Consider the following 135,903-nt stretch of genomic DNA (forward strand, 5'->3'; position numbering starts at 1 on the left):
ACTAACCAGAATAGATAACCAGGATCAGATCAGATCCAACTGCTTATCTTAACTCAGCCCCTCAAATGCAAAGATAGACCAATTTCTCCCCAAAATTTCCAGAATGCATGCCTTATATATATTCCAGCAGGTTGATCACAAGTGGTAGCTGTAGCTGTGCTATCCTTCACAAGAAGTCCACAGTTTTGGCCTTTCGCCTTCAATAACAACCTCCTGTGAAAATATTTTCATAAGACTTTATTTGAAAGGTAGATTGCAGTAAAAATCCATGCATTTTGTTGCTATTATGACAGACTCTTATTTCGGTTTGCTTGTTTGTTCTGTGTTTTTTTCCTATGAATTTCTCTTCTTTATTCACCAGTATGTAGCACAATCACTGGATTTCGCCAATATATTTTTTCTTGTATTTTTAATTGTCTTTTTAAAAAACACTAAACCCACTTTATACAGAATACTTGGAACAGATGATACTTTTCCATTTAATTGTATTCTCTCATTCTCTCTTTCTGCACATTTTAAAATGTCCATTTTTTTCTTTCCAAAGATGTTTTAATTTTTTATTTTAGTTTGATCCTTTCATTGGCACAAAAGCTAAGGAAAAAAACCTATTTCTCCCTACATAATTCTACTCCCCCAATTATACACTTTCATTGAAACAAATGAGAAAAAAAATACTACTTCTTAAAAAGCTAGAGGAAACAGTAAAGAGACAATCACAGTTTCTAACTGTTTTTCAGACATGGCTTTTCCATAAGAGTAGTTACCGACAGCGGAGAATGTGTCTCCAATACATCTCTTGGTATGCACTATTTCTATTATCCAAACACTGAATTGTCTTAAAAGCTTTAGATATTCTCCATGACCACATGGCTAAATAAAATCATACTGTACTCAGGAGGTCTGGAATTTTGCACAAATCAGCCTCAAATTCTGCAATCAGAGAATTCCAAAACAAAATTATGTGATCCAATTTATGTCAGTCAGTTTAACAATGTGACACTAGGCATGTTTATTTGGAATTATGTCCCAAAGCATCCAATGGAGCTTATTTCCTAGTAAGTGTGCTTAACATTGTAGTCCAAGTTAGTTTGGTTATACGCATCTTTTGAGCTTGTGTTTATTTTTGCAGGACGTGAAACATTCTTTTTCATTTCATTCATGAAAGAAGGAGAATTGGCATGTTAGTGGCTCAGTCTTTTAATTTTTATATTAAATTTTGAATTACCTCCCCCACCCCCCAGTTTATATTGTGAGCCTTTCAGGAACCATGATCCATCTTGTTAATGTCTAGTTATTGTAAGTCTTCCTGAGTCCATGTTGTGGGATGGCTATGAAAATAAAAACATAGGAATGATCTGGCACACCACTGCCAGTGCCCATAGGACAGATTTTATTCATCCTGTACTAATGCAACTTCTATCCCTGCTCTGAATGAGGGGCTGCTGTTATTTTGTTTGTTGTAAACCACCTTGAGTGCAAACTTTGTGTAAAGGCAGTATAGAAATAAGTCAACCGATTGATTGATATGACCATGTACAGCAGTAAAGAAACCAGTGCAGGAGAGATTATGTTTCTAATGGGTGGGGATAGGGCATACATTCTGCATGGGACCACATGAGATCCTGCTGCATTTGGATAACAAAAGAAATCCACACGGATTGGCAGTGAGGACCTGCAGATCCATTTATGCGTGCGCAAGGTAAGAAAAGCAGAACGGAGAGGGGGAGAGTTTATCAGGACCAGAAATATCCTGTTTCATAAAAATAATTGCTCCCAACCAGGAATGAGTTCCACTGGGACAACAGTAATTGGCCACAAGATTTGATTGCCAACAGAAGCTAAATTAACCAAATCCTAAGAAAACATCACAATCATTTTGTTAGTCTCCTCAATAATCTGTATACGAGTGTGAGCGTGTGTGTGTGTGTGTGTGTATATTTATATATTTATATATTTATAATACATGTAAAAAGTCTCCCTAAGAAGCTGATTCAGGGGAAGGTAAGGATGTAATCCATCTGTCAAATTAAGTCAATAATGTTTTAATATTGTTTCAAAATGGGCATGTATGAGCAGCAAGGACTCCTCCTCCCCAGAGGCAGCTTCATCTCAGGAAGAGCTATGGCTCAGTGTTGGAGATGGGCCAAAAACCAAAAAGAGGTCAGTCAGTCAAAGGATGTACTTAGCAGAAAATGCGGGAAAGCGTAGTGGATTAGAAATACCTCTGACCACCACCAGGGGGCAGTCGGTCATTTTAGATTTCCCCCCCCCTCCCCCCTATAATTTTTCTGGCACTGGTTTTGGCACAAACTTTTGTCAGCCCTTAATTAAGCTGCAGTGGAAGAGAAGAGAGGGTTTCCTTATACCCGCCAAGGAATAAAACACCCTCTTGATCCACATTGCAGCCCCAAATTTGGCATAGTATCCTGTGGAAGCCATCTAGGAGGAGGCTTATGAACTGAGGAACCTGGGCTTTTCATCAATATGCTTCTCTTTCAGCCAGCAAATCCTAATTTCAGTCTCACAGGATCCAGGAATTCTGGCTATCCATTAGCCAAGTAGGCAAAACTACCCTCCTCCCCCAAGCAACATGGAGATACAAACAGCATCCCTCCTTCCGATAGCCCAGTATCCTTTCTGGTTATCCTGGAGGTGCCTGCTTGAAAGGACAGGGAAGATTTGTTTCTCTGAAACCGGGTAGTATGAAGAATTGATCCCTGCCACTTCAATCATGAAAGCCCCTTGGTGAACATAGTTCTCCTCCAATTCTCTCTCACAAGGTGTGAGATGTAACTTCAGGACCCACTGGTGGTGGGTAAAAAAAGTGATGCGAGTTCATAAATGAATGGAAGGAATGCAGGAAAGAGGGAGGGAGGGAGAGAGGGAGGGAGGAAGGAAGGGAGGGAGGGAGGGAGGGAGGAAGGAAGGAGAAAGACCAAAAGAAGAGAGAAAGAGAGAGAGAAAGAATGCATGCATGGGTGAACTGTTCGCTCGCTTCACAATATTAGGACTCTCCTGCCATAATTTGAGCTGCACCTTCTTTTTTCACCTTTCATTCCTTATGCCCTCTCCTCTCTTAACCCCGTCCCTACACTGGTGTTGTTTTCCTGTTGAGAGTGTTGGTGTTGGAGGAAGCATCTTTCCCCAGGGTGCCAGTTGCCCCTGCTACACCAGGCCCAGTCACTGTGACAGTGACGCCAGGGTCCTTGGGGAAGGTGTTGTGCAACTGCAAAAACCCACTGCCAGTACCCGTTGCACCCGATGTTGCTGCGCCTGTCGATGCTGTTTCACTGGCGCCACCGTAGAGTGAACTGACGTTGGCTTTGGAAGGGTCCCTTGAGAGTGTGTACATGGAGATGTCAGTGGACGGGAAGCCCTTAAGACCAACTGGTGAGGTTTCTCGAGACTGTGATGGTTCAGTGGAACGGGAGCTAGAGCGTGATCGGCGGCGGTATCGGAACCGGTAGCTGGGCAGGCGCAAGATGGCAGAAGATGAGGAAGAAGGGTTTTTCAGCAGCTCTGTGCGGCTCTTGCAGTGGGCTTCACGGTTCTTCTCGATATATATGTTGACAGCTAAGACCCCAATCATTTCGGCAAGAATGAAGGAAAGGCCACCAAAGTAGAAGGACCAGCCGTAGGAGTAGTGACTTTTCTTCTCATCGTCACGTTTTGTGCCAGGATCTCCCGTGTTGGCTGAGATGTAGACAATGACACCGATGATGTTGCTGAGACCTGAGGTGGGAAAATAAAGGACAGATGAGACAGATTGTAGGATGGACAGATCAAAATAGAGCTGGCAGAAATGATCACACAGGAAGGTATGTTCAAGAATGATGGAAGGGAGAGGAAAAGGAGATAATGGATGTGCCTTAAGATGAGTCCTGCTGGATCAGAGCAAAGGTCCATCTAGTCTAGCATCCTGTTTCCAACAGTCAGGGATGGCTCAAGGCATTGCGGCACCTGAGGCAAGGCACTGAATGCTGCCTTGCCTCACACCTCTGGTGTGGGCCAGTCTCTTTTGAAAAGTTGGTCCTTGCAAGCTTTGAAAGTGGTACGAGGGACAGGGAGGAGGGAAAGTTGCAAGTAGCCCCTTCTCCTCTCCTCTCCTCTCCTCTCCTCTCCTCTCCTCTCCTTGTGCTTCTTGCAAGGTTTGCAAAGAATTGTGAGGAGTACAAAAATCAGATTGGTCCCAAAGAACTGCTCTAACGGAAATGGCAGGGGGCAACTTGCCATCCTTCTGCCTGGGGCAACCACCTTACATTGCCTCAGGAAAAGGCCGCCACTGCCCACAAAGGCCAACTGGGTGCCTTTGAGAAGCTCAGAAGCAGGACAGATAGGCAAGGCAAACAGCCCCCTCCTGTTGTTTTTCAAAGCAATTGGCATTCAGAGGCATACAATCTCTGAACCTGGAGGTAACATATAGCCATCATGAGTAGCAGCCACTGAGAGACTTATCCCACATGGATTTGCCTAATCCACTTTTAAAGCCATCTAGACTCATGGCAGTTAGGAGCTGCCAGGGCTAGAACCAAGAGCCTCCAGCACAGCTGCCCCATGTGATAAGCCATCAGGGCTTTAGGCTGGAGAATCTTCCTGGATCAGGGAATCTCAAATTTGGGTCCCCAGATATTGAGGCACTTCACATGATTAGTGTGAAGCGCCTTGAGTTGGTTTGCTGGGAGAGCGGGCGTAGCTCTTCGCTTAAGACCTCACTGGTTGGTCTTAAGGGCTTCCTGACCCCTGACATCTCCATGTAAACATTCTCAAGGCTCCCTTAGCCCACTTTCTGGTGATCGTCAGAATAGCTTCATTGTTGGACTGCAACTTCCATCACCCCCAGCCACAATGGCCCTTGACCTTTGGCCATCGTCTGAAGATGATGGGAGCAGTAGTAGCAACAATATCTGGGGACCCAAGTATGAGAAGTCCTGTCCTGAAGAGTAACGGGTTCCCTAGTGTTGGAGTGATTCTGTCCACCTAGCTGGCCACTGGCTCTTCTCAACAGGAGGGGCTGTACAGCCTTTCTGTTCAAACTGGGATAGTCTGGGCAATGAGTCTTTCATGACTTGATCAGTCCTGACTTTTGACTGGTTCTGGCCTTCTAGCTTGGCCCCTTGGCTCTGACTCTTGGCACTCATTTGGCAGCTGCTTACGACTCAGCTGTGATAGTCCAGGGCTGAAGTAGCCCTTAGCAAAGTGCCCTCTGAGGGCCCCCTCCTTCATGAGTGGTAACCCCTCCCTTGCTCCCCAAGGTATGTTATAGTGAGCTTATCTTGGTCGCCTCTGGATGGAGGCTTCCATTTGCAGGTGGGGAGGAGAGGAAGAGGCAGCAAGGGGCGTTACTTCAGGAAGTGACAGCAGAATGATTTTCTTGTCTGATTCCCTTCTCTCCAAGGCCATGGGTCACTTCAGAGATCAGCAGTGGTCCCTCTGAGGGCCAAGGATCCTTGCCAACTGCCCAAGGGTGCTGACCTTTGTTGCTAGCCTTGGATGGATGGATGGCACATATATAGAAGAAAATATAGAGGAAGGCAGGTGATGGCATAACACACATGAACCTATGCAACTTTGAACCATGGTATATATGAACCTCACTGCTTTATATTCAGACCTTTGGTCCATCTGTCCTAGTCCTATCTACTCGGACTTGCAACAGCTCCCCAGGGACTTTAGAAGAGGCCTTTCCCAGCCCAGTACCTGAGATCATTTAATTGAAGATGCGAGGGGGCTGGGCTCTCCTGCATGCAGAATATCTATCTATCTATAAGAACATAAAAACATAAGAACAGCCTTGCTGGATCAGGCCCAAGGCCCATCTAGTCCAGCATCCTGTTTCACACAGTGGCCCACCAGATGCCTCTAGAAGCCTACAGGCAAAAGGTATGTGCATGCCCTCTCTCCTGCTGTTGCTCCCATGCAACTGGTACTCAGAGGCATCCTGCCTTTGAGGCTGGAGGTGGCCTATAGCCCTACAACTAGTAGCCGTTGATAGACCTCTCCTCCATGAAGTTATCCTTTGCTGACCTTTGTTGCTGGCCTTGGATGGATGGCACATATACAGAAGAAAATATAGTATGAGTCTCTCTCTCTCTCTGTCTCTCTCTCTGTCTCTCTCTCTCTCTCATATTTGTAAAAGTAAAGTTGTACCCTCAAGTCAGTGTTGGCTCCTGGCGACCACAGAGCCCTGTGGTTTTCTTTGACAGAATACCGGAAGGGTTTATCATTGCTTCCTCCCATGCAGTGTGAGATGATGCCTTTCAGCACCTTCCTATATCGCTGCTGCCCAATATAGGTGTTTCCCATATTCTGGGAAATATATGGGAAATATTCCCATATTCTGGGGATATGTTTCCCATATTCTAGGAAACATACCAGCAGGGATTCGAACCAGCAACCTCTTGCTCACTAGGCAAGTCATTACCCCGCTGCGCCATATTTGTACACCACCCCAAACTTCTGTCTTTGGGAGCTTTATGGTAACATCAAACAAATTAAAACAGAAATTAAAACCTTAAAATAATTTAAAACCACAAGTCTAGTTAAAAACTTGGGTGAATAAATGTGTCTTTAGAGACATTTTAAAACTTGTCAGAGATGGGGAGGCTCTTATTTCAGCAGGGAGTGCATTCTGGTGTCTCTGGGTGGCAACAGAGAAGGCCCATCCCTGTGTAGCCACCAGACAAGCTGGTGGCAACTGCAGACAAACCTCTCTGGATTATCTCAATGGGTGATGGGGCTCAAAGTGAAGAAGACGTCTCTTAAATACACTGGGCCTAAGCTGTTTAGGGCTTTATAGGTTATAACCTACACCTTGTATTTTGCCCAGAAACCTATTGGTAGCCAGTGTAGTTCTTTTAATATATGAGTAAATTGTCTCTTAGAGATGACCCAGAGACCAGCCTGGCTGCCACATTCTGTACCAACTGCGATTTCTGGACTATATGCAAAAGCAGCCCCACATAGAGCACATTGCAGTAGTCAAGTCTGGAGGTTACTAGCATATGTACTACTGTTCTGAGGTTGTTTATCTCAAGAAGGATGCAGCTGGCATATCAGCCAAAACTGATAAAAATATGTGCTCTACCACTGAGCTAGGGCTTGTCTGTAGGAGTGAGGGTTGAATGCAGGGGTGTTGCCATCACTGGACAAGGGGGTACAAATATCCCTGGGCCACCGGGGTAGAGGAGGCCACCGTAGCACCTCTTCGCCAGGGCACTCCCTTGCCCCCTCCTGCACCAAGCCGGCAAACTAAGTGCTTACCAGCTGGGAGCACAAGGTGTGTCACTCTCTTGCCTAGCTCGTGTGTGTTTCAGTCACTGGCTTGCTGGGGGCATCTTTCCTTTCCTTGCTCCCAGTAAGGCGGAGGAAGAAACCCCCCAGCCAGTCAGCGCTTGAATGAAGCACTGACTGGGGAGGATTGGGAGCAGGGCCAAGTGGCTCCTTTTCTTGGTAGTGGCCACGCCTCTTGCACCAATGTCAGATGCAGGGGGCGTGGCCCATATGGGAAAAAGGGCCACTCAGTCCCTCTTCCAATCCTCCCTGGTCCCTCTGCCATGAGGCAGACAAAGGAGCCCCAAGCCAGTGCTTGAATGAAGCGCTAATTGGGGAGGAGCAGGAGAGGGAGTGAGTGTCCATCTCCCAATAGTGGCCACACCTCCTGCACCTGACATTGGTGCAGGGTATGTGGTTATGCTGCATGTGCACTAGTGTGCATGCCCATTTGGAGTGGGGTAGGGGTTGCTGGCAGGAGCTTGTCCCTGGCTCCTGGCAAGCTGGCCTACTCCACTGGTTGAATGTATAAAAATAGGAAAGGGATAGAGAAGAAAATATAGTACAGGGAAGTGAAGACAGATGGATGTAGGGAGGGGGGAATGGATGGACAAAGGAACAGTGTAGAAGACAAAGGTTGGTGGAAAGCAATATCTCCAGTCCTATTCAGACATTATGTTGAACACTCATATGAGTGTACAGTGTACACATTTACAGTGATTCACATGTTATGTTGAACACAGGTATAGCAGTACACTTCCTATCTGTACCCAGGCTCACTTTTAAAATAAATACAGTTATAGTCATTCTCACAAAAATATGTATGAATGTACAGACAACTGTACACACATACAACATAACGTCTGGATAGGGCTTGAGTCTCTGAACTGGCCAACAAATGCACCACATTGATAAACACGAGGGATGTGCCGAAATGCAATTTGGGTGTCTGAATCGCGGGCATATCCATTTAAAAATTAGGGCTTACACAGCCCCTTTAAAGCGGAGGAGAGCAGGTACATACACAAAATCCTGTGCTCCCCCCAGCTATGCCTGCACACTGGTGGGGTGTCTCCCAACTGTCCCTGTGCGACACAGGCACGCAGGGGCAACTGGGAGATGCCTTGCCGGTGCACGAGCATAGCTGGGGGGAGTGCCAGGTTGATGGCAATGGCAGCGATCGGAGCAGGAGCAGGTATGTACCTGCTGTCCTCTGCGTTAAAGGGGTTGTATAAGCCCTTGTTTTTAAAGGGATGTGCCTGTGATTCGGACGCCTGAATCGGGTTTTGGCACATCCCTACCACACTATACTGCTACAGAAGGATCCTCTAAGCTTTATGGTGCCACTCACCTGCAGCAACAAATAGGATGCCAGCACCTAGGATGATGTTTCGCTTGGACTTGTAGACACGACTAGCAGCCACGCAGAATCCTCCCAGCAGTAGTAGGATAGCGCTTAGAATGGGGAAGATGCTTGAGGCTCGCACCACACCTGCGAGAAGGGAGGTGGTGGGAGATTAGAATGCAGGGAATCCCAACTGCAAAAAGTGGATTTTTTTTTATTTTTACCCTGGATATAAATCAGGCTACACTCTGACGCACAATGAAAACCCCGAATCGTGTGTGAAGCGCTCCCTGACAGTTTGCAGGGACTTTGGGTAAATATGGCCGATATATATTTCTGGCCTGAGAGTTGAGCTGCATAATCAGCAGAATCATGTGGCACAGCTCTTGCTGAATTTCCCGTTTCAGGTGGTAGGGAGTGGCTGCATGTTTGAATGGGATCCACCATAAACTCTCTGCCCATAGAACATTAGCATATCAGAGAAGAGGTTTCTGGTAAAGTCTTCTCCCTAACATTTCAAATATATATATATATATATATATATATATATATATATATATATATATATATATGAATGAGAGAGAGAGAGGCATTCTAGCATACAGTCTGCATCTGCACCCTGAAATGGCATCATTCTGCAAGAGTTATACCATGTGGCTGCTGATGGCATGTTTGAACTAAATAGCTACCATCATACCTGTTTTAATATGAATGAAGTATCTGAACCCGAGGTGGTTCAAGATACAAATATAAAGATATCTATGTGCCTGACACAGGGCCCCTTGCGTATGCCCTCCGCCCCCTGTTTCTCCCCCTTTTAAAAGCAGGAGAGCATCTTGCCACCTTCCTGCCTCCAATCTGCAGCTGGAGGCAACCTCCTTACCTCACCTCATGCAAGGGCCATCCCTGCCTGAGCTAAACTGTAAGCTATTTTTATTTGCATGCCAGGTTCTATTGGTTGTAATAAGATAGGGCATGGTAGGGGTTTTAAACCTTGGTTGCTTTCACACTTGGGTCTTTCAGCATTGCTGAGGCATTGCTCTTTTACAAGCAGCTGGAATGGAAATTAAAATGGCAGTTTCACCTAGCAGTTAATTCCCATAACAACCCCACAAAGCCTGTCCTCAAGAGCAAAATCCTAATTTATGTTTACTCAGAAATACATCTGAGTTCAGCAAAGTTCCCACTTCTCCTGTCTACCAGCCCATTAATTAGATGTTTCCTCCACGAAACTGGGGGCAGCTTTGTCTCCTTTAACTGACTGCAGTTTTCTCTTAAAATGTAAAAAAGCTGCCATCTCTGTGGATGTTAGCAGTACCAGAGCTAGCAGGGTTTCAAGCATTGCTCCTCTTCCCAGTGACTGCCTGCCTATTGGCTGCCATTTTCCTTCCTAGAATGCACTTGTGGATGAATTTTTCCCTGTTGCCTTTTGGGAAAGAAAAAGATGTCTGGCAGCCTCTGGGATACGGTGACCAACAGTCCCTTACTAGCAAGGATGTCCCTTATTTCAGTCCAAAATTGTCTGTCCCTTACAGGAGACCATTTGGCCCTGATCTATAGCTCAGATCAGACCAGTTATTTTCACTAATAATGAAATAATCAGTGAGCTCCAACTCCTTTCCCTTCTTGCTCCCTACCAGAGTACTCTGTGATTCTGGGGGGCTGCAGGCTTAGGTTTGCCAACAGTATCCCCAATATGGGGCATTATCAAAAACATTAACATTAACAGCCATAAACGTCTGTCTAACTTAGCATTATCCAGGTATCAGGATTATGAAAATCATGCTAGAGATAGTACTCGTGTGTGGCATCTATTTTTACTGGCTGACTACGCTTCTCCTTCTAGAAAACAAAATTACATCACACCCAGATTGGCTAGCAATAAGCAGTGGAGATGCAACTGAAGTTGTAACTTACACCGTAGTTTAAGCTGAAAGTGGTAAAAACACAGAGAGCACTCTGGCTCCCAATGACTCCTGCAAGGGAGTCCCTGCCTTATTCAGGCAGTGGGATGTTGGCAACCCTACCTGGGAGGAGGAGCAGCCCATGAAGTGCTAGTGGGGCAAAAGAGACCCTTTGAAAGTTGTGCTTCTCTTATATTCGGCAGGAGAAGAGCAACTCTCCCTGTTCAGCTCTGCATAGCAACCCTGCAGTGGCTGCTGCTAGTGTCTCCTTTGTGTTTCTTTCTGGATTGAGAACCCTTTTGGGATAGGGAACCATTTTTCATATGTAAATAGCTTTGAGAACCGTTTGTTGTTGAGAAGCGGCTTATAGATCTAGCTGTATAAAGCAATAGGGACAGTTGGAGTGGATGAGACAGATTTCCAGAAGAGAAAGGTAGATTTACATATGCACAAGTGACTCTGTTCTAATTCAGCCAGATCAAAATGGATTTTTACAGGAGCAGCCAAGAGAACTCTCTTGCCCCCAGGGCGAATGTCAATTCCAAAGTTTGAGCTTCAGTGTCTCAGCTGTACAGGCATTTGAAAGGATAAAGGCAAAGATGATGCTATTTCAGATTTTTTTTAAAAAATTTTAAAGTTATTTTAAGGGGAACCCTCCCCTTTGAGAGATTTCAGGAACATTTTGTCTGCATTCTTCTTCTTCTTTTTTTTTGGTGGGCGGGGGGAAGGGGGAATCAGCCTTAGGCACAGGGTGGAGGGAACTGACTTAGGAAAAGGCAAGGACTTCAGGGGTGGGAAGGACAGCCATAAGAGCAGCTGCCAAAAACGTTTCCATTCATAAATGCTTGGTCAACTTTAATTAAAAAGAAGAGCAGAAGTTAAAAAACAACCTTTAATATAAAGTTAGCTTTCAGATGAGACTTGCTTTCCCCCTGCAAGACGAAAGGCCTATCTGCACTACAAATGTTCCTTGGTTTCATATCACTTTGAATGTCACATCTCCCCACACCAAACCACACCCCAAGGGATCCTGGGAACTGTAGTTTCGCTGCTAAGACTGCTAAGAATGCTCAGTTGATATCCTTAATGCGACTCACAAATCTATAGTTCCCAAGATTCCTTAGGGTGAACAAATGACACTTAATGAAGTATTTGAGGTGAGGTGGGTTTAGACAACCAAATGAACCATGGTTTATTCAGTCATGAAAATGACCCCAGCCTGCGTGCTCCCTCCCCACCCCCTTATCTCCTCTGCTTGCATCCACTGACACAGCTCTGCAACTCATCCAGACCTGAAGCTGTATGTTAACTGTGGTAGTTTATGAACCATTACTTCCAGCTCTGGTTTCAAATGCTAGTTTTAATCATGGTTTTAAACCATCATTAGAAGACGGCTCTGAGTTCAGACAAGCCGCAGAACTGTGTCTTAAACAAGCCATGATCCTGAAGTCCCAGTTGAGCAATGGATCCGAGGCGATAACGGGAGTGGGGAGAAGGGAGCTCTTGGACATATTCACAACCAGGTAAACCATGATTTATCATTTGATCGTCTATAGTCTTTTGCGGTGTAGCATAGGGGCTTAGAAACAGCTATGAATCAGGTATTCCCAGAATGAATCTCACCTCTGCTGTAGTCTCACTAAATGGCCTTAGGCCAAGATTGAACAACTTGGGCCCTCTAGCTGTTTTTAGACTACAGTTCCCATCTTCCCTGACTATTGGCCACTGTAGCTGGGGATTGTGGGAATTATAGTCAGCAGACAGCTGGAGGGTTGAAGTTGTGCAGCCTTGCTTTAGGCCAACCATTCTGTCTCAGTTTCATTAAGACCAGCTGCAGATTTCAGGGGGTCCATGGCAAAATAGCTTCCATGGGTCTCCTTCCACCTGTGGGCCCTGAGTAGGGCTGCCAACTCTGACTGAAGCTATATCTGAAGATACTTTTTATCCCCAATATTTTTCACAGTATCAAGCCAGTAACATCTCCAGGGCATTTTTCACATGGGGTTTTTAGCTTCCATCTCCTCTGGAATGGAGATGTGCGTTCACATATTGGCCAGATTTGCCACGAAGTCTCTTTGAGCTATTAGGCAGCACTTTACACATGATACAGGTTTTTCATTGTCCGTTAAGAATGTAGCCCTAATATATCCAGGGTAAAAAAATCAACTTTTTGTGTCGGTTTTGGGGGGCAACTTTGAATTAAATTTTACCACAGTAAACCTGTGGTAAAGCCTGCTGTATGAAAACCCTCCTGGATTGCTTTCAATAGTCTCCTAGAGATTGATGCTGTTTCCTGCAGACTCTAGACCAGTGATTCTCAAATTTGGGTCCTCAGGTGTTATTGGACTTCAACTCCCATAATCCCCAGCCTCAGTGGCCTTTGCTTGAGGATTATGGGAGTTGAAGTCCAATAACACCTGAGGACCCAAGTTTGAGAATCACTGCTCTAGACCAACCTTGGAGGATTGGCAACCTACAATCCTGGAGGACTGGCAACTCTTCAAAAGGGTTGCTGCACCATCACCACACAAAGGATACGGGCAGAGAGATGATCTCAGGGTTCAGCAGTGGGTCATTGGCAGCTGCTCAGTGATTCTCCTGATGCTGGCCCTAAGCTTCAGCACCCCATTTCTAGGTGAGGATAATTATACTGGCTGAGATACAGAGCAAAGTAGCACTAGTGCAGGGTTTCTTAACCTTGGGCCCCCAGATGTTGATGGACTGCAACTCCCATCATCCCCAGCCATGTCCATTGTGGCTGAGGATGATGGGAGCTGTAGTCCATCAACATCTGAGGGCCCAAGGTTAAGAAACCCTGCACTAGTGCACAAGAGAGCAGCCTAACAGAACTTCCTGAATGAACTGCACCAGTGCAATAAGGGAGTGGCAATTTTTGACACCCTCCCCTTCCCCAGGAAGCCCTTTGTGCCACTTGAAAATATGTATCTGAGGGCTGTGTAACCCCCAGGGACATACTTTTGGGTGGCACCTAAGGCTTCCTGGGGAAGGCAGGGCATCAACAATGGCAGATTCCCTATTGCAGTTAGTTGGGAAGTTCTGTTAGACTATTCTCTCACTGCACCGGTATATCCTTGCTCTGTATGTCAGCCACTGACCTCGCTAATGGTCAAACCAGACGTTTGCCCAGTTGTGTTTTTAAGAGGTAGCTGCAAGTGTCTCTTCTTTCACAAAGCAGTTCTTGGGGCGTGATCCTGATCAGGGTGATGGCAAGAGAGGAAGGTTAACTCTTTCACCTCACACCATTTCCCACCCAAAACCACCCCTCCCCTAATTTGGCTGTTTGACCCCAAAGTAGCCATTAGCAGCAAACAGCACTGGGTCTGTACTAATCAGCAGCCTGGCAGCTGTGCTCTGAATTAACTGGCACGATCACTTGAGTTTCTAGGCAGTCTTCAAAGGCAGCCCCAGGCATGGCACATTGCAGTAAGAGAGTCTGGAAGTGACCTGTGTCTGGTAGCTGTGGCCAAGCTACCTGTGTCCAGAAGAAGACACAGCTGGTCGCCACTCTTGGCTGGCAAAAGGTGCTACATGCGACTGAGGCCACAGAACAGACTGAACAGCACCTCTGAGGTCACCTGAACCACCCACCAACATACTTCCATCTCATCTGAACTGAGCTACAGTCCAATCTGCCCTGATCCCACTGTGGAACTATAAGATGTAAGTAATCCCCAGCTGCAAATGAACTCCCTCTGCAATACAATAGACTCCAGGGAGCCAGCACTGGGGAAACGATGACATTAAGAGAGCTGGTCTTGTGGGAGCAAGCATGACTTGTCCCCTTAGCTAAGCAGGGTCTGCCCTGGTTGCATATGAAAGGGAGACTTGATGTGTGAGCACTGTAAGATATTCCCCTCAGGGGATGGAGCTACTTTGGGAAGAGCAGAAGTTCCCAAGTTCCCTCCCTGGCTTCTCCAAGATAGGGCTGAGAGAGACTCCTGCCTGCAACCTTGGAGAAGCCGCTGCTAATCTGTGTAGACAGTACTGAGCTAGATAGACCAATGATCTGACTCAGTATATGGCAGCTTCTTATGTTCCTATGTACTTTACCAATATAATCGTGCCTCCCTTCTCCTGCAGGAAACTTCCAGATCTGGGAGCCTTTGCTACACAGGAACTGCTGTCCACCCCCAACAAAAAACCTGGGAGCAGGTTCTCTGCCACAGCCCCAGCAACCTCTGACACTGAGATTCACTGGTATTCACTCTGTTTCCCCGGTTACAGAGAGCAGCCAAGACACGCTGCCGCTGAGAACGAGGAATGGGAATGAATAAGCCTTATTTATACGTACGTAGGAGGTATTCCGCGCTGTCGTGATCATAGTCTGTGTCCTCTGGAAAATGGTTGATTTTCACGCACACCCCTCGCTTCAGCCCTGAAACGGAGAGACAGAAATGACTGGTGTTCCGAGTAGCTCTGTGAGCACAGCTCTAGGCTGGAGCAGGGTTTTCGTTCAGCATCCCCAGGTAGCACAATATTTCCTGTCAGGGGCGGCCCTTCCATGAGGCAAAGTAAGGCGGTCACTTCAGGCAGCAAATTACTGGGGTGCCAGCCAACAAAGGGGAAGAGGGGAAGGAGGGTGCACAGAAGTGTGGGTGGCATTTGGCATCTTATCTCAAGTGCACAGGGATCTTCTTGAACCGTCACTGTTCCCTGCTGAATCCCCCAGGAAAACCTTAGGTCAGTCGGCCAAGCTGACAGGGCCCTCTGGCTCCACTACTAATTGACTCCACCCAGGACTCATTTGTTTATTTTATTATTTATCTATTTAGTACATTTGTATACTGCCCCAAACTCATATCTCTGGGCAGTTTACAACAAACATCTAAAACAGAAATTAAAACATTAAAACCAGTTTAAAACCACAATTCTAGTTAAAAGCTTGGGTGAGTAAATGTGTCTTGAGAGTTGTTTTAAAGATGTCAGAGATGGGGAAGCCCTTACTTCGGCAGGAAGCACATTCCAGGAGTAATATAGTCTCTATGAGATGACCCAGAGACCAATCTGGCTGATGTACTTTGCACCAATTGCAGTTTTCAGACTATGTACAAAGGCAGCCCCACATAGAATGCACTGCAGTAGTCAAGTCTTGAGCTTACTGTTTTGCACTACTTTTTTGAGGCTGTTTATCTCAAGAAACAGATGCAGGTGACATATCAGCTGAAGGTGATAGAAAGCACTTCTGGCCACTGCTTCAATCTGAGACACCAGAGAGAAATTTTGATCCAGAAGTACTCACAGATTGTGTATCTGTTTCTTCAGCTGGGGGTGGGGGGAGAGTATAACTCTGTCTAGAACCAGCAAATCAAAATTGTCTCCTGGTTCTGACCCTTCACAATGAGCAAAGCACATAGTGCCCGTCTTGCCATCCCGTCCCCTTTCCTTACTGAGGGTTCTGTCTCAGTTTGTTATCCCTCAGCCAGCCCATTACCACCTCCAGGCAGGTATTTAGGGAACTTATGCCTTTTCCTGATGAAGCTGACATGGAGAAATAGATTTGGGTGTTATCAGCATACTGATAACACTCTGTACCAAATCTCTTGATGATCTCTCCCAGCAGTTTCATGTAGATATTTAAAAAGCATTGGAGACAGTATGGAGCCTCATTGTAACTGAAGCACTGAGAACCCTCTTCAGGATTTAAGTGGTAGCGGCAGATACCAACATTGTCCACCATGATAGGTTCTCAGTGAAACAAGTCTTTGGCCTCATTCACATGTAATGTGAAAACACAGTTTGCCAAACCCGCAGTTAATTTTTGTAACTGTGAATCACATCACAGACATTCATCCAACCACCGCCCTGTAACCTCTGATTTCAGGGAACGGGAGCCCCTTCCCGTTCCTTGTCCGCCAAAGCCTCATCCCAGCAAGCTCTGGAGTGGAAATTTCACCAGACTGTGGGCAAGGTATTAGCATGTCAGCAGGGCAGCAGCCATTGGCCACGATCTTCAAGGGGGTGTGCCAAGCATGATGATTGTGCCTTTGCAGAAGGAATGGACTGCCCGCCTTTGGCAGGGAAAGGGCATTAAAATCCCTTTCAATGCCCTGCAAGCCCTTCTCCTGACAGCAATTGTACCACTGCCCTCATTAGAGCCCCACACCGAAACAGTCTCACACAAACACAATTGCTGACAATGAGGGTATGCAGATGGGCGTATTTTTCTGTTACTCTGGGAAGGGACCATGCCCAGTTCCTAGGAGAGAAAATGTATATGAGGGACGGCAAAGTATCCTGGGGTCTGGTCTACTGTGACCAAAGATACTCATGTGATGGCAGACCTGGGCAAAGCAGTCCAGGGACACCAAACCAAACTCCTGTCCCTGTCTTGACTTGCCAACCAGGGATTAGCCCTCTCAAGAGAGGTCCAGACCACTGGGGAGGACCCGAGGCTCCAAGAACTTCGGTCCTCTGTCAGACTGCGCTCTCATGCGGTAGACCAGCTAAATAAAGGGACCCCCACTTGTGTCAGGCGCCTGTGTTCTCTGGTTATAATAATATAACTTTTAAATAGCAACACCTTTCTCTACAGGCAACCCTTTCATGTGCCAAAAGGTGAATTTGCCGCTACATGTGTCCAGGTGGTCCTAGTTGAGCAGACTAAGGAAACATCTGGACAGGTAATAGATCCTCACTCTCTTTCAAATTTCCTGGGTTTGGATCCACATTGTGGTGTATGCAGATCAGCCTCTGTGGGGAATTGCAGGAGAGGGGAGCACCGATTAACAGCAACCCCAGGAGCATGGGGTCACTGTTCCGTGCAATAATAAAGGTGAATATGTTCCAGTGGGTGGCTGGACTGGCTGAGGTCCTACTTGGACTGCGTCTTCATGGCAATCGCCATGACAGGGAGAGGTGTTGCTGGGGTACCCATCACCGTTGCTTGCTTGTGCCAAGCAACTAGGTTGGGCAGCATCTTCTGTTTGGCCTGCATGCAAGTCTCCATGGCCTAAGTGGTTCGTGGGAGAAGGGCTGTCATCACACATTATTAGTGATTGTGCTCAACCACCCCCGTCCCCTCGGACGCAGGGGTGGAGCCACCATTGGGCGAATGAGTTCAAAGAACCCATGCCGTGCCCAATCAGGGATCGCAAACGCAGCCCCAGACACACCTCCCGCATCTGACGTCAGACGAAGGGTGTTATTTCGGTCTCAAACGGGGCCGCGCGGCCCTGTTTGGAGCAGAAATCGGCCTGTGCTGCATTGGCAGCATGGCCAGAGTGACTCTCCCTGCTTTAAAAGCAGGGAGAGCCACTACTGGTCCCGCTGTCAACGCAGCGGGGCGATCAATCTCCCTCCCAAACGGGGCCGCATGGATCATCCCGTGCTGCATTGGCAGCGTGGCCAGAACAGGGAGGGTCATTCTGGCCCACGCTGCTAAAGGCAGCATGGGCCAATCTCCTTTCCAAACGGGGTTGCGTGGCCCCATTGGGAAGGGAGACCACGCCCCCGCATCTGACATCAGACGTAAGGGCATAGCTAGCTAGACATGTCTGACGTCAGACATGGGGGGCAGGGCCAGGAGGCTGCCGCGGCGACCTCACATGGGCCGCCACCAGTCTGGCTCCACTCCTGCCCGGACAGTTCTTCTCATGAGTTGTGAATCGGTATCTGCATGGCCTTCTACTCTCATGAGAGAGCGGTCCGCTCGGGAGCCGCATCCATAATCACAGAGGAGGAATCTCCGCTTTCACTCGAGCCAATGCTGCTCCTGCTGGATGGTTCTTCTCATAAGTAAGCCTAGGGACGGCATGTGTTAACCCAACTTTATTTTACAAAAAATAGAGCTAAGCCACTCAAGAATTCCTGGATGGGGCTGCCTTTTAAACCCCACCACAAGTATTGCTGTCCTGCCATATGTTTATCTTTCCAGCATTGTAACCGAGTTGCCCGGTTTATGGTGCCACTGCAACTGCATGTGCTTGTGAACATACTTCTTTATCGATTCATTTTCAGAGAGCAAATGACATACTGCCTCTCTTGCCATCCTGTCCCCTTTCCTTCCTGATTACCAGGAGTGGGGAACAAGGGACAAGGTGAAAAAAAGGACAACCACCATGTGACTTTCACATTTGACAGGCTTAGAAGCTTGGGATGGGACGTGGCAGTGTCCTGGTTGCAAGACAACAGCCAGAGTACCTCGGAGACAGGGGGTGGGGCAAGTGCTTGGAGAGGCAGCCATCAAGAAGTGTGGCAGGCATGGAGTGGGTGTGTTCCTGGGCGGGTCTGGGCTGCCCTCTCTATGATTACAGTTCCAGAAACAGCAAGAAAACCCCAGTTATGGTGGCGTCTGCATTCAGACAATGCTGTCACCCCAAAACCTCAGGTTGGAGCAACCAAACCCGTTACAAACCAAAGGTTCAAACTGAGTTTGGCGAGGGAAACCACAAGTTGCTTTTGCCATGAAACTGCAGTTTCACACATTCAGGCGTACAGGAATTCCAACCTCTGCCACATTTAACTGCAGTTTTGCGTTATGTGCGAATGGGGTCATTGTAAGCCTTTTACAATGCCCATGCAGTGGAAGCTCCAGTTGAAAGCTCTTTGGCCAAAACAGTGTCTAAACTTTAAATGCTCTAAGGAATTTAAACCTCATCTACTGTAAGTGAGGTTCCTCTCCTTGCTCTTATCATGTGGTGTTGGCCACTAGTTGAGACAACTTTAAAAGGGGTTTAGACAAATTCATGGAGAAGAGGCCTTTCACTGTTTATTACTCAGTATAGCTATATGGAAGAGTCATGATGAGAGGCAGTAGACCGGCTCAAGCAATATCCCTCTTTCCTGAACCAGCCTATGTATTTAAGATCTGCCAGGAGCACACCTATCCTAGCCTCTTTCCTGGGTGTCCCAACATCCTCTGATGTGGGGGAATGTATGGTTCGTCTGAACTGCCGCATTACATGCAGTCCAAATACTAGTTTAAACTAGCAGGGAGAAAGACACTGGGACAGATGCACCCTCGGTGCATCCCTCTTCTTAAATAACATGGGCTAGGGTTTTGGGGATAAAAGTATCATCTCAACCAGCCCATGTGCCTCTGAGTATCAGATTCTGGGAAGCAGCAGTCGGGGAGGGCTATTGCCTTCATGCCCTTCTTGCGGGTTTCCCAAGGGCATCTGATTGGCCACTGTGGAAAGCAAGCTGTGAAATCAGAAACACACAATAAGGCTATTCACATGAGCATCCTGGGCTAGGCTGCTCATGTGCAGTATCAGGAGCGAGGTCGCTCCTGGTGCAGCCCTACTTCCAAACCCTGCTTTTCACTCCAGCCTTTAGCTGAGATTAAGGGCGTGAGTGCACCCTTATACTTGGTGCTGGGATCCGTGTGAACGCTTGGGTTCTTGCAGACCAAGCAGACAGAGAGACAGGTGCCTAGAGCGGCCATCTCCCAAGGGAATCCCCTGCTCATCGCATAATGCAATATGGGATTCCTGGAGGAATGTCCTGGCCTCCAGATATCCGTGATGCCAAGAACAGCACAGATCATGTGGAAGTGCAGTCCATGCTCCCACCAGCATTCAACAATTGTCTGGGGGAAGGTAAGTTTTGAGCAGCCTCCCCCTGCTCCACAACCTGCCTGCCCCACCTCCAGTTGTGTGAATACCCTTAATGTGTATTTTCTTTACACAACAAATAGTTAAACTATGGAATTTGCTGCTGCCATATGTGACTTGGGACCAGGTAGAATGCCTTGTCCCATTTGTCCCAACTCAGACCTGTTCTGAGTTCCCCTGCCAAATGAGATGAGGCAGGTGGCTACTAGGGACAGGGTCTTTATGGTGGTGGCACCGTGTCTATGGAATAGCCTCCCCAGAAAGGCTTGCCTGGCATCATCACTTTGTTCTTTAAGGTGCCAGGTGGAGACTTTTCTTTTCACTCCAGTTTTTTCAAACTGGTTTTTTTTTAAAGTTTTAAAATGTTTTGAACTGTGTTCTGTATTTTCTATTGTAATTTGTTTGTTTTGTGTTATTTGTTGTAAATGGATTTTATTTTTTATTTTTTATTGTGTCGTTGTGAGCCTCCCAGAGAACAATTTGTTATGGGGCAGCTAACAAATCAAGTTGTTTAATTACTGACTTACTATTATTAGATGTCCACGAATCTAGACGGTCTTAAAAATGGATTAGACACATTCATAGAGGGTAGGACTATCAACTGCTACTAGCCTTGGTAGCTATATACTTCCATCAGGATCAGAGATGGCATGCCCCTGAACACGAGGTGCTAGGGAGCACCGAGGGGGATTTCCCTCTTTTCTCTGCTTGTGGGCTTCCCAGGTGCACCTGGTCGGCCACTGTGTGAGGCAGGATGCCAGACTGGATGGGTCTTGTCCTGATCCAGCAGGGCTTTTCTTAGGTTCTTATCTTTAGTCTGATCCTGCAGGGCTCTTATGTTCTTCACCACTGCCTCTCTGGTTCTTCTCTTACACTGATCAGCTTGCCTAATCTCCGCTCCCACTTGCTGTGGCCGGCAGGATTAGATCCCTTCCACACTATGGTCCTTTAGCACTGCTCTTCTGCAATATGCTGGAAGAACGTCTGTCACTGTGGCTTCACACAGCACTTACTGTAGTGTTCTGTTCCCCATAACAATCCCACAATGGCCACCCCATATCAAAGGGCAAAAGTGGGCAGTGCGTCACGATTCCAGCCATAGCAAGCCCAATTTAAAAAAAAGAGCATGAAAATTTTTTCACTGTGTTAATTTTTTTAAAAAATGTTTTAATTGGTTGACTGGCACTTCAGTGCAGAATGAAAATGGAAAACGTAAGAAAAAGGCAGATGACAACTCTGGAAAAGTAATGGGGGTTGGGGGGACCTTGTTGCAGTGCCTGTAATGGTGGAGGTGCAAACAGCCCATGCAGGTTAAAATCTGCTCACCCGTCCTGAACTACTGATCTGCGAAATGTCCCTAAACTTCCTTTCCATCATGTCTTCCTAAGATTATTTTGTGGCAGAGGGTTGTTCAGATTCCTGGACAACCCTGTCAGAAGGAGGTCTGTCCCAGAACTGGATCTTTAATGAATGAATTTCTTTGGATTGGGTTCCTTACCTTCTAAGCAACATATCCTCCAGAGGCCTGAATGGGTCAGCCCTCCAGGATCCTTCTTGTCCTTCTGGGGCGTTTCCTCAGTAGAAATATTGGTAGTATTGCAGATGAAGGCACGGGCATACAGCCAGTAATCTGTGCCAATGGCAATGATCATGAGGCCAAATGCGGCAAAGGCCCCCACGGTGGTGAGTAGGATCTGGACACCTTTTTCACACCAGACCATCCTTTCCTCATTCCAGCGCTTAAGGGACTCCAGCTTGGCGGCGGGAAACAAATCCAGCGGTGAGAGATGCAAGCAGTGGTGGTGGCAGTGGCTGTGGGGGAACCCAGAGGCCTTGAATTTTATGGCTGGCTTCCTCTTCCTTTGGGCACAATTCAGGACAGAAGAGCTTTTGAGAAATGATACCAGGAGCACTTCCTTTTCTAATTCAATCGGAGATGGAGCCTGGGGAGGGGGACAGTCTAGGAAGAATGTCTTAACAGTTCTTGCAAAGTTCTTAGGGATCTTAAAAAGAACTTGGTAGAGGTTCTGGATTGTTGCTGGAATATTAAACACTTATGGATCCTCTCTTCAGATATTTAGCAGGAAAAAATCTAGATGGATTTCAAGTTAGGCTTCCAGAGGAAACAGAAGTATCTCCCTGGGAATTTCTGGAGTTTGGCTGAAATTTTTAAGAAAGCATATGGATGGTTTCTGAAGATAATGTTGGATAGGTATTAGAAAGGTCTTGTGGAGGATGCAACTGGAAGATGCAGGTACGGATAGCTAGCAGACTGTGGAATCTCAGGAAGGGTCAGGGAGAATTTCTGGAGAGGTTCTAGATAATGAATGTGCAGATCCTGAATTGGTATTGGGAAATCCCTGGAAGTCTACTTCAGGATATATACTGGATGTCTACTGGAAGGCTACTATGAAAAATCTAGATAGTTACTGAAGATTTTTCTGGAAGCCCACAAGAGGCTTTCTGGAGAGCTACTGAAATATGTCTAGAGCTATCAAAAACTTCCAGGGGGTCTCTAGATTGCTTTTTTGAAGCTTCTGGATGACTACTGAGGAAACTTCAAAGGTCCAAGGGAGAGATTAAAAGAGAACATTCAAAGCTGTTTTCTTGATAAACAGTTATTTTCTAAAAGGCTTGCCCCCCCCACCCTTCGTAATCTTCTGCTTCAGAAAGCTTTCCAGTTTTTTCACTTTGATTTCACTTGGTCTATGTCCTTTTTCTTGCTTGCCTGTTCTGGTTTTCCTTCCTTGGAGTTTCTCTGAGTTTAGGAGGCCTTGAGTTTCAGCTGCTGCTTTTCAGTTTTAGGCACACACTGGTTCACAGGGATCACTTCGTCTACACAATTCAACTTGACATGGAGTCAACTCACGGTGTGGTTATAATTTCTGATCAAAAGAAGAGGAAGAGAGAGAGAGAGAAAGAAAGAAAGAGAGAGAGAGAAATAACTGAGTATGAAAAATGCATACCTAGTAGGGAGAGAGTCTTCGTTTATCCCACTCCCAGATGCCCTGAGTTGATTGCAATCGTGTTGATTCCTAGATGAAGTTTGGAATAGTCTGCCTGAAAATCCTGGGGGTGGCCCTACAGTGCTGTTCTGATCTGTAATAAATGTGGAAATCTGATGCTTAGTGTTCTGTGTGTGTGTAAGTGTGTGTTCAAGTATTCCTCAAAGCTGAATTTCAAAAGCAAAATGTAAATGTTTTGAGAGTCCAACAGTTCTGATCTGAATTTGTAGATTAGGGCAAATGTCATTCCTAGTTCCATGCTCTCTTTCAAAAACAAACACCATCATACAAACCCACAACGTTAAGGCTTGCTGCCTTCTGTTCATGGGCATCTGCAGGACTTTTTCAGGGTGTGTGTGTGTGTGTGTGTAGGGGGGAGCTGCAATCCTATACCCACTGACCTGAGAATAAGCCCATTGAATTAAATGGGAATTTCTCAGTCTGGTGGGTGGGAGGCAAGTACTTCCCCCACACACCCACTCCTCTGTTGGGATCTTCTGTGCCTCTATATTTCTTGCAAGGCTTAAAACCGAGACTCAGTATTAATGTAGGGTTACTGTCATCCTGAGCTCATCCTCAGACCTATTGAGCAGGAGTTTTCATGTGTTTTTTTCTAGCATCTCCTGATAAAGGTGATCTCACACTCTCTATCTGCATATTGTCTAGACGTTAGATTTGTTCTTAAAAGCCATGGATGAGGAAGCAAGCCTTCTGGACTGTACCACTTCAGAATGCAGGTGGGGGCTCACATGAGTGAATCCTCCCCATTCAAAAACATTTCCCATCCATAGAAAACTTGATATCAGAGAGAAAGTGTACGACTGATACAAGTGTTCAACTGGTCCAGAATGCAGCAGCCAGACTGGTCTATGGGACAATCTGAAGAGACCATATAACATCGATTTGAAAAGAACTGCACTGGCTGCCAATATGTTTCCAAGCGAAATACAATGTGCTGGTTATTTATTTATTTATTTATCTATCATATTTCTATACCACCTGATATGTGTGTACACAATGTAAAACACAACAAATATAAAACACAGAAAAAAACTATTAAAACAATTTCACAGAATAAAAGGTTTGTTGTAAACGCCCAGAAACTTGCGTTTTGGGCGGCATACCATTATTGTTGTTGATATTGTTATAAATAATAATAATTCGATTTCTATACCGCCCTTCCAAAAATGGTTTAGGGTGGTTTACACAGAGAAATAATAAATAAGATGGATCTCTATCTCCAAAGGGCTCACAATCTAAAAAGAAACACAAGATAGATACCAGCAAGAGTCACTGGAGGCACTGTGCTGGGGGTGGAGAGTGCCAGTTACTCTCCCTCTGCTAAATAAAGAGAATCACCACATTAAAAGGTGCCTCTTTGCCAAGTTAGCAGAGGTTAATATGTTAAATAAATAAATAAATAAATTAAATAAAACAATTTCATGAGATAAAAACAATTAAACAGTTTAAAATTAATTTCAGTTAAAAGCCTGAGAAATCAGGTGTGTCTTGAGGTCTTCCTTAAAGCAGAGAGAGATAGAGATGTTCTTATTTTGACAGGGAGCATATTCCAAAGCCCCGGGGCAGCCACAGAGAAGGCCCAGTCCTGAGTTGCTGCCAAACGAGCCGGTGGCAACCGTAACCGGACCCCTCCAGATGATCTTAGTAGGTGACAGGGTTCATGACAAAGAAGGAGCTTTCTTAAGAACCCTGGATCCAAGCCATTGAAGGCTTTATAGGTAATAACTAGCACTTTGTATTTCATTCGGAAGCATATCCACAGTCTGTGCAGTTCTTTTAGCATCAATGTTATACAGTCCTTCAGGTTGTCCCAGAGACCAGTCTGGTTGCCGCATTCTGTACCAATTGTCGTGTCTGGACTATGTACAAAGGCAGCCCCACGTAGAGGGCATTATAGTAGTCAAGCCTGGAGGTTACCAGCATATGCACCACTGTTTTAAGGTCAATTGCCTCCAGAAATGGGTGTAGCTGATGTATCGGCTGAAGCTGATAAAAAGCGCTCCTGGCTACTGCCTGAGTCTGAGAAACCAAAGAGAGTCTGGGATCCAGGAGCACTCCCAAGCTATGTACCTACTCTTTCAGGGGGGAGTGTCGCCCTAGCCAGAACAGGCAAATCTAAACCATCTCTCGGGTCCCGACCCCCACCCCCCCACACACACAGTCAGTACCTCCATCTTATATGAATTCAACTTCAGTTTGTTATTGTAAATTTATCTGATATTACCTATAAAGCCCTTAATGGCTTGGGTCCAGGATACTTAAGAGAACACCTCCTTTGTCATGAACACTGTTTCCTATTAAGATCACCTGGGGAGGTCCAATTACAGTTGCCCCCAGCTCATCTGGGTGCTTTCCATATTAGACGCTGCAATGTACTTGCAGCATGTCTGCTATGTACCCGTCCATATTGCCCGACCCATGTCTCCACACCGGTGTTGCTGCATTGTCAGAAGAGTGCCATTCACATTTCCCATGCCTGGATTTGAATTATAATGATGCGATTTTGCCCTGCAATGTTGTAATTTCATTGTAGGAAAGTAGCTGTATTTTTCCGTAATAGAGAGACTTGATACGGACTTTATGTGCTGCAGTATAAATATGGCAGTATGAGCAGTTTGCTCCCTATTTCTGTTAAAAATGACTTTTTCTGATTCTTCCTGCCTCTTCAAATGTTTAGCTCTCATTATTGTGGGGTGGCGGGAGTCGGCGGGCACTGTATACAGCGGGGAGGGCAATTGTCTCCATTCCCTTCCACACCCGATGGAGGCAGGGGAGGCGGTGGGTGCTGCTTACGGTGGCAAGGGGGAATAATCTCCTTGCTGCCTCTTTCTTCTTCACCCCCCCCAACCCATTCCTGCCTCTTCAAATGTTTAGCTCTCATTATTGGGGAGCACTGCATATGACAGCGAGGACGATAGTCTCCCTTCCCTCCCACCACCGCTGGAGGCAGGGGAGGAGGCGGGCACTGCTTACGGTGGCGAAGGGGAACAGTCTCCATTCTACCTCCCCATTTTTTGCTCTTGCTCTCCTTCTCCTAAGCTTCTCTGACCCCTTCTTTAATTTTTTAAAAAATGCTTATACACAGGTTTTTGCACAAAGGTGCAAGCCCATTCACCGATGCTTTTGGCTGCTGATCCCGAAAGCATCTGCTGTTATTTAGCAGAGGAATGGGATTTGTAGAAAGGGGACTGTATCCCTCTTTTAGAACTTCTAAAAGAGCAGAATTTCCAAATGGAAGCTCTCCCCTACTTAAATCTTTTCCATTGGTCTGCCCCTTAATAACAGTGCAGTTTCTCCTCTGTGCTCTGCTCCCCCCGCCCCCATCGCGTCTTCAAATTGCTCACCCTCACTGGAGGAGCACTCGCCTCCCCTTTGCCTCCTCCCTCCTTCTCCACCATTGGATTTTTAAAAAAGAAATATATCTTTGCTTGTCTTGCACTAGCCTGCAATGACAAAAGGCATTGTTTTGGAGGCACTTCGCCCTGCTAGTGGATTTGCACAAATGCACCAAGATTTTTTTTTTTAAGGTTCTGTTGCGTCAGTGATCCCCCTCTCCCTCCTCAACCCCATTGGCCCGAAATTGAGGAGGAGGAGGGGTCAGTGGATGCATTCCAGAGGTGGAATATGGAAGCTCCCTGCCTGGGAAAACCACTGCAGTGACGGGCAATATGGACAGGCAAAACCTTGTCACGTTGCATATAATACTGCCTGAGAATCGCTGCGCTCATGGTTTCAAACCGCTGCCTCATTCCGTAACACTTGCAACATTGTAAGCATTGCAGATCTTGTAGTCTGGAAAACGCCCTGGTGGCAACTCGGGCCAGGCCTTCTCCGTGGTTGCTCCAGGGCTCTGGAATACACCATGTCAAAATAAGAGCTTCTCCATCTCTGATTGCTTCTAAAAAGACCCTTAAGTTGCACCTGTTTTCTCAGGCTTTCAATTAAAATTAATTTTAAACTGTTTAATTGTTTTATTCTGTGAAATTGATTTAATTGTTTTTATCCTGTTTTATATTTGTTATATTTTGGATTGTGTATACCACCTAGAGATGCATGTATCAGGTGGTGAATAGATAGATAGATAGATAGATAGACAGACAGAGATAGATAGATAGATTTTTTGTAGTGGGAGAACCCCACTACAATAATAAATAATAAATCTTATTTATTTATTATTTCTCTGTGTAAACCGTCCTGAGCAATTTTTGGAAGCGCAGTATAGAAATCGAATAAATAAATAAATAAGTTGCCATAGCAAGCTCTATCAATCTGAAGTTATGAGAACAGGGTTTTCTGACACAGAAGTCTGTGACTCCCATAGAAACGTAATCTGTTGATCACACACCCTTCATTTTACAGACAACAAATAGGGACATACATGAAACATCTGAATGCTCATACCAAAAACCCCTACCCAAGCCACACGCACTGCTACCCACTGCTGAAAGCTCTGCTCCACCTTCTGGATGCTGCAGTAATTGACTCTCCAATTGCAAGTTTCCCATTGATTTAAAAACCAGTAATTAATTGCCCTACAATAGGTTATCAGCAGTTCAGAAAATATCTCAGCAGTTGCAGCATGTGACATGGTAGGTTAACTACTGCATGGCGCTTTAGTGTAAATGCATGTTGCTCTAGTGGTAAGGTGCAGCCCACTCCAAGATTTAGCTTCCAGATATTCTGGTGATGGAACTGAACACTGAAGAATGACAACTTTAGCAATTCACATTAACATCCCCCAAAGTAAACAACAAGCAAACAAAAACACAGACAAAACAGAGATAGTGATTTACCGGGCCAAGTACCAGAAAACAGGTTCTGTCCCTAGTAAACAGAGATAGTAGGAGTGCATATAATAATAATAAAACACTCAGGGCATATCTATACCATTGATTTAAACTGGTCGAAGGGCCATCCCAGATGTTGATTTATTCCACCTTGACCACTGATTGCTACAGGATATTTTGTGGGGCATTTACATGATATGGGATGCATTCCCAGGGGTGCCATTAGGCATGGACCTGGGGCCCCTAGGTTTATGTGCCAACTCTCCTAGAGGGCTCCATAATTTTCCCCAAGGGGAAAAAAGGGATCCTTTTCTACTTCCAAAATGGCTTGACCTAGGGTTCTGAAATTTGGCACAGATGTAGGACAGTATGTTTATTTTGAAGCAGATTAGTCAATCCATTGATATTTTTTTAATGATTTTTGAATTAAAATTAATTCAAAAAAGTCCTATAAGAGGCTTGTTTCATAGTAGAAAATTACAAAACAATCTGGAACTCAAGCCCTGCCCCCTGCCCGACCATGTTTTAAAATTGGGCATACATGTAGTCCAAGATGACAGGACTCTGTTTTTTATTTCAAGGAAATTGGTCAATCCTGTGATGTTTAATGAATTTTTCCTTGGTGCAGTAAAGCTTCCAGGAAGAGTTATCTCTATCCATAGAGCACTTCACATCTAGTGAAAGCAAAACCAAGTATTACATCTGAATAAATAAACAACATTAAAAAAAACAACACCCCACCACAAATGCACTATGCTCAAGCTGGTTTATTATCCAAAAGGTCTGCATGAGACCTATGAAGCAAGGGACATGTGTTGTGGTTTTAATTCCCACCCCCTTACAAATGCACAGAGCCACCTTAAGTGGCTCTGCCCCTGCTAACTGGGCAAAGAGGCACTTCTTTAAACATGGTGATTCTCTTTATTTAGCAGGGGGAGAGCAACTGGCCCTATCTACGCCCAGCACAGTGACTGTTGCTGGCTTGTGTCTATCTACGTTTCTTTTTAGATTGTGAGCCCTTTAGGGACAAGGAGCCATCTTATTTATTTGTTATTTCTCTATGTAAACCAATTTGGAAACTTTTGTTGAAAAGCGGTATATAAATATTTGTTGTTGTTAAGTGGCGCATCATCTCACACTGCGCGGGAGGAGGCAGTGGTAACCCCCTCCTGTATTCTTCCAAAGAAAACCACCCTGGGTAAACTGCCTTGAGCCATTTTTGAAAGGGTGGTATAGAAATCGAATACATACATACATATCACATGGCTCTGTGGGTGCCAGGAGTCAAAATTGACTTGATGGCACAATTTTCCTTTACCTTTACAAATGCATTATATGTTTAAGTTGGTTTTGTGTTTGAACTGTGGAGCAAGGGGCACTTGTTCCGTTCCAGTTAGTTTGTGAATGGTCAAGAAGCCCTGTGAATCCATTGGGATTTGCCTAGTTTTGGAGTTTGGGGGCAAATGCACTCTGGCCCAGACTTGTGGGTTTGTGGTGAAATGTATATATACAGAAAGGAACGAAATGTATATATAAAGAAAGCTTATTTTGCAGGGGAGGGCCTCTTAAGCTCATTAGGTCCAGGATCCAAAATTACCTAGCTGCACCTTTGTGCATCCCATGATTATTCGGCGTTACTCTCATGAAACACTGAGTAACACTTTTTGTTACTCAGGTATTCTGGTAATCTCTCCCCGCTGGAAACCCTGGAAATGTAATCCTGAGATAGGACTGGGGTGGGATCTCAGAGAATCTGCAGCACCCTCACCAAACTATAATTTCCAGGATTCTTTGGAGGAAGCCATGACTGTTAAACTGCTAAAAAAAACACCCAATTTGTAGAAGTTCACCTTAAGTGGCGCAACGGGGAAATGCTTGACTAACAAGCAGAAGGTTGCCGGTTCAAATTCCCGCGGGTACTATATTGGGCCGCAGAAATATAGGAAGATGCTGAAAAGCATCATCTCACACTGCATGGGAGGAGGTAATGGTAAACCCCTCCCATATTCTACCAAAAGAAAACCACAGGGCTCTGTGGGCTCCAGGAGTTGAAATCAACTTGACAGTACACTTTACCTTTTTAAGTTTGCAACGGACATGCCTTCTTTCATTAAATGTATTGGGGATGTTGTTGTCCCACCATACTTTGCACATGTCTGCTCAAATCTCATCCCTGTCACCAGATAGTTCTGTAGTTTATTTCTACAAGGAGGACACAACAGGCAGGATTAAAATAAAACCTTGGGCTAGTTCAGATTATGCCACCCGAGCCCCACTTCCACACAATTAGGAGCATGTGTACACCATTAATATAAGCATCCCACTTCCCTTCCATTGTTTCATTGCCTAATCGCCCAGAGACGTAAGGTTTTGGACGGTATAAAAGTATGTAAAATAAATAAAATAAAATAAATAAATAATCACGTGTTGGGGATTTTAATCCAAACTGCCCCTCTGTGCCCCGTTGAAATTCTCTTTAAAGTAATATTTAAATCATGCATAGAGGGTCAGTTTGGGTGAACTACACCTCACATGTGATTAGGTGAAGGTACCTCATCACACGAAGAGAGGAGCAGGACATGCACAGTAATGGCGTGTTCATGGCCCTAATTGTGTAAAAGTGGGTGGGTCTGATAGGATCATCCGAACTGGCCCAAAGTTTGCCTTAACTCCTTTCCTCCACAGTTTTCTATAACTGCAAACCTTTATATACCACTTTTCAACAAAAGTTCTCAAAGCGGTTCACATGGAAAACAAACAAATAATAAGTGTGATGATTCCGTGTCCCAAAAGGACAGGGACAGAAGGACTCACAGCCTCAAAAGGCAGGCACCAACAACAACCACTGGAGGGATGCTGTGCTGGAGTTGGATAGAGATAGTTGCCTTCACCCTGCTAAATATAAGATAAGAAAACCACCACTTTAAAAGGTACCTCTTTGCTTAGTTAGCAGGGGTTTCTGCCTTTGTCCTTCCTCACCCTTTCTTTTCCAGTCTCTCCTTTTTCTCTCTGTGTCTGCATCCTGGAAATGTTGTTATTGGCATCCATTTGCAGAAAAGTTCAAGGGACTGAAACGCAGCTATTAGGATACAACTTGACTGTGGTAAGTGGTCATCTACAGTGGTCATCCATGGTCATCTACAGCCTCATTTAAAAGTGAAGACACCCGCCATGATTTACTGTGCAAATGAATTAAGACGTACATTTCTAAAGCTAGCTGAGCTACTGAAGGCTAAACTACATGTTAAGTTGGGTCTCCATGACTGGAACTTCCAGGGTATTTTTCTTTGTAAAGAAGCCGCTGTGGGGCCCCTCAATTTGGATCAGGGCAATGGTGCAGTGGGAAAGAGGGCCAACCCTTTCCCCCGCACTATGACCCTATACAAATCACCTCCTGAAAGAGGAAATCTTACTAAGGAGCTTTCCAGACTAGCCGCCCCAAAGTGGCAAAATGCAAAAGAGGCAAATCACTTTCAAAACGTAAAACCTGAAGGGGGAGCAGTCTCGCGAAAACAACCCGAAAAAAGAACACCTTTTTAAAAACCGGATAAACAATGTCATAGCACTAAGTCGCAGTGATTAAATTCAAAACAAGGCATCCGATATATTAACGTGGGCACCCTGGTGCTTTCGTTGAGACTGCGGTGTCACGACACAGGAAGTATGGAAGCACACTTCAAAGATGTGTCGTGACCCTGTGGCCGGGTTCAGTCTGGAAAGCGCCCAGAATAACTGAAGTCAATTTAACCACCCAAGCAGCCCCAACCCAAATAGCAGCCCTCACCCTAAAACTGTTTTTAAAAAAAATAAATATATACTTTCGTGGAGATTTCAGAATATTATGCAGCATTGCCAACCAGTCAGGGGGGGAAACACCCAATCTGGTCAGGGTTTTTGTTTTAGATTATGGAACAGCAGTAGCCAGAAAAGCAAGAGTTAACTGCCCCCCGCCCCACCAATATCCCTGCAGCCAATCTTTTGTAGCTGTCTCTCTTATACAGCTTTTGTGTTGGACTCTTCCTTGGATCAGCCTAAAACTGTGGGGCTCCTGCCCACAGATCTGCGAAAAACTGTGGAACATTCCCCACAGGCTAACGGAAATCCATGGGCAGACATCCACCCCCTGGTTTTACCTTCAGACTCAGTGAGCACCTCTTTCTCCCAGGCCCTGCCTAGATACCAAAACATTTTATTTCAAGAACTGGCAATCTTAACATCATTATATGAATGAATGAATGCAGATATTAAAATATAGACACTGGTTTCCTAGTCTTTACTTTCACCATGGAGACATGAGGGGGTGGTGAGAAAAGCCTGAATGGGCCTTCTTTTGGATAGTCAAATGTTGGTGCATATAGTCTAGGCCGAAGCCAACCTAGAGTTAGGAACACTTGTTTCAAACTATTTCTCTGTTTACAGTAATGTACGATGTATATGTTTTGCATCATTGTGTACCGTTCTGAGTACATCGTGATAGGGTGACTAAGATAAATAAATAATAAATAAGGTAGAAAGAATTGGGGTACACATCTGAAGGGTGGGGGAGACAATAAAGCTGTTTATAAAACATAAACAAGAGGTTCCTTAGCATGGTAGTCAGGGGGCTTCCCTCCATTAAAAAAAACTGAGTGGGAAGATAATGATGTATAGAGATATAGGATACAGAGCAGTACTCCAAGGTCAGAGTAAACCAGGGTTTTAGCTGGGGGACGAAACCAGGAATTCTGATTCCTGGTCAACTTATCTTTAACTCATTCGGCTTCCATCAGGTCTTTTTCTGAAGGTATTTTATATCTTTACACAAGTGGCACTTATGTAAGTGGCACAAGATCTGAGATGCTTGCGTCACTTCTGAATACCGTTAATGGAAGATAGAGAGATGTAGAGAGCCATCCCCCAATTGAATTTTCAGTTTAACCAATGCAATTTTTCATTCAGATTACAGATGCAGAAGATATAGACGCAGTTTTAATCATCTCCATCACATGTGAAACCAGCCTCTGGGTTTGTCTTTGTTGGGCCATTTTTGCAGGCAGCCTTGTATCCAAATACTTTGTTGCTCTCTGGGCTTCGTTCTCTTCTCCTAAAAGTTGAAAAGTCATGACCTCCAACTCCATCTGTTCTAACAAACCACACTCAACTCCCACTGCCCTCAAGTGAGGACCCCCAGGCATCCTGGCTGCCAAGAATCCTTCCTGTGTTTTTTTTTTTATTCCACCGTTTCCTGCTTCTCACGGTGCCCCCAGAATCCAAGAGCAGTAGCTCATAGTCCCTAATCCAGCAATATCTGTTCTTTTGCTCGAGTTTCCCTAAGGGGTAGGTAGCAATCTATCCAAATAGTATCCATGGATACCATTTACAAAATGATGATACTGGCTTTAAATTCCCACCCACCCTCCATTAGGAGCCTTGAGGCCTAGAGAAGAAAGGCTTGTGGGCATGTAGATAGGTAGGAGAAAGGCATCAACCAAGGCTGTTCAGTTAAGTGCTTGAATGGGAGGAGGGGTGCAAAAGGACTACACTTACTAGTCATGGTCCCCTTTAGCTATGCTTTTTAGAAGACTACAGGGCATTTTCCACACAGGGCTTTTAGCTCACATCTTCTCCGGAATGTAGGATGTGTGTTCATATATCAGCCAGATTTACCCTAAAGTCCCTGCGAGCTATTGGGGTCGGGGAGCACTTCATTTTTTTAAAAAAATTGTACATTAGAGTGTAGTCCGCTTTATATCCAGGGTAAAAATATCCACTTTTTGCGTCCGTTTTTTGAGGGGCAACTTCGAACTCACCGTAAAGCCTTGTAGTAAACTCGCAATAAAGCCTGCTGTGTGAAAAACTCCTAGGGGGACATGATTTGGCTAAAACTGGGTGAGCTGAGAGGTAGGATTTCATTAAGTTCCGCTCTGCCTACTTTTTCCTCCATAAATCTGGGCACTGCCTCAGTGCCATCTCCAACAACCTTTGTCAAATTTACAGATTTTACTCTCCCATTTGTAAAATAAAGAATCTGCTTCTCCACTGTGGGTGATGAAAACATGCAAGGTTTTCAATAATTGTTTAGTTTTATTTTGCACCTATTATTGGGTGTGGGTGTGTCGGTGGGTGGACAGATACAGCTTTTCAGTTTATGCTCAGTATACAGATACTTGTGCTGTTTGGTGATTTTTACTATACAACTAGACCATTCAAGAGTTTCTTCTTTTGTCTTCTTTTGGCTTGCCTGATAGCTTCTGCTGACATTACATGACCTGACCAATATGGTCAAACCAATCTGAATTTCCGTTTGGGTCGCTTTTGTTCAGTTCTTTCAGCTGTCTCATGCGATTCATTCAGCCATTTTGTTTTCTAAGCGAGAACTTTGCTTGAGAAAGATAAAGAAAACAATTCAAAGAGCAGTTTTGCATCTGCATTTGAGCCTTTCAGACAGGAGAAATATGAAAGACAGATGGAACGTTTAAGAGATGAATGAAAGAGGATACATCTGGGTATAGGTAGTTAAGTAAATGAATGGTACATATGGAGGAGGGATGGATATACAGATAAGAAAGGTGAGTTTATGAATGGATGGAGTGTAGGTTAGGATGGATGGATGGATGGATGGACGGACAGATGGACAGGCATTTGAATGGATACAATGGGGAAAGGAGGAGAGGGAAGGATATTAAGACACAGAGTCGTGTGGGAAGGAACTTACTGATCCAGTGGTTCTCAAAGTTGGGTTCCCAGATGTTATTGGACTACAACTCCCATCATCCCCAGACATAATGACCTTCAGCTATTGTGTCTGAAGATGATGTCCAACAACATCTGGATATTAGTTGTAGTCCAACAACATTTGTAAATATTCATAGCAGTAATACAACATCTGGGGACCCTGCTTTGAGAACCGCTGGATTAATTGATAGGTAGATTGATAGAATATGATTATGATGAGAGAAGGTTGGAAATAAGAAGGAGCAATACAGAGACATCTGACCTGTCTCACCTACATTGGTTGGAGACTGGTTACTAAATAATGGCTCTAGTTTTTTTCTGTCTCTTTTTGCAATGGAGATTTCTTTCTCCATTGAGAAAGTACCCTTTCTCCAGCCAGTACCACCATCCTTATTAATGATAATAATTTAACTTATACTCTGCTTTATTGGGAACACACAAGGCAGCTTACAACTATCACATACTCCTATATACAGGAACACAATAATAAAAGACAACCATGGAAGAAAACATATACTGTCATCATGATAGGAATCGAGAAACCAACTCAGTATTTTAAAAATCCCCATCATTTGGACCTCTGATAAACAAATATAATCCTGTATTCCAGACTGGAGTAATCCTTGAAATGCTTCTCTCAGCCAAAAGATCTTGTACAATTTCCCACGCTCCTTCCCTTCTCTCTCTCTCCACCCAATGTCAACTGTATCAATAAGCTTACGAGTTCTAGTCAAAAGCCATTTCTAGCCTTCAGTTAAAATACATAGCACAACATGCTGAGGACTGTGGCTGAATCCAAGGCGCTCAAGTCTGGACAATAAGCCATCCAAATAGAATCCAGAAGTCCTGGCTGATAATTTGGTAAATAAGACTAGATGCGACTCCCATGTAGAGTACCCTACAGACTTGGTCCTTGGCAGTACCAGATCTTAATCTCAATCAGTCTATTTCCATGAGAACTCAGGAGTCCTGGCTTCTAGCATTCCCCTCGCTAAGCCGCTGGACTTCACTCCCTCTCTAGAGACCAAGGGCTCCTGGTCCATAACAATTCATTTTGTATAGCCCACCCAACTCTACTCCTTTCCCAAAGAAAGAGAAGCCATGAGTGGCGCCTCACCTCCCTTGCCTAACCCCAGTTTTGCAGATACTAATCCTTTTGTGATTTAGGAGGCTCCCTGTTTGTGTGAATGATATTTCGGTGTCTCCTAAAAATCTCTCTGTAGGTGACCAATTGACAGGAGGGGATCATTCATCTGAACCCCAGGAACCTAGACAAATGCTGGCAACTTGTTGGGTGCACAGCCCTTTTGCAGAAGAGGGCCTTGATTTGGACAGCGGGACTCTTGGGTGGTCTGTGGACCCCCCTCCTTTTATTAAGGTATGTCTCTGATTTCTAGCCTCAGTGCAAAATGCCAGGGAGAACTGGCTTCCAACTGGCTGCGCTCAGTTTCACACTAGGGTATCTCCTCCTTTGCTTGATTTCCTCCCTGTCTTTCCTGCTGAATTCCCCATTCATTCAACAGCTGCTCCCAACTGGCAGCTCTCTTCAGTAAGGCCAGACCCCGCAGCACCGTTGAACATTCATCCACTCCACCCCCCACCCCCCCGCAAAACCATGCTGCCATTCCCAATGTGTGTACATTTGCCTTTTCGCTCAAAGCTGCCCTGTGGGATCCACCAGAAAAATAAGACATAAGAAATAAGAAAAGAAAGGGGGGAGAGAGAGAGAGAGGGAGAAGGACAGAGAAAGCAATGCAGAAAATCTGGCTGGCACACGATTTTATTTAATCTGTCTTCAATTCCTTATTGTCCCCTCTGCACATGCAAACATGTGTGTGTCTGCAAGCCATAAATGTGGGAAGAGAAATTCACAGACATACATAAAGAATGAAATCCAAGGAAGAGAGAGGAGTAGGATGCCAAGGGAAATGTATTCCATTAGATCTGTTGCATATTCGCTTAGCAAAGGTGGTCCGGAGGTGGACATCCCCTGAAGCAAAGAGGGAAAAGGCAGTGTCTGCGACTAGAAATTCATGCTAGCAGCCCAGAATTGTGGGTTTATTCCTTGGTGTATCATGAGAGAGAATCCTGACACAGATATAAAATCCTGCTCTTATAAATCACAGGCAAATGCCACCCGCCACCCCTCTAATGCCTGGCACATATATCTTTTGCAGAACAGGGGAAAGAATATTGAGATGTAGCAAGCTTACCTTGCAAATAAAGATCTGTCTTCCAAAGGTGTCACACACTGGGGGAGGTGAGAGACGGCTTCTCTCTTGGTCCCCCCACCCAGCAGTGGGTTGTTGGTGGCACCAGCCAGAGAAGATTCTGCGAAATGGCGTTTTATATCGAGGGGTATTTTGCTGTATAGGAGAGAGATGCTAGCATGCTGTTATTATGTCATTGGGAGAAACCATTGGACGAAGGAAAAAGAAGCAGCAAACGAAAGAGGCTGGTTAAAGGAACGGAGAGGCATATGGAGTTGGGATGTGTGTATGAAGGGAAGGGGTGGGGGGTGGGGGCTGTGTGATGCCAGAGCGTTGTTAGGCATTGTGTGTGTGTGCGCGCCTTTATGCATTGGGTCACCACACCAGAATGGGTTTCTGCGTGATGTGTGGATGCATTGCTTGAACACTGTGAGCTGTGGGGTGTGTATGTGTGTGTGTCTGCATGTGATGAACAAGCTGTAGGACGTGTGGAGGGGTGTCCCGCCTCGAGTGTTCTTGTGAACACACAACTGGAGGGGCTAGTAGCTGTTGTGTATCACTCGAGTTTCCTTGTGAACACACAACTGGGGACGCTAGGAGCTCTTGCGTTGTGGTGCATATGTATCCATCCCTCTTTGCTTTCCTGTGACCCCAGTTTCCTACACACATGTGTCTGCCTCTGCATGTACACACACATACTGTACATCTGGAGTTCTCATTTTACAAGATGATATGATAGGTGTTTACGAGTCGTGACATGCATTCTCCTGTGCTCCCATAATGTAGGTCCTGCTGCACGGCATTTGAAACATTGCATTGCATATCTGTGTGCACCAAGATATTATATGTGCGTATACTTGTGTGTAATAAGACTTTGTGAATTCTCCTGCACTAATCTGCATTGTCCGCCTTCGTAACCATATGGTGTGCTTTGGGTTTTGTGTGACTTACCAATAAACTTGAATTTCTGTCAAAGTGCATTGCAAGCAACCAGGTTATTGTATGTACCCCTGGTTGGGCCACTGCGCATTGACTACATGTTGGATAGCGATTCACATGCGACTTTCCATCACTGTAATGCTGTGTGTCATTGTGTGTCTATGGCAGGGATAGGCAGCTTTGGCTTTCCAGCTGTTGTCAAACTACAACTCCCACTTTCCCCAGCCACAATAAATTGTGCAACAATAAATTGTTGTAGTACAACATCTACAACAATTCTGTAGATTGTTGTAGTTCAACCATCAAGGTTGCCTACCCCAGTCTATAGCTTTGTGTTAACACCTGCATGGATTTGTATGGGACATTCACTAAACAGCCCCCTTTGCCACTGGTGTTCTAGATTTTCTTTTCCATGCTGACTGCTATTGCATGTTCATCTTGTGTTGGCCTCTGTGTCACATTTAGGTTGGGTCCTGCATTAAATGTTCCTGGAACACTTGTGCAAGCACATAGTGGCGTAGCTAGGGGAGAGGGGGCCCGTGTTCTCCCTCTCCCCGGAGGCCCCTCAGAGTGAGGAAGATAATGAAGAAAATAGGGAGAGGTGGGTCTGGGGGCCCCTCAGGAGCTGGGGGGCTCGGGTTCTTTGAACAGATCCGCTCAATTATAGCTACACCCCTGCAAGCACAGTATTCTCTATCATCTTTATCACAATTTTCAATGTATCAAGTTCTAATGAATGAAACAACAACTCTAGGAGGTAGGTTAGGCTGAGAGAGAATGACATGGCCAAGGACATCCACATTTGAACCTGGGTTTCTCACATCCAAACGCAGCATTTTAGCTTCACCTTTATGTGTTGCATAATGCATAGCGAGTGAGAAAGTGTGTGCACACACCTGTTTATTGGTCCTTTGAGGATATGGGCCCCTCTTGAAAACAGCATACGTAATGCTTTTGCTCATTTAATGAGCAAAACCTAATACCATCTACTGGCCCTGAGGTAGCCCTACGGCTGCACTGGAGAGGGGTCATAGTTCACTGGCAGAGCCTCTGCTTTGCAGGCAGAAGGCCCTGGGTTCAATCCCTCCAGGTAAGGCTGGAAAAGCTCTTATCTGAAATCCTGCAAGGCTGCTGCTGGTGGGGAGAAACAAGACTTCCAACCAATATGCCAAGAACTCTGCAGCAGGAATTCCCAACTAGGGTTGCCAGGTCCAGGTGGTGGAAAAAGTCTATATCCATCTCCCAAAAAGTGGAAATCGGGGATGCTTTTCACCAAATGAGTCTCCAAAAAATCTCCACTTTGCATACAAATGACATATGTTTGTTGGTATTATATATCTACTTTTTGATAAAAAGTAGATAATTTGAGAATGCAACTCACCACTGCGAAGCTGAAGACCAGGAACTTTTACACACAAGAAGCTTTACGGGGAGGCTTTACTGTGAACTCGAAGTTGTCCATCAGAACTGACATTTTTGTCCCAGAAAACCATGAATTGTGTGTGAACTGCTCCCCGATAACTCACAGGGACCTCGGAGTAAATCTGGCCGATATGTGTATGCACCCCATCTATTCCGGAGGAGATGCGAGCTAAAGGGCTTTAAAATCCCCATGTGAAAAACTTCCAGGAAGTTCTATGCACAGCAGTTTTACCATGAGGTTTTTGCTTTTAGCTCGGATCTCCTCCAGAATGGAAGGCGCAAGTACACATATCGGCCAGATTTCCCCCGAAGTCCCTGTGAGTTATCGGGGAGCAGTCCACACGTGCAACTCGGGTTTTCCACTGCGCCCGAGTGTTGCCCGATTTATCTCCAGAGTAAAACACGCTACTATTTTCAGTGGTTAATTGAGACAGCTTTAAGTTGGCAGTAAAACCTCCTGGTAAACCCACAGTAAAATCTGCTGTGTGTAAAACCTCCAGGTGAACCGTATGTCTGCTCAGTCTGCTGTCTAGGTGCAGAGTTCTCAAGGCCCCTGCTTCTTAACCATAAATTCATCTCCTGAAAGTTTTTCACACGGGGCTTTTAAAACCTTTTAACCCGTATCTCCTCTGGAATGGAGGGGGTGTGTTCACATATCTGCCAGATTTACCCCGAAGTCCCTGCGAGTTATCGGGAAGCAGTTCATAGACAATTCGGGTTTTTCACAGTGTGTTAGAGTGTAGCCCGGTTTATATCCGGGGTTAAAAAAATCCACTATTTGTGTCGATTTTGTGGGGAAACTTCGAGTTCGCAGTAAAGCCTCCCACTAAATGTGCAATAAAGCCTGCTGTGTGTAAATCCAGGTGGGGCTTTTAGCTGACCTCCTCCAGAATGGAGGGTTTACGTCCACATATTGGCCAGATTTACCCCAAAGTCCCCGCAAGCCACTGAGGAGCACTTCACACATGATTTGGGTTTTTCATTGCACATTAGAGTGTAGCCCGATTTATGTCTGGGGTAAAAAAAAATCCACTATTTGCATCAGGTTTTTTGGTCAAATTCAAACTCACAATAAAGCCTTACTCTAAACTCACAGTAAAGCCTACTGTCTGGAAATGCTCCTAGTTAGGTTTACCACACACACAGTCCTCCGTCCTCCTCCCCACCGGTCATCCAGCCTGCTCTGCCCCCCACCAGGCCAGCAACTTCCCCTCTTGGCTGGAGGCAGGTTATCCCGCTAGCTACCAAGCCAGCCTCTTCAGCTGGTGCAGTGGTGCATGCACGGTCTCCCCCTCGCTTGCTGCTCTCTACTACTAGATAAAGGTAAAGTCGGTGTCGACTTCTGGCGACCACAGAACCCTCAGGAGGGGTTTACCATTGCCTCCTCCCGTGCAGTATGAGATGATGCCTTCAGCACCTTCCTATATCGCTGCTGCCCACTATAGGTGTTTCCCATAGTCTGGGAAACATACCAGCGGGGATTCAAACCAATCAAGTCAAGTCAAGTCAAGTCATTTCCCCGCCGCGCCACTACTACATTTATATACGACTTTTCAACAGAAGGTTTCACAGTGGTTTTCAAAGCAAGATAAAGAATAAGATGCTCCCGTCTCCAAAGGGCTCTCAACCTAAAAAGAAACACAAGGTAACACCAGCATCAGTCTGTAGAGGAATGCTGTGCTGGGGTTGGAAAGGGTCACTTGCTCTCCCCGTGATAAATAGAAGAGATTCACCATTTTTAAAAGTGCCTTTTTACTCAGCAGGAGTAGCTGCTAATTGGGTAAAGTTAGTTAGCTAACTGATGAGTAAAGTTGGTTTGCTAACTGCTAACTTCTCACTGCTGCCACCACCGCCGCCACCACATGAAGGAAGCAAGCTGCACCTGCTGGACACGCCTATCCGTGCTCCTGCATCACATGGCTACCTACCACTGAAGCGGAACCTCCACTCTGGCTTCCCCATTGGATGGATGGTCAGTAGGAAGGAGACAGAGCAAGAGAAGCTGCTCAGGCAAGCCAATGTTCTGAGCAAACAAAATGTTCCAGCTGCTCCCCTGAGCTTTGGACACCAAAACACATGCAAAAAAAAAAAAAAAGTTTGGTCCCCAAAATAGACACATGTCCTCTATAAATGTCCCTAGTTGGCAACCCTATTTCCATCCATGGGCACCATTTTATTTATGTAATATTTTTCTTTGTAAACCACTTTATGAACTTTGGTTGAAGAGCGGTATATAAATAAATATTTGTCGTCGTCGTCGTAGTAGATGATGCTGTTGGACTACAACTACCATCATCCCCATTGGCCATTGTGACTGGGGAGAATGGGAGTTGTAGTCCAACAAGATCCAGGAACCCAAGGCTGGTAACCCATGGCTTACATTATCCAGAGTAGAGAGAAGACAGAGGATTCTGAACTGGGACATGCATATGTAAGAATCAGGGGTGAATTACCTGGCATTCTTTGTCATGCACCTCCATGTGTTAAGTTGTGGATCACTGTCCCCAATGCATTTTTGTGCACTGATGTCAAAATAGTACTCTAGCATAATGCCCTCCATGATGATAGGAAGAAATGGAACGAGGGCCCATAAATTGCAAGAGCAGCTGGCAGCAGAATCTAGAGCAAGGGGGCAAGTCCCCCCCCACACCTCAACCATGTCCCAGACTATAACATGTTTAGTTTACTTTGTCATCTAGGACACAAAAGAAGTAACTGGGAACCTGGGCGCTTTCCAGATTAGACCCTGCAACGGGGTCACGTCATATCTCGGAAGTGTGCTCCCACATTTCTTGCGTTGTGACACCGCAGTCCCTACGCAAACAGCAGGGTGCCATTTACATTTCCAATGCCTTGTTTCGAATTTAATCGCTGCGATATAGAGCTAGGACGTCATATATCCGGCATAAAAAGGTTGTTGTTTCTTCGGGTTGTTAGTTTCCGTGATATGGTTTCTCCTGCTGTTTACGTTTAGAATGCGACTTGCCTGAATCGAGGCATTTTGCTAGTCTGGAAAGCGCACAGGACTGCAATGATCAATTGCAGGTTCCATTTTTTTGACCATGCTAGATTAGGGCTGCACAACGTCAACCCTCCACTTCTTGCTGTTGTTGCTGACTGATGACTGACATCATCAGTCAGGAATGATGGGAGTTGTAGTCCAACAACAGCTGGAGGGCTGAAGTTGTGCAGCCCTGTGTTAAATTGTGACATGCAGAACCCAGGACCTGGGTGATCACCGGATGTGGTGATGACTGCTCAGCAAAGTCTGCTTGTTGCAGTTGGTGGTGTCACTTTGTGGGTGAGGGTTGTGTTCGCTTGTGCCGTGTGTAATATAATAATGCATAGTGCATTTTGTATTGTCATGTGCTGTGGACCATTGACAGATGTCTACTGCAAAAAACATTGCCACGGGTTGCTGCATCTCATTGCTGTCTTTTGTGGTGCTGTGTGAGCTACTACCCAACCATCCAATGCCATGTGATGCATTTTGTGGCCCAGTCAGTGCAATTTGTTGCCACAGTGCTGCAAGTCACTGGTGAACCGGAAATCGTGTGTGGTATGTTTTACTGCTGGTTGTGTCTCAGGATGCATAGGCACCATTGTGCATCTGCACTTTGAATAAGATTCATTGCACGTGGTGCCCACTGCATATAGCTGTGTGGAACACACGTGCAAACTGCACTGTCATTGTGTATGTTTGCCTGTTGTGTTTGTGACATTGCACTCTGAAGTTGCAAACGGTCATATCGCCGCATTGCGTAGCACTAAAGCCTCCTGTGCATAACCGAGAACTGCCTATTGTGCACGGTACATTGCCGTCAGCTGAACATTGCTGCACACTGTGGATTGCCCCTGTTCTTTCGGCATATGCTGCTACGTGTGGGCTCCAGACACAGCCGGGAAGCCAGCATTTCTCGGCTGCTGCCTCCCTCTCCCCCCTTCACCCTGTCCCTGCTCCGGTTGCCATGCCAACACAGAACGCTGTGTTGTTCAGCAGATGCCAGCTTGAACAACTCCGCCTCTCTCGTCTCCCCCACCCAGAAGTCTAGGCAGGGGGGTGGATGCGGAGACTGTCATGAAGGAGAACTCCCTGTCTCCTCTCCTCTTTCTCTCCCCCTGGGCTTAATTTGAACAAGGACTCGCAGCCCTGCAACCTCTTTTGAATGTCAGGGCTTGTCAGCTGTAGAACTGCACATTTGCCTACCCGACAACACTGCGTCAAAGCAACATGGGTGAATGGCAATGCAGATCGCTATACTTGTCAATAAGAGGACACGTCGATTCATTCAATCTAAGCATTGAATACATCACCCACTGTTTGTCATTGCCGTGAAGTTTAGCACTGTCCCTTGGAATAAAAGTCCTTTGTGAAAAATAATAGATGACAACTGAAGGGGGAGAAACCACAAACAAACAAATTTGGTCCATCTTTTCCCCCCTTTTAATTTCTATGAACAGAAACAAATGAACAAATAGTCAATAAAAATGAACAAATAGTCAATAAAAATGAACCCTAAATGAGATGTGCCCTCCCGTGTTCCACCCTAATGAGAATATGCACCAATCATGCTGAAGCTGAAGCTTCTGAACAGGGAAGACCCACATTCTCCCCTCTGCAGTGGATGGGTGCGGGGTGGTCCTTACGTGAGGCAAAGTGAGGCAGTTGCCTCAGGCGGCAGATTACTGGGGTGCCACCAGAGTGCCAAGATACTCCCTGCAGCTCCCATCAGAGCAATTCTTTGGGACCAATCTGAGCCTTGCAAGCTTTGCAAGAAATGCCTCTCCTTATACTCCTTGCTATGCTTCTAAGAAGCACAAGGAGAGAAGAGGAGGCTGCTGGCAGCTTTTCTTCCTCCCCACTCTCCATGCCACTTTCAAAACTTGCAAGGATTGGTTTGAAAAGGGGATGGCCAGCATGGGACAAGGCAACATTTGGCGCCTCGCCTCAGGTGCCTCAATACTTTGGGTCACCCAAGAGTGGATGGTCCAGTTTGCTCTCTTCCATCTGTACATTTTAGCACTGGCTTTCTACATCAACTGGAAGGCTTAGGTGGCTGCACATCACACAAGCATATTCTTACTGGAAACATCTCAAATATACAATTCCCCACAACATATGTTGGACTTAGTTCCAGATACTTCCAGAGTCCCATTTTAATTCTCCACGCCAATGGCTTCTACCCCTGCTTAAGTCTCCTCATTTCCCCTTAGACCTGGTCTGCACATACAGCAGACCAAGGTGGGAATGAGCTGGCAGAGTTCTGCAGGGGCAGAAAAGACATCGGTGCTTTACCCTAACAGGAGGGGCTTGCATTTTTGAGTGCTCCCTTGCATAAAAAGCTCCTTGCAAAAAGAAAGCTAACACAGCAGCCTCAAGCTAAACTTTCTGTCCTTGGTATTCTGATGTGTTCTTGTGCTGGTGTTTTGTTTTGTTTGGGTTTTTTTTTTTTTAACTTGCAAGTAGTTGTGGGTTTTTTTTAATTGGGGGAGCATGCAAAAATGGCACCCCTGCCCCCACCTGCTATCTGAAGTGGTACAGTGCAATCCAGAATCACCAGTTTCTTTTACCTCTTTCTGCTGCATGTGCAGACCAGAGTCTCCTGGTTTTATACTCTGCACAGGGCTATTCTGTGTTGGTCCTCTCTGCTTCCATCGCCTTCCTCTCCTGCTGTTGTGCCATCTACTGTGCTGACCTCTCCACCTAGAAATCCTCCATTTTCTTTCAATCATCAGAACCTTCCCTGGGCCATCACCCCATGGGTCTCACTTGTTTTTAAGATACTAGTCAGCCTTTCTCTACCTCCTTACTTCCTTACGAAGCTCTATCCTTTCTCACCTTTGTCCTCTCTGTTTTAGTTCAAGCATATCCACACTACGGACTCAGATGGGAAACTGCCATTCTTCGAGGGTGTAAGAAATCTCTAAAATCATTCTCAGCACCCTTGCCAGACGAAAATTGCCAGAATTCTTTGATAGGAAGCCATGGCAGTTAAAGTGGCACAAATCCAATGGGGCATGGAGATAGGACCCCAGAGTCTTTTTGCAGCCTGTAAGCCTTCAGCCATTTTAATTAAAATGTAGCTGTATGTATTGCCTCCATGATACTGGCCTTCGCCTTTCCCCTCATTTTTTCAACAGTTCTTACCGCTTCTGATAACATGTTTGCAACCATTAAACTCAGTACATGCCTGTGCAGGTGGAGTGAAGGGGACAGTAAATGAGCTACAGGTGTGACTCCTTGCCACTCACCTCTCCAGGCCCCGGCTGCCTCTTTCTGCCTTGCCTTCTTCACCGCCATGTTAACCCCAGGTGTGCAGACTGCTCATTCACCCGGCTCCTCAACCCATATAGGCTGCCTGCTCCTGGTTAAATGTCTCTCTCTCTTATTCTGCATGTATCTCTTGGTCCACATACCTCTCTCCTGAATTCTTCTGTCGGGCCTTTCACATATTTTACCACCTCCCAGCCACGGCCTTCTTCTCCATTTCTGAACTTTACACCTTTCCTCACTACTTCTCCATGTGTCTCTGCCTGAATGCAGGTATCTATATGTACCTTCTGGCCATTACCTGTGCCGCAGCGCCCAAAGAGGAAAGAGCTCCGCTGCAGCATTCGGCCCTAAGGTGGCCATGTTTACTGCATTCCTGCTTCTCCTGATTACTGACCAATTGTGGACGAGTGTCAAGAACAAAATAAGCTCATCATGTGACTGGGCGCACCCTCCTGTGCAGTTTTATGCGCATGATGATCAGCCTGGAAGCAGTGCAGATTGTTGTCTGTGACCACTCTCTATCACTTCCTTCAGCACTGACCCTTCCCCCTCACACTTCCATGGTTTCTCCCCTCTCCTTTCCAGCACCCACTCAATCCTCACCCCTCCCACTGTCTTTCAGAGAGACAATGTATTCTCCTCCTCACCCTCCTTCCCTTCCTCCCTTTGCTTCTCCCAATTTCCTCCCCCACATCCTCTTCCCCTAATCTCTTCCCTGATATCCGCTCTCCTGCTCTCTCCCCTTAGTTCATTCTGCCTACAGGCTCTCTCCCCCCACCCCACCCCCTGGCTCCCCAAGCCCTCCCTCTCCCATCCCTCTCTGCCTAACTGGCCCCTTCTTCTCCAGAGGTTCTCTTTCCCCTTCACAATTCCTGCATGTCCTGCCATAATCTCTCCCCCGTCCCCGCCACCCGAAGAATCCTCATTCCTTGGTGTGTCTTTTTTTAATGCCAGCGATTCCCTCCTTCCCTCACTCTCTTTTTCATCTTTCAGACTTCTCTCTCCTTAGTCTCTCTGCCACATTTTGCCTTTTCCGCAGCCCCCTGACTGCTTTCCCCTCTTTTTTCCTAGCAGCCCCCTGCATTTCATTTTCTCCTCAATAATTGTTCTAGAAAAGTGCTAACCTTCCAGCCTTTTTTTAACCTTTTGCCTTCTTTCGCCTCTTTCCCCCAAATCCCCTTCATCCCACTCCCCCCACAACCCTCTGGCACACATTTGCTGCCTCACCTCCCACTTCATGTCTCCTGAATTCTCCGTGTCTGTTCTGTCTCTGTCCTTTCTACTCTCTTCATGCTCCCCACAATCATTCTCCGCCTCCCCCGCGATACCACTTTCCTTGCATCTTTCCTGGTTCCACAATCCCCCTCCATCGCCTCCCAACTCCTCTTTGCAGCACAGCTTCTGCCACTTCCTCCATTGCCACATGTGCATCCAAGGTACCATATTCCCAGCTCATTGCCATGGCGACCATTAACCCCTTCCCTGTTTGCTGGGATCCAGGATGCTGTGATCCTTGCTAGGCCCGCCCTTTCTTTTTCAGAAGTGGAGCTCATTGGTTCCCTCTCTTGACTTCCACTTCCCCAATTGGCTCCTGATGGATGCTGAGGAAATGGAGTAACAGAGATGCCCAGGCACAGGGAACAGAGGGATGAGGCAGAGTCCTGGTTCAGAATTGCTCAAGAGTCCTAGCTCCCGTCCTTCCCCCCCACATACATTTTCATTTCCACAGTCTTTGGTAACTGTATTCCAACTGCCTAGCACCCTTTCTCTACTACGCCTTGAGCCCACCAGCCTCCTCATATTTCTAAATAATCTCTATGTTTCCAGTTCCTTCCTCTCAGTTAGAGTCCGCCATGCAGTCGGATTTTAAAGTCAGAGCCCAGCTCTGAAAAATGCAAAGCAGCAGTAAAGATGAGAGTGCTTCTGGGCACATGCAGAGGGTCTTGTCCCTTATAGCTAGCTAAACCATGACTGTTCTTGACCTTGTACAGCTGCGATGAGGAAGAAGGTTTCCCAGGTAAGAGAGGACGGTGCTAGTGTAGGCCAGTTTATGCTGTGGCTCGACAGTGTAGAAACTGGGCACAACTGTACACCCAGAAATTCTGACTATCAATCTATCTGGATTCCTCCTCATAGAGAATATTATGGTCATGAAAAGGAGCTCTTTTTTGTTTGAAATAAAGTTTATTGAAGTCTTATTTACATTATAATACAGAGTAAATAATCCATTTTTGGCCCATCCCTCCTCCATGGCAAGGAGGGGGTGCTGGGACATTTTATTAATCATCATCATATAATTAATAATCATTAATAACCATTTTCTTGTAATTAATTAAAAAAACCCAGGTTCCTTTTGTTGGCTAATTAACCCCTCCCCCTCCCCTTAGATTTCCCCAGTCCCCTAACCCCATTCAACCCAAAATTCTAGGATGCAGACTAAGAAAATAGAACCAGCGCCCCCTCCCCAAATCAGCACCACAGCTCCGCCTCCATGACTGCAGGCTCCGCCATATCTCAGATACAGGCTCCGCCTTTTTCACAGTGGCAGGCTCCTCTTCCCCCTATTTTAAAAGTTGCATTCTCTATTAAACTTCCTCACTGCTGAGAGAGACTAAAACTCCCAGCTGCTGCCAAGACATGTGCGTGTGAATTCTTGTAGCACCACCAGCAAATGTTCATTTCCTTTCCCCTGGTGTGGTGGAGATTTATGTTTTGTTTGTTTAAATTGCATTTCTATAAAAACGACCATTTTGCCTTTAGGAGTGGCATGGGTACAACCTTTTATCTGGCCCAACACTCTTCTGAATTTATTGTTGTCCCTATTTGCAGTTTTTAGCATGTGTAAATGTACAAGATGGCTTTTAGCCCTTAGAAAACTTCCACCGCAAAGGGTGTTTGTGTCCATGCATGGAGGAAGCAAGTTTTTTAAAAAGAAAAAGAAAAAATTAATGCTTTCAGTGCCAAAATGCAGGAAGCTCTGTGGACAATATAGAGAAAGCCTTTTAAAAAACAAAAAGCAAAAGAGACAAAACCTTGCTGGGCTTCTGTGCCTTTGAACAGTTGCAAGACAGGCGTAAGCCGAATACGTGCAGCTCTCCTTGGCCTGGAGATGTGGGGAAGTGGAAAACTTCATCTGTTGAATTTTTGCTTGTCACCTGAGAAAGGCACAAGAACCCTGTCCTCTCCTCCAAAAGATGGCAGAGCTGCTGAACACAATTAATAATAATAATAATAATAATAATAATAATAAAATTAATAACCTTTTCTTTCACTGCTTAGAGCTCTTTTCTGGTTTGTAGCAAACAATGAATTCCAGACAGCCCAAAAGTGTAGGGCTGGCAGATCTGCACCTTTGAGAGGGCCCCTGTACCTTTAAGAGTTGCAGGCGAGAGGAATTCTATCAAGTGTGGCTTAATTGTAGAATTTTCCTTCCTATGCAACTCTTAAAGGTATAGCAACTATCCAGGAACAGGCCTGCCAAACTTACTCAAAAGCCATTTGCTTCCTTTGTCTGTGGGTTCTTGTCTTCCAGAAGCACCTCAGTTCATACAGAGAGGAACACATGTACACACTATTAGACAGAAAGGAGAAGGGGAATCCTTTCCCAGTTCACATGTGCAGGCTCATTGCTTGATGACTGAGCATTAAAATGGTCACTTGCATATGTGAAACTGAATGAGCCATCCAAACATTTCAGATACAACTTTCCTATCACCTCCAACACAATGCTTTTTTCAGTGGAGTTCGTACACACATTCAGATGCGAGTCATCAGCAAATCAATGAGAAACCAAGTTGTGTGCATGCATGTATGAAGTTGCACCTGAAAATGCAAAGGTGATCCTCCCATTAGGAGCAAAAGACCTAACCTTGGATCAGCGCTGCATAACTTCAGCTCTCCAGCGTTTTCTTTTTCTTTTTACTCCAGCTCCCATCATCCTGTCACTGTGGCCAATAGGGAGGGGCGATGGGATTTGTATCCCAACATCTGCTGGAGAGCCTGAAGTTGTGCAGCTCTTCCTTCCATGATCATCTTAGCAGCAGGCATGAATGTCGCAAAGAGTGCAACAGATGCCTGAGAAAACGAGGGTTGCCACTGGTTTTAATTGGTAGGCTCTTGTGACTTTGAGTCTCATTACTGCCAGAAAACTGTAGCTGAAACTTTTCCTGTTGCTGCATCTCTCATGCAACATGTAAAATGGCTGTCCATAAAAAAGTTGGCAAAGGAAATATGTGGAGGGGAAGGTAATGGGGTATATTTCCCTCTTAGTTTGCTGGAATTAGCTGGTATGTTTGGACAGATGGATACCTGTTCACAACCTCTACTATTGAGTCCTACAATAATTCATGGGTTTAAAAACAAAAAACGCACACTCATGCTAAGGCTGCAACCCTATGCACTCTTATCTTAGTGTGCCCCACTAATCATAGTGGGGCTTACTTCTGAGTAAATGTGCATCAGATTGCAGTATAAATAATTCTTCTTGGCACAAGATTCTTCATTCGAAATGCCTACCTGTGAACTCTGACACACTTATGCTTCTGTACTCATGTATTGGTCTGCACTGAGCTGTTCGATTGACAGATAAAATTCCCCAGAATTTTTCTTTTTAAAACTGAACCTTTGGAATGGGATCTTTTATCAATCAGTGTCTGGGAGGAGTGCAGCGAACTGACGATTTTTCAGCCCCACATTCATGCCTGTTGTCTCTAAATACACAGAATCATCTTTAGGGCTGTGATACTTAATTGGTTTGATTAATCAATTGAAATATTTGTGGGCTGACTAAAGAACTGCCCCAACCAGGCAACTGATTTTAATATTTTGAATTATTTTTAATACAAGTACTTATAAAAACTGCAGATGACAAGCTTAATCTGGGGGAGAGGTATTCTCCAAGGAAAAGAAGAATGCCTCTTTCTAATATTACGCTTGCTGTGACACATACATGCATTGTCAAAAATCAAAGAATTTCTGCTTCTAAATGCATATTGACTAAGATTAATTGGATAACAGCCCCTACTTGTAGCCTTGGCTTCTGAACTGTACCATTTTGAAGACCCTCAGGTCTGTGGTCCAATCATGGCTGCTATGCCCTTCCTCCTACCTAGCTCCACCTGCAACTAGGGTTGCCAGCTGACTGCAGGGTGGGTGGGTGGGGAATCTACTGGACCTGCTCTTCTGCCTCTCTGTAAGAATTAGCAGATGCTGTTCATAGCATGGAGGCGAACAGTACATATGCTGTTGTCTGCACTTCAACCTGCTGTTAAAGGCACAACAGCATTAGTTGCTTTAAAGATTGGTAACCCTGCTTGCAATTTCCTGATGACCTTTATTAATTTGTCCCACTGGGGTGGTGCATTTGCTTAAGTGACATGGGTAGTATCAAAGGGAAAATCGATACTCTTAAGGAGATTTTCAGTAGAGGTGAAAATGACGTGGGAAACAATGGCTGGCCCTGTTGGTTAGAGTGCTGGACTAGGACTGGAGAGACCCGAGTTCAAATCCCCATTCAGCCATGATACTAGCTGGGTGACTCTGGGCCAGTCACTTCTCTCTCAGCCTAACCGACTTCACAGGGTTGTTGTGAGGAGAAACTTAAGTATGTAGTACACCACTCTGGGCACCTTGGAGGAAGAGCGGGATATAAATGTAAAAATAAAATAATAATAATACTTGCCAAGCTTATCTAAATATGCAAATATTCAGATATGCAAATATTGCACCCCTTGGCTGCAAAGCTCCACCCTGAAACCATTGCTTTTGCCATAAGACTAACAGCCGTCACCTTTGTTGCTGCTTGGACTGACAATGGCTGCTTCCCTCCTAGGGCAAATAGCAACACAGGCCCATCTAATCTGGATCAGGGCCCGTGGTGGAAGCAACCCCCCTTTGACAGGCTGCCCTGGGCCTGTGCATGTTATTTACTGAGGAAATAACATGCACATCAGCTCTAAGAAGAGGCTGAATGTAGCATGTCCACATCTCCAGTCCAGCATTTACATTTAGTGAGTCAACAATCAAGATTTATTCCTTGCATTCCCAGTATGTTTGGTTCTCATACTGCTAAATCTCTGTGGATATGAACTCCCCTCCTTTCCAGTTCACTGATGTTATGAAAGCTCCGGCCACAACAGCCCAGTTAGTCCCAGATTCCTTTTTGGTGAGCTTCTAGTGACAAGATGGGCAGTGGTCCTGGCCCCTGAAAGCAGCACCCACCAGGCCTCAAAGTTTTTTTGGGGGGGGGAGTTGCAGAAGTCAGGGGAGGCAGGTTATAAAATGTACAGTGAAAACAGTCAGCGAGGCTGTGAGGGAAAGAGGATTTTTGGGTGTGACCGGTACACACCATGCCACTAGCTGGCTACGGGCCTGGCACCTACCTGCTCTCTAGTATGTATGAATATGAAATGCCCACATTTTGTGGGGTTTTCCAACTCAAGCACAGGACCCCAATCCCAGTGCAACTTGATCGGCAGTTCCTGTTTCAAACTGAACATGATCACTTGAGGGGTGAACACAAAGCAACGTAGGGCCTGCCCCACTGAGATGAAAGAAGGTAAATTCACATCCACAGAGATTTAGCAGTATGAGAACAAAAAATATGAGGAATGCAAGGCATATGTCTTGATTGTCAACCCACTAAATGTAAAAGCTGGACTGGTGATGTGGACATGTGGACAAGTTCACCCCCTACCTGTGTCATGGTCTTGCTGCCCAAATGGCAGTTTTCACCTATGAACGAAGGTAGGGCTGCATGTCACTGTGTTCTTCTGTTATCTCCATGAGAGCAAGAGGACTAGAAACTTGTTTGGAGGGGATAAAAAGAAGGCTTAGATTTTCAGTATATGCAGTACTGTGGGGAACAGAGTGTCAGCACCACCTAGAGTGGGGAAGGTTATATGATTCTGCATCACACCCCCAGCTTTCTAATTAGGAGGCACCCCACCTCTTCTTACCCCGGTTTCTCCTTTAATGAAAATTTGACTGTGAAATGAAGGAATACTCCTTAAAATAAGGGGCATTTATTTGAGATATGCCCACCCTTTCTTACTCTGAAAAAGAAAGAGCTGTGAGGGGGGGAAATGGCAAGTGGTGATACTGCAGATAGGGCATTTTGAGAGATGGCTGGGAGCTACATACACACAAAACAGGGCCAGTGCTGGATTGCGATCTCCAAAGTAATGCATGAAGGTGAACTTAGCTGCAGCTGGTGCTGAGTCAGCAGGAGGAGGAAGAGAAGACATGCGGAAAAAAGAGAATCAGAACTTTTTTGTTGAAAGCTGAATCAGCTGTATCTTTCTTCCCATCCCTTTCATAGCCACGGCATGAGAGCAGTGTGCGTATCCGCTCCTTACCCTTCAAAAGTCCTTGCCTGCCTTCTCCCAATCTCTGTCTGCAAAAGATTGTCCATATGGTGACTGCATTTCCCTCTAGCATCCCAGGAGAAAGCCCTCTCTTGCCCAGGGGAATCGAATGCAAGGGAAGAGCATCGCTGCGGGTGTGTGTTGGGGGGCTGGGAGTCATAGCACAGGCTTCCCCCTCTATGTCCTGCCCCCCAGGGGGATATTATGGAATGCTGGTATCAAATACAGGGGAAACTTCTCCATTCCTCATGGGATGTCATCCTTCCTGTTAAGTCTTGGGAAGTGGGCAGGGCTGGTCTAACCCAACAAGCAGTGCAGGCTGTTACCTGGGGAGGCAGCAGGATCCAAATTGTCCCTTGTTCCCTACAAGAGAAGGAGAAAATTCACTTCCCTTTGCTCCTTTTTTGCTTGCATGGAACAAGAAGAGAGGCTGCATTCGTGGTTTTTACTTCCCAGAGGAGGAAATTCTATCCTCCTCCACCTAAAACAAGATACAGTGGGAGGCATAATATTAATCTTCACCTGGGGCAACAAAACAGTTTGAGTTCACCTGCAAACAGCAATCTTTGAACAGCCAAAAGCACAAGATTCCCCCGAAAGCCGCCCCCATCCATCCCAAGAATACCCCCTCTTTCTTTTTTACCATCTCCTACAATTTCTCCATCATATGCAATGTATTTCCATCTTCCTTTTCTTCTTCTCACTTCTCCCATATTCCTTCAGTTCAATTTTCTGCTTCTCTCACTCCAGCAGCTGTTTCCCTGCGCCTTATTGTGTCCCGTCAGCAGATTTCTTCTCCTCAAAATTCACGTCTGCCTTCCTCTTTTCTGCACCCTGTTCCCTGGGTGAACAATGGAGTTCCATAGCAGGACCCAAAGTTGCAAAGCAGTGGTTGAATGAGGGAGGGAGGAACGGGTAAGAAAAGGAACAGTGAAAAACAGGAAAAGAAAATGTGGAAATAAGAAGGCTTTAAAAATGCTAAGAGGAATTAAATGAGGCAGAATAAAAGGAAGAGGCAAAGAAAAGAAGGGGGAAAGTGGGGGCGGTTATCCATCCTGAGTCCTTAGGAAATGGAGGGTTACTGGAAAACAATGGGAGGAAGAAAATGTGGTAAATTAAAACCAAATAAAGGAACAGACAAAACCCACAAGTGAATGTGAAATTAAGACGAAAGAAGAGAAGAAACAGAAAAATTGGCAAGCAAACAAAACAAAAAAGTAAAACTGAGAAGAAATTGAAGCAGAAGAAAGAAGCCTTTGAATATATTTAAAACAAAGGAAAACAGGGCAGCAAGAGGGAAGGGAAGGGAAGAGGGGGGCAAAGTCTGCTCTGCGGTATAGTTCACTTGGCCGCTCGATAATAAATTCTCTCTCTCTCTCTTTCTTTTCCTAGCCTCGATGGCCCCAAGAAGTGGCATCATGACCGAAGGGAGCATGCTTGAAAAAGAGTCTGGAGTTCTTAAGAGTTTCCATTGGTGCCATGACATGGCTGCAGCACCTGCTGATGGACAACTGAATGTTGGGGTGGGGATATTTGAGGCATTGATGGCTGGAAGACAGTTGTTTCCTCACCCCTCTATCCTTGGGTTTTATTTGTCTCTTGCTTGTGGGGGCACAAATAAACATGGTCTCTTCAAATATTATAGTTCTTCTTCAAAAATGCCGCAGAAAACAAAGATGGTGGAAGAGCCAATGCGTGTCAGGAAGTGCAGGCAGCAAGAAGGCAAATGAGGTGAGACTGTGGGAGAAATTTCAGATGTTAGGCATTTTTCTTCAATGGTAGGATTAGAGGCGGAGGCGGTGGGGAGATAGACAGGACATTTCCTATCAGGAGAAGGCCATATTTTGGCCAACCCAAGATAGTGTTGCAGCATTTTGCTGTTGAGTTTAAAGGAAATGTGTCTGAGGCAATAACAGAAACCTAGAGGATGGGTGCCAGAATTGGTCATTTCATATTTGTGAGCATATCAAAATGGTGGCTTAGTCTTTTTCTGTCCAGATCTGGAATACAGGAATAAAATGCAGAGGAGGGGGGGAACCCCACGACTTTCTGTCAGAATTTGTTGTTTGGGACACAGCAAAATGGCAGGGGAAGATATTCATGCTAGAGTTTGGGTATCTGAGATTGACAGGCATACACTGAAGAAAATCTTTCTATTGGGCTGGATATTTGAGACCAATAAACACAGTAACACTATGCAGAGTTACGTCATGAATGAGAACGGGGTTTCCAACCTTGGGTCTTTGGCCATTGTGGCTGGGGATGATGGAAGTTGTAGTCCAACAATATCTGGAGACCCAAGATTGGGAACCTCTGAACCAGAATTATGAAAAGGAAAATGGAGAGGGGGGAGGGGGATGTGTCTGGTCACAAACCAAGTCTAATATATTTCCTCTCGTGACCTAAGAAGCTGGAATAGAGGGATGGTTGCTTTCAGGTGGGTAACCCTAAAGAAAGATGGCCTTTGAGGAATGGAGGTAAAAATAGGAAAGAGTGTCATTTATCGGCAGAACATTACAAAATCAATGATAACAAATAATCAAAACTGTTTGGTTTTTTTGACAGAGGGAGAGGATGCCAAGGAGCCGTCTCCTAACAGGAATTGGACTGGGGTGGGTGGGAGGGCTAATGGGCATCTTCCCCTGAAGATCTGAACAATGCAGATAGTTTTGGAATCTACTTCCCATCAAAGCTTCCTTGGGGAGAAGGTTGATGGGGACGTGCTAAATGAGCCACTTCCTGCTAGGGTTTCCAACCACCTGAGTGAGAGAAGAGGTATTTTGAGGCAGCGTAACTGAAATGGGAAATACGTTTCTTAGCCCTGCTTTTTCCACTGCTCTATGGAGGATGGGCAGGGCCTGTGACTGAGTTTCTGAAAGAGGGGAGGGGTTCAGTCTGGGAGCTAAGTTTCCCAGGGGAAGCAAGGAAATCAGAACAGTTTCCAAGCAGGGGAACAGGGGGCACCGGCAATCTCAGAAGTTGGTTGAACGGTTCCCACCAGCTGTAGAGAGAGAGGACGTTTCTAGCAGAGCAGGTGGTCAAAGTCTTCAGAGAGGGGAAGACAGCCCCTATTGGGAAGGGAGTCTCCTAGGCAGGGAGGGGGCAGGACGGTATAGTCTGCAAGCGAAGACTGGCCACCTTGTCCAGCACATTCTCTGGCGTGTCTAGCAAGGTGAGGTGGATATGTGCATATGTTCAGGATACTTGATGGCGGGTGGGTAGTTCTGAGTCATCTGGATGGAAACGTCGCTAGAGATGTCAGAGGGGCTGCGCCCACGATGCCACACCTCAGGGTGCAAGAATTGGCCTGAATAATCGGAACAGTCGCTCAGGCGCGGGCGGTAGAAGGCGGGGTGAGGGCGGTACATTTCCTCCTCGGCATACCGTTTGGTGAAGAGGTAGACAGACATCACGCCTGCGCCCTGTGGAGTAACGACAGAGGGGAAGATCAAGAATGAAGACATGACTTGCAGATGTAACCCACATTTGCCCACAAGTTATGGGGTGTGTCACCAGGATTAATAACATCTAATAGGGCCATTTACATGATGAGGACTGATACTATCTTGGTCTCAAATGGGGTATCTGTTATAGCAGTGATTCTCAAACTTGGGTCCTCGGGTGTTATTGGACTTCAACTCCCATAATCCCCAACCAAAGGCCACTGAGGCTGGGGATTATGGGAGTTGAAGTCCAATAACACCTGAGGACCCAAGTTTGAGAATCCCTGTGTTATAGGATCAGCATAGAGTATTGGTTAGAGTGTTGGATTAGGACCAGGGAGACTTGGATTCAAATCCCCATTCAACCGTGAATTTCACTGGGTGGCTCTGGGCCAGTCACGTATCTCTCGGCCTACCCTACCTCACAGGGTTGTTGTGAGGATAAACATAACCATGAACACTGCTCAGGGCTCCTTGGAGGAAGAGAGGGATATATGTAAAAATAATAAGACATAAAAGCAGGTTAATGAATGGCTCAGGATAATCAAACTAAGACCCCTGCTATAAACAAGCTCCTAATATTTGTTATGTTAAACGCTATGGACATAAAATAATGAAAGTTAGAGCCCAACTACATGTTACCTCAATAGCATTTTTATAACACAGTTAGGAACATAGAAAACTGCCTTAGGTTGAGTCAGAGCCTTGGTCCATCAGGATTGCCCATCAATAATATCTACTCTGACTGGCAAAGGCTCTCCAAGGCTTTCCCAGCCCTACATGGGGACGCCAGGGATTGAACCTGGGGCCTTCTGTATACCATGCAGAAGCTCTGCCACTGAGCTATGGGCGCAGCTTAAGATTGGCCACATGTCTTCCTTTATTAAAAAAGAAGCAGGCCCCCCGATCCAGGCAGGGACCGTGCCACATAGGCAGCTGCCTTATACCACACTAGATCATTGCTGTATCGAGCTCAGCATTGTCTACACTGACAATGGCAGTGGCTCTCCAGGGTTTCAGGCAGGAGTCTTTCCCAGCCTGCTTGGAAATGCCAAGGATTAAACCTGGGACCTTCTGCATGACAAGCAGATTTCTTCTGTTAAGTGCCAGACCTTCTGATAGAAGAGGGTTTAAGCTAGACTTGTAAAAGAATATTCTCCTGTGAGAATATTTCGGAGAATTATTCTACCCATTCTGTTAAACGTATCAGAGAATATTCTTTTACAAGTCTAGTTTAGGCCCTTTCTCTGTGCTGTTTTCTCACTGAAAATTGCTACCCCCAACTGCCATTTGCCCCAAAGATGCTCTTGGCAGCTATTTGCTGGACAACTCCCCTGCCTGGGGTACCAAGGTACCAGCCCAGATTAGGGAGGCCTCTGTGCCTGCTTTTGTAGAGAAAGAGACATGGCCCACCTTAAGCACAATATCAGTGTGGCTCGTAGTTGTCTTTCATAATAACCCAGAGCATCTTTTAGATGTTACAAGAACCCCACAGAGGGCACAACGTGTCTCCCTCTGTGCACAGAGCACACAAAATACCATGGCTGACTGCAGCCTGCTGACAGACCTATGCTCTGTGAATTGGTCCCCAACCATTTTTTAAAGCCATCTAAATGAGTGACCGCCATCACATCATGTGGTAAGGAGCTGTATAAGCTCACGATGCACTGTATGACGTCCATAACCACCAACTATCACCTTCACATTACCCTGATTTTTAATGGGGATTTTGGGGGCAAACTAGACTTACGATATGGGAGAATTGTAAACATAATCTCCTGAGGGTTGGTTTGTTTATTTTAGATCGAAGCAATAATGGGTGGGGTGGGGGCTATGGTGCCGTGGGAGGAGGAGGAGACATTTAAAACTTCCCCCCTGTTCTGTTACTCCAACCACAGGCCCCCTGATGTCGCTATTTGTCCCACAGGAGAAAAGATACAGACACCCCTATGGTTTACAGATGTCCCATGATCCATTTAATTTGGCTCTCTGTCTTGTGCTACTGTTGGATTACTGGGAATAAGAGCTTGAATCAGCTTGCTTTGGCATGAAATGGAGATGGTGATGATGGTGATGATGATGATGATGATGATGATGATAGTAGTGACTGACATACCATGCAAGGCAAAACAGGTAGTTAGAGCACTGCCAGAGCTGCTGCATCTGTGGAAACCCTTGCTAACTGAGTGAAGTGGCAACTTTTAAAGTGGTGATTCTCTTATATTTAGCAGGGGGAGAGCAACTGGCCTTATCCAACCCCAGCCCAGCATCCTTCTAGTGACTGCTGTTGTTGTCTAGGTTATGTTTCTTTTCTAAGTTTATGAGCAGCCCTTCTGGGACAGGGAACCATCTTATTTACAATTTATTTACTTTTCTACGTAAACCACTTTGGAAACTTTTCGTTGTAAAGCGGTATATCAATATTGGTAGGAGTAGTAGTAGAAACACTGCTGACAGTGGTGTGCAACAGGGCAGATCCACTCTGTCATAAGGTTGTGTAAACAATGCGATGCCCACTGGAAATAATGGCTGTTGTGTAATGCAACTGTGTCTGTGCAACTGTACGGCAGAGCAGAAGTGTCCTGTGACGCAAAACTGTTGGCAGCGTTTCCACAATCAGAGCAGCATGGACGGTGCTCCAACAGTCTCCATTTCCTTGCACCGTATATCAGCCAGTAATAAACAAACAAACAACAATAATAATAGATAATATGGAGGTAGCACAGAGGCTACACATGTGGCTCTTTCTGTGTCCTGTCATGGACTAGGACCTATCGCCACACCAGGCGGGGTCAGACAGTGAGAGCTCTGAGAATGAGGCTCCAGGTCCCCAGGAGATACCTGCACAACCCGGTTACCCGGAGGCTCCCTTCTGGGAACCTTCCCTATCCCCAGCCATATCTGGACCTAGTGGTGAGAGCTCCAAGGATGAGGGAACTGAAGAGGCACTGGGTCCAGAAGAGCCACCACCCGCACCTCGCCCTGAGGACCCACCGTTGCCCTCATCCTCAGAAGAGGACTCGGACTCTCCCCCAGAGATTGAAGAATCGCCCCAGCTCCATAGGAGTCGGTGGTTAGGAAACAGGGCTCGGCCCTTTAACTAGCCATTGTCTCTGGGAGTGTGGGTGGAGCCTAAGGCCATCCCCAGCAGCAGGGCTACAGAGGAGCTCCATCTGCAGTAAGCAGTTGCCGAAGCAACATGGTTGTACCTAGCTGGCCTTGATTCCTGGCTCCCCCTGACTACGCTCTTTGCTTGCCCCTCTGTACGACTTCTGATAGACTTCTGATGCGCGGCTTCCCCTAACTACGCTCTTCGCTCGCTCCTGAGAACTGATGGGTACCACTTCCTGGCTTTTGACCTCCTGCTCCATTGACTACTCCTGACGTCTCCTCCCGAGTGATTCCTCAGACGAAAGACCCTCATCCCGTGTGCAGAACATGATACCCCCTCCCAGTACTCAACACCTGGATAATAATAATAAGCATTTGTAGGGTGCTGTGTGTGGCCAGCCTGAGCCTCTCCAGCTGCCGTTGGACTACAGCTCCCATCACCCCTGCTGCAATTTCTTGTAGTGGGGAATGATGGGAATTGCAGCCCAACAAAGGTGGGAGAGCCTCGGGTTGGCCACCCCTCTTCAATTATACCTGTTGGGTACTCATCACTAACAATTGTGGCTGGGGGGGTGATCGGAGTTGTAGTCCAACTGCTGGAAACCCTCAGGTTTGCCATCCCTGGTATAATGCTTTTGACTGTGCAAAGCACTTCCCATGTGTAAGCTTGTTGTAATCCTTACAAAACCCCTGTAAGGGGTTACGATTAGTATCCTCATCTGGCAGCTGGGGCCTGCCTGAAGCCATCTAGTGCAGTGTTTCTCAACCAGCAGTCCGTGGCCTGGTGCCAGTCCGCAAGACACTGGCTACTGGTCTGTGAGGCATCACTAATAAAAATCACACACCCTCCAAAAATTGGGGCTTGCAGGGGCTGCTGGGAGCTCTCCGGAGCTCATTTCTAGGCAGCCCTCGTAGCTGGATAACATTCATATTGCTTCCTTGAAATGAACATTATCCTGCAGCGAGGGCTGCCTGGAAATGAGCTCCAGAGAGCTGCCCGAAATTACTTTGGGGGGGTGCCTGGGGGTGGGGGCGACCCCCTTACTAATGGCCGGTCCAGGAAACTGTGCACGAATAATGTTCTGGTCCATGACTCCAAAAACGTTGAGAAACACTGATCTAGTGTGTTCATGGCAGAGGTGAGATTCGAACCGGGGACTTTCAGATCCGCAGTTCAGTCTCTTGGCCATGACACTGGCCTTGAATGGACCTGCTCCTTTGGATAGAAAGCGAGTGCAGTGCATGGTGAAGGTATGTGTGGGGAGGAGGTTTGTCTTAGGAACACAGGAAGCTGCCTTGTACCGAGTCAGGTCATTGACCCATCTACTACAGTTCCGTACTTTCTATATTGACGAGCAGTGGCTTCGCCAAAGTTTCTCTCCCATACCTCTTTGAGCAAGAAGGAGGAAGCAGCAAAGGCGAAAGACCATCCGTAGCGGTACTGGAAGTACTGCTCGGAGCCACTGGGGCGGTTCATGACTTCGTCGTTGATGCTGGAAATGTACAAGACCAAGCCCACCACCAGAGAGAGCCCTGAAAAAGAGCATAGGAGAGATGGTTGGGAGGGAAGAAGAGGAGAACACGGACTGTTATCGGTCTTGGGGGAAGGGAGGGTGAGCACGGCGGTGCATGAGATTCATACGATTCCACAACCCTGTCCCATCTTCTCTGCAACAGCCTCTTGGACAAGAAAACAGGGCTGAAATTCTGCACAAAATTGCCACCCACGGCACCACTCCGTCTGTGCAATTTTGTACATTTGCACAAGAGTGCTCTTGCATAATGGTGCACACGTTTCATTAAAATAGAGATGGAATGTGTCAACCTATGTTGTTCTGTTGAGCTCCGTAAGGGCCAGCCTTAGGCATGGGTGAGCTGGGCAGCTGCCCAGGGGTACTGAGGTGGACTTGTGCAAGCTACACAACTGGACAACACTGATCAGCTAACCACAGAGAGGGTGTCAAAGGCACTCCTTGCCCAGGGCACTATTTATCTTAGGGCCAGCCCTCCGCTCAGAATGGAGGTGCAGCTGCTCCTAGGCACAGAGATATATCCCAGTCTTCTCCCCTGGTCCTCTAGCACGGGGTCCTTCTCAGTGCGAGGGGACGTTTTGCCTGCTCAATGTGAAGTCATCCAAACAACGGTCTGTTTACATTGCCTCTAGAACCCAAAGGAGCTGCCGAGAATCAGATTTGCTGCTCTTATCTGCACAACACCACCCCTTCATCCTCATAGCCTCGGCTTGGGCTCCATTCCTTGGTCACGGTAGCAGCAGGTGACAAAGGGACGGAAGACTGCAGCTAGGCAACTGGTGCTAAAATGCAGCTGGCCCGGTGGTGCAGTGCAGGGCTCTGGAGCCACAGGCAGGCCCTGCTGTGCCTCGCTCTCCTGCTGCTTCCTCTTTGGATGCCCAGCACTGCACTGTGTGGCTGAGGTGACATTAATCCTGGGGATGTCCTGCAGCCACCGTTCCCCCTCCCCCCTCCAGCTTACCCACAACCTCAAGGCTAGTTTGGGACCATCGGCCCCAGGCTCCCCTCCTCTTATTTCCCGGCCATGCATGCTCCAGAGCCAGGTGTCCTCGGCAGCCTCCCACGCCAGGCCCTCCAGCCCCCCTGCCCTCCAGATGACGGTCAAAGGCAGCTCCCACCTGCCACTCCTCCCTCTGATCCCTTGCTCTGCGTTCCAGCATAGAAGCAGCCGGGGCTTAGCCTGGCTGCCGGCTCGGCTCGGCTTTCTCTCCCTCCTCCTCACACCAGGGACTGCAAGAGCAGCACAACAGTCTGGCCGAGGAAGCAGAAGAAATGACCTTTATCCGAAGCAGAAAAGCAGTTTCCCGCTTCCGTCATGCTTGAGCTGGAGCAGGACGGAAGCAGAGGACAGATGTGGTGGTGGTGGTGGGATGTGGCTTGGTGTTCCCCCCTGCCCCCCCCTTTCTCCACTGCCCTTCTTTTGGGCTGGGAGCACTGGGGCCTGGGAGTCATGCCAGCTCTCCTGCCTTCAGAGCCAAGCACAGACCATAGCAGGAGGTGGGGAAAGGGGGTGAGCTGGGGTGTCGGGTCCTCTTTCCCCAGCTCCTTCCCAGTCCGTGACTCTTAGGCAAAAGCAGGTGTGATGCAGGAGTTCTGTGCATTGATCTCCCAGCACTTTTTAAACTGCCAAGTAGCTAGGAATGGGGTGGGAGCTCTGACTTGGAATTATATGATTATGAAGGGAGTTGCAGTGCTGGGGGTGGGGGCAGGGTTATTCCTCCCCCCACCTTCTGTTTTCCAGATCTGATCTAAACTCTTCCTCCCAGTGACATGACCAGTCTTCATAACAGGGTTACCCAGGCTCTGGGTCACAGTGTCTTCCCACTCAGTCTCATCCACTTTGTCCCAGAGCCTGGGTAACCCTGTGCTGCAAGGACACCACCACCACCACCACCACCAGGAGTACAGGGACCCCAAATCAGCACCTCCACCATGGCCTGAAGATATAGCCCTGGTTTGTCCTCAGATTCAGAGTAATCCGCTGAGGACCCACCATTCCAAGTAGAGGCTGCCCAGCACCATCAGAGCCGGTGCTTAAGAAATTGGGTAAAGCCCCCTTAAGAAACAGACTATCCTGAAGGAAAGGGTGGGGCCAATTTACTCTGCTTGGGCAACAGCCATAAAAACTGGCGGTCTGCTCCAAGAAGCTGCTGGAGCAACGTCCTTTGTATGTTGCCATAGCCAGCTCTTGTGTGCATTGGGTGCTGGCCAAGGTCCTGACTCCTTTGCCTTTGGAGCTGTCCAAGGTCTGCGTCACTCCTGGACCCTTGCCTTTGTGGAGAACTTGGCTCAGCCTAGGGCACGATAGCCAGCTGGTTGGCCTGTGTGTCAGAAGGTCCGATTCCAACACAGGTCTACTGAATGGGTCTGAGCCTGGACAGTGCCTGGATGGCGGGTTGCCCAGAAATCCCATGAATGCTGCCTCAAAATCCAATGCAATAAATAAAGAAATAAAATAATCAGAGCAGCCTACAGTTGCTTCAAGCAATTGGGAAATCAAATAGCAAATCCATATCGGTTTTGCACCCTCCCCACCCTTTGCTTACTGAGTCGTGTAAACAACTCTGGTGTTTTTCCTGCTCACTGAGTAGGTATGAAGAAGAGCACACCCTTCCCCTCCAGCAGGCCTGCACAACATTAACCCTCCTGCAGATGTTGGACTACAACTTCCATCATCCCTGACTACTGGCCACTGTGGCTGGGGCTGATGGAAGTTGTAGTCCAACAACAGCTGGAGCACTGAAGTTGTGCAGTCCTGCCCTACCAGCTTGCTGTTGGCAGTGATGACAGCAGCAGCAGCACTGCCTTGATTGACCTTAGAGGCAAGGTGAGCAGCATTTCCTAGAGTGTCCCTGAAAAAGGCTGAGAGGGACATTCCAGGCATTCTGGCTACCAGTAAGGTTGTGGTGTCTGAGTATGGGGGGAGAGTGGCCATATTTTCTTATCTCTATAGAAGCAGCAGGGGGTGGGTAGGTTTAGGAGGGGACAGGAGCAGACGTTTTGGGAGAATGGACGGAAGAGAGGGAGAAAAGGCTGGAGTCCTCCCCTTCCATGTCCAAATGTCCCACACCCATCAGACTGAGAGGCTGTGTGGCCTCCTCACCTCACACAAAATCTGGGAGCAAAAATTACAGTTACAGAATCTCCCAGACCTCCACTTCTCCACCTGTCACCTCCCTAGCTACATTCCAAACATATTAACTAGTCCGTTCATAGACATGGCAAGGATTGGGTTCATTTTGCCTCTAGGAGTGCCACCATTTGGAAGGAGACCTCTCCGGAGTTCCTCAATACTCAACAGAAGCTGCTGTTCTACTGCAAAGGCTATGAAGCCCCCTAATAATCTTTCTGCTGCTTCACTTTAAAAACCTCCATAAGCTCTCCTTAGAGCACAGCTGCCCCTACTGTTGTGATCAGCACAGACTCTAAGGATAGGGTGCCCTCTGTTGGGCGCCTCCTCTACGCCTCACCCGAGAGGATGAAGAAGATTCCGGAAACGAAAGCCAGGATGGTCCTCTGGGGCCGGATATGTCCGATGTTGCTAATGACAAATGCAGTGAAGACAAGGAAGAGGCTGACCATTGGGAAGGGGGTGGCTGTGCGGATGGTCTCTGTCCAGAGAGAGAGGGAGGGGGAACACAAGGAAGAAGAAGAAGAAAAAGTCAGATATCCTGGGATTAAATTAATGTATTCCCTTTAAATAGTTCTACTCTGCTTTTAGTGCAAGACAACAAAGTGGAGAAAGAGAGAGACTGTGGGTAGACAGATAGATTAGATTAAATTAGATTAGATTAGATTAGATTAGATTAGATTACAACAATAATCTGAAACTAACCGTTAAAATCACTGGCTGACATTCTGCACAGCAAGCCATGCATCCAAGAGGAATGTGTGCTCACTGCTTCCGCCACACTCACCAGCCCGTCAAGAATCCTAACAAAGGTCCTCCCGATGGGGTTAGGTTGCAGCAGCGATGGCACACAAGATTGTTCACACGAAGCCTCCCCTGCCTTTGCTAAGAGTGCTGACAGGCTGCCAAGTGTCACAGAAGCAGCACACAGCTCTCACTGTGGGAAATATTAGCCACTCCCCCTTTTTTAAAAAAAACTGCTGTGTCTTCTTAGCCTTGTAAAGCACATTGGGATAAATGTCTGAAAAGTAATATAGAACAGGGATTCGCAATGTAGGGTCCCCAGATGTTAATGGACTTCAGCTCCCATAATCCCCAGCCCCAGTAGCCTTTGGTTGGGGATTACTGGAGTGGAAGTCCAAAAACATCTGGGGGCCCAATGTTGAGAATCCTTGGTATAGAAAACTAATTATAACTATAAATAAATAATCAAATCAAACCAGAGCAATTAAACCAGGAGTGAATAAAATGGCTAACACATCCATACTAAATTACTCCTTAACAGTGCTATTTAAATTAAGCAGACCTTTAGAGTAACTTGCGTGGTCATCTTGAATAACTTAGTCTAGAGCCTAGAAACCCCAAAATAGACCCATAGAGCCAAATGTCTCTTGGAATAAAAATGTCTTCACCCTCCATCTAAAGATGGTCAGAGAAGGTGCCAGGGGACCTCCCTGGGGAGAGGATTCAACAGAGAGGGTGCTGCCACTGAGAAGGCCCTGAGTGGTACCCACCACTTGAATTTCTGCCCGTGTTGGGTCAGAGAGTAGTGCCTCCATAGTTGATGAAGAAGGTGGTCCTTAAGGTTATTTAGGGTTTTGACAGCCAAGACAGCAGTTTGAATGGTGCCTGGAAATGGACTGGCCTCCCATGAAACTGGCCAAAAGAGAGTCCAATTTCAGCCACGCCTCACCAGTGCTCCATCCCAGGTCCTGTTTTGAATATGAAGACTCACCCCTCTGATCTGAGAAGTGATCGTACACATGGAATGAGCATGTGCAGAGGTCTGCTCCCCTTGCTATCCAGTCACCCAAGCCAGTCTCTGTTCTCATGGGAGTAAAGGCGGCAGACTCCAGACCAGTGTTCCCTCCAACAGGGATTCCCAGATGCTGTTGACTACAACTCCCAGAATCCCCAGCTGCAATGGCTTTTGCTTGGGGATTCTGGGAGTTGTAGTCCACAACATCTGGGAATCCCTGTTAGAGGGAACATTGCTAGCCACCCGGTGCTCAAGGCAGCTCACACGAGTAATAACACTCGCCAACATGATGCGCTGTTCCAATGTCTTCGGTAGGACTTGTGGTGCCACTCTGCAGGCCCGGAAGCAGCGGCATGCACTATTGTAGAGAACTGGTGGTAGCACCATGGGCGTTACTGTATGTATTCCCATTGTTGTGAATGGAGGAAATGGAGGTAAACGCTGGTAGTGCTACCTTTGGTTCCCTCCAGTGGCACTGCTGTTTCCAGATTTGCAGGAGCAGCGCTGCAAATCCTACCAAAGATGTTAGAACTGTGCATCATGTTAGCCGCTGTCATATAAAATGTGTATGACAAAACCCCAATATGACAATTAAAACATGCACCATCCACCAGTCCAAGAAATGAACCCAATTAAGCTTAAATATGTCCCACTAAGTGGAAGATCGCTTGTACCATAAGCATCTTGCTGCCCTTATTGTCACTAGTACAAATCTTTACAACAGGGCTGTTGCCCAAATGAGTGTTAATTGGTTCATCACTTAATCAGCCAGTTAGGTCAGCATATATTTTGCATATGAGTAAAACAATCATTTTGAAGAAACAAAACATACTTTCCCTTTAGATGGTGAGGTGCATAGATATGTGTCACAGCAGGTACAATTCTGGAAGAGGCATTCCCTTCCATGTGACATACATGGAATGTACAAGAGGCGGAATGCCTCTCCTGAAACAGTGCATGCCTTTTGTAGTTTTTATCTTAAAATATAAACATCACTTTTTAAATAGCATGTTGCCCAGTTAATTGGGGATGTCTTTTTAATTGGATAAAAAGGGTTGCTGTTTGATACATTGAATTAGTTAATCCATGAAAGGTTACATCTCTGCATTACACACACACACACACACACACACACACACACACACACCACTACTCAAATCAGTCTTGCAAAAATACATGGATCTATATACCACTCATCTCTGCTGTGTCCGAAACACACCAAGAACTACTTGGCACCAACCTCTATTTGAAAGACGCTTTCCTACAAAATGGGGGCTTCCTGAACTTGAGATTTCATTCCCCCAAACTGGATTTCCATTTTCCACAAAGTAGCTAGTTCTATTCAGACATTATGTTTTACTTGAATTCAGATGACTGTACACTTGTTCATGTTTTTGTGTGAATGGCTGTACCAGTGTTCATTTTAAAAAGGAACCTGGATACAGGTCTCTGAAACACAGGCTACAGAGAGGAAGCGTACTGCTGCACCTGCATTCAGCAAAACATGTGAATAACTATACCTGCATACAGATCTGTACCTGTCTTTGCTGTACACAGCTTGTAGGTGTGTTAGACATAACATGCGACTAGGGCTGCAGCTGGTTGCTAATCCTCATAATCTGTCAACCATGGCTAGTGACTGCAGTTCCCCACTAATTCTTCTATAAAAATTAAGCACAGAAGAGGCAGGAGATGTTCTGCCCCCCTGCATGCCAAGAGCAACATAGGCAGCTGCCATATACCGAGTCAGACCATTGGTCCATCAGTATTGTCTACCCAGACTGGCAGCGGCTTCTCCAAAGTTGCAGGCAGGAGTCTCTCTCAGCCCTATCTTGGAGATGCTGCCAGGGAAGGAACTTGGAACCTTCTGCATGCAAGCAGGTCGATGTTCTTCCCAGAGCAGCCCCAGCCCCTAAGTGGAATATCTTACAGTGCTCACGCATGTCATCTCCCATTCATATGCAGCCAGGGGGGACCCTGCTTAGCAAAGGGGACAAGTCATGCTGGCTACTGCAAGACCAACTGTGCAGGTGCCAATTCCTGCAAAGCTGTAGAAGCTCTGTTCTCTGCTCTTTGCATCCGGATACCTGGCCCACGGGCTGAATTTGAGCAAAACAGCCTTCCCTGTTTTTAGTGTCACTTTGGAACATGAGAAGTTCTGAGCACAGAGTCCATTGCCCTTGAGGAAGCCCAGTTCACTTCTATACCTCTCGGACTAGGGCAGGGGTTCTCAGGCTTGGGCCCTCAGATGTTGTTGGTCTACAAATCCCTTTATTCCCAGTCACGATGGCCATTGTGCTGGGGATAATGGGAGTTGTAGTTAAAAACAAAAAAAACAAAAAACACCACACATCTGGAGACCCAAGCTTGGGAACTCTTGTTATAGAGTAGGCCTGTTCAACTAAGGCCCCCAGCTGTTTCTGGACTACAACTCCCCTAATCCCCAACCATAGTGGCCAATAGCCAGGGATGATGGAGTTGCACTCCAACATCTGCAGAAGGGCTGAAGTTGAGCAGCCCTGCTATAGAGAATAAAGACACATGATGTGATGTCATCACACTCAGCATTAGGGAGGGACATGTGTCGGCCGCCAATTCATGACCCTCCTCCTCATATCTCCTCCAGTTTGGACTGGAGAAGGCAGCCCCTAAGGAGCAGGGATCCCGTCAAAAAGGGCAGCCTCCAGTTTCTCCTGTAACATCTCAGTTGGGAGTTCTCAAACTTGGGTCCCCCGATGTTCTTGGACAGCAGCTCCCATAATCCCCAGCCACAATGGCCTTTGATTGCCACCCCTGGAGGCCCATTTCTGAGAACTGCTGATGCAGGGTTGCAAAACATGTGATGTCACCGAGCTGGGAGTTGGCTTCCACTTGTGAGGACAGGTCATCTCCAAGCACAGCGGTGACATCATGTCACTTGGCATGGCCAAGGTGGCCGCCTGAGAGGCAGAGCGGCTGTTAGTGGTAGCAGCCTTGTGTCCAATGTCAGCCCGAGTCATTTTGCTGCCAAACGCAGAGCGCCACATGGTGCCAGCTTCGTTTCGCTTCGTTTCGCTCCCCTCCCCTCCCTCTTTCCCCCCTATTAAAATCGCAGCCCAATTTCTTCCGTCTTTCAGATTTCACCCCTTTCCTTCCTTGTCCATTAAATCCTCCCCTCCTCCTTTTTGATCTGCAGAGAGTAACAAATGTGAAATTCAGGATTCCCACTGACGTGGTCCTATCCACACATACATAGGATACTAAACAAGTTCATTTACAAAACAAACATTTACGAAACAAGTTTGTTTACAAATAAACAAGTTCATTTACAAGAACACATCTGTCCCCACCCCCAGTCCACGGCTTGAAGTGGGCTGCTGCTTCACCCTGCTTCTTAGCAGGGCGGGTCCTGCCCGTGTCTGCCCATGATGCTTCGTCCCAGCCAAAGTTCCCTACAGCTTTCCACACTTTCCATACTTTCTCCCCAACCCTCCCACCCCCAACCTCTTGGGCAGCTGTTTTGTGATCAGCTCGTACAACCTCACACACAACGGTTTCCTTGGAGTTGCACTTCTTTTAGGCTATTGTGTTTTTCTCCACTCCATCCCTGGAACTGTAGGATTTTGTGGCTAGGGAAATGAGGTTTTCCCTGGCCATCACATCCATTCCTATTGCAATTCCTGTGTGGAATTGGGACATTGCTTGTGACCTCAGTAATGAGGAGCTGCAGAAGCCTTCCCATTCCCTGCACGCCATGATTGCACCATTTTGTGACCCGCACTGGCTCTTGGAAATTTGAAATATTTTTTCCAGCTTGCCTGATAGAGCTGGGCCATTGCTGGTTCTATCCAGCAGGGGGCAGCAGTTCCCTCTCTCTCTCTCACACACACACACATACATATCACACAAACACACTCTCCTGTATTCTATATTCAAGATCATGCACACACTAGAATGTTTTAGTATGCAATAACCGCAGAGTGTGCCTTCCGAGAAACTATGGTACACACACTGCACAACAGCAGCAGTAAGCCAAGCCGGCCTGCCTTGCTCTTGAGGCTTTAAAAGAGCTCGGTGTGCAGACATCAGGGGGTTACGCTTTTTCACAGCATGGAGATCAATGTCACTGCCTGCCAAAGTCTGCACATCAAGTTGCAGTGCAAAGGACAGGAGCAGGGGCCAGATGAAGAGTGGAATGAGAAGCACTCGATCCAGAGGTTATGAACCCAGAAGAGCATTTGCTCCCATGAACAGTAACTCCAGAGTAAAGTGGTGGTGGGTTCCCTCCCCCACCCCCACCAGTCTCCTAGCTTCTCCAGGTCTTTCTGTACGAAGGCTGCAGATTTGGCTGGCTGCCTGTCTCGGCCCTTTAAATGACAGCTCCTTTCAGCAGGAGAAACAGCAATGCCGCTGGATGCACAGCCTCTCTCCTAATTTGGGGGAAATGCACCAGCCCCATCAGCCATTTATGGCAGTCTTCCAGTGCCCTCCCCCCCACACACTGTTCTTGCAGCCCCAGACAGGCAGCAAAACACGAGAGCTTTAGCAAGCCCCTGGTGGGTGCATTTGACTCCATGGCTCTTAAATCATGCAGGCGGGGGTATCCAATCCCCGTATCGTATCGTGTCGTGTCGTGTCGTATCGTATCACATCGTATCTATCTATCTAGCTAAAGAGTGGAAAGATGCATTGCAGTCCTCACGCTTCAGTCCTGTCAAGCCTTCCCAGCATGCTGGCTTTGGGGAGAAGAGGACGGCTTCATGGCAGGAGTCATGGCAGCCGGGGCCCTCTGCAGGCTCCCAGAGATGAGACTCGCTTTCAGGTTGGTGGGGTGGGAGAAGGGTTTGGGTCCCATGATCTCTGCAGCCTTCTCAAAGGTAACCCTTCCAACCGTGGACAGCCACCAGGTGGCGCTCCTGTCACCACCGATCCAAGCAGTCTTCACACGGCAATTAGGGGAATGGGGGCAGAGGCACTCTTACCCCTGGATCTCCGGGCCCAAGTCCAGGGCCTCCATGCCCCCTGGGGGCCCCCGAGTCTGCTTTAGTCTGTCCCGGGTGGCGTGGTCGCTGCACGGTTGACTAGCCCCAAGCGGCCAAGTGTGGCTGCGACCTGCGCCAGGTGGCTGAGCACGACCAGAGAGGGGAAAGAAATATGTGGGAATATGCAGGACCGAAAAGAGTGTGTGTGTGGGGGGAAGCCGGTACAAATTACTGGGGCCGGGAGGTCCGGAAGGGGCCCCGGGGCCCAACTAGGTTGCATATGTTTTTGCCTTGCCTCCTGCTGCGACCACGAGGCCGAACTGTCAATCTTTAAAATAATTCTAGCCGCAATGTACACAACTGGGTGGGGGAGTGAGCCGAGCATCCCGCCGTGGTGCTTGGGAGCGGACGCTGAGCCTGACCGCCCGGCCCAGCCGCCCTTGAGAACTGGGAGATGCTTCCGCGCGCCTGCAGAGTTTGAAGAGAGCGTCGACGTTCGATTCATACTGCGCAGGCAGGCTGAAGCGCCTCATTTTCAAGGGCCGCTGGGCTGGATGGTCAGGCTCAGTGGCTGCTTCCACTCCCCTGCCACCCCCGCTGCACCCATGATGGCTAGATTTATTTGAAATATCAGCAGTTTGGCCTCGTGGCTGCGGTGGCGGGGGGGGGGATTGGCAGTGGCGGCAGCCTGGCAATGGTGGCAGTGGTGGCAGAGAGGGCCTCGTGGCAGGGCACCCCCATTTTTTTTCCCCAGGGCCCAAATTTGCTCTTGGCAGCCCTGGGAATATGTTAAGTTGTGTGTTGAAATGTTTCTGCTCAGGCATACTTAGTCTAGATACTCTTGAATAGGGATTCTACTTATGGTGGAATTGTCCCCTCCATAAAATATAGTTGCAGATGTTGGTGGTTAAAGGAGACACTGCGACCTTGAACTGCTAACAGAGCAAAGGGGCACCTTCTGAAGGTGGCAATTCTCTTTACTGAGCCAGGGGAGAGCAACTGGCCCTATCCATCCCCAGCACAGCATCCCTCCAGTGGCAGTTGGTGGGGTCTCTTCTGCTACTTTTTTAGATTATGAGCCCTTTGGGGACAGGGAGCCATCTTATTTATGTATTTATATCTATGTAAACCACTCTGGGAACTTTGCTGAAATGCGGTATATAGATATTTGTCGCATTCGTATATTTGAGGTACATAAATGTACCTGTTTTATATCCTTAGCCACCTAATGGCGCAGTGGAGAAGAAACTTGCCTAGGGAGCAAGAGGTTGCCAGTTCGAATCCCCATTGGTATGTTTCCCAGACTGTAATGGGAGACACCTATATCGGGCAGCAGCAATATTAGAAGATGCCGAAAGGCATCATCTCATACTGTGCAGGAGATGGCAATGGTCAACCCCTCCTGTATTCCACCAAAGAAAAACCACAGGGCTCTGTGGTCGCCAGGAGTCGACACCAACTCGACGGCAGAACTTGACAACTTTTATATCCTGTGAGTTCAGTTGCGGTTTGTGCCCTCAAGAACCCACGTGTTAAAAATACGGCATGTGCCGTGGTGTGCGTGTGTGTGTGTGTAGGGGGATTATACCAGTGTTCTCTCTCATTTTTTTCTGGGCGGGACTATCAAGGCAGTGTGCGCACACCTGCATTCAGAATGGGGCCTTCCTGATTCAACCTGAGCGGGATCTAAAAGGAACTGAGCGGACCTCAGAAAACTTGTGAGTGCAACCACATGTGCATGCCTTAGAGGGGACACTGGATGATACTTAACGTGCAGTGGGTGGGGAGGCCTCCGAAGGCCTTTAGGTCCAGGCTCCAAAATTACCTACGTGAACTTCTGAATAGGGGGATGCGGGATGGTTGCAGCCAGCCCTGCCCTCAACCTCTGCACATTCATGAGTCTCCCTGGGTCCCTCTGCACATACAGACTGCGAGTACGCAGGCTCTGTACACATGGTCGGGGAGCTTGGCTGACATCCAGACTAACGCTGTGCTTGTGCAGCCATGTTGCGCAGGCACAAAGCCATAGCACTAGTTAGCTCCGCTGTGGTGGGAGCTTGTGTTCCGGACCAGTGTTTCACTGGCACATACATCCTTGCGCTTGTGAAGCAAGGCGCACAACCTGTGGTGTGCCTCCACATACATTGCAGGGAGCACTTGCGCAAGAGCGCAAACTTTGGGGTGCTACGCAGCCATGTGATCTTCTTGCGAGTGTGCAACTTTATTTATTGCGCAAGCATGGCATTCGGCTGGATATCGGCCCCTGAGTACAGACCAGGGGTAGGCAATGTGTAGGGTGGGATAGGCCCTAGGCCAGGGGTAGGCAGCATGTCACTCTCCAGATGTTGCTGAACTACAACTCCCATCATGCTCAGCTGTAAGAAATTGCAGCTGGGTGGATAGGAGTTGAAGTTCAGCTCTGGAGAGCTGCATGTTACCTACCCCTGGTCTAGGGACTGCACAGACAGTCTAAGCCACGGGGCAGAACTTGCCACCATGGTCTCAGTCCCCCTCTCACATGCATTCACTATACATGATGGTCGTGCAAGGAGTGTCACAGAAGGTAATAATGATAATGGGGCTGTCACTACATTTGAGAAATCTTAGTCAATTAGTCATTCAATTAAATGATTAAAATTTGCATACATGTGCATATGTGAAAACAACCACTCTGAAGAAGAGAGCATACTTTATTTTTCACGGAGGGCAACCAACTTAAGAGAGGCATTCGTTCCTGTGTGAGAGTGAAAGGAGAATGCTTCTTCTAAAATGGTGCTTCCAATCTGCATTTTAAAACTAAGTTTAAATATACTTTTTAAAATTTGGTGGCCGGCGTCCTAACACTGCACTTGTGGAATGAACAAATTTGTGTGAGAGCAAAGAGATCACATAGCTGCGCCCTTTCACCAGTGTTCCTTGTGTAAGGGATTCCCAGATGTTGCTGACTACAACTCCAATAATTCCAAGCTGCAATGGTCTTTGGCTAAGGACGATGGGAGCTGTAGTCAACAACATCTGGGAATCCCTGTTACAGAGAACACTGTTTTGCACTCCTGTGTAGGGTGTGTATGAACTGTTTGTGCCGAACCAGTTTGCTTCGAACTGGGGCCGGTTCATCGGTTCAATCATGGACTAAACTGGGGGCAGATCAGTCTGTAATCGAACCGAATCAGGCCTAGTTTGGGTGAACCAGTTTGGCACGACAAGGGGGCTGGGCGGGGGCAGTGATCAAGTAAGTAAGCTGCTTTCCTTGGCCGCTGCTTGCCATCACCCGCCCTCCCGGTGGCCCCAAGCAGCGCGCTCCCTCCTCTTTTACTGAGCTGCCAGCTTGGTTCTGTGCACACACACCTACTCCTGTGCAAAAGTTTCCTGCAAAATATGAGGCATGCCACAGGCTGAGCACTTGTTGCACAAGCATAAACATGTTTGCACTCGTGCAATACTCAGGCTGGAACGCAAACACCAGACTTCCGCAACTAGCTAGCACAACAGCCTTGTGCTAGTGCAGGACTGCTCAACTTCGGTCCTCCTGCAGATGTTGGCCTACAACTCCCATAATCCCTGGCTATTGGCCGTTGTTGCTGGGGATTATGGGAGTTGTTCAAAAAACAGCTGGGGGCCCCAATGTTGAGCAGGCCTGTGCTAGCGTAACATCCTTGTGCAAGCAAGCTCAGTAGTAGAGCATCTGCTTGCATGCAGAAGGTCTCAGATAGGGCTGGGAGAGACTCCTGCTGGAAACCTTGGAGAGCCACTGCCAGTCAATCTAGACAATACTGAGCTAGATGGACCAATGGTCTGGCTAGGTATAAGGCAGCTTCCTGTGTTCCTATTGTTAGAAGTGAGGATTTGAAAGCATTGCTCTTGGCACCGCAGTAACCTCTTCTGGCCACTAGAGGCATGATGAGATATTAATAGATCTGTCTTGGTCAGTTAGAGTAGTTAGAACTGTTCAGTTGTTGTTGGAGGCTAGTGCCTATTTGTGTAAGTTTTTCAATTACTCTCTCTCAGTGAACCTATTCTCACGATCAGAGCTCAGCCCGCTTTCCGGGGATCATAGGAACTACTGGGCTCGCAGGCGAGCCTGGTGCCCCCAAGGGGGCTAGCCCGCCTAAAACACCCTCCCCAAGACAACGTTAATGGAGCAAGCGCTCCGTTAACCTCATCTTTTTGCTCGTGTGTGGCCACGGTGTGCAGCGACACACGAGTAGACCCCTGACCGGGAGGCTGCAAGCAGCCTCCTGGGCTCGGGGGTCTCTCCAGAATGCCCTGTGTGCTCGTGTGGGGCATCCTAGAAATTCCAGAGGTCGCATGGCCGCCGATCCCCGCCACCCCTGCTGGCTCCATGATGGAGCCGGCAGTCATGTGGGCGGCCAATCTGGCCACCCAGCTATGAGCGTCTGCTTGTCTGTGCAGAGAGCGGGCTAAGCCCGCTCTCCCTGCCGTTAGCCCCAAACTGTGGTATTTCAAAATTGAGATACTCCTAAAAAGCCACAGAGTCAGCAGGGTCTTACACACAGAGTGCTCTGTCAGAGAAGGAGAGCTAGTCTATAAAACATAATGATGGAATTTGTATTGATTCAAAATAACCAAATCAATGCAACCAGCAATTTGATTAAAGAAAGAGAATTTACTAAGTTGGACACAAATTGTAAGGTTCCCATTTTTCTAGTGGGTGGGAAGCAGATGTTTGCTGAAGGCAGAGGTTCTGCAAGGCTACACTGCAAATTGCAAAAAGGAGAGGCAGTCAAACTGATTACTGAGGATGCATTGTTTGTGCCCACACTTGAGTCCAGCTTGATGTCACTTAAATATGCTAGGAAAACAATGTTTTATCACAGATAAAGGTGAGCTACTTATAAAAGAGGCTTTGCAAGAGAGTGGCCTGTTTGAAGTGCCACTCAGGGTGCCACTGTTTTATTTTGTTTTCACAGTCCACTAAATATGTCCTTGCCTTTCCAGTTGTAACGTTTCTGTCTGTGGATTGGAACTGAAAAGATGCTCCTGTCTGTTCAATAACCTTCTTATGGAATGTGCCTACGTGGGTGTCTTGCAGGTAGCTGCAGACACAGTTCTGCATTATTCATTCTATAAATGAAGAGGTCAAAATTGCAAAGCAATGTTCACGTTAGAAATACTTGAATTTATGACATAGAACAATGGGACACAGAGACCCCAATGCAATACTTCAGCTGGAGACGGAGGATCTAGCCAGTGGCCTAAATATAAGTCACTGTAATGTACAGTCCACATGTAAATGCTATGTAAGGGTGAAGGGAACTAAACCCACCTTTCCTCAATGCAGAGAAAGAGAGACACGGCAGCCTCTTGAGCTGATACACTGAGATATCTGTGGGCCTATGCAGATCAATTCATCAGGGGAAAACAAGTATTTGTTAACTTTCATAGATAATTATTCAAGATATACATTTGCTTATTTGGTTAGTTTAAATAACCAAGTACTTAAAAATTGAAGGAGTATGTTGTAACCTGCCTAGAGAGCAGGAGGCTGTTGGTTCGAATCTCATACTGCGCAGGAGAAGGCAATGGTAAACCACTCCTGTATTCTACCAAGAAAACCACATGGATCTGTGGTCGCCAGGAGTCGACACCGACTCGATGGCACAGACTTTCCTTTTATGTTGCAAGAGTCTGCAACAAGTTTGGAAGGAAGCCTCAAATTCTGAGATCATACAATAGAGGGGAAGATACAGGAAATGAGATAACTGAATATCTTTGAAAGGAGGGCATTGGACATCAAATGACAATGCCATATACTCCAGAACAAAATGGCATCGCAGAAAGAAAGAATCGGTTTTTAATAGAAATGGCCAGATGCATGCTGCTGGATGCAGGACTACACAGTGAGTCCTTTCTCATGATCGTGTGAGAGGGCTTGAGGGCGGGTGGAGAGAAAGGGAGCAGCAGCTCGCCTTCCCCACAGACGATCTGGGTGGGGGGGTCTGGGCACGCAGATCATGCACCCAGATGTTCCACGGCTGCCACAGGAGGTGCAGGGGGTGCATCCCGACCCCTGTGGAGGTGGGGATTGGGGTGCATTGTCCCGGCCCCTGGAAATCCCACAATGGACCACGTGAGTGTGTGGTGCATTGTGGGGATTGGATCTCCCCAGTGATGGGCGGATGCCCAACAGTGCTTCAGCACCAGCTGAAAGCAGCCAGTGCTGACACATGGTCAGGTAAATGGGGTTAAGTGAGCATTCACTCTCTTGACCTTGTTTAAGAGCCTGGCTTCTTAGCCAGGTTTGCCACCGAGGCGCTGCAGGGAGCCGGTCAGCTCCCAATGGTTCCCATGGGCAGCCAAGCACAGGCTTAGCTGTCCTAGCCCAGTCTTGGCTGCTCGTGAGAACTGCTTCAGAGGCAATTATGACTGCTACTTATTAAATTTATAAATACACCATTTGAAGTATGACATGGAAGGAAGCCTAATATGGAGCATATTGGAATTTTGGCTCAAAAGCATATGTCTATGTTCCAAGGTCTAAAAGAACGAAATTCAACTGCAGGTGTGAGGAAGGAATATTAGCTGGCTATGCACCAACATGTAAAGCGTATAGAATACTTGATCTTGCCACAGAAACCATAAAAATGTGTCATAAGGTGTATTTTGATGAAAGAGAAAAGCCAGCTGCTGGTGAAGTACAAGACAGTAAATCGGGCTTTCAGAAACAAAAGAAGCCGGGACAAGAAAAACCAGAGAAAGAAGTTGATGTAATTATTATGTCAACTAACTATCCAGAGCAAAATGAAAACTTTAAGGCTCAGTCGGAGATAAGGTGCTCAGCAAGAACCAACAAAGGTGTTCCAGCAATATTTCTAGAGAAAATGTGCAAGAGCCTAGTACATGGGAGGATATTGATGAAATGCCAGCTGATCAAGCCTGCTATTGGAGAAAAGCTGCAGAAAACGAGATCCAATCTCTACGTGAGAATAATACTTGTATATTTATGGAATTGCCTTCAGGAAGAAAAACTGTAGGGCACAAATGGGTTTTCACAGTGAAGCATGATGCAGAAGGATATGTCCCATGCTAGGCTAGTAGCTAAAGGACAGTCTCAGAAATATGGTGAGGATTATGATGAAATGTTTGCCCCAGAAGTAAAACACTCTTCTATAAGAATGCTCCTTTGTATTGCAGCAGCAAGGAAAATGTACATTTAGATGTCAAAACTGCATTTTTACATGGTGATTTTAAGGAGGACATTTACATGGAGCAACTGCCAGGGTTCGAGGAACCTGGTAAGGAGACACTTGTGTGTAAGCTTCAAAAGAGCATGTATGGTCTAAAGCAAGTAGCAAGTGCCTGGAATACAACATTAAATCAGTTGCTAGATAAACAAGGGTTTATCCAAGGTAAAGCTGACTCTTGTCTATATTCAAGGTTTAGAAACAATAGATGGACTTCTATACTAATATATGTTGCTGATTTGATTGTTTGTTGCCAAAACAGAGAAGACAGAGATGAAATTGTAAAGTACTGTGGAATTGTAAATTGTAAAGAAATACAACTCAGGAACATTTCCTATTATCTCAGAAAAAAATAGAAGGATAACACAATGGAGGTTATCTTCTTAATCAGAAACAAAAGATTAAAGACTTTTAGAATATTTGGGTCTTACAGATGCCAAGGAAGTCAGCACTCCAATGGAAGTCAATTTTTTCAAGCAAGATGCAGACAGTGAGCTTCTTCTAAACAATGGGCAATACAGGAAAGCATTTGGGAAACGTCTATATATTGCCAAGTAACAAGACCAGACATCGCTGGACCTGTGGGAATTTAAGCAGGAAAGTGAGTACACCTACCAAAAATGACTGTGGGGAACCTTAAAGGTACAGCTTATCTAAAACCTAAATTGCCAGCAAGTAATAATCCTAGACTAGTTGGTTATGTGGATGCAGACTGGGCAGAAGACAGAACAGATCATGAATCCACAAGTGAATACCTGTACTTTTATGGAGAGCGATTAGTTGGTGCAGTCGAAAGCAACTGTTGCTCTTTCTTCTATGGAAGCAGAATATGTGCCAGAAACATTAAAATCCTCACACACCTATGAGGGACATGAAAGCATGAAATTGTACGAGAAACTGCTTCACATACATTGGCCAAATTCAGATGTCATCAGCAAACCATGGTTTGGCTATCCTGAATGGGCTCCACACTTGTTCGATTCCTCCATCTTCCTGTCACATGTTCTGATTCTGTCCTTCATTTCCTGGTTCACATTAATTTTGGTTTGCAACTAGCTAGTGCAACATCCTTGTACAAGCACAGCATGTGAATCAAGCAAACTGTGGTTAGTGATGAAGCTAAGTTTGCTTCATCACTAACCATAGAGGGAGGCGATTCTCACGATCGGTCTAAATCAAGCTAAGGGTAACCTGCTACAGTTACCCTCCCCTAAGCTCAGGTTAGCGGAGCGAGTGCTCCGCTAACCTGGGCTTTCGGATCGTGTGTTGCCATGGCATGGCTCCGTGCTGCGGCAACTCACGAGTAGACCCCTGACCGGGAGGCTAAAAAGCAGCCTCCCGGCTCGGAGGTCTCTCCAGCATGCCCTGCCCCAGTGCTCTGCGGGTGCTCGTCTGCTCCTCTCTGCTAAGCCCACTCTCCCCGCTTAACCTCATCTGGCGGTTCCCACTGATCGTGGGAACCGCCTCATTGTTTGCTTGACTCACATGCTGTGCTTGTGATGCGAATCATTGAGGCGCTTCACACGATTGGTGTGAAGCACCGGAGGGGGTTCTGCGGGAAGAGCGGGCTTAGCCTGCTCTCCCCGCAGACAATCAAACGGCAGCCCACACGACTGCCAGCTCCGTCACGGAGCTGGCGGGAGCTGTGGGGATCGGGGGCTGCATGGCCCCTGGAAGTTCAAGGATGCCCCGCGTACACACGTGGGGCATCCTGGAGAGACCCCTGAGCCTGGGAGGCTGCTTAGGCAAGGTTCTCCTCATGCACCTCCATGGTGCGGAGCCACGCCAGCACACGATCAGAAAACCCGGGTTAGCGGAGTGCTCGCTCCGCTAACCTGGGCTAAAGCAAGGGCTACTCTGGCAGGCTAGCCGCTAGAGAACCACTGGGTTCGCCTGCAAGCCCGCTGGTTCTCACAATGGGGGAAAACCGGGCTGGACTTCTTCAGGGGGAAAACCGGGCTGGACTTCAGGCTAGCCGCCAGAGAACCACTGGGTTCTCCTGTGAGCCCACTGGTTCTCACAATGGGGGAAAACTGGGCTGGACTTCTTTAGCCCGTTCCCCCCCCCATCGTGAGAATAGTCTCATTATGTGAATCAAGCAAACTATGGTTAGCCTTTTGCCACCAAACCAAATAGGGAAAGAATCAGAGAGCTGGGTCTCACAATCAGTGAGACCAGGTCCTGGAGAGTGCGCGGGGAGGGCAGGCTAAGCCTGCTCTCCCCGCACACGAGCAGGGAGGGAGCCCTGGGCGGCCAGATCGGCCACCCACACGATTGCCGGCTCCAGGACAGAGCCGGTGGGGCTGGGGGGAGCAGGGGCCAATCGCCCCCCGGAAGCTCCAGCATGCCCTGCGCAAGTGCGCAGGGCATGCTGGTGAGACCCCCAGAGCCGGGAGGCGGCTTTTCGCCTCCCCTCCGGGGATCTCCTCGTGAGTAGCTGCGGCGCAGAGCCGTGCCGTGGCTACTCACGATTTAAAAAACCGGGTTTGCGGAGTGCTCGCAAACCCGGTTTTAGGGAAGGGGTACTTGAGCGGGTTACCCACTCTAGAACCACCAGGCTCGCAGCTGAGCCCGGTGATTCACACAATTGCAGAAAACCGGGCTAGCGGAGGCTAGCCCGATTGTCTGCAATCGTGTGAATAGCCTCAGAGTGTAGAAGCAAAAAGCCTGTTCATGACAGCCTCACCATGGTTTTCCCACAAGGTCTGAACCAGGCCCATTCTGTTAGCAATCCTTACAACAACCACATCAGGTAGGCCATTGTAATTATCCTGTTTCGAAGGTGGGCATTTGAGACGGAGAGAGTAGTGGCTCCCTTAAGGCCACCCAATGAGTTCACAACTAAAGTAAGATCTGAACAAGGGACTCCCCAGCTCACATCTTAGGCTGCAATCCTGTTCCCACTTCTTTAGAAGTAAGTCCCATTGAACAAAGTGGGTCTTACTTCCAGGTAAATATGCACAGTATTTGACTACACACCACTCTACTACATTAGCTCTCTCTCAGAGAAAGAGGGAGTCAAGATCCATTGTCCACAGAAGCATACATTCCAACTGACCTATTTATCAGGGACAGTCCCTATGTTCTGGTATCTGTCTGCGAAATCCGACTTTGTCCCTAATTATGCCTTTTGAGGAGGCTTTGTTAAAACATTGTCAATGTGAGTTGCTGGCATGGTCATTCTTCAAGGTTCAACTCCTTCCCCAGTGTCTCTAGAAGTTACATCTTTGAAGGGTGTGTTAGGAATGTGCACGAAACGAGGTTCGGGCACAGGTTCGGTGCCAATCGGTTCGGGCAAGGGCCAAACCGGTTCGGCGCTGCTGGAGGTGGGTGGGGACAGCAAACAGGACCTTTAAACGGGAGTACAGAACATCTTGACTTGCTCTCCGCCACACCATACAGCTTCCTGATGTGATGGCGCTGCCCCCAGCAACCTATGTGCGGCACCGCATATAGAGCCAGCGTAGCGTAGTGGTTAGAGTGTTAGACTATGACTGGGAAGACCCAAGGTCAAATCGCCATTCAGCCATGACATTCACTGGGTGACTCTGGGCCAGTCATGTATCTCTCTGCCTAACCTACCTCACAGGGTTGTTGTGAGGATAAAAATAAGCATGTACTGCACAAATGCTGACCACGGACCTCGGTTTGTGCACATTGTGTGTGTGTGTGTGTGTGTGTGTGTGTGTGTGCGCATCTTGTCTCTAATGCACATGTAGGTAAATGAATGCACATGAACACTAAGTCTTCATCCAGTGTGCATCCAGCCAATCTGCTAACAACAGACTGTAGGAGAATTGTCTTTTTTTAGTAAGTCTTTAACCCTTTAAGCAAAGGAACAAACACCCTCTTGAGTCTTGGGGCCTTTTCCAGACAGCAGTAAACTGTGGGAAGTTTCAAGTTTTCACACAAAGATAGCCACAAAAGTAGTAATGAAAAAGGGTGGGTTCTTCTCGCAATGCAAGAACTGTCCAGCAGGTGGAGTAGTGAAAAGGAGAGCTCTGCTCAGCATGTTTACAGAGAATAAGACTGTGCAAGGAAGCAGTGCAAAAGCAGCATGTGTACAGGGAGTAAGGTTGCACTTGGAACTTGCATGAAAGCGTTATACATCTTGCAGTTTACTGCCGCCTGAAAAGGTCCTTAAATCAGTGGAGGGCAGCCTGTTGTGGAATAAAGGAATGCTTCAAGATGCAGAACCTTCCGCAATATGTAATAATGAAGAAGTTGAGGCCAACAAAGTGGTCCTTGATATGAGATTTAGGATGTTACAAACCCGTCCCTGTTTTACTTGTGAAAGGTTGATGGGGAAGCAGATCTGCAGTGCTAGTAAACAGGATGGAATGAAGGCAAATCAAGGCAAACGCTGACGGAGAGGCATTTACTCCTGTTCATGCTTCGAATGAGAAAGAAAGATGCCCACTGCCTTGGAGAGACTGGGACCTCATCTACCCATGCGGCACAATGTAGAACAGACATTGAAGCAGTAGAACAGACTGTACCATTTCAGACTGTAGTGGGGGAAAACATATTTTTGAAGGCTGCCTCCTGCAAAGCAATGCCCTACAAAAAGAAATCTAATACATCAGGGAGTGGGCTGGGCTAGAATGTCCGTTCCCCCCCCCCCATGTGCTAATAGAAAAGCCTTTTCATAGGAAAAGCCCTGCTAGATCAGATAAAAGACTCATCCAATCCAGCTCCCTGTTCTCCAAAGCAGACAACTACTTGCCTCCAAGAAGCCCACAAGCAGGGCATAAAGGCCTGCTGCCCCACCCCTTCCTGAATTGGAATTCAGAGGTATACTGCCTTTGAACATGGAAGTTCCACTTAGCTATCATGATTGGTAATCACTGATTGATTCGCCCTCTATGAATTTGTCTAATCCCCCTTTAAAGCCACCTAAGATAGTTATCATGTCGTGATAGCAAATCCCATAAATTATGTGCTATGTGAATTATGTGCCTTTTGTCTCTTCTGAATCTCCTGCTATTCTGTTTTATGGATGACCCTGGGTTCAAGTGTTATGCGAGAAGGAGACCTTTATGTCCACATTCTCTAAACCATGTATAATTTTATAAAGCTTTACCAGGTTGCCCCTTTGCCTTGTTTCCTTCTAACTTAAAAGCAACAGATGACGGGGCCTTTCTTTGCTCTAGCCCCGATCATTTTGTTTGTCCTTGTTGAGCCTTCTCCAGCTGTGTAATAGCCTTCCTGAGACCAGAACTGTCCAAGTATTCCACGTGGGGCTGCACCATAGTACATCACCATATTGACAATCTTAATTTCCGTTCTTTTTCCAGCACAGAATCTGCCTTTTTCAGAGCTACCGGACATTGGGTCGATGTTCTCATGGAGTTATCCACCACAACTGCAAGATCTCGCTCTCGATTAGTCACCACCAGCTCAGATCTTATCAGTTTATATATGATTCCCTGCCCCAAATTTGCATCAACTTTACGCTTCCTTACACTGAGCCCCATTTGCCCTTTTGTTGACCCTTCTCCCAGTTTGGAGAGACCCTTTCCAAGGTTTTCGCAATGCATTTTGGTTTTCACTACCCTGAATAATGCAATGCCATTATTCAATGACAATGCAATGGCCCTACTCACTCCTGAATCCAGTTCGTGATTCGTGGAAACACACTAAAAAGCATTGGTCCCAATACAGATCCTTGGGGGAGCTCCAATTCTTACTTCCCTCCATTGCGAAAATTGTCCATTTATTAGTATGCTCTGCTTCCTGATCTGGTATCACTTACCAATCCATAAAAGGACCCATCTTCTTATCGCATGACTGCTAAGTTTACTCTGGAGCCTTTGGTGAAGGACTTTGTCAAAAGCTTTTTTGAAGTTCCAAGTATATAATATGCCTGTTCTCACGAGCAGTCTAACCCAGGCTAGGGCAGCTCAGCCTGGGTTAGGCTGCTTGTGTGCAGTGCCAGGATCCACGCTGGGTCTGGTGCTGCTCACTCACCTAACCCCACTTTTAAGGGCACGAGTGCACCCTTCACCCTGGGGCCAGGATCGTGTGTGTGTGTGTGTGCTCGGGATGCTTGCCTAGACCTCCTGTCTCATGGGGGTATCCCCATGGGCTCATTGCACAGTGCATTGTGGGATATGTGGAGGCCAGGATGCATCGTCCAAGCCTCTGGAGAGCTGCACTGAAGTGGCACTGCAGATCGTGTGGGGGTGCAGTCCATGCTTCCCACCAACATTGGGGACTCGGCGGGGGGGGGGGGGGCGGGAGAAGGTAAGTTTGGCTGACCTTCCCCTCACCCACCTGCTCTCCCCGTCTCCTGGTCGTGTGGATATCCCTAAGATCTACAAAATCAAAGATGCTTTTTAATCTAAAGCTATCCATCTGCTCACTGACACTCTCACAGAATTCTAAAAGGTCAGTGAGGCAGAACTTACTTTTGCAAAAGACATGCCGATTCCTTTTCAGCAAGACTTGTCCTTCTATACGTATTTGAGTTGCAGGGAGGGGTTTTTATGTGAGGGAGTATTTTTCAAAAATCTTAACACCCCACCTACCATCTGGCATGGTATGGTCCGCCCTACCACCTCAGGATTCTCACGCCCCATTCCTCTGAATGTGTAGATCAGACCTGGCTTTAAAAAGGAAAAAAAATCACCTCCAAACACTCAGTTCACAACAACCCGAAGCTTTCCCACTTACTAAGGATGTTTTCTGTGTTCTCTGTCACAAGGGGGCCCTCAGGGTCAGGGTCAGGCCTAGGCTCTAGGAAGTATTCAGAAGCAACACAGCTTCCTTTTTTCTGACCTGTAGAAGAAGAAAAGACATCCAATTCACAGGACGAAACAAAAATCTGAGTCTCAGGAGTGGAAAAACTGTTGGCAAGCACAAACAAGTGAGAGGGTGAAGAATTCAAATAGCCCAGTCCAGATGTTGCATTCCCAATCCAACAAATTGGTTTGTTGAACCAGCGTACCCTCCCCCTTCTGCTTTCCTCCTCTCCCCACATGCCTGGCTTCATAAAAGACCTCCTGGATCATTAAAATACATTTTGCTGTGATATCTAAACCAGGAAGCAGTCATGGCTTGCAATCTTGGTTTGCAGAGAGTGCTAAAACCACAGTTTCCTGGTTCAAATGTCACACGAAACTATGGTTTAACAAACCAGAAATCTGGAAGCATGAAGAACGGAGGGAAGTGGAGTAGGAAGTGCTGGAGAGTGTTCTTGATTCAACAAACTGCATTTTGTTGGACTGAAAATGTGACGTCTGAACTGAGCCAACAAGGAGGAAGAGGAACATAACAGAAGAACTGCCCAGCTGGATCAGGTCCAAGGCCTATCTAGTCCAGCATCCCATTTCCCACAGTAGCCCACCAGACACCTCCAAGAAGCCCACAGGCAAGAGGCGATGGCATGCCCTCTCTCTTGCTATTGCTCCCGAGACTGGTATTCAGAGGCACCATGGCTCCAAGGATGGAGGTGGCCTATAGCCACCAGATTAGTAGCCATTGATAGACCTGTCCTCCATGAATTTGTCTGTCCCTTTTAAAACCATCCAAGCAAGTGGTCATCACCACATCCTGTGTCAGATAATTCCATAGATGAATTACGCATTATATGAAAAAGTACTTCCTTCTGTTGGTACTAAATTTCCTGGCCCTCAGTTTCATGGGATGACTCCTGGTTCTAGTGTTGTGAGAGAGGGAGAAAATTTTCTTTCTGTCCTCTCTCTCTGTTCCATGCATAATTTTATAAACCTCAATCATGTCTTCCTGTAGTTGCCTCTTTCCCAAACTAAAAAGCCCCAGGACAGTGGTAGCTTTGCCTCATAAGAAGAGTGTTCTAGACCCCTGATCATCTTGGCTGCCCTCTTCTGCACCTTTTCCAGTTCTACAATGTTCTTCTTAAGATACAGTAACCAGAATTGTACACAGTATTCCAAATTAGGCTGCAACTTGTATAAAGGGCACTATAACATTAGAATTTTATTTTCAGCCCCCTTCCTAATGATCTCTGGCATGGAATTGCCTTTTTCACTGCTGCCACGCACTAAGATGACACTTTTAATGAGCTGTTCACCACAACCTCAAGCTCTCTCTCCTGGTCAGTCACTGACAGCTCAGACTCCATCAGTGTATATGGGGTGTTTTTTTTTGCCCCAATATGCATCACTTTATACCTGCTTACATTGAAACACATTTGTCATTTTGTTGCCCACTCACCCATTGGAGAGATCCTTTTGGAGCTCCTTACAATCTCTTTTGTATTCCACTACCCTAAATAGTTTGGTGTCACCTGCAAATTTGGTGTCACCTGCAAAAAAAACCCACTTTGCTGGTTACCCCAACTTCTAGATCATTTATGAAAAAATTAAAGAGCACTGGTTCCAGGACAGATCCCTGAAGGACCCCACTTCTTACTGCCCTCCTTTGTGAAAACTGTCAATTTATTCCTACCCTCTGTTTCCAGTCCGTCAACCAGTTACCAATCTACACATGAACTTCTCTCCTTATACCAGAACACTAAGTTGAGTAACTGCTAAGTTTACTCAAGAGCCTTTGGTGGGGAACTTTGTCAAAGGTTTTTTGGAAGTCCAAGTATATTGTGTCAACCGCATCACCTTCATCAACATGCCTGTTGACACACTCAAAGGACTCCAAAAGGTGAGTGAGACAAGACTTGCCCTTGCAGAAGCCATGCTGATTCTCCTTCAGCAAGGCCTGTTCTTCTATATGTTTAACAATTTTGTCCTTAAGTATGCTTTCCATCAATTTCCAACAATTTACCTGGCAAAGAAGTTAAGCTAACCGGCCCATAGTTTCCCAGATTCCCTCTGGATCTCTCCTGGAACCCTTTTTGGAAATGGGAGTAACATTAGCTATGTTCCAGTCCTCTTTTACAGAGCCTGATTGTAGGGACAAGTTACATATTTCTGCTAGGAGATCAGCAATTTCACATCTGAGGACTTGGAGGTGGTGGTGAAAATACAAGTACCTCAAGTCTTCAACAGTAGAATAGGCCTTGCTCCTTCTGAGGAAAGTAAAATGGTTTTATTGGCTAGCATGACATATTCAATATCATGAACGTCAGGTACAAACATGTGTTAAACAGTTAACACATGCTGGGCCTGTTCAAACGATATTGGCTCAGCATGTGTGAAGAAAGAGGGATGGTGCCTGTTGGAACGTCCTTCATGGACATCCAAGAACCTCCCAGTGTGCATCTCTTGATCATCCAAATGGCCTCAAATCACGTGCTACAAATACTCATTTAAACAAACATTTGTAGCACGTGTTTAGGGACCATTTGGATTAATGGCCCCCATAGGCATTCAAGAAATGCATACGCCTGCTAACTTGGCAAAGAGGCACCTTTTAACATGGTGATTCTCTTTATTTAGCAGGGGGAGAGTAACTGGCCCTCTCCACCCCCAGCACAGTACTTCCAGTGACTGTTGCTGGTGTCTATCTTATGCTTCTTTTTAGATTGTGAGCCCTTTGGGGGCAGGGATCCATCTTATTTTTTTATTATTTCTCTGTGTAAACCGCCCTGGGCCATTTTTGGAAGGGCGGTATAGAAATCAAATCAATTAATTAATATAATAAAATATGTTCTGGGAGAGGGCATCCCACTGGGAGAGGGCATGCTTTTGGCACCACCCCTCTTTCTTCACGTGGCCAGGGTTGGTATTGTTTGAACCAGCCCACTAACCACAACGAGGCTCTTCTCAGACTTCTCTGGTGATAAAGATAAAGATCCACCTTCAACTCTTAACCTCTCAGTTCCCACAGTCTTGTTAAATACCCTTTACTAGACTTGTAAAAGAATATTCTCCTGCATTATTTACCATAGGAGAGAATATTTCAGAGAATTATTCTACCCATTCTAATAAATGTATTGGAGAATATTCTTTTACAAGTCTGCTCTTACTACAGTGATAAGGGGCAAGGAGCAGCAGCGGGATGGTTGAAGGAAGGGGAACAGAAAAGATTGTAGAGGTATGGGACTGTGGGAAAGAGAAGCCAGAAAGTCTGTGGTTTCTGGAAAAGAGGGTCCAAAGCAAAAATACGGCTAAAAAGAACCTCAAAAGGCCTAGCACAGGGGAGAATGTGTGCTATTGTGTGGAAAAGAGCTACCATGAAGAGGTGTGGGGTGGTGGTGGTGGGCAGAGGAGCAATGGTCCAGAGAGGCCACATGTGTACCTTCGGGTGGATGTGGGTGGATATGTGATTAATCACCCATGATTCAAATTAACCAGCCAAGGCTTTGGATGCACACCTCTAGCGATTTTAAATTCAAGGAAGATGGATTTTCATTCAGTGGGAGGCCAGATCTCCGGAACCTAAGGAATTAAAGGGCAAAACTAAACCTGCCAAGTTTCTTCCTGATTTCGAGGTTTGCTGCCAGTTCATGCTGCCCTATCCTCCTGTTCCTTTTGAACTGTAGTTTGGATGTCCAGATGGACAGCTGATTCTCAAATGTTTCTTTGATCACTCAGAGTTCCGGAATAAGAACAGAAGAACAGCCCTGCTGGATCAGGCCCAAGGCCTATCTAGTCCAGCATCCTGTTTCACTCAGTGGCCCACCAGATGCCTCTGAGAAGCTCCCAGGCAAAAGGGCATCCTGATGCCCATACAGACATCCATGGAGGGCATTCCGACGGGAATGAGGGCTGTGCCAGCACCACACAAATGCCAAATTCTTTGTGGCTCCTGCCGTTGCTGGCTACCTGCGGGCCAGCAAAAATGTCCCTGTGGATTAGATTCAGCCACAGGCACTTAGATTCAGCCACAGGGCCCTTCCAAGAGCTGAGCTGGGTTTCCAAACCATTCCGTAAAGAGAAGGCAATTTCCAGAAGAACACAGGAAGCTGGTTTACACTGAGTCAGACCATTGGTCCATCTAGCTCAGTATTGTCTACACCATGCCTGTACAACGTAAGGCCTGGGAGCCGAATCTAACCCACAGGGACGTTTTTGCTAGCCCGCAGGTAGCCAGCAACAGCCAAGAGCCACAAAGAATTTGGCATTTGTGTGGGGCTGGCACAGTCATAGGAACATAGGAAGCTGCCATATTCTGAGTCAGGTGTCCCACTGACCGAGGAGGGACATAGCTTATTTTCTGGCCATTCTCCTTGGTTAAAATTGGGGGGGGGAGGGAAAGACCCAGAAGCAACTAGTAATTGCTTTAATTAATCGTTCATCTTTACAATTAATTTTACAGCAATAATCAATGAACTGAAACTGGACCTCGGCCTCCCCCCCGCCCCCCGCGCACACACATCAAGCCATGGTTGCTTCTGGCTCACTGGGGCATTTAAGTTGTGCATGCCTGGCCAACACTGGCTGGCAGCGGCTCTCCAAGGTTTCAGGCAGGAGTCTTGCTCAGGGAAGGGGCCTGGGACCTTCTGCATGCAAGCAGCTGCTCTCTCACTGGGCTACGGCCTCATCCCCGCAGGGGAACATCTCACGGCCGACTGTGCTCACACGTAGCCACCCACCCAAATGCAAACCAGGGCAGACCCTGCTTAGCAAAGGGGACAGTTCACGCACACTACCTCGAGGCCAGCTCTCCTCCCCTCACTTTCCCGAGGCCCTTACCTGCAAAGAAGCAGACTCTCCAGAGGCCAGCGTGGAGTGCCATGACAATCTCGGTGGTCTGGTTCTGTGGAAATACAATGCCTTCCTCCATGAACAGCCAGTAGTCAGTGCTGACGGCAATGCCCACCAGGAGCAGTCCACACGCTCCGAAAACACTAGACAGCAGGGTCAGGGCCCGGCTGCTGCAGTTACTCATCCTAGGTGACAGGGGGAGCCACTGGCCACACACAGCACAAGGACCTGCAGCAGGAAGAAACAAAAGCCAGAGAATCCAGCAGAGGATTTTAAACTTCCTACTCTCAGGGAGCTGTGAGATGGGTCATCCTTCTGATGAGGAACCCCTCCAGAGCAGCCATGGAATCTCTGGGCATTGCAGAGGATTCTGGGATATTCTCTAGAACAGGGCTGCTCAACTTCAGCCCTTCTGCAGATGTTGGCCTACGATTCCCATAATTCCCGGCTATTGACCACTATGGCTAGGGGTTATGGGAATTGTAGTCCAAAAACAGCTGGCGGGTGGGGGTGGGGCTAAGTTTCACGGGCCTGCTCTAAAATGTTCTCTCAGCTTAGTTCTCTCAACATGCAGACCTTCTGGGCTTAGCTGTTGTATGGAATGAGAGTGAGCCCTAGGACAGGAGTTCCTTGGGTCCCAATATGTTGGACTACAGCTCCCATCATCCTCAGGAGTTGTAGTCCAACAGTATCTGGGGACCCAAAGTTGCATACTGCATATGCCAGGGAGACACCAGTAATGACACAAAATCTGTCATTTGGGCAGCTCTTCTGCCATTGATGGTCTCAAAAAGGAATTCCAAACAATCTTCTACAGAGCTTAGTTTCTAGAAATACTAATGAAAACTCCTAGTGATCTCCTCCCAGAAGACACTCATTCCAGCCTCCGTTGCCCTATTTTCACTCTTCAGAAATTCTGGCTTCCGATCTCTTTGGTTTTAACCTATCACCCACATCACCAAAGAACACATCTAAGGCCACCACCTGAATCCAGGCTAATCCAAGAGGCCTTTGTTTATCAACCTTCATTTTCTCTCCCTACCATGCAGATGCTCTCCAAACATAAATCGCTAACCTACATTTCCCTAGTATTCATTCCAGCCAGTGCAGACCCCAAAGAATCTGCACATCCTGACGTCTACTATCTTTTGTTCTCTGACCCTGCAAACCCCACTTCCCCCTCAGAGACTGAGGCCTTTTGCATTCAGGGTCCAATTGCAATAACAGCCTGCTATCACTCAGTGTTTTTTCCTCAGATAACTCAAGAGACCTAAATCTCACTATTCTATAGGAAGCTGCCTTCTACTGAGTCAGACCTTTGGTCCATCTAGCTCAGCATTGTCCACACAGACTGGCAGCAGCTCTTCAGTGTTTCAGACAGGGTTTTTCCCCAGCCCTACCTGGAGATGCCAGGGATTGAACCTGGGATCTGCACGCAAAGCAGATGCTCTGCCACTGAGCTACAAGCTCATCCCCTCGGCCTTCTTCTACCCATTCCACCAAAGTGAATGTAAATATGAATTAACTTCTGTAGAAAACTAGGCTGTTCAAGTGTACCTGTGAACATGGATCACCCCATTCTTGGAAAACTATGAAAAACTGGTGATTTGGGTTGCACACTGAAGCATTCATAAACTTGTTTCAAAATGCTAAATAATCCTTTGTGGTCAATCCTGTGGGATTATTAAAAGACTCTTTTAAAGGAGGCTTGTAGCTATTTCCCCACCTCCTCGATTCTAGGTGACCATACCGCCTTCCCTGAAACAATCCAGCAATCCTAAACTCAGCCGATGTTCAATTTTATTAGAATTGTTTTTTAATGTACAGAATGCAAAATAGTTTATCACAGTAATCAAAGAAAACATCGCAGCATCATATTTAATTCATACTTGTTCCAATCACAAAAAAGTTCATTCATAAACAGCTAATTTTGATCAAGATGAATCCAGAGATAAGATACACAGTTGAATGTCAATGCTCTGTGTAAAACCAGTTCCAGTAGTCAAAAACACAATTCAGTGTAGGCTTAGATGTGTCCCACCTTGAAATAGATCTACGATTTGCCCCCATTCCCCCTGCCACACTCCCAGACGATCCTGATCTGGAGTCTGGGAGCATGAAATGTAGGAGGAATTGGATGAGCGGTCTTCCTCCTTCTTGTGAAGGACAGCCATGGCAGCCAATCGGAGGAGAGAGGGAGGAGAGAGGACACTGTTTGAAACTCCAGTTTCAAACAGAGGCAGCCTTCAGACGCCATGACGCCACTTTCTGATCAGAGGTTTTGGCAGTGAAACCACAGTGCAGCTGAGAGTTCAGATTCAGGTTTGTGGTCGGAAACCTCGGGTCGCTTGCTCTTCTTACGGAACCACAGGTTCCCAATTCAGACGGCCACAAACCTGAACCTCAGGCATGGTTGCCTCCGGTTTGGCGTGACGTCTGCAGGCGGCCATTATTTCAGGGATCAGTAGTGAGAGGGCCCAGGGCAGCTGTCTGACTCTGCTGACCCCCAGTGTGAGCCTTGCAGCCAGCCAATGGAATTGGGAGAAGGGAAGAGCTGGAATGGTCCAGAACCAAAAGGAGAAGAGGATAAGGCTGGAGGGGGGAATTGAGGGGAGAGAGAAACCGAGGATATAGCAGGCATGCAGCGCATGACTAGGGGTGTTTCCAGACTCTAATACACTTTTCCAAGCACATTTTTACTCTTTTTCTACACACTTCAGCATACTCCTTGATATGCCAGCCTGTGTCGTTTCATACATTATCTACATGCAGAGCAATATCCTAGCGCAATTTCTCACTGCCACCTGCTGGCCAGCTCTTGCATTTCATGAAGACTCCTTTGTGGTGAATGGTGGTTCTTCATGAAATACAAGAGAGCTGGCCAGCAGGTGGTGCTGAAAAAATTGCTCTAGGATCCTGCTCTGCATATGGACAGTGAGTTCAATTGCCCATGCTGGGATTCTGTATGCAGAAAGAGAATAAAACATCCAGCACTACTTATTGCAGTCCGGAAACACTTTAGGAACTACAGAGGGAAGAAAGGCTTAAATTCACATATTGATTTGGAATGATCAGATTAATCTTTAGCTGCAGGCACTGATTTCTCAACCAGTGCTATATAACACACTTCCTGTATAATCCACCAAAACTTAGAAGCTGGGGTTGAGCTACTTTCCACTCACCAAACACCATCTCTAGTTCTGGTCCTTCTTGTATTGTAGATGGAAAACAAAATTTATTGGTTGGAGTGTCTGACCAGGGGCCAAACTGGTTTTGACATTGATTATGTCATTTTGCCCTGCGTGTGAGTTGGTTTGATCCAGATCGGGGTCACATTGGGGCAAGGGCAGCTGGCCAGTAAGGGCAGGGGGTCTATGCCCCCTCCCCCAAAGACAAAGACAGGGTCTTGAAGAATATTGGACTTAGCAGCAGCCAGAGAACTCTCTCAAGTAGGAAGCTTTCTCCAGCCCCTCCTCCCCATGCCTGTAACTTCCTGGCTGGAATAGCTTCTAATCAAGCTGCTCCAGCTTCTGATCCCTATTGGGTGGCTCCTGGCTTCCCCCACTCAGAGAAGTAAAAATCAGGTTGAAAATACAGGCCCTGAAGCCAAAAGGAACTGCATTTCCCCCAGCCATTTCTACTGCCTTTTGAGGGGAGGGCCAGGCTGGCGCCCCCTAGCAATCAGACTGGCTGGAGCAGCTTGATGAGCAGGCTGTTCCAGCCAGTAAGAGCAAAACAGGAAGATAGGGGGAGGAGGGGCTGGAGGGAGGTCTCTGCTCAGGAGAGTTCATTGGCTGCTGTAAGTCTGATCTCCCCGCATGTATTTTTGTTTGGGGGCAGGAGGGGAAGAGAGAGAACAACAGAGAAAGTGGGGTTGGATGGCAAGGCAGGAGCAAGGGGGGGCTTGATGATGGGGGGCTTGGTTGGGGGGTGAGAGAGTGTATTGGGGAGAGGGGGGCATGGGGAGAGGGAGAAAGAAGGATGATGAGGGGGGCTTGGTGAGAGAGAAAGAAATAAGGAGGCATGGTAAAGGATGGTGAGAAAGAGAAAAGAGTCTTGGTGAGAGGGGGGCTTGGTGTGTGTGTGTGTGTGTGTGTGTGTGTGTGTGTGTGAGAGAGAGAGAGAGAGAGAGAGAGAGAGAGAGAGAGAGAGGCTGAGAGAAAGCGGGGGCTCACAATTGGCTCCCCTTCTCACTATCCCTGGCTCTGCCCATCACCTGCCCTGCCTAGCTGCCCCCACCATCTTCCCAGTCTTGGGAGCCACCAGCCACCACTGCAGTGGGGGTATTCATCATTGCCCCACACTGTGGTTCCAATCCAATCCAAACTGCTTGGGGAACTTCAGTTGAAAAGCACTACAGGTTGAGTGTCCCTTATCCGAACTGCTTGGGACCAGAAGTGTTCCGGATTTTGGACTTTTCTGGATTTTTGAATATTTGCATCCTGTAATGAGATATCTTGGGCATGGGATCCAAGTCTAAACACGAAAGGTTTCGGTTTACACTGTTTTTTTGTTTTTTGTTTAGGTTTTATTTAAAGTCTCTAGTGCCAAAGCAAGCGAGTGAGCTGAGGCGTTTTGTTTTTTGTTTTGTTACGAGGCGCTCAGCCACGAGTCGGTGCTGCGTGCGCACGCCGTGGTGGCTTCCAGATTTTGGAGCATTCCAGATCTCGGATGTCCAGATTAGGGATACTCAACCTGTATATAAATACCTGTTGTATTTGTATTCAAATTGGGCTTCCCTATGGCTACTATTTGCCCTGGGAGAGAAGCCCCCTTTGGTTCCATTCAGAGCCCCCCTCTTGGGGCAAATAATATCTATGGAGCCCCCACAACCCAGACTAGGACCATGGAAGGAGCAAAGCATGAAGGCCACCTTCCCCTACTGTGGCTCCCATCCATATCACGGCCATGTGAGGTTATTTTTATTTTGGAGGCAAAACGTGTAGGGTCATGATTCACCTCCTGTCTAGGGTTTGGAGTAACCTGGGCTTGGGGTGACCTCGGTGCCGATTCCAGTTCAGCCATGAAACTCACTGGGTGACCTTGGGTCGGTTCAGCCTAAGCTACATTACATGGTTGTTGTGCAGATAAAAGGAGGAGGAAGAGAAACCTGCACACTGCTCTGGATTCCTTGGAGGAAAGGTGGGAAATAAATGTATCAAAAATATATCAGTGTGCAAAGATTTTTGGGAAGGGAAGAGAGTAAACACCAGTACATGTCATCCATCATCATGGTTCAGTTCTTCTTTGAAAGGCACTGGAGTACATGTTGGGAGCTGAGCTGTGTGTCTGTCCCAGAAGCCCTCAGACAGGAAGGAACTCTGCCAGTGCTTAGATCAGTGGTGTGGTAAGGTTTGAGGATGCCCAGGGGGCAAAATCCGAACCATGGCCCCTTACTCAACCCCAGCCCCCCTTCGCTCAGCCCCCAGCCCCGCTTTGCTCACCATTTGCCTGCCAAGTGACACACATCCCGACTGCCTAGAAAAACAGGTCTGCTTAAAGAAGTTGCCTGCTCTTGCTGGGAGAGGGGTTACCTCAGCACAACATCCCTGCTGCTGGTGGTGTCTACCTTATGTTTCTTGCTTGGACTGTGAGCCATTTGGGGACAGGGATCCATCTTATTAATTATTAATTATTATTATTGTTGTTATCTCTGTGCAAGCCACTTTGGGAACTTTTGTCAAAAAGTGGTATATAAATATTGGTTGTTTGTTTGAAAGTGCAACCTGGTGATGTTGTGGCAGGAAGTCATGAAGGTGGGGCCAGCAATGGTGGGGTGCGGTGGGGGAGGCAGCAAGCAGGGCAGCTCCCAAGCACCTATGGGCACCTGTGGCATGAGTACATTGCATTCTCTTGCGCAGTGGTGGCTACACCGCTGGCTTAGAATATCCTAGATGCTTTCTGAGGCTGAACCGTGATATGAAAAGCAAGGTCTATCTGGGACTGACCATTTGTGAGATCTCATCTTCAGCCCAGAGTATCCTCTGAGCCAGCGTGGTGTAGTGGTTAGAGTGCTGGACTAGGGCTGGGGAGACCCGAGTTCAAATCCCCATTCAGCCATGATACTTGCTGGGTGACTCTGGGCCAGTCACTTCTCTCTCAGCCTAGCCTACTTCACAGGGTTGTTGTGAAAGAGAAACTCAAGTATGTAGTACACCGCTCTGGGTTCCTTGGAGGAAGAGCGAGATATTAAAAATGTGAATCATCATCATCATCATCATCCTTCCTAGTTTCCTCACCCGCAGCCAGTTAGCCTCTGTATGCACATTTTCTGGCTAGCTCCCCCTCCTTCTGGTGTGGGCTCCACAAGGAAGGAATGAAGGAAGGGGGAGAATCCGTGTCTGCTCATGCCTCCCCCATGGATTTCAGGATGTGAGGTTCTTGTGCCTAACAGCTGCGTGAGAGTCAGAAATTCATCAGGGGCGGCTTTCCTCATCTGTGCATCTCCATCCCTGGAAGAAGCGGCTTCGCTGTCATTCCCACCTCCCCTCGAGATGCAAAAGGCACAGGGGACCATGCCAGGTGACAACTCCCCCCAGAGCCCAGATCAATAGATAGGAGTCACATGGGAGAGACATTGGTTGGGGGTGGGCAGTTTCAGGCACATGGCTGCCCCCTCGTTCCTCATGAATGTGGACCTTCCTGATCCAGGCTCTCCCCACGCACCCACCCGCCTGCCGGCCTCTCCCCGTGCCTCCCCGTCTGTGGCATGCTCACTTCCCCCCCTCCAGCCCCACCAGTCATCAAGGCCTCAGTCTCTCTTCAGTCAGATCGTCCCCGTCTTCTTCAAGACACGTTTGTGCTTTCAGAGTTGAACATCGTCCCCCTCACAATGGATTTTCAAGTACTTTTTCTGGCGTGTGTCTCCAGGGGTTTCTATTTATGCCCTCCTCGACTGCATTTGTGCAGAAGAGAGGTCCCAAAAAAAGACCTAAATTGAGTGTGTGTGCGTGCATGTGTGTGCAGGATAGGAAAATAGTAACTGGGCTAGAAAACAGAAGACTTGGTGTGGCGGGGGGGGGGGCAGGCTAAATTACAGAGACTTTTAATGGACTCAGGTAAAAGAGCCCTGGTTTAAGCTTTCCTTTTCAACCCCCTCCTCACCCCCATCAAACTCCTTGTCCTACTCCTTGTGTAACACCCCCTACTGCCTGCCCACTACATAACCCACACAGCCTCTGGCGATGCGATGCGATATAATGTACCCCCCCCACTCCTGGTTGAGGGAACCTTTATTTGATTTCTCCCATCTGTGATTGTTTTATTTCAGTTACAGAAGGCGGCACAATATGGTCACACACATTCCTCTTCCTGTTCCAGATCTGTGTATATTTACACACACAAGGGGGAGATGAGTGAGAGTGAGTGTGTGTGTGTGTGTGTGTGTGTGTGTTTAAGAGGGGAGCGGGGACATAATATGAATGGCTATGGGAATGGAGAGGAGACAGACAGTCAACAGTATGGATTATTGGACAAACAGAAGATCAGATAGATAGATAAAGATCAGGGGTGGCCAGTCAGAGGCCCTCCAGCTGTTATTGGACTACAGCTCCCATCATCCCCAGCTGCAGCTGGGGATGATGGGAGTTGTAGTCCAACAGATGAAGGGCCTCAGATTAGCCTCCACTGAGAGAGGGATAGAGAGGGAGGGAGGGAGAGAGAAATGATACAGCATTGAAAGAGTGGAAGGATCGGTGGCAGATAGTTATGTCAGCTTTTACAGGAATTATGGATGCTGAAGCTGTTGTTTATGGGCATGGGTGGATTGCTTTTCTGTGGCTTAATGAAGTAAGACATTATTTGAGAATTTTAGAGCTGGAAGGGAGCTGGAAGGTCTCCTAGTCCAAGCCCCCACACAGCACAGGAATCCGCCAGAGCATCTTGAACAGAGGGCTATCGAGCCTTTGTCTGAAAACCTCCAGTGAAGGGCAGCCCACCATGAACAGCTCTTACAACTGGGAAATCCCTCCTCCCAGTGCCTAGCCTAAATCTGCTTACTTGGAATTTCAGCCCTTTTAACTCTAGTCCTGGCATCACGAGGAGCAGTAGAGAAGCCTGCTCCTTCTGCGAGGTGACAGCCCTTCAGAGGTTTGAAGACTCTCATATCTCCCTCTAGTCTTCTCTTCTCCAGGTTCAACCCAGCTCCTTCCTTCACCCCTTCTTCATAGGACTTGGTTTCCAGACCTCTCACCATCTTTGCTGCCCTCCCCTGAATCCGTTCTAGTTAAAAAGGTGTTGTCCAGAACTGGACACAATATTCAAAGCCCAAAACACAAGGGGACTATTATTTCTCGTGATCCACACACTCTGCCTCTGTTAATGCAGCCTAAGATTGCTTTAGTTTTTTTAGCAGCTGCATCACTCTGTTGGCTCATGTTAAACTTGTAATTAATGTATAAATTATTAGCAGTTTGTTGCTGATGACACTTGATCTCCAGGATACAATGGATTAAAAATTAAAGCTAATGAACGAACACTCAAGTTCTGTCTTTAATACAAATTAATGCATGAACATATCACACGTACACACATACACACAAACAATATGATAGATACTGTGTTCAAAAGATAAACACTTGACAAGAATAGTAGGAGAGGATAGTCACACCACGGAAGATGCTAATGAAAACCACCCATTGCACCATCACACAATTCAAAGACTCCCCCATGTATGTGTAGTTTCACAGGGCTGGCATTGGGGTCAGCATCATAGGATCAGGGAAGGGAGCGTTGCGGTCTTCTAGTCCAGCCTCCTGCTCAGTGCAGGAAATGACTACAGCATCCCTGACCCATAGCCATCCAGCCTCTGAAATCTTCCTGTGAAGAAGGAAGGCCCACCACAGCAGGAGGCAGACTGTTCCCCTGCTGGACAGTTCTTACAGTTAGGACATTCTTCCTAATGTCTAGCCTAAATTGTAGGGGTGTACAAAACATTCAACTGAATCGATTTGCATTCAAATCAAATTTGAATCGATTTGACTCAGAACTGCTTGCACAGAATGGGATTCATTCAAATTGATTTGAATTCAGGCAAATTTGAATCGAATTCAAATTGAATTGAGTGCATTCAATTAGAATTTGCCCAAATTCAAATCGATTCGAATGAATCCCATGCTGTGCAAGCAGTTTTGAGTCAAATCGATCCGAATCCGAATCTATTCAGTCAAATTTTTTGCACATCCCTACTAAATTGGCTTCCTTCTCATTTCAGCCCATTGGTTCCGGTCCTTCTTCACTGCCTTTCAGATTTTTGAAGACAACTGTCACATTCCCCCTTAGTCTTCCCTTCTCTAGGCTAAACATGTCCAGCTCCTTCAATTTTTCTTCACAGGACTTGGTTTCAAGACCCCACACCAGCGTGGGTGGCCCCTTTTGAATACATTTGAGTTTGGTGTTGGACAGCTGCCCAGGACCCTCACCAGACCCCAGCCACGATCCCCAAGACCACCTTCACGCAATGGTGGAGGTGGTGGAGTGATACCCAGAGCCCATTCAGATAGGAGGAAGCCCTCAGAGGGCAGTTTGTCAAGATGCCCCCCCCCCGGGGCCCCCAAAACCAAATGTGGAATTGGTCCTGCCATTTCATCACACGACAAGCCCAACAAGGCAGCTTCTCAAGACCAGCATGTGTGCTGGATTGCAACATACACTTTGGAGGTCATAGAGCGCATGTGCACACATGATAATCTAAGTACTTATTTAAAAGATGCATACATAGGAAGCTGCCATATACTGAGTCAGACCATTGGTCCATCTAGCTCAGGATTGTCTACACAGACTGGCAGCGGCTTCTCCGGGGCCACAGGCAGGTGTCTCCCTGAGCCCTCTACACTCAGCAGAGTCAGAACAACTATCACCCATCGTTTCTGCAACCACAAACTCCATTTAGCTCCTCACTCTGTAGCGAGACACATGTGTCAAATGAGTAGGCGTTACCAACCTTCTGAGGATCCCAGTTAGGAACATAGGAAACTGCCATATACTGAGTCAGACCATTGGTCTATCTAGCTCAGTATTGTCTTCACAGACTGGCAGCGGCTTCTCCAAGGTTGCAGGCAGGAATCTCTCTCAACCCTATCTTGGAGAAGCCAGGGAGGGAACTTGAAACCTTCTGCTCTTCCCAGAGCGGCTTCATCCCCTGAGGGGAATATCTTCCAGTGCTCACGCATCAAGTCTCCCATTCATATGCAACCAGGGCAGACTCTCCTTAGCTATGGGAACAAGTCATGCTTGCTACCACAAGACCAGCTCTCCTCTCCCAATACAGTTGTGAGACCAATACAGAGTGTTAAGGGGCAACTCATCTGTGTGGCTTCGGCATGCCCTTCTAGCGTGAGAAGTCCGTCATCGCTGATGAGCACCTATGGATCAGGAGCCAATGGAATGGGGCGGCACAGAGGAGGAACACAAGGACATAGGAAGGACTTGCCTTATTCTGACCATTGGTCTTTCTAGCTCAGGATTGTCTTTACTGACAGGCAGGGGTGCTCCAAGGCTTCGGGATGGGGTCTTTCCCAGCCCTACTGGAGATGCTGCCAAGCAGCGATCCTGGGACTGCGAGCAGATGCTCTACTACTGAGCTATGGACCAATCCCCATGAGAACGTATTAAGCTGCCTTATACTGAGTCAGACTCTGGGTCCATCTAGCTCTGTATTGTCTACACTGACTGGCAGCGGCTCTCCAAGGTTTGCTGCTTGGAAATGCCTACCTGGGACCTTCTGCATGCAAGCAGATGCACAACCACGGAGCGATGGCCCCACTCTTTAAGGGGAACATCTTGCCGCAGGCAGTGCTCTCATGGGGTCACCCTCCAAAGGCAAACCAAGGTGAACCCTGCTTAGCAAAGAGGACAATCCATCCTTGCTACTTCAGGACTGGCCCTCCATCCCAGGGGCTCGCCTCAGGCAGCAGATGACTAGGATACCAGCAGGGCAGCAAGAGACTCCCTGACACTGCTATCAGAGGGGCTCTGGGGGACCCTCGCAAGCGGCTTCTCCTCCCACGCCTTGAAAGGAGAGGAGGTGCTGGCAACCTTCTCTGCTCTCTGCCCCTTGAACCCCTTTCCAAGCTTGCTAGGGTCAGTTCTGAGAGGGGGCTGGCCCCCGCCAGGGGCGTGGGGCAAAGCAGCATTTAGTGCCTTGCTTCAGATGCAGCAATGCCCTGGCGTCTCCAAGACAGGGCAGAGAGAGAGTCCTGCCTGCAACCTTGGAGAAGCCGCTGCCAGTCTGTGTAAACCAGGGATTCTCAACGTTGGATCCCCAGATGGTATTGGACTTCGACTCCCATAATCCCCAGCCCCAGTGGTCTTTGGTTGGGGATTATGGGAGTTGAAGTCCAATAACATCTGGAGACCCAAAATTGAGAATCCCTGGTGTAGACAATACTGAGCTAGATGGACCAATGGTTTTGACTCAGTATATGGCAGCTTCCTATGTTCCTACTGTCTTGGGCATTGCATTTAAGGTGGGCCATTGACCACAATAATGATGATCTATCTGCCTTTCTTGGGCTGCCGTCGCAATGACCCGGCACTTGGAAGTCCACACCTGGACCCAAAGTTTTAAGCATGTTTCTTTAACCAGAGCTGCCCTCTTTTTCTTCTTCTTCTTCTTTTTTTGCTGGCCGTCCTCCTGTGCCAAGCAGCTGTTGGGCACACAGGTGCGTTAGGGTTAGAAGGGTCCGTTGTTGCTAACCGTTCTCTCTGTGATGGGGAAGATCTCCCCTCCTGACCCAATGGGTTACAGTGGTTAGGGTGACGGGCATCAGTCTTGGAAGATCAGGTGCAAATCCCTTCACAGTCAAGAAACACCCTGGGTGACCTTTGTATCCTAACCGGCAAACCTACCTCACAGGGTTGTTGCAATGATAAATGGTAGTGGGGAGTCAGGAGGGAGAGCCGTGAACATGTCCCTGAGTTTCCTGGAGGAAGTGTTGGATAAAATTGTCATTATTAATTGCTTATGCATGGGTTCTCAAATGGGGGTCCCCAGATGTTGTTTGGCTACAACCCCCATCAACATCTGGGGACCCACATTTGAAAACCCTTCTTATATGCATTTATTTCTTTCAGACTGCTTTTAAAATTCCAGTTTTAAAAAGGTGGCACTCCTCTCCCAGATTCTCACCTACCTCACAGGTTTGTTGTTGAGATAAAATGGAATAAGCTTGTGGACTCTGCTGTGAGTTCTTTGGAAGGTGGGATTTATTGCGAGTGTATAATTGAGAGTTACTGTCACAATTTCGCTTAACACTGAACTCAGTGAATTTTCAAGTTCCTTCCTTTGGCAAAAACGTATAAAAGGACTGACTTGTTATTTCTTACACAGCTGGATCCTACCACAATGAGGCATGCTAAAGGGAAGCATGTTTGTTCTTACATGTCTATATGGCCCTTTCTCACAGTCCTGTCACATTGCCAGTTCTGCATAGTACTCGGAGTATCAGGCTTGAACTTGAGAGGCCTGGATTCAAATGTCTGTTCAGCCACGACATTCACTGGGTAACCATTGGCTAGACACCAGATCTCAGCTTAACTCACCTCAAAGGCTTGTTGTGAAGATAAAAAGTGCGGGAAGAAACCATATATCCCACTCTGAGCTCCTTAGAGGAACGGTGAGATAAAGATACTATGAATAAAGACAATTTCATCCTCACAACAACCCTGTGAGGTAGGCTATACTGACAATGGCAGGCCCAAAATCATCTAACTGAAGCTGGGTCTCCCTAGTTGGAGCTGAACACACATAAGAAGGGAGATTTTTATGTGTTTTTATTTATTGAGATTTTTATCTGTTTTATGAATTTTCGATAGATGGATGGATGGATAGATGGATAGACAGACAGACAGATTTCACACCCACTAGCACATGGGTTCTCAATCTTTTGTCCCCCAATTTGGACTACTACTCCCAACATCCCCACTCAGAATGGTTCAGCCATTGTAGCAGGGAGTGATGGAATTTGTAGTCCAACAACATGAGGAGACCCAAGGTTGGGTCTACCCCTACCCTAGTGCAACACAGAGGGAAATGAAGGGATTCCCTCTCCAACACCACACTGGTTCACTCATGCTCAGCACCACAAAGCACTGTGGCCCCTATAAATGATGCCGTTCCTCACACACACTCAGAAGCAACGCAAATGGCATGCATGCCACACACACAGGACTTGACGCTCCAGCAGTTCTTGCACCCATATGCTAAATTAAATCTCCCCACTTAGCACAGCGCCCATGCCACATCCCCCCCAAGTCCCCTCCCCCCCTTTTCCTCCCCAGCAACAGCACAGCCTCCCTCTGGCAATCCCTGTACCATATTCATCTGTGGCGGGGAATACAATCTCATCGCACCGTCACCATCTGGGACTACATTAAATGGGGGGGGGGAGAGAAATGTAGACTGCATACACAAAATCTCCCTTTTCATTCCACATCTCCCCATCAAAGATCTTCACACACAGCCAGCAAAAGGAAAGATGGTCCAGGGACACATGCTCAACGCTCAGAAATGCAAAAAGAAGGAAAACACCCGAGACACCGTTCCAGAAATTCATGTTTGTTTGCACACATCATGCACTGGTATTGAGAATTCACCCGCACACACAACCAGAGCTGAAGGCATTTGCTTGTGTACACAACACATACGCTCTCGGAGGCAGCAGGAAGCCAAGAATAATTAATGGGAACTGCTCAGACATCAAACCCAGTGGCATACATCCGAGAGATATGCGTGCACCCCAGTCAAATTAGGCACACATAGAGGACTCCTTGAACACTGAATAACAAGTCAAGCCCATCTGTATGCCCTGTGTAAGCATAATACACAGAGGTTAACACCCATAAAATCACAAACACAATGTATACGGAGCAGGGAAGCACTAGCAGTTTCCATCGACAGCACCGTATTAAATTACATACACAATAGATTAATGCCATGTAGGGGGCTACAGAGGGTGATGGAATGCACACAAAAAACCCACAGGAAATCAGGCAGGCAGACACACAGGCAGACACACACACACACACACACACACACACACACACACTCCCTATGATGTTCTAGACAGAACGGATGGAAATCACACAGAGCCCTGGCATAAAATTACAGGCAATACACACTATTGTGATACCCAGAGCAAGGTGTTCAGGGTACTATATCCTTGATTTCTGTTCCCCCCCCCCCGACAATTGCAGGGAATGAAACCAGCGTAACATACCAGCAACATACGAAGTGTACGGAAACAATCGTCGCAAAGTACCCCAAGATATCACACAGCACACTATTTTCAATCAACCTCTCTCTCTCTCTCTCTCTCTCTCTCTCTCTCTCTCTCTCTCTCACACACACACACACACACACACACACACACACACACACAGCCTGCAGTGCACAGAGAGAGGTGCTCAGAGCAGCTGACAGCCAGAACGGTTTCACACAGACACACGGATGCTGTACGGAGGTGTAGCATGTACGGAGGTGTAGCACGACTCATCGACGACCGTCGGAGTTGTAATACAACGCCAAAAGGTGTTAAAGGAATATGCACATATGACAGGAGAGCAAATAGGTGCACTTTACACACGAACCAGCTATTTGAACAACTGGGGAAAGTGTTTAACGGCGTTCATTTTAAAGGCACAGCACTAGAGGAAAGGTTTGGGAATATGAAGGGAAGGCAGCCAAACCCAAGCAGATTCAAAACAAGTCTCTCTCTCTCTCTCTCTCTGCCCCCCCCCCCCACACACTCACAATGGTCAGGGAAATTTGAAAACTGAACCATGCATGCTTACTACAGCTAAAATGAGATTCTATAGGAGTTATTGGTAATTATCTTGTTCAGCCTTCACTGGTATAAGAAGAGGTATGCATGTATAATATAACAGAAAGTTGTTAATCTGCACAACCCCCACCTTCATGGGGGGTGGGTGGGATTATGCCTGTTATTTCCATGGTGGCTCAGTACCTGTGAAATAGCTCCAGATAAGTTAGGTTTGGTGTTGTTGTTTTTTAATGTACTGCAAAGGAATCAAAACACACACTCCATATGTGTTTGATGTAAAAGCTAGAACTCAACCCCTTCAAAGCAAATACACCATCCAGGGACTTCAGTGTTAAGCATCTGCAACACACACGGCTGCACTACACAACACTCCTTCGACTAGCCCAAAAGGAAAGGCCACACACAGGCTGAAGTTGCTCAAAGTAATGACACAGATGAACCGGCCAATGTGAATACCAGAAAGAGCAATACAAAATCTGTGAGATTCTCTTCTCTCCAGCCAGCTTGTGGCTTACAGATGATGCAGACTTTTTAACCTCACAGAACTCTTTGCCATTTTGCCCAGTAAAGAGTTCTGTGCAACTCAGAATCTTGCACCCCGCTTTCAAATGGCTGGTTCAAGAAAATCTACTGTTTTACCACTTCTGTGTATCTAATGCAGATGAGCACACACACAACACAATGCTAGACTAGAGGGAGCTGTCCTAGTGGACGGAAAGGGTCATTCTCAGGCAGGACAATGTAATAGATACCATACCAATAGGAACTGCAACACACACATCCATAGAGAGTTAAGGGGCTCACCTTGCTGTTAAATTCCCACTGGGGCTTTAAGTTCCTTGCTCTTCCACTGTCTCTGCATCGCTTTCCTGCTTTTTCTTTCTCCTTTTTCTTGTTCCAATGTTGCAAGGGGTGGGGGGTGAGGGTGACACCCTCCCCTCTCTTCCTCAGCAGGGGAAGAGATGGCCACGCTCTTGAATGGCCAGTGACTACGCGACCCCCAAGTACAAGGTTTCTACTGCCGAAGGCCCCATCCAGAAGTTTGCTTCATCCAAAAGTGAGAGGAGGAGAAGAAGAGAGACATCTGAGGGAAGGGATGCCGCGTTCAGGGGAGAGGGGGGTGGGCGAGGGGAGGACAGAAGGAAAGAGGGAGCCGGTGGACGAATGCAGCAGTGTGGCGGCGGCTGCTGGGGAGGCGGCGGCGGGAGAGCGGACGGCCAATATCGAACTGGGAACCGGAGCAACGAATGCAGCAGGGAGGGGGAAATGACAGGATGAAAAAGGGAGCCAGCAGACAGGAATGCAGCAGCCGGGGAAAGGAGGAGAGCAGAGAGGCGGGAGGAGAAGGGATGCAGGGAAGCCAGAGGCGGAAGGGAGAAGAAGAGAGGGGAGCGGATGGGTGCAGGGGAGTGGAAAAGCGGAGGAAGGAGACAGAGGAGGAGAGGAAACAAATGCAGCAGAGACGCCGGAGCGGGGGGGGGGCGGGGGAGAAAGGCGGCGGGGGGCGGGAGGAAAGCACCAGGAGGGGAAAGGGGGCCGGGAGAAATCGATCCCGCGGAGAAAGAGAAGGACGAAGCGGGGATTCCGGCGAAAGGGCTGCGGAGGGGCTGAGAACAAGAGGCGGGGAGGGGGAGGGACGGGGGGCACACCAAATGCAGGAGTCCTGCGCGGCAGGGGATGGGGGGGGGGAGCAAGGCAATTTCGAGGGGGGGCAGAGAGAGAGAGAGAGGGAGGGAGAGATGGGGGGAAAGGAATGCAGCAGAAGGAAAGAGAGACGGGGGGGGGGCGGGGAGAGGAGAGCAGCCGTCAAAAAAGGCAAGAGCGCAGCAGAAACGCAGGTAGGCGGGAAAGGCGATGCAAATCCGAGCCGAGAGAGGGGATGTCTGCGGACCGCGGAGGGGCAAGGCTGCTCCAAGCCGAGGAGGCGAAGAGCGCCCCGTTCTCTGCAAGGCTGCAAAGAGGGGAGGGGGTGGCTTATGGGGCGGGGGGGAGCGAGAAGGGATCGCTGGGAGGAAAAAAATAAAAATAAAATAAATGGGGGGGGGAGGAGAGAGAGAGACACAGAGAGAGAGAGAGACTGCTGCTACCAATGGGGAGTGGGGGGAGCTGGGCTTCGATCCGGCAGCGACGCCGCAATCGGATGCCGAGAGGCGGCTCTCTGCCTGCCTGCCTGTCTCTCGGCCGGTCCCTCTCTCTCTCACACTCACACACTCACACACTCACACACACACACACACACACACACACAGAGGTTGGCACGCACAGGGCGCCCCCGCGGCTGGATCTCGCTCGATCACGGGATCCGCTGGGCTGGGAACTGACGAGGGGCGCGAGGAGAATTCACAATCGCCCCAGCCCAGCAGCCACCAGCCCGCTTCCCTGCAGCTGGCCGTGATGTCAGAGGGACCACTCTTAAAGGCACAGGCGCCGCCGGCCGCTCGCCTGGCCGGGGTGGTTGCGGGGTGGGAGGCTGTGGAGGGCGGGCGCGGTGGTGGTGGGGAGTCGGTTTTGCGTGCCGGAGGGAGTGCGCGCGCTTTGTGTCTGAACCGGAGGGAAACGCGCGGCGCGCTATATTTAACGAATGGGGGAATGTCGATATTGACCAGATTTCGGACATTCACTGAAACAGTGTGCTCGCTCCCCAGGGCGCCAACATTAGCCAGAATCTTGGATAGTTACTGTTAGTATCTTGTCTTTCTTCCTCTATATGTAGATCTGTCCTCCGTCCCTCCCTCCCTCTGTGTGCAGCAGTTCCAGACATTCATACTCTGGCCTCGGATTGTGTCAGCATTCCACACAAGAACATAAGCGCCCTCCTGGATCAGCCCAAAAGTCCGGCTGTTCTCAGCATCCTGTTTCCCACAGTGGCCAACCAGATGCCTCTGGAAAGCCCACAATCAGGGCGTGCCGGCGATAGCCCTGCTGTGCCTTCCCCCGGCACCTGGTAACCCGAGGTATACTACCTCGGAACATGGAGGTTCCACATAGCCATCATGACTAGGTGCCAGTAATACAGAGCCACTCTCCCCGCGGAAATGCTTGACTAGCAAGCTGAAGGTTGTCGGTTCGAATCCCCGCTGGTACTATATCGGGCAGCAGCAATATAGGAAGATGCTGAAAGGCATCATCTCATACTCCGCGCGGGAGGAGACAATGGTAAACCCCTCCTGTATTCTACCACAGGGCTCTGTGGGCGCCAGGAGTTGAAATCAACTTGACGGCACACTTTACTTTTACTCCCCACGAATGTGTCTAATCCTCTTCTGAAGCCATTTAGGCTAGTGGCTATCACCACATCTTGTGCCAGGGTAGGAGCCCAAAAATTATGTCAGGTTTTGTCTATCCTAGTTTTTATGCGCATCAGTTTCATTGGATGGCAGCGGGTTCTGGTTATGGGAGAGGGAGAAAAACTTACTCTGCCCCCAGACATAATTGTATGAACCTCTTCAATATATGACATTCAGACATACAGAGCAAGGACGTTCTGGTGCAGCCAGAGAACACCCTAACAGAACTTCCCAACTAGAAACACCAGTGCCAGAGGTGCACCTAGGTAATTTTGGAGCTGGGACTGAAATAGCACTTACATTTATATACCACTTTATAGCCGGAGCTCTCTAAGCGGTTTACAATGATTTAGCATATTGCCCCCAACATTCTGGGTACTCATTTTACCGACCTCGGAAGGATGGAAGGCTGAGTCAACCTTGAGCCCCTGGTCAGGATGGAACTTGTAACCTTCTGGTTACAGGGCGGCAGTTTTACCACTGCGCCACCAGGGGCTCTGTAGCATTTGTAGCCCCCCCCCCATCATCCCCCTACACACATACACACACACACACACCATGACACACACAGTATTTTTCACCTGTGGGTTCTTGAGGGCACAAACAGCAACTAAACTCACAAGAATGTAAGAATAGGAAACAGGTATATTTATGCAAATATGCATTAGCAGAAAGATTTCAACACACAACTTATTCCCATCCCACATATTTCTTTCCTCACTCCCCCCACCCCACCCCACCCCACCCCCGTCTCTAAAGCAGAGGTCACACTCAGCTGCCTGACCCATGCCACAGTCACACCCGGATGCTCAGACGCCTGGCACAGTGCAGCCCGGTGGCATGGTGTGGCAATCACACCACCCGGGACAGACTAAAGAGGATTTGGGGGGCCCGCCCCCAGGGAATGTGGAGGCCCTGGACTTCCATCCGGAAGTCCAGGGGTAAGAATGCTTCTGACCAATGCCATCAGGTTTTGATGCCCTCCCTGTGTGTTAGCCAAAAATATGTCTCCAGGAGTCGTGCAGCCCTCAGGGACATATTTTTGGGTGGCACAAAGGGCTTCCTGGGGAAGGAGAGGGTGACAAAGAATACCACTTTCCCACTGTGCTGGTGCAGTTATTGGGGGGGGGGGAGAGTTCTGTTAGGCTGCTCACTCGCTGCCTGGGTGCATCCTTGCTTTGTACATCAGACACGATTAAAAAAACCCCAACAACATTCACTTTAGCAGATCGTGGGTTTGTTTTCTTGTTTCTTTTTATTCTACATGCCTTATTGTTACCAAGAATTCATAGCTAATGCTTCTGGGATAATGCCTCCTAATTATTCATTAAAATGTTAGCAGTAACAACAAAATAAGACCATTATAATTGCAATAGGAACAATCACACACACACACACACACACACACACACACACACACACCTCTTTTCTGAACACCTCTGTGCTCACACAGTGTCTGAATGCAATGTGAGCAGGTGAGGGGGGGGGTTCAACTTCTGAATCTTCATGTCAAGAATTCCTGGGATGTGCCTCGAGGGAAGGGAGCTTCAGGGGATTGGGAGCCAGGAATCCTGCAAGGCAGGGGGTCTCCACCTGCAGTCCCCAGATGTTGTTAGACTACAGTGCCCATCACCCCCAGCCTTTGGGCATTGTGGCTGGAGGTGATGGGCATTGTGGTCCAGCAACATCTGGGAACCCCTGCTGTAAAGGAAGGGAGGTCTCATGTTTTAGTAGTCTGGATATTTGCGTTCTCTGGGAAATGAAGGGAATTCAGTGGGTTGGCAGCTAGGACTCCTGGATCCTGAAGAGTGAAAGCCTGGTAAGTTGGCAACCTAAGATTCTGAAGATTCCCGAATCCCGATCAAATCCAGTAGATTAAGGGAGGCTGACTGATGGAATTTCTGTAGGCTTTTTTGGTGTGGAGAAATTGGCTAGAGTGGGAGGAGATGGGTGGGGGAACAAATCTCTTGAATTATCTGAGGCAAAGCAATGAAGAAGGGATAGCAAGGTGGAGACCCGGAAAAATCTAAGAACATAAGAAGGGTCCTGCTGGATCAGACCACAGATCAACATTTTGCTTTGCACCGTGACCTTGAAAGAAACACCCTTCCCTTGCTGACTTCCAGAAACTGGTATTCAGTGGCATACTGCCTCTGAACATGGAGACTCTATTTTAGCTGTTGATAGACCTCTTCTCCATGAATGTGTCTAATGCCCTATTAAAGAGAGTGGCCATCACCGGGAGAACTCTAGGTCTAATAGGTGGCTGTCCAGAAAGCTTGGATGTATGTGTTGGGAATCTGGACCCCTGAGTTCTCTAGGGAGCTGGGTATGATCTGGAAGAGGGCCTCTGGATTCTGTCACTGACATCTAGTGGCACCAAGAACCATGAGGTGTATGTCCAGGGTGATCCCAGAATTCTCTATAAATGATGCTATTTTTGTCCAGGGCTGGTCAACCTGAGACTCTCTGGCCATTGGACTACAATACCCATCATCCCCAGCCACAATAAATTGCTGCGGATGATGGGAGCTGTAGTCCAACAACAACTGGAAAGCCTAAGGTGGGTCACTCCTCATCTTGACCTAAAGTAAAGGTAAAGTGTGCTGTCAAGTCGATTTCAACTCCTGGCGCTCACAGAGGCCTGTGGTTTTCTTTGGCAGAATACAGGAGGCATTTACCATTGCCTCCTCACGTGCACTATGAGATGATGCCTTTCAGCATCTTCCTATATCGCTGCTGCCGGATATAGTACCAGCTCAAACTGGCAACCGTCTGCTTGTTAGTCAAGCATTTCCCCACTGCGCCATTAGGTGGTTCCCATCTTGATCTAGGAGAGAGTAAATAGAAATAAAAGCTTCTGTCATTGCTTGATTTGGATGTTTTCTAATGACATTATTTACCATAGTTGTGTTCCTCTCACACTTGTGTATGCCTGCATGTCTGGCCAGGGCTTCATTCAAGGCAAGGATTGCTGGCCTAGGCCCTCCTTGGACTTCCCTCCTCATTCTGGGCGCCTGTTTTCAAAGGTGCAATCCAGCAAAGCAGCATAACACCTTCCAACATACCAATGACAGTTAACCCCACACTGGCCCCACACATTGGGGGTGTTAAGGGAAAGGCTTCCTTCTGGGTCAAGAGGCATCTTTCCCCTGCTAAGTTAACTGATGTAAGAGGCACCTTTTAAAAGTGGAGATTCTCTTTATTGAGCAGGGGAGAGCAACTGGTCCTATCCATCCCCATCCACAGCATCCCTCCAGTGGCTGCTGCTGGGGGTCTATCTTATGTTCCTTTTTTAGACTGTGAGCCCTTTGGGGACAGGGAGCTGTTTTGTGTATTTATTTGTATCTATGTAAATTGCTTTGGGAACTTTTGTTGAAAAGTGGTCTAGAAATATGCACCGTATTCATATTCATTTGGAGTTGACCTCTGATGCACTTCAGGGGAAAGCTGTAGCTTTAGTGATACAGACAGTCCTAGATTCTACCCCAGTATCCCCAGCCAAAAGGGATCAGATAGTGTGTGTGTGTGTGTGTGTGTGTGTGTGTGTGTGTGTGTGTGTGTGTTCAGGGAAGTATATATATATATTTATCTGTCTGGGACCTTGGAGAGCTACTGCCGGTCACAGACAATACTGGACTCAATATAAGCCACATAATACTCACAAAGTTAGTAGCTGATGCTTGAAGTCTTCCCATTGAGAGCACCTGGATGGCTACCTAGGACAGCGCAATGCTATGGGCAGCATCCTTTTTTTGCTGCAGAAGTGGAAAAGGTAAGGGGTTTCCAGCTTAGGCCTGGACTATCTAGGTCTAGGTCTAGGTCTAGATCCAGATCCAGATCCAGATCCAGATCCAGATCTATACCTATACCTATCTGTATTATTATTATTATTATTATTATTATTATTATTATTATTAATTCAATTTTTATACCGCCCTTCCAAAAATGGCTCAGGGCAGTTTACACACAGAGAAATAATAAATACATAAGATGGATCCCTGTCCCCAAAGGGCTCACAATCTAAAAAGGAACTTAAGATAGACCCCAGCAACAGTCACTGGAGGTACTGTGCTGGGGGTGGATAGGGCCAGTTACTCTCCCCCTGCTAAATAAAGAGAATCACCACGGTAAAAGGTACTTCTTTGCCAAGTTATTAGGGGTTAATATCTATCTATCTATCTATCTATCTATCTATCTATCTATCTATCTATCTATCTGTCTATCTACCTATCTCCGAGTAAATAGAGAAACCTTTGCAAGCTGTATTGGTTTTCTATTTACAGAGAGGATTTTTTAAAAATAAAACATATTTAAATAAGTGGTCACCTACCTGCAGCCTGAAGTGTTACAGTCCATTCTATCACCTCAGCTGTCTACCAGCCTCATTCTGTTGCATGGGTAGGCCTGGCCTACAGTATCTGCATCCAGGGAAACCATAGGGGCTGAGAGAAACCCAAAGGGGCCGATGATTCACTGAGATGAAAACAGGCCAACCAATGGGCAAGGGATCTTACAGGCTGTTAGAAGGTGTCAGTCGTAAGCTACTGGGCTTAAGACTGTATATGGGGCAATGCAGGGCAAGCTCTAGCAGCCTCTGAGATCCAGGGAAAGGATTGGCCCTTTCATGAGGCAAGGTGAGGTAGTTGCCTCAAGTGGCAAATTATTGGGGTGGCAAATTGACTCCCTGCTGCCCTTGCTCTCACCCCTGTCCCTCTGCTGCCCACCCTCAGAACACCACTTTACTGAAAAAGCTGCTCTAAGGTGTTCCTCCCTCGTGCACTGCCGGGTTTGTTATGAAGAGGAGGAGGGAATGAAAGAGGAAATGCTGAAAGGGGAATAGAGCATTGGAGATGCTCTCTAGAATATCCCCCTTTTCATAACAAGCCCAGTGGCATGTGAGGGGGCAGGGGAGGGTGTAAGTGGCAGCAGATGCCATGCAAAGGAGGAGGTGGAGGAGGTGGGCGTGGGTGCCCACGTGCTACGTCAAGGTGGTGGCAGCTATCATCACCATGGCAAAGAAAAGGGGGAGCATGTGCAAGGAGGGGGTATTTGGTGCTGAGGGGGTATTTGGCGTGAAAGGCATTGGGGTAAAGGGAGCCTAGAATGAGACTGGTGGAGTCTGCTGGTGGACACAGTTGTGTGCCCAAAGGAAGAAGATCCTTGTAAGAGAAAAGAAAGGTGGAGGTTCTGAAGAAACGATGAACACAAAACCCTTGCTGTTTCCCCACCACACTTTGGCCACCTTCCTCCTGTTGACTGTTTACAGTCTCACCAGCTTCATGTCTCATATTTCACTCCCTCATCACTGTCACTGGAGCAGGGGGAGGCTGTATTCATGTGGCTCGGGTGTTGTGGGTGGGGGGAGAGAAGGATAAAAGGCACCTTCTGTTCTGTTACTGTCTGATGATAAATATATCTCTACGTTCACCCACTCAAAATGCCTTGAAGCAGGGAATGAATGCCATTTGGTGTCTCTGCAGCACCTGGTGAAACAGAACCCCAGTTGTTGGCCAGCATAGGGAGGACTGGCTATCTTCTGGGGGAGGGAGGATTAGAACTCAAGGTTACGGCTAACTGGCTTTTTCAGTCTCTGGGGGTGCCTGGCACTGGTCGACATTGATTGCAACTTCACTGGCCACATTTCCCCTGGCAGCGGTAGAGCATCTGCTTTGCATGCAGAAGGTCCCAGCCTCAATCCCGGGCAGCATCTCCAGGGAGGGCTTAGAGAAATACCCTGCCTGAAGCCCGGAAAAGCCACTGCCAGTCAGACTGGACCAATGGTCTGACTCTGTAGATGGCAGCTTCCTGTGTGTTCCCAACACTTGCATGACATGCAGAAACTCTGCAGAGGCGACTGTCCAGGTTGCAAAGCGTATCAAGGAAGTAATAATATGGACTATCAAGGAATATCAGTGTGGTGTAGTGGTTAGAGTGCTGAACTAGGACCGGGGAGACCTGAGTTCAAATCCCCATTCAGCCATGATACTTGCTGGGTGACTCTGGGCCAGTCACAGGGTTGTTGTGCGGAGAAACTTAAGTATGTAGTACACCGCTCTGGGCTCCTTGGAGGAAGAGCGGGATATAAAATGTAAATAATAATAGTAATTAACGATGATGATGATGTGAAAAAGAGTACCTCTGGATGGATGAAGGGTTTGCATCCTTCACTACTGAATAATCTCCACAAATCTGGGAGTAAGGGGGCATGGATCTTGCACAAGGTTTCATCCCTCTCTTTTCTTAGAAAATAAGCATTGCATGCACACACACACACCCCAAGGGCCAGACTAAGGCATTCTCTTAAAGTTAAAGGTAAAGTGTGCCGTCAAGTCGATTTCGACTCCTGGCGCCTGCAGAGCCCTGTGGTTTTCTTTAGTAGAATACAGGAGGGGTTTACCATTGCCTCCTCCCGTGCAGTATGAGATGATGCCTTTCAGCATCTTCCTATATCGCTGCTGCCTGATATAGTAGCAGCAGGGATTCAAACTGGCAACCTTCTGCTTGTTAGTCAAGCATTTCCACGCTGTGCCACTTAAGGTGATTTAAAGTACTCTCTTACCTTCTCTGAAATATTTCAATAGATCCCCTGCTCCTGTTTCTTACACACCAATAACCCTGTCCCCTTAAAACAAAACAAAACAAAACAAAACAAAACAAAACAAAACACCTAAGGAGTCGTAGCCCTCACACTCTTTAACCACCCTAGTCCTTCTCCTTAGAGAACCCAGGAATCCTAGCTCTCAACTTCTTCCTTCCGCCTACGGGTGTCTTGGCTTCCAGTCTCACCCCATTATAGTCCCCCACCCAGACCACTAGACTCAGAAGTCTTGACTTCCAAGTTCTTGCTCTCTAACCCAATGATAATAAGTGTTCCCCATAACAGGATTCCCGAATGTCATTGACTACAACTCCCATCATCCCCAGCCAAAGGCCACTGCAGCTGAGGATGATGGGAGTTATAGTCAACAACACCTGGAACACTGAAGAAGAAGAAGAAGAAGAAGAAGAAGAAGAAGAAGAAGAAGAAGAAGAAGAAGAAATAGAAATAATAATAATAATAATAATAATAATAATTTGGGTTTGTGTTTTTTTTAAAAAATTAATGTTGTAAGCCAGCTTGTAGACATATTAGCTATTGAGGTAAAAATATTCCAAAGTGCTACTGAGTTTCTTCTTTTCCTTCATAATCATTGTCATATTATCATTATTATTTTTTAATTACAGTGGCATTACTCTGATTATTGTTGTTGATGATGATCTTGATGATGATGATGATATTGATTGATTGATTGATTTGATTTGATTTGATTTGATTTGATTTGATTTGATTTGTATACTGCTCTTCCAAAATGGTTCAGGGCGGTTTACAATTAAAACAAACCACTAAAACAGTAAAGAGCTAAAACAAATTAAAAAACAATATAATAATTAACAATTTTAAAACATTTTAAAACAACAATTAAACAATTACAGTGATTAAAACCCCTGAAATCGGGATGACGAAGAATAAAAAGATGATAAAATAATGATGAAGAATAAATTGAATAGGGAAAAAACCCCATGAAAATAAGAAGCGATATATATATATAAATAATAAAATGCAATCAAATACAGTACAATGAATGGAGAGTTCAAACAAACAAACAAACAAACAAACAACAACAACCCAAAACAAACAGCCAAGTTCCTCAAAAAACAACCATTGGAGTGTCCCAAAGACTCTTGAGAAGAGGGCTGCCTTCGCCAGCCATCTAAAAACCAGGAAGGATGGGGTTCCACAACCTATGATGGGGTTCCCAGTAGGAACCCTATGATGATGTTCCACAAAGCCACTGCCAAAAAGGCTCTGGCCTAGGTCACCATGCATCATACTTCAGATGGTGGAGAAGCCTGGAGCAGGAACTCTGAGGTAGATCTTACGGTACTAGTGTGGGGAAAATCCAGTCATTAAGGTATCCTGGGCCCAAACCCAGCACTTTGAATTGAGCCTGGAAACCAACGGGAAGCCAACAAAGTTGCTTTAGAATTGGCAGCATATTGCAGAGGTGCTCTTACCCCTGGACTTTGGGGCTGAAGTCCAGGGCCCCCACAGCCCCTGAGGGCCCCCAAATCCTCTTTAATCTGTCCTGGGTGGTGCGGTCGCCCGGCAGAGCATGACTATGCTTAATTTGCAGGGGGGGGCGGGTGCTCCAAAGTTCTTTGGATCCAGTCTCCAAAATCACCCAGGTGCACCTCTGATCATATGTTCTTCTCTGTGGTTAGCCCCAGACAACAGCCAGGTGGCCGCATTTTGAACCAGTGTTAAGAAGTGCTTCACAAGCGTTAACTCCGTAATTCCTTGAAACAACCCTCTGAGATGTCAGTGTTGTTATTATCTCTGTATTGCAGAAGGGAACGGGGGTGGAAAGAGTGCGATAATAGCTTGCCTAAGGCCACCTAGTGAATTCATAGCTGAGGTAAAATTTGAATAAAGATATAAAGACTTTAAATGTGGGGGGGGGATCGGGATGGGGGACTCCTTATGAACTATTTTCTCTTTCATAATAGTGAGTGAAATACGTTTTTAAACAGTGTTTTAAAATACGGTGGTTCCATAGGCCCTTCACAGTGCTGCACATCTCTCTGAGCCAAGCTTCAAAGGTTGTAATGTTAGTGATACCACCTTTGCCTTTGATTACTAAGCAATCAGCACTCTCAGGACTTGATGCTGGAAAGGGACTTTTGAATGCCGCAGAACGTCTTCAAGTATTTGGTCCAGAAGTGTTACCTGGGGACTCTGCCAAGTTCATTGTTCCTGCAACGTGGCGGCAAGACCTTTGAACAATACGGTCTCTGGCTCCTCTTGCTTCTCCCTTGTCTCAGTTTATTTCATCTCCTGCATTAAGTGAAATAAACAAATATATACAGAGAGAGAGAGAGAGAGAGAGAGAGAGAGAGAGAGAGAGAGAGAGAGAGAGACCTGAAACACTGAAAGCACTGGCGTACTTATTTCCAGGGCTGGCCCTCAGGTTTTTGACGTCCTAGGTCAGGGCTGCTCAACTTCAGCCCTCCTGCAGATGTTGGCCAAGAGCTCCCATAATAACTGGCTATTGGCCACTTTGGCTGGGGATTATGGGAGTTGTAGTCCAAAAACAGCGGGGGGTGGAGGTGGGTAGGGGTGCCAAATTTGAGCAGGCCTGCCCTAGGTGAAGTATGACTTCGATCCCCACATGCATTCAGTTAAAACTATATTTGGTAACATACAGAATATAATTTTAACTGAATGGGGTGGGGGCAGAGTTCAATACTAGAAGTTCAGCTACTAGTCATGGAGGACAAGTCCATCCATGGCTACTAGTCTGGAGGTGGCTGTGGGCCACCTCCAGCCTCAGAGGCACGATGGATGCCTCTCAAGACCGGTTGCAGGGGAGCAACAGCAGGAGAGAGGATATGCACATACCTCTGGCCTGTGGGCTCCCCAGAGGCACCTGGTGGGCCACTGTGTGAAACAGGACGCTGGACTAGATGGGCCTCTTTGGGCCTGATCCAGCAGGGCTGTTCTTCTGTTCAAAGTCACAGTTGGTGACTGAAAAGGTGAGGAAGCCGATGATGCATTTTGACACCTGTAAGCCCACTACGGCTGCCCTGTGCCACTGCTCAGCTCTGCGTGGAGCCTGTACCCACCCTCGCTGCTCACATGGCATGTGTGTCGGCCAGATGAGTGGCAAGGGTGGGCACGGACTCTGCGCAGTGGTGTGGGGCAGCAGCCGTGGTCTTATGGGTTTTTAAGAGGCATCATCTCCTTCCTTGCTGCCCTCACCCCACACCCCACACCCCACACCAGCAGCTGTCTGGAGCACCACCAGTGGAGAAACCCTGGCCTAATGGAGGGGCCAGCCCTGAAAGTCTATGCAGCTCAAAGCAACGGCTCAGTCATTAAACAGATCATGATTATGGCCTTTAAACATGTTATTATTTGTCCCTCTGTGGGGCTTTTTTGTTTTGTAAATAACAGTTGTGGCCCTCCTGATCTGGAACGGGACTGGATTATACCCTCACCCCCTATGCCAGAGGTTCTCAGCCTGGCGTCTGCAGATTTCATTGGACTACAACTCCCATCATCCCCAGCTACAATGGCCAAAGGCCATTCCAGAGTGGGGCCGTAGCTTAGGCCAGGAACCCCTATGGTCCCAGTCTGGATCAGGATTCTTGGCAGCTGCTATTTACCAAAATAAAACAACATGCACAGGGCCAAATGATATACCAAGTTATAGCGTTGTCTAACATAGCCCTCAGACAGCTCTGGAGAGCTGGTCTTGTGGTAGCAAGCATGACTTGTCCCCCTAGCTAAGCAGGGTCTGCCCTGGTTGCATTTGAATGGGAGACCACATGTGAGCACTAGAAGATATTCCCCTCAGGAATATTCCCTGAGCTGAAGAAGGCTTCAAGTTCCCTCCCTGGCTTCTCCAAGATAGGGCTGAGAGAGACTCCTGCCTGCAACCTTGGAGAAGCTGCTGCCAATCTGTATAGACAATACTGAGCTAGATAGACCAATGGTCTGACTCAGTATATGGCGGCTTCCTATGTTCCTATGATCTTCTGAACACCAGTGGGGCTTACTCTCATAATGCTGTATTATTGAATAGTCTAATAATGTTACTGAAAATTTTAACTAAATATTTATGACTAATCCTTGCTTATATCAAAGGTATGTTTATTTCCTGAGGCTTTTCTTTTAAAAAATGAGATTATTCTAGTTTTGCAGAATAGCACAGATGCCTACATACTGACCATGATCCACAGAGTGGCTTTATTTATTTATTTATTTAAAATATTTCTATCCCACCCCTCCAGTGCACTACTGCTCGGGGCAGCTCACAACAAGATAGACACAGATACAATAAAAGTAATGAAATTAACTAAAAAAAATTTAAAGTCAAATTAAAAACCACAATTATTAGGTTCAAATTAAAACTGAAAATAATAAAAAGCTAAAGAACCTACCAGATATAACAAAATAATAATGGAGCATTAAAAAGCCTCCTTAAAAAGGTGTGTTTAAAGATTTTTTAAAAAACACTGAGGGAGGGAGCATGGCAAAGCTCTTCAGGGAGGGTGTTCCAAAGCCGAGGAGCCACAACTGAAAAAGGCCCTGTCTCTAGTCCCCGCCAACTGGATCTCTGTTAGTGGCAGGGTCTTTAAGGCCACATTCGCACGTAATGTGAAACCGGAGGTTGATCAACCAACAGTTTCAACGTTAAATTGTAAATCGCATCACAGACGTTCGTCCAACCACCATCCGGCAACCTCTGGTTTCAGGAGAGGGGAGCCCTCCCACCCTCCCTCCTCCTGGACCACTGAGGCCGATCCCAGCAAGCTCTGCAGTGCTCACGTCACCAGACCGTGGGCAAAGTGTCAGCACATCACAAGAGTGGCTGTGATTGGCCACGATCTTGAAGGGGGTGTGACGAGCGCAATCATGCCTTTTCGGAATGGTCCGCCCACCCTCAGCATGGGAAGGGCATTTAATCCCCTTAAATGCCACGCCATGCCAGCTCTTCATCTGACAGCGACTGCACTACCCACCTCCAAAGAGCCCCACAACAAGACTGTCTCACACAAGGATGATTGCAGGGGGATGGGGGCATATGTGTAACTTGTGGGGGGCACTATTTTCCTGTTGCCCAGGAAAGGGAAGGGAACATGATGACTTCCTCAGAGGGGATATGCATATCCTGCCGTGACCTACGATGCTCTTGCAAGGGCTCATCCTGCCCAAGAAGTCCATGCAGTCCAAACTACACTCTTGCTCTCCTGGCCACTTGCTGCTGGAGGACTAGTATTCTCATGAGAGGGCTAGTCGCCTGCGGAGGACCATTGGATTAGACACCCTCGGTCTTCCGTCAGACTGTGCACTCATGAGTTGAGCTATCCCAACAAAGGGGCCCCTGCTTGTGTGGGGGCCCCACTCTCTCAAGTTCAAGATAGAAATTTTGCACTGCAACCCCTTCTCCCCTGGGAAGCCTCGCACTGACCCAAAGGAGATTGTGACACGCTATGTGTCAGAGCCTAGCCGCATGTGTGGACAGGGAGAACAACACTGGGTGCGGGGGTGGATCTTTACCCCCCTTTAGAATCCCCAGGTTTGGGCCAGCATTACAGCATATGCAGATCTGCCACGGGATCATGGGAGAGGGGTGCCCAGTTTCCAGCAACCACAGGAAAGTGGGGTCACCATTTGGGGGCACAAGCAAGGGTGCACATGTCCACATGGCTGGAAGGGCTGGCAGCAGGAGGCATGCTTTGACAGCTACTTGTCTCTAATTTTAACTGGGCGCTTCCTAGCCATGACACTTTCCCCATTTATTTATTTATTTATTTATTTATTCATTCATTCAACAAATTTTTATACCACCCAAAACTTATGTCTCTGGGCGGTTCACAACAACCAGAGTCTCTTGCATACACCAGAGTCTCTTCTTCTCCCATTCATCCCAGGAGCCCTGACTTGTAACTCTTTTTTCCTCAAAATTACTGGTGTCCTTTACTCCAAAAAAAGTCAAGATGCCTTAGCTCCTAATCATTCCATTTAAGCCACATTGGTGGAGAGAAGATAGCTCTCCCCTGCCCATGAGATTTGCCCTAGCTTTGAAAGCAGGATCACAGCTCTCGGCTTGTGGTATGGACACTCCCTCGACTGTTGCTTCTGGAACGCAGAGTGGTCCTTCCTTCCCTTCCTTCCTTCCTTCCTTCCTCTTCCTGAACCTTGTTTAAACAGGGCAACAGTGGAACAAGGAAATCTGTGTCTATCCATGGAATGGGGATCACTGTCTCTCTCACTTCACTTCACCTCTCTTAAAGTCAAAAATACTATTTATTCTCTTCACTGCCCTCAGCAACGCCTTCACAAAGGTCATACTCCAGGATAGGGGGAGGTGGTTAGGTATTAGAGGTGTGCACGAAACTGGAGACTGCCCGTTCGAAGGTGAGGGGGGCACCTTTAAGAACCAGGAAGGGTACTCTTTTCCGCCCCCCCCCCCCCACCGGCTGCATTTCCCCCACCGGTGCTGTCCAGAAAACCCATCCCGCAGGCAGCAACATACCTTCTTGCCACCCCAGTATGTCGTGGACCAAAAGTGCCCAGGGTGGGGCAGTAAGAGCACCATCCCCGGTCGTTAAAGGAACCCCTCCCCCCTCCCCACTTCAAACCGGCAGAACTGCCGGACATTTGAACCGGTTCGGAGGTCCGTAAAAGGGCCTCCGAACCGGTTCCGTCCATATCCCTATTAGGTAGCTCATGTCCCCACCCAAGAGTCAAGTTGTGGGTGAGGCCATGGCTCCTTGCAGAGCATCTTTTGCATGCCGATGGTCCCATGTTCAATCCCTGGCATCTCCAGGTAGGGCTGGGATAGACCCTGGCCTGAAACCTTGAAGGGCCACGGCCAGCCCAGGGCTGAACTAGCGAGTGAGGCAGTACGGAGGTAGCGGGACCCATGGTCTGACTCAGCAGAAGGCCGTTTCCTGTGCTCTGGCTGAAGCGTAAGGGCTGAGGCTCTGGCTTTATAGGGCCAGGTGGACAGGGATTGGACCTTGGCGTCAGCTGACCAAATACGCAGGCAAGCTGGTACTGCAGCCTAGATGGCGCCCTTGAGGCAAAGAACTCAGTCTACCAGCCTTGGCTTGGAAAGAGAGTGCTGGTGGTGCCGGAAGAAATCGACTGCAGCCCGAGTGCTGAGATCCCCCGTCTGAAACACCCCTAGTGCCTTAGCCCTGTTCATACATTATGCTGTACCTGCGTTCAGATAGCTGTACACCCATGCCTGTCTTTGTGTGCATGACTATCTGTGCATTCTTTTAAAAAGCGAACCTGGGCACAGGCCCCTTGGAACGGAAGACATTGGAATGGAAGACACAGGAAGGAAATGTACTCCTGCACCTGTGTTCGTACAGATCTCAATGTGCACGGATTGTACAGGTGTTGAACATGATGTGTGGAACAGTTTGTTTGTTTGTTTATTTATTTCTACACTTATATCCTGCTCTTTCTCCGAGGAGCTCAGAGCAGCATACATGGTTGTTGTTTTTTAATCCTCACAACAATCCTGTGAGGTAGGTTAGGCTGAGAGATATGTGACTGGTCCAGAGTCACCCAGTGAGTTTCATGGCTGAATGGGGATTCAAACCTGGGTCTTCCCGGTCCTAGTCCAACACTCTAACCACTACACCATGCTGGCTAAGGACGCTGCCTTATACTGAGCCAGACCACTGGGCCATCTCGCTCAGGATTGTCTGCACTGACTGGCAGCGGCTTTCCAGCAGGAGATTCTCCCAGCCCTACCTGGAGATGCTGCCAGGGACCGAACCTGGGACTTTCGGCAGGCAAAGCAGATGCTCCACCACTGACCAGAGGAGAGCTGGTCTTGTGGTAGCAAGTATGACTTGTTCCCATAGCTAAGCAGGGTCTGCCCTGGTTGCATGTGAAAGGGAGACTAGAAGTGTGAGCACTGGAAGATATCCCCCTCAGGTGATGAAGCCGCTCTGGGAAGAGCAGAAGGTTCCAAGTTCCCTACCTGGCAGCTTCTCCAAGATAGGGCTGAGAAAGATTCCTGCCTGCCACCTTGGAGAAGCCGCTGCCAGTCTGTGAAGACAATACTGAGCTAGATAGACCAAGGGTCTTGACTAGGTATAAGGCAGCTTCCTATGTTTCCCCCTGGCTCAGCCCCCAACGTTGGCATACATGGGTTTCCCATCCAGGCACTGGCCGTACCAAGACCTGCTTAGCTTCAGCAAGGTGACTATGTCATGTGCCCTTAGACCAGGCCTGCTCAACTTAGGCCCCCCCCCAGCTGTTTTCGGACTACAGCTCCCATAACCCCCGACCACAGTGGCCAATAGCAAGGGATTATGGGAGCTGTAGGCCAACATTCGCAGGAGGGCTGAAGTTGAGCAGCCCTGCCTTAGACTATGCTCTGGGACCCAGTAGTGATCTTGTCATCCAGTCCAGTGACTAATCTCTGCCATCCCTACCCGCATGCCTAAGAGGATGCAAAATGTAGATGCACATGGGGCATGGCTCTGGGAACTTAAGAAAAGAACAGAGGCAGAGTGTCATAATTGCTCATGGCCTGGCGCTGAGGAGGTCACAAAAGACAAAAGAAAAAGAGGGTGGCAAACCATTGGAGAGTGTCAAGACCAGGAGAGCAGGTCTGGTGGTAGCATGAATTGTCCCCTTTGCTAAGCAGGGTCCATCCTGGTTTGCATTTGAATGGGAGATCACATATGTGAGCACGGTAGGATATTCCCCTCAGGGGATGGGGCCACTTTGGGAAGAGCACCTGTCTGCTTGCATACAGAAGGTTCCCTCCCTGGCATCTCCAGGATAGGGCTGGGAGAGACGCCTGCCTGCAACCTTGGTGAAGCCGCTGGCAGTCTCTGTAGACAATACTGAGCAAGATGGACCAAGGGTCTTGACTAGGTATAAGGCAGCTTCCTATGTTCCACTCCATGTGCTGGTCTTTGACCATAATAAAGATGACTGATTGATTGATTGATTGATTGATTGACTGATGTTCCACTACAGCTGAGGTGCCTCAAAACTAGATAGTGGCCTGGTCCACAATATCATTCAAATCTAGGTTTAATGTGGATTACCGACTTTGGTATGATTGTGCGAACCCAAGGTAGTTTATGGCATGAGATGAATCTGAAGTACCCACTTTGGCATGGGTTCACACAATCACGCGAATGTCAGTAACCTACATTAAAGCCAGATCCAAACGACGGTATGGGCCAGGCTGGTCTGTGATGCTGGCTAAGATTTTACCCTCTGCCAGGCCCTGTTGATGCCCACCGGTCCCTTGCGCCTGCTCACTGTTTCCCGATTTCCCTCCAGTGAGAGCCAGACACAATTACAAAGAAGTTCTGGAAAGTCAAATTTCGGAGAGAAGATTGGGCGAGAAGTACCAGGGCGGTGTCAGATAACACTGAACTCAGCACCCCTGACTCAAAGTGCTGAATTGTCTTCTCGCTCTCTTTCTCTCCCTCTCTCTCTCTCTCTCCTCCCAAGTACATTTTCCTTCTCGAATAGCTTCATGTTTCCCTTTGCTCAGCTGTCACAGCTCACGTCCCCTCCAAAGACTCGGCTTTGAAACAAGAGCATTATTAATGGAACAGCCAATCTGGCAAGCACGGGAAGAGCGGGAGGGAGAACGAGGGACCCCCGCCTGTCCGGCAGATGCCCCTCTACCCTTTCGACCCAGAGTCCAGTTCTGACTTTCTTCTACATTATTGTAGCTATATTTTGTGTTTAGGAAACAAGCTTCTGGGAACTCTGGATGGAGGGATTGCTTGCAGTCTGGCAGAATGCACTGGCTGCAGTGAGTACAGCAGTTCGCTGGCCTGGCCACTGCCACAGGGCAATGAAGTCAGAGGAGAATACCTGCAGCTAGGTACAGAGGAAACTGTCCTTTACTGAGTCAGAGCGTTAATCTATCTAGCACAGTATTGTCCACACTGACTGGCAGCAGCTCTCCGTGATTTTAGGCAGGAGCCTTTCCCAGCCCTACCGGGAGATGTCAGGGGTTGAACCGGGGACCTACTGTGTGCAGAGCAGATGCTCTGCCACTGAGCTATTCAGCTCTACTTTCAACGGCGGGAAACACGAGTCTCCCATCCAGGCTCTGAGCACACCAGGGCCCCTTTAGGTCCAGCGAGGTCACTGTATCATGTGCCCTCTGACCAGGATGACACAACTTTGGCCCTCCAGCTGTTTTGGGACCACAACTCCCATAATCCTCAGCCACAGTAGCCAAGAGTTAGGGATTGTAGGAATGGCAGGCCAACATTTGCAGGCAGGCTGAAATTGTGCAGCCTTGCCTTAGCCCTTGCTCTGGAGCCCGCATGGGAGGCAGTGGTGGAAACGGGGGGGGGGGGACCTCCATCAGCACTGGGCAAGGGGGCAGCTGCCGACTGACTGAAGGATGGCACCTGTGGGGAGGCATCTCAGAACAGGGTGCCCGGTGGTCAGCCCTCAGTCCCTTACTCCTGCATCACCAGCATTTTTTTTTTTTACTTGAGGTCTGGCAGGTCAAATTAGACATGCACAAAAACATACCCTACAGAGGCACAAAGGAAACACGAAAAACGTATTTTTTAGTGTTGGAGAGGCATGAAAAGTCTTTCTTTCTTTCTTTCTTTCTTTCTTTCTTTTTCTCTCCCTCCTTCCCTCTCTCCCTCCCTCTCTTTCCCAAAATGGCTGGGCAGGGGAGCAACCCCAGTTGGGACCATACCCATGGAGAGGGGGAATTCCACCCCGCCACTGGCAATTTCCTGCTGAAAATCCACCCCCAATCGGGCGCAGCTATTTGCACCTGCAGCGTGGTTTGAGGAAATAGCCACTTTGGGATCAAACCACCACTTCAGGGGAGTGCTTGGGGGCAGGAAAGTGGCAAGAGGGGAAAGGGGTGATCTCCCCTCTCCATATGGCAAGGTCCCAACTAAGATTACGCCCTGCATGGCTGTTGCTGTTGTTGTTGGTGGTGGTGTTGCTGCTGCTGCTGCTGCTGCTGCAAAAAAAGGGGCACTTCCATTTGGAGGCACACCTCTGTATAGCATGGGTTGGGTTGCCTGTCTAGTTTGGCCCTGAGCTCTGAGAGAGCCATTGAGGCTGCAGTGCCAGCCTGAGTCAGCTGACCTCCAAGGGCCAAGCCCTGCCCACTGGGCCCTATAAAGCCCTGTGATCAACATGCCACTTTCAACCATGCTGCTTCTCGAAGGCTCCCTCTGACTGCTGCGTTGGAACTTGTCCTTTGCTGGTTTGCCTGGGGATGGGGCCATAACTCAGCGGTGGAGCATCTGCTGTGCAGGCAGAAGGTCCCCGGTTCAATCCCTGGCAGCATCTCCAGGGCACTTTCCAGCCTAGCTGCTCAACAGCAGCAAAGGGCCTCCATTCAGGCAAGTTGCATTTGAATCGTACACAGCAGGGGGAGCCGTTTCATGGAAACTGACAGCCCCCCCCCCAACAGCAACCTTTTTACGCCGGATATACAACGTCCCAGCTCTATATCGCAGCGATTAAATTCAAAGCAAGGCCTTGGCAATGTGAACGGCACCCTCCTGTCTGCGTAGGGACTGCGGTGTCAGGACACAGGAAATGTGGAAGCACACTTCCGAGATACGACGTGGCCCCTGTTGCAGGGTCTAATCTGCAAAGTGCCCAGGTAGGGCTGGGAGAGCCTCCTCCTGGCTGAAACCGTGGAGAGCTGCTGACTGTCGGTGGAGGCAACAGTGACCGCAGGGGCTGAGCCACCATTGAGCAAACCCCTGCAAACTGGGCAAAGAGGCACCTTTGAACGTGGTGATTCTCTTTATTGAGCAGGGGGAGAGTAACTGGCCCTATCCACCCCCAGCACAGTACTTCCAGTGACTGTTGCTGGTGTCTAAATGGTGTTTCTTTTTAGATTGTGAGCCCTTTGGGGACAGGGAGCCATCTTATTGATTTATTATTTCTCTGTGTAAACTGCCCTGAGCCATTTTTGGAAGGGCGGTATAGAAATCGAATGAATGAAATGGAATGAAACAGGTTCCAAGAACCTGGGCCACCCCCCCTCAGGGGCCACGCCTCATGCCCCAGTCACGCCCCCTGCATCTGAATCTCAGGTGCAGGGGGCGTAGCTTTGTTTGAAAACAGGGCCCGGTGGCCCCGTTTGCAAGCAAGCCCTGCCCCCTGCGTCTGACATCAGCCACAGGGGGAGGGGCTTAACATCTGATGCCAGATGCAGGCGGCAGGGCTAGGGGGCCGTGGTGGCGGGCTGGACTCAGGCGGCTGCCATGGGCCTCCCTGTGCCCGTGACTGACTGAGATTGACCAATGGTATATGACTCCGTATAAGGCAGTTTCTTGTGCTCCTAAGGTTTTGCCTGTGCATTTGCTTCTGGCCCACTTAGACTGGTAGAAACAAAGGGGCACAGAGGGAAGATAGTCTGTGGCCCAACACATTTCAATCTCTGTAATTCTTCACTAGGACAACTGTAATTCAGTTCTTTCAAGGAGAAACCGAACCAGGTTCCTTCAGCTGGGATTGAACCAGAGACCTTCTGTGGTTTGGTGTGATGTCATGTCTTCCAACGAGTTAGGGATGAAGTCAGGGTCCCGCGTATAACACTGCAATTCTCATACCAAGGATCAAGGCACACACACCATCTCCTTGGCTATTGCACTGCTTTGCTGAGGGCTATTTCACTCACGGCAAGCATACTGTACTAAATTTATTTCACAATGAACCCATTTAAAAGACAAGAAGCTGGTGGCTCTTTTGGTTAATGACATACAGGAGACAGAACAATCCATCATGAGAATATAGCTCAGCAACATGTGAAACAGGAGGCTGCACGCTTCATGGTGCCTTAGTTTTGATGGATGGACACTAGAACCAACCATCTATCCAGGGGTGGGCAAACTTGGCCCGCCACAATTTATTGTGGCTGGGGATGATGGGAATCATAGTTCAACAACAGCTGGAAGGCCACATTTGCCCACCCTGATCTAGACAGCAATTTATTCAAACTTGAAGACAAATTCTGATAGGAGATTTTACAGGCTGTCTACACAACGCTTAAACACATTGTGTAATTCCTTAACACCGTCAATAAATTGCAGCTGGGGATGAAGGGAGTTGCAGTCCAACAGCTGGAGAGCCTCTGGTTAGCCACCCCTGCATAACACTGTCTAAGGGTGCGTACTCCGTGTTTACCCCTTAATATCCCTCAATTACTCTCACATACTTGGAATCAGGCAATTAAAGACATGAGTGGTAAAAGACAGATTTTATCCCTCTTTTCCATGCATGCTTACAAAATGGATTTTTAATCCACACTAATTATTACGAGGGCAACATTCTCTGTGTGGTAGTTATTGTGGATAAAGATGAACACAGAATAGAAATGTTTGTCATCTTGCATAGTGGTGCGTATGTGAGTGTCCTGTGCTGGCTTGCAGGCCTTGCTAACAGTGCCATCTGGTGGCCATATGCCCTAACAGCGCCTGGAAGGAACACATCCCATGCATTCGCCACCATTTTTTTTTAGACACGCATCCACACTGTGGCCATTCCAAGGATCATCAGATGTGCTCATGGAAAGCATCCAAGCCCAAGTCACATGCCCCAAGGCATCAGCCTGTGCTACCCTATATGGTTTCATGAACAACAGAGGGTGATGTGTACATAATCAGCATAGACATGCATACAGCCTTCTCACTGTTGGTAAGAACATAAGAACATAAGAGCAGCCCTGCTGGATCAGGCCCAAGGCCCATCTAGTCCAGCATCCTTTTTCACACAGTGGCCCAACAGATGCTGCTGGGAGCCTACAGGCAGGAGTTGAGGGCATGCCCTCCCTCCTGCTGTTACTCCCCTGCAACTGGTACTCAGAGGCATCCTGCCTTTGAGGCTGGAGGTGGCCCACAGCCCTCCGACTACCGTAGTAGCCACTGATAGACCTCTCTTCCTCCATGAAGTTATCCAAACCCCTCTTAAAGCCACCCAGGTTGTTGGCTGTCACCACATCTTGTGGCAGAGAATTCCACAAGTTGATTATGCGTTGTGTGAAAAAGTACTTCCGTTTCAGTACGGTGCTAAATTTCCTGGCAATCAATTTCATGGGATGACCCCTGGTTCTAGTGTTATGTGAGAGGGAGAAGAATTTCTCTCTATCCACTTTCTCCACTCCATGCATGATTTTATAGACCTCTATCATGTCTTCCAGCAGTCATCTTTTTTCCAAGCTAAAAAGCCCCAGGTGTTGTAGCCTTGCCTTATAAGGAAGGTGCTCTAGGCCCCTGATCATCTTGGTTGCCCTCTTCTGCACCTTTTCCAGTTCTACAATGTCTTTTTTTAGATGTGGTGACCAGAATTGTACGCAGTACTCCAGGTGTGGTCATACCATAGTTTTGTATAAAGGCATTATAATATTAGCCATTTTATTTTCAATCCCCTTCCTAATGATCCCTAGCATGGAATTGGCCTTTTTCACAGCTGCTGCACATTGGGTCAACACTTTCAATGAGCTGTCCACCACGACCCCAAGATCCCTCTCCTGGTCAGTCACTGACAGTTCAGATCCCATCAGCGTATACTTGAAGTTGGGGTTTTTTGTCCCAGTGTGCATCACTTTACACTTGCCAATACTGAACCGCATTTGCCATTTTGTCGCCCACTCCCCCAGTTTGGAGAGATCCTTTTGGAGCTCCTCACAATCCGTTTTGGATTTCACTACCTGAAAGAGTTTGGTATCATCTGCAAATCTGGCCACCTCGCTGCTTACCCCTACTTCTAGATCATTTATGAATAAATTAAAAAGCACTGGTCCCAGTACAGATCCCTGGGGGACTCCACTTCTTACATCCCTCTATTGTGAAAACTCTCCATTTATGCCTATCCTCTGTTTCCTGTCTTTCAACCAGTTAGCAATCCACCCATGTATTTGTCCCTTTATCCCATGACTGCTAAGTTTTCTCAGGAATCTTTGATGAGGAACTCTGTCGAAAGGTTTTTGGAAGTCCAGATATACTATGTCAACTGGATCACCATTATCCACACACTTGTTTACACTCTCAAAGAACTCCAAAAGGTTTGTGAGGCAAGATTTACCTTTGCGGAAGCCATGCTGGTTCTCTCCCAGCAGGGCCTGTTCTTCTTTGTGCTTTACAATTTTATCCTTGAGGATGCTTTCCATCAATTTTCCTGGAACTGATGTTAAGCTAACTGGCCTGTAATTTCCTGGATTGCCCCTGGATCCCTTTTTGAAAATCGGTGTTACATTGGCTACTTTCTAGTCCTTCGGTACAGAGCCTGATTGCAGGGAGGGATAAGTTCCTGTATATATTTTAATAAGGAGGTCAGCAATTTCACATTTGAGTTCTTTGAGGACTCTTGGATGGATGCCATCCAGCCCTGGTGATTTGTTAGCTTTCAGTTTTTCCAGACAGTTTAGAACATCATCCCTTGTCACTTGACTCAGCTCTCTAGCCTCCTTCCCTAAAAACCCTGGTTCAGGAACAGGTATATGCTCAGTATCCTCTGCCGTGAAGACAGACACAAAGAACTCATTCAGCTTCTCTGCAACCTCCATATCCTCCTTAATAATCCCTTTCACTCCCTCATTGTCTAATGGTCCAACCGCCTCCCTGGCAGGTTTCCTGCTTCTGATGTATTTAAAGAGGTTTTTGTCATTCCCCTTGATGCTTTTAGTTCCTCAAACTCTCTTTTTGCCTCCCTTATTGTCCCCTTGCATTTCTTTCACCAGAGTTTGTGGTCCTTTCTGTTCTCTTCATTTGGACAGGCCTTCCAATCTTGGAAGGAAGTCTTCTTCCCTTGTATGGCTTCCTTGACGTTACCTGTTAGCCAGGTAAAGATGTGCACAAACCGAGATCCGAATCGGTTTGGTGCTGCGGGGAGGGGAGCAGCAAGCAGGAGCTTTATGAAAGAGAACATGTCCGTACCTGCTCTCCGCCACCCCATGCAGCTTCCTGCTGCCGTGTATACTTGGGACGGCACCCGTTCATGCACGGATGCCATGTGCGTGCTGGAACCGTGCATGGGTACTTGGGACGAGTGCTGCACTGCCTCCCCAGCAGTAATTGTTGGTGTTCTAGTTTTCCAGGGATCTGTCTGAGCAGTAATGCACTCAGTTGAGGCTTCTATTGAGGTATTCCAAGTGTGAAGTCAAACCTAAAATGTGTAGTGCAGCAAGAATGGTTTGGAAGCGCCCTTGCTGTGTTCAGTACAAACATAGGTTACGTTTTCCTTCCAGGGTCGGATTTTGAAAATACCATTTTTGCAAATTGGTCGCAAAAGCTGGGCATGGCTTGGTGCCAACTGGCTAGCGCTCCTGACATCATCATCACCCTCAAACATGCCCATAAACATACACAGGCAATATCCTTGGGCCAGTTGGCAACTGTTCTAAAAATGTTCTGGTTTAAAAAAGGAAACGATGAAGGATGAACATAGAAACAGATGAACGTGGCTCTTTAGAAGTAAAAAAGAAAAGATGGATGGCCCAGCTGAAGCATGGGGAAGGGGCAAGACCAAGGCTGACCCAGGATTCAGCTTGTTCCAATGTACCTCTGCCATGCAAATAGAAAAGTTAAAATGTACGTCTGTCATGCAAACAGCACCCTTTTATAATCTGGATTGCAGTTGGGACAGGGTTTCCCAAACTGTGGTACTTCAGATGTTGCTGATCTACAACTCGCATCATCTTATTTAATTTATTTGTTTATTTATTGTTAAATTTATATACCGCCTTTCATTAAAACAATCTCAAGGCGGTTTACAGCAAAATTTAAAAACAAGCTTGTAAAAAAGACACAATTAAAATATTAAGCTAAAAATATAAAACAAATTTGATTAAAAATTTAAAACAAAAGCATAAAAGCAATACAGAGTACAAAGAGCAGCAGCAGAGACAATCAAATAAAAGCCTGGGCAAAAAGCCAAAATTTTACACTCTTTCTAAAAGCTGTGATGGAGACCGAGGCGTGAATAGCCACCGTGAGAGCATTCCAGAGTCTGGGGGCAGCAACAGAGAAGGCCCTGTCCCGTGTGCACGACCACCGAGCCTCCCTCAATTAATTAATTAATTAATTAATTGTGGTGGGGATGATGGGATTTGTAGTTCAGCAACATCTGGAGTACCACCGCTTGGGAAACTCTGGCTTAGAAGATTGCTGATAGTCTCTTTGAATGATATACAGTATCCAGCAGAGCTTGGGGTGTGACGTAAACGCTCCAGGTAAGGCAAGCGGGCAGAGGCAGCAATGTGAGCGTGTGAGTGTGTAACAGCAAGCTGCAGTTGGAATGGATCAGGCATAAAGAGAGCTATGAGTTGGCTGAATTCTCTGCCATGGGATGTGACAATGGCCATCAGCTTAGATGGCTTTCAAAGGAGCTGAGACAAATTCATGGAGGACAGATTCATCACGTCAGTGGCCACTAGTCTGATGGCCACAGGCTACTACCTCCAGGCTCAGGGGTAGGACGCCTCTGAATACCAGATGCACGGGAGCAACAGAAGGAGAGGAGGCATGCCTTCATCTCTGTGGGCTTCTTCGAGGCATCTGCTGGGCCACTATGGGGAACAGTATGCTGCATTACCCAGGCCTTGGGCCTGATCCAGCGAAGCTCTTCTTAGGTTCTTATAAGCCCCCTTTGGCGCATTGGGTGCCTCTTTCTGAGGATGATCTGATGAGGGCACAGCCAGTCTGCTGTTTTGTAGGAATGCCTGCCTCCACACACGTTCTTCACACATTCTATATTTTGTGAATAAAACGAGCATTACAAAAAATACCATAAGTCTCCAGAGCACTCTCATCCACAGGAACCCGAATCCTGATAATGCTACTGCCCCTGGAACCTTCTGTTACTTGGAGACACGGAGGGCTAATAATGTCATGCCTGTCTTCATCTTCACAGGTTCTTCCCTTGAAGGAGTAGTTTTCACACCACTCAGAATCCAGACTGGCATATCCTGTCCCCCTACTCTATTGACGGGTCCCCAGCACTCTCCAAGGAAGCACTGGTGGCGGCTCAGGGGCAGAATTCTCGCCTGCCACGCTGGAGGCCTGGGTTCAATTCCCGGCCAACGCGACTCATGTTTATGTTAGAGGTTGTTGATTTTCACCCACAATAGGTAAAACAGCAGAGCACTAAGGAATGAGCACACACTCCAGTTACAGAGTAGGTAGCAGAGGATGGTTTGGATATTGCAGCTGTTTAGAGAAAAACACATAGAGATCCTTGTATGACTAAACACTAAATATTTATTGGTTAAATACACTTAGATAGGAAAGACCTATCTCTAATCTAAAGGACTACATAGTGGATAGGTAAGGAGGGAGAGAGAGAGAGATGCTTCCATCTGCTCTCTAGGAGGAAAGGAAGGATTGTGACTCAGCACAGGAAGTGCTGCAGAGTCAGTTGAGGGGTCATAGAGTAGGGACAGATAGGGAGACCCTGACTCCCTGTCTCTACTCCCAATGCCCCTAGTGGTCATTAGGACAGTTGGTGCAAAAGGTCGATGCACTGGAAGTTCATCTCCAACAGTTTATTCCCTTCCTATTGTGTGGGGCTCTCCACTGGAGACTTCTGTCCGGGAGGCTAGAGCACAGGAGTTCCCAACCTGTGGCACTCCAGATGTTACGGAACTACAACTCCTATCATCCCCAGCTACGGTTTGTAATCCAGTAACATCTGGAGGAGCAGTTTCCTGCACTGAGAAGGCGGCTGGACTCCAGAAACCCTTCCAACTGACAGTCTATGATTCTAAGTATAATAGCAGGCATGGCCAACGTGAGGCTCTCATCTCATTGCAGCAGGGGATGATAGGGACTGTAGTCCAACAGCAGCTGGAGAGGCTAAGATGGCCATCCCCATAACCAGAAGCCTAATTTCAGACTAGTAAATTCCACCTTCTGCCTCGGATCCCAGTTCCCTGATGTGTATGGGCAATGCTTCTCAATCTGGTGTCATGTGAACATTTCATTGACCTGTGTCTCCGTCCTAAGGCATATTAACGAGCAAGCCTGTTGAGCGATGTGGGCTCCAGCTATTGATTCCTGAGGGACAGCACTGGTTACCTTTCAATGAACCAGTTCTTCAGCCAGCTCATCCCTTCTCGGGGCTGTCCTGAAATAACTCCTGGGATTTTTGCTGCCCCATTGGCTAGTTTCAGAAAACGAAGGGGGAGTGTTTTGTCAATTTTCTGGGGCAGAGAGGGGAGGGGAAACTCATTTAGTGTCTACATAGGAAACAAAAAGGCACAGGAAGCTGCTGTATACGGAGTCAGACCATTGGTCCATCTAGCTTAGTACTGTTTACTCTGACCGGCAGCAGCTCTCTGGGGTTGTGGCCAGCAGGCGTCTCTCCCAGCCCTACCTGGAGATGCTGCCGGGAATTGAACCCGGGACTTTCTGGGTGCAAAGTAGCTGCTCTGCCATGCAACTATAGCTCCTCCCTGTGTTGTGATCAAAGCAAGTCAGTGGTCCCATTTCAGAGCCAGCAGACGACGTCCCATCAGGGCAGACAGACGGCGTGTTCTAAGATGGGGTTTGGTGACCAGGCTCCCGAACAGCAGGACTGCACAACCTCGACCCGCCAGCAGCTGTTGCATCAGAGCTCCCATCATCCCTGACTATTGGTCCACTGTGGCTGGGGATGATGGGATTTGTAGTCCAACAGTTGGGGGACCGGCGTTGTGCGGCCTTACTGTACAGGCAGAGAAGGATCCAAGGGCCAGAGGCAGATCGTGGTGGTGACCGCAGTGCTGCTCCCTGGGAAATAGGATTAACATTCTTTCTTGAGCCCAGCCCTGTTCCGACAATGAGGCTTTTCACACAATCACACTAACGGAGGTTTGTGGAGGCTCTGGTCGTCTGAACAGTTTTGGGAGTGTGTGTAGAGGCTCATTGTGTTGTGCCTGCTTTCAGATGTCAGTACACACATAGGAAGCTGCCTTCTACTGAGTCTGACCATTGGTCCCTCTGGCTCAGTATTGTCTACACAGACTGTCAGCGGCTTCTCCAAGGCTACAGGTTACAGGCAGGAGTCTCTCCCAGACCTATCTTGGAAATGCCAGGGAGTGAATCTGGCACCTTTGGCATGCAGGTGCTCTTCTCAGAGCAGCCCCATCCCCTAAGCCAAGGGGAACATCTTACAGTGCATGCATGTATTATTTATTTATCTATCTAGCTATCTAGCTATTTATCTATCTATTTATTTATTTTTAATACATTTATATACCGCCTCAAACTCAAGTTCTCTGGGCGGTTTACAGGACAATAAAAACAGCCAATAAAAGATTAAAAGATTTCAACAATTAAAATTAAAAAGTTAAAACTATTACAACACAACTAAAACACAATTAAAACAGTATCTAATTAAAAGCCTGGGAGTAGCTTTTAATGGGTGTAGTCTCCCATTCAAATGCAAACCAGGGCACACCCTGCTTAGCAAAGGGGACAATTCATGCTTGCTACCACAAGACCCGCTCTCCTTCCTCAGGCAGTAAGAACTTCCATTTTCAAACAGAGTATTTCTCCAACTAGAAACACCCAGGACTGGGCTAGACGGATCAGTGGTCTCTGATTCAGTATAAGGTAGCGTTTCTCAATGATTTTGGAGTCATGGACCGGTACATTCTTCGTGTGCAGTTTCCCGGACCAGCAGTTACCTAGTAAAGGGGTCGCCCCCCCTTGCCCCCACCCCTACCCCCGTGATGTCATGCACAAAGGGGGCGGGGCCCAGGAGAGCTCTCTGGGGCACATTTCTAGGCAGGCAGCCCTCGCTGCTGGATAACATTCATTTTGCTTCCTCGAAACAAACGTTATCCCAGCAGCAAGGGCTGCCTGGAAATGAGATTCGGAGAGCTCCCGCTGGCAGCCCCCACCGGCACAAAATTGGGGTTTTTTTGGGGGGGGTGATTTTTATTAGTGGTGCCTCATGGACTGGTACCCAACACCTCATGGACCGGCACTGGTCTGAGGACTGGCGGTTGAAAAACAATGGTATAAGGCATCTTCCAAGAGGGCCACCATGGCCGTTTCAGACACGGAAGGGGCAGAAGCGAAGGTGGGAGCAAGCTCTTACTTTTTGAAAAGGAAACGTATCCGTTTTATCGCCCGTACTGATGACTTTTTGTTGAAGAATACAAAGAGACATTTTTGGGACATACATATTTGCATCTATATCCGACTTTTCCTTCAAGGAGCCCAGAGTGGCATACCTGGTTATGTTTACCCTCACAGCAACCCTGTGAGGTAGGCTAGACTGAGAGATAAATGACTGGCTCAGAGTCACCCAGTGAGTTTCGTGCTGAGAAGAGAGCTGGTCTTGTGGTTGCCAGCATGACTTATCCCCTTAGCTAAGCAGGATCCACCCTGGTTTCGTATGAAAGGGAGACTAGAAGTCTGAGCACTGTAAGATATTCTCCTTAGGGGGATGGAGCCCCTCTGAGAAGAGCAAGAAGGTTCCAAGTTCCTTCCCTGGCATCTCCAAGATAGGGCTGAGAGAGATTCCTGCCTACAACCTTGGAGAAGCCGCTGCCAATCTGGGTAGGCAATACTGAGCAAGATGGACCTATGGTCTGACTCAGTATATGGCAGTTTCCTATTTTCCTATGCCCGAATGGGGATTTGAACTCAGGTCTCCCAGGTCCTAGTCCAACACTCTAACCACTACACCATGCTGGTTCTTTACTAAAAAAAAGTAACAACCATCGTAGGGGAAAGAAATGGATGCCATGA

General features: G+C 47.5%; 2 protein-coding genes across 2 annotated transcripts; both read right to left on the reverse strand.

Moving 5' to 3' along the window:
* Positions 1–222: 222 nt before the first annotated feature.
* Positions 223–22,139, reverse strand: CACNG8 (calcium voltage-gated channel auxiliary subunit gamma 8). Its single transcript, XM_053265485.1, has 4 exons — positions 21,592–22,139; positions 14,831–14,914; positions 8,621–8,761; positions 223–3,732 (listed from the first exon to the last, which is right to left on the reverse strand). Exons 1-4 carry the CDS (start codon positions 21,812–21,814, stop codon positions 3,089–3,091), a joined length of 1,092 nt encoding a protein of 363 aa, XP_053121460.1. The 5' UTR covers positions 21,815–22,139; the 3' UTR covers positions 223–3,088.
* A 25,490-nt stretch (positions 22,140–47,629) lies between these two features.
* Positions 47,630–105,755, reverse strand: CACNG7 (calcium voltage-gated channel auxiliary subunit gamma 7). Its single transcript, XM_053265484.1, has 6 exons — positions 105,140–105,755; positions 89,544–89,783; positions 84,646–84,750; positions 64,386–64,526; positions 60,771–60,916; positions 47,630–56,251 (listed from the first exon to the last, which is right to left on the reverse strand). Exons 2-6 carry the CDS (start codon positions 89,737–89,739, stop codon positions 55,994–55,996), a joined length of 846 nt encoding a protein of 281 aa, XP_053121459.1. The 5' UTR covers positions 89,740–89,783; positions 105,140–105,755; the 3' UTR covers positions 47,630–55,993.
* Positions 105,756–135,903: the final 30,148 nt, after the last annotated feature.

Source organism: Hemicordylus capensis, chromosome 6 (assembly GCF_027244095.1).
Source record: "Hemicordylus capensis ecotype Gifberg chromosome 6, rHemCap1.1.pri, whole genome shotgun sequence".
NCBI classification, from domain to species: Eukaryota; Metazoa; Chordata; class Lepidosauria; order Squamata; family Cordylidae; genus Hemicordylus; species Hemicordylus capensis.

Bases quoted from the DNA above. Each gene is read 5' to 3' on its own strand.
- CACNG8 (XM_053265485.1), bottom strand. From the start codon at position 21,814: ATGGTCTGGTGTGAAAAAGGTGTCCAGATCCTACTCACCACCGTGGGG. The intron at 14,915-21,591 runs GTAAGGAACCCA...TCTCCGTTTCAG, and splicing joins GAGGATATGTTGCTTAGAAG to GGCTGAAGCGAGGGGTGTGC. The intron at 3,733-8,620 runs GTGAGTGGCACC...TTCCCACCTCAG, and splicing joins CATCCTATTTGTTGCTGCAG to GTCTCAGCAACATCATCGGT.
- CACNG7 (XM_053265484.1), bottom strand. From the start codon at position 89,739: ATGAGTAACTGCAGCAGCCGGGCCCTGACCCTGCTGTCTAGTGTTTTC. The intron at 64,527-84,645 runs GTAAGTGGGAAA...CTCTCTGGACAG, and splicing joins GAACACAGAAAACATCCTTA to AGACCATCCGCACAGCCACC. The intron at 60,917-64,385 runs GTGAGGCGTAGA...GCTCTTTTTCAG, and splicing joins AATCTTCTTCATCCTCTCGG to GGCTCTCTCTGGTGGTGGGC.